The following is a 100,960-nucleotide window of genomic DNA, read 5'->3' on the forward strand; positions in this document are numbered from 1 at the left end:
AGTTTCCTAGTTTCCGTCATATATCAGACTATGTTATAGTTTCCTAGTTTCCGTCATAAATTTTGTCTCCATCCATAAAAAAATACCCTTCATTGAAACTATTTTTTAACTATTTATTTTAAATGAACCTCATTATTTTAAATGGAATTTAATCTTTGCCTATTACGTTAGTAATATCTAAATTATATCACCGAATACCTTTATGAATAGAAACAGATCTGGGTTAGAATAACTGAAATACGTGGGGATTATCTGAAGGCTTCACTCCATTAGTTCGTCCACTAACTTCACTGACGTGCATCAGCATCTCCACCCAAATAAACTACGTCAAATGTTTAGTGAGGTACAAAAACCTGAGAAAGCTCTAATTTAGTTTTATTACGAATTAATTGAAATAAAATACTAAAGTGCTTATGGTTTGAAACGCGTAATTTTCACCACACATTCTTTTCAAAATATTAATAATTCTGGACACACTTCTGTGTTTTCCTGACTCACGATATGTCGGCCAATTCTGCTTATGTCTTTGAAAAGATGTAGTGTTTATGCATCGTGCTGTCAAAATGGAATAGCTTACTTTAGACTCATTCCGTAAGCATTTTAAACGAGGAACTTTTTCAGATTTATAGTTGTTTCTTTTTTTTTTTTACAAAAAGTCAACGTTACAATGCCATTAAATGGCAAGAGATACTAATGAACTAAACTGGATTAAAAGGGAGAAAAGTTCGACATTTTTTAAATTTAATAAGATATTAAGTTGAAGAGAAACAAAAATGAATAGTATGTAGTGTTTTTAAATTTTAAACAGAATATACACCCGGGAATTTCTTGACAATCTCGCTTGAGCAGCGAGTTGACAAGTTGATTAGCAGATGATAAAGTATATGTGGGACAAATTGTAAAATTAGAAACTCGGATTAAGATGCTCTATTGTTCTCAGGTAAACATTTCTATCTTTTAAATATTTTATTTATCTGGATGATCCTAAAATATAAATATTAGATAGGGTTTTCTGGGTTACAAGTTCACGAAGGTCATTAGGTGGGTCGTCATGCTGACATTGAGAAATCACATTTACATATGCATTTAGAATAGAAATGTGGGATATTTTTGTACATTGTATGAGTATTTCTTAAATAAATCAAAGGACAAGTGTTCCTTCTTGATACAAATTGGATTTCCACAAAACATAACACGTGATCCAATGTTGATAAAAATGACGTATCGTTGTATATATGTATGTATATCTCCAGACAATCTGGGGCGACTTCTCCATATACGTTTGGGGCGAGTTCTCCTTGGGGCGATATTCCCAAGGCGAGTTCTCCACTAGACCAACAAGTAGTCTCCGCTTTTTTCTCACATTACTGGTACCAAGTAGGTACCCACTTTTTTATTTTCTGGCAATACTGGTACTGGTAATGCCAGCAAAAAAGCGGAGACCTACTTGTTGATCTAAGTTCTCCACTTACCTAAGAATTCAAAGGAAATAGCAACATTCTACCAGTATCTTTACCTATGTAGATGTCACAGATACCATTTTTATAAACGAAGCAATATTCATTGTTCAAAGATTTTATTAAATACTTTGACTAATGGGTGAGTAAGAATTGCCAAGTCAATATTGAACATTTAATTGCGTATGAGATCAAGGCCCGTCCTGTTCAATTTTTTTTTTTCAGTGTTGAGATTTCTTATGAGCTCTCGTATATAATTAGTGTTCTTGCCTCCTCCTCCTCTTCTCTACACCACCAACCTCCCCAGTCTGAATGATGGTACTGTACTGACTTTTTCTTACCAGAACATCCTCGGTCTTTTCCGTAAGTCGGAAAAGACCGAGAGCTGTTCCCTTCGAAAAATAACGAAAGTCTAAGTTAAACGAACGCTTAGATCACACTTCGACATATCAAATGAAGTGAGTGTTATGCATTTTCCTGATATCGAGCAGGGAAAAATATGGAAAGAGCAAGCTGAGTCAATGCAGTCGGTGTTTTCTTAGAAAAAACTATATACTAGGTATAAATTTACAGAATTAAGCTAGCACACTGAAAGTGTATTAACCTTTTAGAACTCTCTGAAAAGCAATGGACTCTTTAGAAAGATTGACATCGGTTATTTTTGATTAGCAATGATCAAACTGGTTGAATGAGACTTTCAAGTTTCAAATTTAAGCACATCCAGGTGCTCTGTATTTTTGCTTTTATACAGGCAGCAATATAAATACATCCATCCTCTGTCTTTTTTTTTACGTCCAGTTTTAAAAATAAAATATAAACAAAACAAGGCTGCTTCAAAATTTGCAGTCCGCATATGCGTATCAATAAAGAGTAGACGTTCACTTAGTCCTACCTGTAAGACCTGACGCTGATATTTATGTTTTCGGCGTCAGGGTCTTACAGCCTAACTAACGGCTCTGTGTAGTGTGTTTTGATGTCGACTAACATCGTTACGAAAGTCACATTTTCAGGAATATTTCACACAACTGACAACTAAAATAACGACGCTTTTCTACACAGTAAAGTTATAATGTTTTAGTCAGACTTTACTTACTATGATGCCTTTTCTCGAATAAATTCAAATTCTCACAAAAGAAATGGACCCGTTTTCAAGTTTCTTTGGCCTGCATTTTAGTTGGCTTGAAAGCGATGAATGCCGAAATCGGATAAAGTTGAAATATTTTTAACGAAATGAATAAAAATTTATTATGCCTATTGGAACTGTAAGCAACGGTTCATTTCGTTCAAGAAACAGATCCCCAACATGAACCTACTTGAACTTACTTCGGCATACCTCGACTACCGTCGCTTTGCAACAAATTTAAATGTATGTCAACGGAACATGAAAATGCATCCATTTGCTAGTGTCATATTTTCATTCCACCAGGATAAAGACAGCACAGTAAGCATATTAATTACACATAAATTAGTGGGAAAATGTCGATATAGGCTGCCAAGTGAGTGAGATGTTCCTGAAACTTTGATTACTCATTCTGATGTCAATAACATCGGAACACACTATACAAGGCCGTTATTTGGATAGTAAGACATAGCACCTAAACAAAATCAAAATGTGTTATGTCTTACATGTAGGACTAACATTCACCTTATGTCGGATAGGTGGATAGGTAGCAGCGTAGGGGCTTGTATCGTTGCTTACAATTGACCTGTCATACATGTACTATATAATAATTACAAGGGAGGACACTTGTCTCATTGCTTGCGTGACCTATTTAAGAATAAATGCTGATATTTCAACCTATGCCTTGCGTAGCGTAATAAACTTGGTACTGATATTTAGCTCAGGCATTCAACTGTGTATGTCTATTAAAAGTTGGACTTAATACCATACCTTTAAGGAATGCCAAATCATTTTCCCATGCTACTGCTCGACATGGCCCTGATTGCGCCCACTTAATATGTAAGTGAGATCCTGCTAAATGGAATACTGTCCTCATATTGGCTAAAAGAAAATGACGTCCTGCATATATTTAGAACTTATTTTCAGTTTGCCAATGAGAAGGTAGTATTCCATTCAGTGCATTGTTCAATGCCAGTGTTAGGGCCACTTTGGTTACATTCAGGTATTTGAAATTATAAATCACTGAATGAATTGACTAAGTTCTATGCACTTTTCATCACATTGAAGGTTTCCATTATTGGAATAGGTAGAGGGGTACAAACAAATGAGGAGGTATATTCAGACTATAGGATGTTTTGTAGCTTCAGTGTGACTGAGGCTATGATCTAATCCTATGCCTTCCAATGGCTCAAATAAAACTTCTGTCAAAGACAAAAGGATGACTAGTTTAAATTTACTACCAAAGTAGAGTTATGTTTTTCAGTAAGTTTGGCTAACAATAAAGTTGTTAAACCAGGTTCCGAGAAACACATAAATACAATAAAGAAAATAAAATATAACAAAATATGATCTGTATGTGTTTGAATAGTGATAAAATAAGCAAAAGTAGTGGTTTTTATTGTAATTATTTACATTTTCTATTTATTGCTCCATTCGTGTGATGAAGTCATTTGGTCGTACTTGATGAAACAGTGTTTACGTCATTTATATGTGTTTGTTGCATCTTTATTTACTTAAAACACATAAGTGTATGATATTTCCACCGAAAACATGTACCACCATATTGGGCAAGTCTGCATGATGGATAATTCTACACAATGATATGTCATTTCTGTAAACATGGATCACATCATTTTTGGTCAGAAATCTAATTTGTATCAAGAAATAACAATTGTCCTTTAATTAAGGAAAGTCAGAGGTCTCGCTAGGATTTTAAAGCTAGGAGACCAGGACTCCTGTTTTGGTTATGAAAAAAAAAAGAGTCCAACCAGCAAAAGTTGCAGGTCACTCACAGAACACTTTGCAGATTTGAAGAACTATTGGTTGCCATTGAGTTTAGTTTCTACATTCTTTACAAAACTGACATATAGCTCTTGTTTTTCCTTCAGAGTGAGACTGAATTTTGCCAATCCAAGGAATGGTCTTATTCCAAAGCCTAAGCCAGGCATAAAAACACTTTCTTTTACTTGGCTACTCTTCCATCTAAACTGTCAGTCATAGTAACTTCAGCTCTCTTTGAATCTCATCACAATCTTCGTCAGTTTGCTGTTTAACCCCAGAATGCTATCCAAATTTGTGAATGGCATTTTGTCTAAGCCTTGACATGTCTAGATTCCAAGGTCACGTTAGCAACTTATTCAGCTGCACTAGAAAATGAACACAGTAATGAAAGATAAACTAAGTTGTTTACTGTAGTATAATCAGTTTTCGTTGGGGACCAGTTTTCATGGTTTTTTGTTGCCCCGAACCACAAATTTAAATCTCCAACAAAAATGAGCCACATGTGATGATGACCCCCCCACCATTTTCTTAGTGTTTCATTCCTAGAGATTAACACAGAACACAGCTACTACTATTTGATAAATCAAGGTCAGTACTGTAATCTGTAATTAAATATTAGTTTTTACATGCGTTTGTTTATTTTTTATATTAACCTTTTGAAACAAGATTTATAAATGATTTTATATTGTTTCATTGCGCACTTTAGACAGCTCTGGTGGCCTAGTGGTAAGAGCATCTGCCTCGGATGTGGGAGTTCGTGGGTTCAATCCCCGGTTGAGTCATACCAAAGACTTACAAAAATGGTACTAACAGCTGCCTCGCTTGCCGCTCAGCATTAAGAGGTTAGTGTTAGAACTGGTCAGCATGGTGTCAGGATAATGTGACTGGGTGGGACATCATGCTACATGTCTACGGCATGATGCCCCAGTGCTAGACATCACTATAAACTGCCACACTGCAGACATCGTAGCAGTATGACTGAAAATTGTTCAAGCCACGTTAAAAATCCAAATCACACACACACTCAATGCACATGTTTGATAAGCTATCTGATGCTGTAATTTTACACTCGCTGCCTTAAATCGATATGTGAGGTAAGTAATTATAGAGAGAAAATAGAGAAAAAGCATAAGGTATTTAAACAATAGTAATACTGAAAATGAAAGAAAAAAATACAAAATAACAGTATATGAAAGTTAAATTTAGTACTTATTCAAATTGATCCCACTTCTGAGTACAACTGTTGTTGAAACATTTAAATCCTTCTAAAAGCACATTTCATTTTATCCTGCAATTATCCATTCAGCGTGAATTGGCTTGATTAATGAGGTTGCAAGGTTTACAAATACTGTGCACTGATCGTCACCAGTAACATCCATTTTACATATGTCTTTGTTATGACTGTTATACTCTCCTTGCTTTCTGAAGCAAGGGTTATACTGCATCATTAGCTGCCTGACGGGTTAGGAAATCCAGGAACCGAGGGTGGGGGTTTCTAAGTTGAATTTTAACAATCTTAAGCCACTGTGTTAATGCCATGATCGGCAGAAAGTACTGATGATGCAACTTGATGAACAGTGGTTTAAGTAAGAGAACATTCATATGTACTTAAATAACTGATTGGCCTAGTGTTGTTGGCTGCGTCTGCTTCCTTTGATGTTGAGCACTCAAGCAAATATATGGCAGAAGTGATTAATCTTGACAGGTGTTTTATTTGTGCTCACAGAGATGGAAGTGTTGTTTTAGTGTTTTTGGTTGCGTTGGCTTTGACTGATGTTATTCACTTGGTTGAACTTGCCAGGTCTTTGATTTGTGCTCATACAGGTGGTAGTATTGTTTTAAACATTAAAGTGACTGCCATTTGCATCTGCATAGTTTTATTCTTTTATATTCTTTATTTTGGGTATTTGTAGAGGTTAAACCATGAAATTAAATACCTACTAATATGCAAACTTTGACAGGCAAATTTAAGTACCCACGAAAATGCCTTTTTTTAACAAAACCACAAAAATTGAATCCAATAAAAATAAATGATACTACAGTATTTGATGTACTGTTAATAATAAACACATGTACAATGCTTGGTCTGTCTGGTTCTGAATTCAATAACTGTAAATATCAGCACATTTTCCCACCCAGCAGCCAGTCGGAGTCTTTGAACTTGCTGCCCAGCTATTGCATCTTGTTCTTTTGATCTACTCTTATAATGTCAACATGTACATCGTTGTGTCTTTCAGCCACTGAATTCTGTCTTTGTAAATATCAGCACAGCTAACTGATCAACACATTTGTCCACTACGTAAGTGGTTGAAGAAGGACTGACAAGTCTTTGAACCTTGCTGCTCACTTGTTACATGCATACAGAGTACTCCTGCCTAAGTGATTTTCTGCGTCCCAGATATAAAAAAAATAATCCAAGTACGCATTATTGAGAATTTCCGAGACCTCCGAAAGTGATATTCATAAAGTGTGCAAAAATATCCCACATTTAACTCTCTTTAACCAACTTTGGCATTGCTTGGTTGCTGCCATATTTCAACTCACACTTTATGTAAATGGAACTTGAAAATGCACCCACTTGCTTGTGTCAGTTATTGTTGAAACTGAAAACTGCCATGTGCTTTTAGATGCAAACAGGATGATAGTGTTTGTAACCCCATGCAACAGTCAGGTTAGAAATTATAAACTAATGAATGAAATGACCAAGTTTTGTGCATTTTTATATCTGTGATAATTTTTATATTTAAAATCACAAAGGTGGTACAAACTTTGTTGGTGGGGCATCAAATACTATTGTAGAATTTTGTCACTTCTTTGTAACTTTGACAAAAGTAGGGATTAGGCAGGGATTTACAGTTCCACTTGCTGACCCCTAGAACAAACTCAAATTTTGCTCTGGCAAACTCATATTTGCATGGCACGTATTCCAGAGGCAAGTATCAAAAGTTGGGAGAAAGTGAGGTCCAGTATTGGTCTGGGTAAAATACATAAAACACTAGCAATGTGCAAGCTGTTTTTACTGGCAAGGGGTCATATTCAGTTCATAATGCCTTATGTTCTGCAAGTTTTATACCTTATGATCTTGCCATAGTACCAGCACCTTTATTTAGCATTAATATATACTGCATTCTTTTTCATAACTGGTCACAGTTGCTTTCATCTTTGATCTATTGTATCCTGAAATGTTAAAGTTAGCTTCTTGCAGTTTATTAGCATACAGATTCTGAGCAATTGGTTTATCAAAGATAGGTTTGATGCATGTCAGCGATGTTATGAGGTATTATTAATAATATAACTGGTGAAATTTCATGGACAGATGTGTTTGAGAATAAAAGACACTTTTCTTTAGTAATTAAGCATCTGGAGGATTTTGATTGATGTTATGAAAATGTATCACCCACAGGCAATGTTTATGAAATGTTATTTATGTGATAATAACAGGAGTTCAGTACATATTTCCTGGGAGGGGGCTCCGATTGGCCAAGTGGTCTAAAGCGCTCTCCGTTACGGATCACTGCCATCTCACCTCTGTCTGCGAGGGTTTGAGTCTCGGATTCAGCCAATGTGGATATGTGAGAAAGCTTGCCAGTAGCTTCTCGTGGGTCGTTGGTTCTTTTCGGGGTTTTCCCAGGTTCTTCCTCCACCATTAATACTGGCTGCCATGTATAGCCTATCATGTGCTGAAAAATGGCGTTAAACCTTATAACAACAACATATTTACTGCCTGGCAAACAGTTAAATAAAATAAGTGTTTTAAAGTCATTCTCAAATGCCCTTTTTTGTCGAATAGTTTGATGCATGTCACTGATATCAAGATGACCAGATGATAATTGTTAATGTGAAAGCAGAAGCCGATGTGAGTGGACCCCCCCACCCCTGCAAAAAAACCCAGTGAAATCAAAGATATTTATGGAGTAGTTTAGTGATGGACTTGTTTGTACATTGTTTACTGGATGGATACTTAAATCAGCATGATCATTTGAACATTAGCATTCCACATGTCTGCAGCATGATGCCTCAGTGCTAGACATCACTATAAACTGCCACACTGCAGAGATCGTAGCAATATGACTGAAAAATTGTTAAAGCTATGTTAAAAATCCAAATCACACAACACACACACACACACTCATCTGAACATTAGTAGATAAGAAAAATGTTATATATTTAATCATAATTAAAATTAATTTATTATAGTTCTCTTTTAGGTTGTTTAATTTTTAATTTAAAGGTCTTTTACCTAAGTCTCTGTCTGTCTGTCTTTCAAATTTAGCTGTTTCCAGATATTTTTCTATTTATCAATTTATCTGTATGTGTGTGTATATGTATATATATATATATATATATATATATATATATATATATATATATATATATATATGTGTGACTCTTGTTTTGCTCTTCTAACAATCTACATTGTCTTTCCCATCTATATATTCATCTGCATGTATAATTTAAATATGTATATAACTTTTTATAACTTTAATTATCAGCATATGGTTTTAAGGTAAAGATAACAAGAAAACAGATGTTAAAATAAATTTGATAATATTTCCTTAAAATATCACATATTTTTATTTTATCTTCTCCTTTTACTCATCTTGGATAATATGTTTGGGAAAAGCTCACATTTCCCAAGGGCAAGTTCAATTATCCATTCTACATGCCCTGGGCAAGCTGACTTAGATAAAAAAAATAAGTCCATGAGTAATCAAATACTAGGCCTCTAAGTATCAAGAAATTTGGCTTATGATTAAATTATTAAGCCTGTGTAAGATTAAATACTTTGACTGCCATGACAGATTCTCATTTTAATTCATTTTCCAAATAAGGCTTGCTATACAATGTTTGGATATTCTACAATGCATTGTTAATTTTTGAATCAAAGTTCATGAACAGCAAGCATAAGTATGGATCTTACGAGTTTGTATAGAGGAAAAGAAAAAGGCACTGAAATGTAAAATAGGTTGTTATGTGTATTTCTAGGGATTACCATGACTGACTCAAAGCTTGTATTACTATTCTCAGTTTGTGTGTCCAAATAAAATGCCCTTATATGACACACTGAAAAACAAGGCTTAAAATGGAAGTAGTACTAAACTTATGTGGCAGACGATCCAACAGCAAAAGTTTGTGTGAAAATGGTGAGCATTATTTGATGTGGTTCTATCATTAAATAAGAAGACTGTTTGATTTATTTAAGGATATTTTGCAAAATCAAACTCTCTAACAGTATGATGAAAATGTGCCTGAAGTAGTATGATGGCAAAATTTACATTATGGTGCATTAGTTATAAACTTATTCCTCGAGTAAATGCATATCATGTCAATTTTGTAAATCACTTTAAAAAGCGATCAAGCACTGTTGCATTCAGTTTTCTACATGTAATTTTGTAAATCACTTTAAAAAGCGATCAAGCACTGTTGCATTCAGTCTTCTACATGTAATTTGTAAATCACTTTAAAAAGCGATCAAGCACTGTTGCAGTCTTCTACATGTAATTTTGTAAATCCCATTAAAACGTGATCAAGCACTGTTATATTCAATCTTCTACATGTAATTTTGTGCTTGGTTTAAAGCTGTCTTCTTTCACTGACTTAAATCCTGCAGAGTTCATACTGCAGGAATGGGGGTGGGGTGGGGGCAAATTTTAATTATCTTGTATTCAGATATCGTGGATAGCCAGACAGTTATCTTTAAGAAAGTTCTTTTCATATTTTGCACCCCCTTTTGAGCCATTTCCACGATATAAAAAATGACCTGTGATTTGTTTTGATTTGTTTACATAGTGACCAATTTGTCAAAGTTACTGACTATTAATGCCTTCAGGGCTTTTGACGTTGTTTTACTGGCTTTTTATTCACCATCATCAAAATTCCTTTCCAGATCCTAACCAGTGCATTTGGAAAAGTTTTGTACACTTGACCAATTTGACATAATAACAGATTTGAACACAAGAATATTAAATACACGTTTATCAGCATCAGAAAACTGAAGGAGATACTTTTCTAACAAATTCATTCAGTTTTCTATTTCAGAGGAGAACAAAGAGTTTGGTCCAACCCATATTTATTATAGTTGGCCATGGTCTTCTATTCATACAGGAAATTAAGTTAAGAAAATTGTGTCTGAAATAAAAATATTCCCTAATTATGTTAACACTAGACTTTTATTCATGCAGATTCACATACATTAATGATTACAGAAATGGAAGACAATGATATTGGCTTTGAAGAGCAACTCAAACAAGAGGAACTTGCCAAACAGAAAGAAAAAAATAAAGATGATCTTGGACCAAAGGCAAGGGTGGACCCAGATGGGACAGAGTATGAATGGGACCCTGATAAGAAAGCTTGGTTTCCCAAGGTATTAAATGGCAGATCATTTGTTATCAGAATTTTATATTGTTTTTTACATAGATGTTGGCAGTAAGCTATATCACCTCTTGTCACTGGAGGAGTTGAACTAAGCAATTTAGGAAAAGTTATCTTTTATGTGTTTTTTTAAATACATTTATTCATATTTTTGGACACAAATTTGATTGAATAATGGAATACGGTAAGGTTTGGATTTAAATTTCAGAATTTTGTAAGGAGGAAACATAAGTTGACAAGAATCAATTGTAAGGCACATTTACAACAGTACACACTGGGTTGATTTACTGATAATGTAGATGCAGCTTTCTTTAAAAAATATTTTTTACTATTTGAATACATGTTTCTTGAAAGAACCTTTCACTAGCAACATTTTATTTATAGCTTTTTCTAGTTAATAATCCTCTTTATACTTCTTAACTCATTGTAGACCCTATAAAAGCGTCCTGTATGCATGTCCGGGCAGTTACATTATCACTATTTTCATCATATACGTGTATGACATGAATATCGTGACGACCAAAGGGGTATTTTACTGAAGTTATCATATTCAACAAGGACCTGTCTTACAACCTGAATCCTATCATAATAAGTGGTACAAGATGGTACATGAATGAAACAGTTTAAAGTAGAGGGAACTACAGCATGCACATGATAATAGTTATCATGGATAATATGGGGAAAGGCTTGAATTTCCTAGTGTTTTGATTAAACTTCATTATTTCAGGTGTTGTAAACTGTACATGTTTAGAAATTTTGATAATGCTATAAGATGACCTGCTGAAATTTTCAAATCATTAGAATATTTTTTTAAAAATTTATTTTTGAATATTGTTGACTATGACTCATTTTAACTCAAAAGCAGAGTTGATGAAATTGTATCGGCATGTTTGTGTTTGTATGTAGATGACCTGATTAGTTTCCTCAGAAAGAAATTTTCTGACTTTGAAACTTTTAGGACTTTTGGAATTGTTATGACAAAACCTTTTTGACATGATTTACAAATTGTTACTTGGTAGACAAATGAAATTTGGTAGTCTGACTTCTATTTGTATGAAGATGACCCCTGAGTCAGTAGATTTTAAGCCATTAGAAGAATTTTGGAATTTTAGAAAATAACTTTTTATTGCAATGGACATCTGACAATAACCTTTTCAGAATTACATGTATTAAGCAAAATCCACTCCATTTACTTGGCCTATTTTATTTTGACCTGATTTTCCTCTTTTTTATAAAAATTGTACACATTTTTGAGCGTTTTTGGATTCTGACATTTTTTTAAAACAAAACCTTCTTAACTTGATTCAACATAGAGTATTTGAGGTAAGAAGGCAAAATTTTGTTGACAAGTTTGTATTCATATGTAGATAACCTGAATAGAATAGAATTTTATGCTATTATAGCAGTTTTTCAAATATTTTCCACATTTCAGATTTTTTTAATCCACTGTTTGTGTTTTAAAAAACCAATCCAGTTTTTAAAAAAATTCTAAAATGTGTGCATGCATTTGTGGGAAAGGACTTACAACATGTGCAACAGGTTTGGTGTTGTCAAGTATTGGGGGAATATGCAATACATAATGTGGAGATTAGCCATCATACAAGTAGCTCAAGTTCATACTTTCTATGGACAAGGATATACTTTATCAGGAGGATAGGTTGACCCATCTGAGGCTTTTGTGAATATTTTGCATAATCATGCAAGATGATGAAATAATAATCCTCATTAAATATAGTTTTTATCAATCACATTGTTTTCTTCGTATATTTGTATTTTTGCAGTGAAAATTAACTAGGTCCATCTTGGCATATTTTTCAGAGAAAACAGTTTTAACGTAGAGTGATTATAACGTATATTGGATAATGGATATTCAAGGATAGTAAGGTGGGTAGCAAATTTATACAGATGTACCTGATGTTTTTATGCTGATATCATGAAGATTTACTTTTACATCAAGACTTTAAACAGTCTTTCCTTTCTTGGTACATAAGAACTTTTGCCTGTCTCAAGGTGTCCATCTCTTTTCATTTTCCCAATATTAACAGATTGATGCAGATTTTATTGCTAAGTACCAAATGAACTATGGGGTCATCGGGGACCAGTCTGCTGGGGATGCAAAGACATCAGCTGATTCCACTCAGCCAGCTGATTCCAATTATCAAGACTACTATAACTATTACAACACGGGCCAGCAAACTGATGTTCAAGGGTCAAACACAGATCAGAGAGAAAATGAAGATCAACAGAGTCACATAGATGGGCAGAATGAAGACTATTACAACTACTATAATTATTATTATAACTACCAACAATCTGGGAATGATAATTTGAATACTGACACTTCCCAGAAAGAAGGTACAGAGGTAACTAAGGGAGATAATTTGGAATCTGAACCTAAAGAGCCAGCTGGTGAGTCTTCGGAGCAGGAATGGCATGAATATTACACCTATTACTATGGTCCAGACTACAAAAAATACTTTGAAGACTATTATAAACAACAAGGTGAAGGTCAGAATCCTAATCAGGGTGAAGGTCAGGTTCCAGAAAAAGATGACGATGAAAAGCAAGGAGATGAAAATGATCCAAAAAATAGAAAGCGGAAACAAGTACAACCAAAGAGAGATGAGGGTAAGAAAATCCATTTAAAGATTTTGCATTAGATAAAAAGTGCAGTATCTGTTTTATGAAATTAAATGAATGAGCTCTCCTATTTAGTAGAGGTGTTGTATTGTTTTAGCACAGGCGTCCACACAGATAAAAGCATATACTTATGTACACCCAAGTTGAACATTGACCATTCTTTCTTGCTACATCCTAGGCAACAGTTTTGAGTACATTTCAAAGCACCTATTCCCACAGGATGGAACTGAAGGGGCTAAATTGGTATGCACACGTACATTGCACATTCTTGGTTGAGTTTTTGTGTTTCACACTATATAAACACTATTAATCCTGGAATCATGAAACTTGGTGCGGGAAGGCATCTTGATGAGGACTACACTCTCAATACAAAAGTATGTCACTGTGACCTATATATCATGCTTCACAGACTTGGATAAATGTGTTTCAAGTTTATTTCTTAAACACTGTTCATGCTAGAATTACCAAACTAGAATATTTTATGCATCTCTATTAGTTACCACACCCATGCCACAAAAGAATGCTGCTTTGACCCACAGTTCACATTTTACTGACTTGGGTTAGGTATCTGCATAATTTAGATAATGATCAAATAGTTTTTAATGCCCTATAAAAGTACCGTTAATCCTAAGTTCATGAAACTTGGAGAGGGAATGTACACTCTCCTTACAAAAGTAGGTCACTGGGATATGGTTCATGCCTCTCAGACTTTAGTGTGTTTTAGGTTTGTTTCTCAGTCACTGTTAAAGCTAGATAATTATAAGCATATCCATTAGTACCACATGCATACTACAAAAGAGTGTTACTTAAACCTCTGTTTCACCTTTATCCTGGGTTGTTGTAAAGGTATGCATACACTATCCATGGAATTTATCTACAGTGTTTATAATTCTAATAATACAGAGTTGCAATATCCTATTTAAACCATATGGTTAATTTCTAGGTTAGAAGGATCACACATACTGTAATCTATTTAATGTTTTGTTTTCATTTTGCTGTTTAAACCTTAGTAAGGTTTTTAAAAAAGACCATTTTTAAACATTAAAATGCCAGAAGGCTACTCTCCCTCTCTTTCTTTCTCTCTCACTGTGGTCAATCAGGCAGCAGACTAATCAACCAGCAGGGAAACGTAGGAATGAATGATAGAAAATAATCTTATAGAAGGTTTTCCCCCATCCCCACCTCTCTGTCTTTGCCTCACTGTCTCTGTTTGTTAGTCTGTCAGTGTATCAGTTTTACTGGAGTCTCTCTCTTTCTCCTTGTGGACCATTGTCACAAGCTGTGTGAAAATTGTGGGGGGAAAATGGATTTTCACACGTGGCTTATGATGCTGTCTCTGACCCTATGAATGATGGTAAAATTTACAAACTGACCAAGGGAAAGGGAAAAGAGAGATATGGAGGATAAAACCAATCTTTTGTCAGTAGCATTATAATGACTTAGGTCAAGAATTACATCCATTTAATTTCGCAGTTGAGGATGTACTGGGGCCACCTTAATCCACATGTGTCTCCTACTCATTTTCTGATTAGTCACATTCCATACTGCCAGCCGCTCATGGAAAAAAAACCCCTTAATAAAACAGGACTTAAGAAGGTTTAATTTTGGTCAACATGCCAACATGATATGGTGTAACATTATAGATCTGAATGGATGCTTCATTCAAATGACAACACAATGTGAAAAAAGATGGAAATTTATGAAATGGATTGATAAAAATAAATATAATACAAATACAGTGATTCTTTCAAGCTCTGATCATACGTCTCATTAAATTACTTTATTCAAACATTCACAAATAGGAAAACAAACAAAAAATTATTCATATATTCAGATGTATGACGGTAAGATTCATATAATCTCGCGTAATGAAAGTAAGATTCAAATAATCTCATGTATTGAAAGTGAGATTCACATAATCTCACGTGATGAAAGTAAGATTTAAAAAATCTTATGTAATCAGAATTTCTCAATTGTACTCATTTGAAACAAGAATCAGTTGGAACACACACTTGGTCATTTGTACAGCCATATGATTAATAAATATTTGTAAAAACTTGCAAATGTGTCCACTGACAAACCACACAGTTCCCCGAATTCTTGGGTTGGCCCACACTTGTATGGGTCACACACACCCTTTGTGGATCCACCATGCGCATAAGTTTACAAATTAGTGGTTTCTTCTTTGTATGCCCTTGATGGTTACATCATCATCCATGTCCATATAGACACACAGACAGCCAGTAGCGTGGGTACTTGGGAAAGCCTGCCAGTAGCTTCTCGTGGGTCGGTGGTTCTTCCCACGGGTTTTCCAGGGTTCTTCCTCCACCAGTTATACTGGCCGCCATGTATGGCCTATCTTGTGCTGAAAAATGGCATTAAACCCTACAAAAACAAACAAACAAACACAGAAAGCCAGACAGACAGTCTGATATACCTGCACACACGTGTACAGAAAGCACACAGTTCTCCTGACTTGGGTTGGCCCACTTGTATTGGCCACGCCACTCTTCATTGATCCACATAGCTGCCAATCTTTACGATTTTGGCGTGAATTTCATGACTTTTTCAGCTATTTGCTGATTCATGCTGCAAGCAATAAATTCACAAATTCTCCAATTCTCAATATTTCAAATCTTTAATAAAATAACCGATCTCCTGTTAAGCGCTAGTCATGATATTGGCAGTTGCCGAAACGGTCTGGTACTGCTGGTCGCGATATTAGTAGAAATGCAGCCAATTGGTACATTTGGCCCAGTAGCAAGCATTTTGGCCTATTTTAATCTATATGTATAAGAGTAGTTTTATGCTTTTGAGAGAAACTGGGGCCTAACTGGAATTTTGCTCCGCACAGTGTCACCAACACTGATTTGAATTACCGTTTGGCATCACATGTAAGATCTTGAAAATGGTTTCACCACCAAGGAAAAAGAAATGTATTGCTCAAAAAGTGAAGTTTAATTTGGAATATACAAAAAATTGGCCATGCATTTTGCCGTTAAACATTGATATACATCATACTTTTTGCACACAGTGTGTCACAAATTTTAGTATTGGGCGTGGTGGCAGAGACGATGTGAGGAAGCACATCGGTTGCAAATAACACGTAGAAGTTGGGAAAATTAAGAATTCGCAGATTTCAGCTCTGGAATATTTTAAGCCATTGTCGAAAGACCTGCAGGTTACCAACGCTGAAACATTATTTGTGAGTTTTCTTGTTGAACACAATCTACGTTTATCAGCTGGAGACAATGCTAAACATTTGTTCCGCCAAATGTTCCCGAACTCTAAGATCACTTCCAGATTTTCCTGTGGAAGAACCAAAAGTGCTGCAGCTCTTGTGCATTCCTCACAGCAGCAGAGACAGTGAAAGAGTATTTTCTCTAATGAGGAAAAATAAGATAGACTTTAGGGCCTCCTTAGGTGCAGCAAATTTGTCAGCAATTTTAGTCACCAGCAGGCAAGAAGTCTGAACTGTTTAGAAAACAAATTTATGCTCATGCAGTTGAGGAAGTTCAAGTCTGCCACAGTATCATGTCTTGATACATAAACACAAGAACAAGTGAAGTTTATGAATACCATAATAAATAGAAATGCAGATATATTTCTGCATATATGTAGTGTTTAAGTTTATATTGCGATCTTGATACAGTGTAGTATTGACGGTCAGAGTGGATGGAGTTATTGTCATGGTATTTTTCACTAATTCATGTCCAAATTCACTAATTTGTATCCCTATTTTCACTAATTGTGAGCCTAGAATGTTGGCAGCTATGGATTCACCATGCACACAGACATACATATAGACCTACTTACTGACAACCCTATGGCTATAGAACAAAAATGGAGAACATTGGGTAAAATACCTGTGCTTTTAGTGTCTCTAACCGCAAGCGATCTGCGACGAGATACATGCTAGTTCAGTCGCTTACCTAGACAAACAATTATCCACCCTTGGTAATATTGTATGCATGTACAATGAAAATGATCGAATCATTCTAAGGCAAAACCAAGTTATTTCTTGCCTTATTCTGTGTCAATACCTCCCCCCAAGAGAAAAATGTACACATTTTTTTAGCTTTCACAGAATAAAAGAAAATAACTACTGATGCTGCTTTACAGTATTTACACTGGTTATACAGTAATCAGGATTTTCTATTTACATCCTACTCATAGAATTTGCATCTATGTTTTCGACCCCTCTGATTGCCTCAACTCAAAAATGATAGGGTTGAAATGTTAGCGCCCAATGCATCAACCGAGTGTTAGCGACCTTAGCTTTGTTTAAATACATCAATGGTTGATGGTCTGTTTTGAGAACGAAATCTCTCCCAAAAAGATAGGCATGAAACTTAACCAATCCCCTATACAACAGCTAAGCATTCTTTGTCAGTCACTCATTACTTTTGATCCCTAGACAGTAACTATCTACTGGCATAGGCTACATGCATTTTAATCATGTCTTGTTCCTGCAACAAAACTGCTTCCAATCAAGTATTGGAAGCATCAGTTCTTTTGATAAAAGGATTGCTGATATAAGGTAGCTTTAAAATAGGTGCAAAAGTCACTTTTGCCTTCAATATATTAAATGCTTTCTCCTGATATAGTCCCAGTACACTTTCTTTGTTAGATCTGATAATGGGCTAGCAATGACAGCGACATTAGGAATAAATTTCCTATAGAAACCTACCAAGCCGTGAAAAGTTTGAACCTGCTATTAGTTATTTGGTTGAGGTGATTTCATAACTACTTTTACTTGCTTGGGGTGAGGTTTTAGATGCTTGACTGATCAGACCATGTGACCCAGGCACTCTAAATCAGTATAGCCAATACTGCATTTTGTAGGTTGCACCGTGAGGTTGTCTTCATGGAGTCTTCCAAAAAGTTCAGCCAGAACAGATAGATGTTCCTCCCAAGTACATGTATCCATATACTATCAACACACATTTAGCCCTTTAGTAATCTGCGCATCAAGCAACAACATGTGGCGCTGGCTCCTACCAATCCGAATGGTATCACCTTGAATTGGTACAGCGCTTTCTGTGTAGCAAATGCCGTCAATTGGAAGGACACGTTGACAGTTGGTGGGACTCATCGACAATTGGTACCTGCCAGTACCCTTTCGATAAATCAAACTTCGAAATATATCAGTGACCTGATAATTTTGCAAGAAGATTCTCCATGTCCGGCATCAGTTAGGCATAAAAAACCGTCACTTTGTTTAATTGATGAAAATCAATACAGAAGCGATTAGTACTGTCTTTTTTCCTGACGAGGACAACAGGAGATGAATATGGCGAGTTAGACAGTTCAATCAACCCCAATTTTAGCATTTTCGTAATCTCTTCATCCAGTCTCTTGCACATTAAATGGAACTGGGTAACCCTTAATACTAAGGGATTAGATGTACATAGCTTTATTTTTAGCTCTACTAGGTTTGTGCATCCTGGTCTATCAGTGAAAACACCAGAATACTTTCCTAGGAACTCTTTGATCTGTTTAAATTGATCTTTGGGTAACTCTGCACTTGCATTCACCTGATCTGTCCCTTCTCTTTCACTATGCAAGGGATATTCCAGTAGAGCATCTGTTTCAAGTTCTCCCATTACCACATCATCTTCGATAACCACTGAACACAACATTCAGTACCCCTTTTTCTAACGTGTCCTCGTGCCTTTGTACAGGTTGTATGGCCTGAAAATGTCCACAGCCACACTTTTGAAAAGTGTGCCGATAAAGGGCATTCAGCCTAGGGGAACATGCGAAACTATCCCCTTAGACACAGTTTTCTGACACACATCACAAGATTGACAAAACCTATTAATGTCACTATTTACACCAGGCCAGTAGAACTTCGCCAGTACTCTCCTGGTAGTCTTTCTCATACCCAGATGGCCTGCCATACTCAATTCATGGGCTACCCTCAATACACGAGACCAGCATTTTTGAAGTACTACTAATTGCCAATATTTCTTTCCCCCCATGTAGTAAACTCCCTATGAATTAACCCATTTCTCTTGACAAACTTCGAACTACCCCCTTCTTTACAGCGTTTAATGTAGTTAGATGCAATTTTCTCATTAATCGAACTCGCGTATGTGTCACACTCCTGCTTCCAGAGGAATTCATCATGCAAGATTCCTTTGATTGATTCGGGGACAGTTAACATCCATAACATGCACTTCTACCCCCGGGTTTGTGCTCGCGTTTCAACAGCTAGAGCTAGGGGTGTTTTAAAATCTTCCATAGTCGGCAGATGAGACCCTTCAACATTGCCGATTGTCAAATCATAAATTGGATTATCCATACAGAGTGCATCAGCTGTTCCAGTCAAGAAAGGAATTTCAATCCTAACTCTTGCAACAGGTACGCGATCGATCGTCTGATCAAGTAGCATGCAGGGAGTCTCTATCCCTAGCATATAGTTATCCTTCACGAGACTACATTTGATAACCACACCTGTACAACTGGTATCATGTAAAATCGTGACCGCCTGACCATTAACAGTACCATTCACTGTTGGTACGTGCATTTCTGGCAACATACACATACCGAATAGAGGAATATCATCATGAAATCTTTCGAAACTGTTCTTGTTATGTATTGCTTATGTATAGGACCTTTTCTTTGAGGACAATTGATTTTACGTGGCCCCATTTGTTACATGCATAGCATTGTACACCTTGACGTCTTGTTTGTCTATCAGGTTTACCCAGCTCAGTTGGTTTTGCTGGCTCTTAGGGAGTCAAACCCTTAAACTGATTCCCAGACTTATATTTCGAAAACCAGGTTTTGAGTTCCACCATGTGCTTTAGTGAAATGATCTGCCTGCTTAGCCATGTTTTGAACATCTCTGAATGCTTTTTCTTTAAGATATTGGTTCAACTCCTGCCCTACTATACTTAATAACTGATCTCTGAGCAAGAAATCCACTAAACCCTCAAACATTTTGTTCACCTTAACTCATTCAATCCAGGTTGGAAGTAATTATCTGTTCTAGTGATAAATTGCCCAAAGGTTTCCCCTTCTCAGGTTTACTATACCTAAACTTTTTCCGGAAACCTTGCTTTGTCAATTCATACCGTTTTAGTAGTGCTTCCTTCAGAGCATTATAGTTAATCACCTCTCTACAAGGAAATCGCAAGAATATATCGAGAGCCTTACCTTTTAACAAAGCAGTGAGATGAAGAGCCCTATCATCTCACTTTCATTTCTGGTTATCGGCATCCTGCTCGAACCGATGAGGACAACTTTCCGTGTTATCTTTTTCATCGTCAAAGAAAGGTAATTTAGGGCCTCTTAATTTGCTATAGGCAGAATCTTGTTCTCCTTTTTGAGCATGTGCTAATTCTAATTGTCTTTCATACTCTCTTTGTTTATTTCATTCTTCTAACCCTATAACCTCTAACATTGCCTTTCTTTCTAATTCCAATCTTTCCTTTTTCGATTCTCTTTTCTCCTTTTTGAGTTGTTGTTTCCTTTTCTTTCCTTTCATATATATATGACATTGTTGTTGAAAAATGCTGATTACTGCAGTCTTGGGGGAAACTGCAGTAATGTACAAGCCAGAAACATTTGAGTGGCATTTTATTTAGAGCAGGTTGCCTGGGGATGACGATGGATTTTCACAATCTTTCTACCTCTGCAGAATGTGCTGAGTAGGTTTCCTTATGCTTGATTGACTCAAAAAATGTTTGGTTTGGTTTCATATTTAATGGTAAAACACAGTTAGGTTATTTGATGACAAGGAAATTGGAATAAAGTGCACTGCTTAAGGACACACTAATGCAGCTGACCTGAGATGACCCATGGGCAGGATTTGAACCTGAACCCTTTTTAGTTGCAAGTCAGGCACGTAAACCATTGAGCCACCATGGCTCATTATCTGACCTGTAGGAGGGCCCTATTCAGTTGTCATGAGCCTTCAAAGATTGTTTTGTTCAGGTCTTTGAACACATTGATATTTTTGATATATGTGAAATATTTCTCATTCAAAAACAACTAATATATGTTTACCATCTCCAGAGAACATGTAGGTATATACCAAATCATTTTTGAACAGGAATGTGTATTCAAACTCCCTATTAGAGTCTTCAAATAGGAAAATATGGCTTTTGATTGGTGGGTTGGGGAAGCAGTTCATAACTTTTTGTTTTGTATCCTTCAGGTATGAATAAATTAGTTGTTCAATTGTGATATTTCCTGTCAATTTGAGATGCAATTAAGTTAGAATGATTTGACATTTGATATTCAATTTTATGCAGGTTGGTTCACAGTAGAGGATGAACATAACACAAATGTTTATGTGTCTGGCCTGCCTTTTGATATCACAGATGAGGAATACAAGGAGCTTATGAGTAAATATGGCCTGTTGGTGTATGATCCCCACACTAAGAAACCTAAGCTTAAGCTCTACAGGGATGAAAATGGTCAACCCAAAGGGGATGGCAGATGTTGTTATATAAAGGTCAGTACAGTAGAAGAATCTTGCTACATGAAGTTAATATAGTGTTAGAGCTATATATAAGTACATATCTCCTCTGTTATATTATGCCTCATTATAATGTGATTCTGGATATAATGCTGTACCACAATGGACCAAATGACCAAAATCCTACCATTGTATAAGCGATAAGTTTTGAAAGAAAACAAGGTGAAACTTAGTCTTATGTCTTCTATTCCTTTTCAAAACACCTTTATTGAAGAACAAAAATTGACAGTGCCCACTATATCTTGGTTCCATATATTGCACTGTTCTCAATATATTGCAGTACTCAGTATTATGCTGCTTGGTACATAACATGTTTGGTAGTTATGGACCCCAACTACCGTGTTATAACATGGGAGAGCTGTACATTGGTAGAGTCTTTATGTAAAGGTTATTACTTTGGTAGAGTCTCAGTAAGGTTAGTACAGTGGTGGAATCATGCATAATAAAGGTCAATACAGTGGTAGTCTTGCTTAATAAAGGTCAGTACAGTGATGGAGTCTTGCTAAATAAAGGTCAGTACAGTGGTGGAGTCATGCATAATAAAGGTCAGTACAGTGGTAGTCTTGCTAAATAAAGGTCAGTACAGTGATGGAGTCTTGCTAAATAAATGTCAGTACAGTGGTGGAGTCATGCATAATAAAGGTCAATACAGTGGTAGTCTTGCTAAAAAAAGGTCAGTACAGTGATGGAGTCTTGGCTCCTATTAAATTGTTTCAGTTTTGTTTTATTAATGTATCTGCACATTTGTAAGTATATTATTATCCCTCATGTCCAGCCATCTATTGATCTATTCATCCACCTGTCTGTCCATCATAGTCTCCCTTCTAACTCGAACCCTACCTACTCTCTGCAAGGGAGAAACCATATTTGGTGTGGTGATTAGGCAGAGGAGAAACCATATTTGGTGTGGTGATTATGCAAGGGAGTTCTCAGATTCAGGATGCAGTCTATAGTCTGGGTGTAGTTCAGAGGTCACATTTTCTTCCTTGTAACTAGAACTCAGTGTATGCTGATTGAGAGAAGGTGATCATATTTTGCTGTGTTGCTTCAGGAGGACGAGTAGATGACAGTGTAGGTTTTGAATCCTGAAGGCAGCCAGGAGGTGGTGGTGGGGTAGCACTGGTTGCTGTTTAATTTATTTAATTTAATTTCATTCATGACTAATGAGAATCACTTGGAATATTGTCATAATTTGTTATAATTCTCAAGAGGATCTCCATAATAGCTGATGACCTTGTCAGAAAGGAACAAGCTGGTTTCAGAACGAGTGTTGACCAGATTTTCACACTCTGACAGATACTAGAGCAGACATGGATGAAATCTACATCAACTTTATAGACTTTGAAAATGCTTTCAACACCGTTTACCATGACTCTGTCATGAAAATACTCTGGTTCTGTGGTATTCCACCATCAAACATCTGCACCAAGGCTTCCAGTGTAAAGTCATTATGAACAACATCTCACAGACTGTTTCATCATCCACACAGGCATGAAACTAGGCTGCATCCTTACACCTTTCCTTTTCACTCATGCCATCAACTGGCTGATGAAAGAGACAACTGTGAATGGCAAAACTTGAAAAGAGGATTTTAGTTGTTATAGGGTTTAACGCCATTTTTCAGCACAAGATAGGCTATATATGGCAGTCAGTATAAATGGGGAGGAAGAACCTGGGAAAAGCCCCAGAAGGAACCACCGACCTATGAGAAGCTACTGGCAAGTTTTCCCACATATCCACATTAGCCGAGCCTGAGACTTGAACCCACACAGACAAAGGTGAGATAGCAGTGATCCTAAACGGTGAGCTCTTTAGACAAATCTACCTCTCAGGGCCCCCAGCAAAAGAGGAATTAGGTGGCTTCTCATTTCATCCCTGGGACACCTTGATAACACAGATGACGATGGTCTATTTTCAATATTGTTGTTAGAGCATCTTACGATGCATGTCACTTTTACAACCAGAAATTTTAAATTGATGTCCTGTATTATAATGTTGAATTACTTTCTGCTGAAACCTTGATTGGCAAGTAGAGAGACATAGCTGTCACTTTTGCAACAGGCATCAGTACTAAGACAACAAGAAAACAATCAGTGTAAAAACAGAATGGTAATCTCATGAGGTTAGTTACCATTAGGTGTTTCCTACAGACCCAGATGAACAGAGCATATATTCTTACAATACAGAAATTTGAAACCTATGTAACTCTGATTGGTCTCTTTGTATCTACAAATATAATGACAATGTCTTGCTTGCTGTGTGTCTGTTATAAAAAGTAATCTTTTAAGGATTGGCATACAAACATAAATATCTCATGTTTTTGTTTTCAAATTACCTGTGAGCTTTTTAATTGTAAAGCACATTGCTTCTTGTTTTGATGAAATTTAAAATCATACATTTTTCTAAAAGTTGAGATTTATATAGGTCCTTCTGTCTAGAGTTTTGAAAAATCATTGAAAAAATTTGAATTCATTCAGTTTTATGGAATTCTTGTTTTGTTAGAGGGATAAACCATTGTCCCGATGTATAATTGCAGTGTTTAACGATTTTATTCCTGATTCATATATGTATTGACCTTTATTTTCATCCCCACCATGTATATGGCGGGGCATATGGTGTCAAATTTCTGTGTTCATAGTACCTGTCCCAGTGTATGTACCATATATACTTACTTATAAGTCCAACTGCAAACTGCACAAACCCAGATCTGTCATCACATAATGTGCTAGCAGATTTGGGCTTTTGCAGTTTGTTTGGAGTAATCAGTAGAACAAAGAGCATAGACCCCAGTCTGCAGGCATGTTATACTATGGCAGATCAGGATGCAGTTTGACTCAACTTACAAGCAAGTGTACACAGTTATGTGAGGTTTTTTTTCCCCCACATATTTCCATGGATAGTTGAAACTTGGCATGAGTCTGCATGCACGTACAGTTTGTTGTCATGCTTGATATGGATTGATACTTTTTTAACAGGGTTATCCCCCTTTTTGGTGTTAAATGTATGTACTTTAAATGATAGTTTTTGTGTATGCAACCAGTCCCACATCTTTTGGTGACTTGTCCTGAAAATTGTTGACATCAGGCCAACCTCTTTTGTTGCATTGCTCTGCTGATATGTCCCCTCTTCATTTTAAATGTACTTTTGTTTGTTCATATGTAAATGCATCCATCCTGCTAGAGCTATTGCCCTTTCTACTTATATAGTTCATTCATGAGGGTGGGTGGTCTATGTCATATTTCTAGTTCAAGACAGTGTGAAATTACAGTAGAGCTATTGCCCTTTCTACTGATATAGTTCATTCATGAGGATGGGTGGTCTTTGTCATATTTCTAGTTCAAGACAGTGTGAAATCACAGTTTATAGAGAAATGTGAAACTTAGTTTGCATGTAGCTTTTACCATTGTTCAGTTTGTTGAAACTTATTTCAGAGGGAGTCTGTGGAGCTAGCCCTGCAGATCCTGGATGGATATAATTTAAGGGGCCACACAATCAAGGTGGAGAAGGCCCAGTTTAGTCAGAAAGGAGATTTTGATCCCAGCAAGAAGAAAAGAAAACTAACCAACAAAGAGAAGAAAAAAATGAAAGAAAAACAAGAAAAGTAGGATTTCTATTTGGTTTTCCCATATCTTTGAACAGGCAATTAGATCAGTAAGTTTGAGGTTTGTACATGTTTCCCACAGTATAAATATAATTATACTCTCAGTGCTATGTACAGGGTTCCCACGCTATCGGGAAAAAGTCGGGAGAAATGATATTTTATTCCCGACCGTGAAAAGTCCTTGAATTTTGCAAATATTGAAGTAAGTCGGGAAAAGCCCGGGAATTTTCTGCCACCACTTGATGCTTGGAACATTTATGTAATTGAGTTGTAACTGAACTCATCATGAGTTAAATTTAATGAGTTCTGACCTGAATATTTGGAGGTTGCACTATATATCATTTGGGTGCTTGCCATAAACACATTTGTTGAGTCAATCCAAACACTCAGTGGATTAGATTCGTCTAGTACACTTTTGTTCTCCACAGACAGCATGATATCTGTATTATTTCTTACATGGAAGATATGAAAACCTGTCTAGCATCACAAGAGGCCAACAGGGTGTCGGCAAAGCATAGCTGCTTACCAGATGGTCTAGTAAACGTAAACGTTGTTAAATCAAGTCATACCCGCATTAAATCAATATGAAAACTAGGACATTGATGAAATTTGACTTGGTAGTCGTACAAGTACACAAATTTCACAACCCACATGTTCATGACCTCATAGATACCACAGTCACATGATATCTAATATCCCATTTTAAATGTTTTAGAAAAATTGTATTAAATGAAAGTCGCATGCTGGTTGTAATAAAGATACAAAATCGAAAGAACCCAAAATTATACATATTTATTCCAAGAACAACTGGCAGGGTTTGGTTTTCTCACCCATGAGATAGAGAAATCTAGCTGTTTTCCTAACCTTACTTTTCTTATCTCAGTCTAGTCATCTCAGACCAGTCGTCTCAGTCAAGGTGTCCATGCACTCAGAACCTTTAAAAAAGAAAACCTTGTTGTCTTCTGCTGTGCCTGGTGTAGTTGTTCTAAAAAACAAGCAACAAGAAATATATAACAAAAAACATAGTAACTTAAGGTCAATCCATCTTGAGAACATGCCATACAAAACATTTCAAGAGAGACACACAGATGTACATGATGTCGAGTTATTTGGTATTTTGCTAGTTTCACACAACATGGTCAATTTTATCCTATATGCAGGCCTAACTAAGTACATTTTCAGGCCAGCGTCATTAAATGTAGCTAAAGCCACCTGACTAAAATACTTCGTGTGAAATATATTATATACTGTTAACTACTTTTAATGATGCTGACCTGAAAACTGACTGTGCTACCGATAGGATAAACTTCTCAGTGCTACATGATCCTTGTAAAAAAACACTTTAGCAACTTATGTAGCACTGCTTGATTCTTGAAAATAACACTATAGCAACTTATGTAGCACTGTATGATTATTTTAAATAACACTATAGCAACTTATGCAGCACTGCATGATCCTTTTAAATAACACCACAGAAAGCTGGTATCTGATTCTGATTTGACTTTTCATGACCAGGAAGGTGGGGGTGGGTGGGTGACATATTAATTGGGTTTTCTGCATGTCCTTCCATGTATTTTCATTTAGGCTCTGTGGCTTTTGAGATAATGAGATGAAATTTCATATAGTATTCCTTGCACTTCTTTTCTGCTGTATAGTTTTTAAGCCATTTATGTAACTTGGTATACTTGTACATGATCATTAGAAAACTTGTTGCATACCATAGTCAGTCAAGGTGGGGGGTCCTATTGTTTGGATCAACGTCATGGATCAATATGTTAAGTCAGTTATAAGCATGATTGTAGCAGATGATAGCAAATTGGCCATGTTTGTAAATCACTGTGGGTGATTTTCACAAGAATAGTGGGTTTTGAATAAATGGTAAACTAGTTACCCCATATATATAAATTTGTTCAATCCATAATAATTTAATTCAAGATATACTCAAAAAAGGATACATGTTAGCCATTTTAGCATCGATCATGATGTGTTTGAATTCAGCACCAAAGAACCATCCAAATATACTGCCAAATATACTGTTAGGAAAGTCAGAACGTTTACAATCCAGTATGCATGCAAATGTACATGTCTTGATCATTAAGCAGTGTCTGTATGAATTTCAAATGGCTAGAATGTTGTCTTTCATAAGAATCTGAATACTGTACATAGTTCCATTGACTACAGCATTTTAATCATTTTGTACACATACTGAGTATATCTGAATACTGTACATAGTTCCATTGACTACAGCATTTTAATCATTTTGTACACATACTGAGTATATCTGAATACTGTACATAGTTCCATTGACTACAGCATGAATGATTTTGAACACACATACTGAGTATTGTTATTTTTAAAGGGCAATGTCATTCATGGGTTGATTGATTTTATGATGATTGTCTGAAAACACCACAAAGCCTTGTGCACATAATTGCATTTTCTCAGCTCAGACTGCTTTAGTCTTTATATTAGTAAAAGTGGGCAGTAAAGTTTGTTATCCCACCCACAAACTTCACCTCAGCTTTACATTTATAACAAAAACCTTCGTTATTAATTTTCCACCTTGGCGAATGTTTGCTAAAAATGCTGCTAGATGAGTTATTAGGCTTTTTGCTTCTGCATGGGGTTTATACAAGTGTTAAGGCTTGATGTCTGCTTTCTGGGTCATTACCATGCAGCAAGAAGGATGTAGCATGCAGGTCAACTATTTTGCATGCTGACATCTTTTAGGACTCATTTTTAATTTGTTTAGCATGTTTATCGCAACAGACATTGAAAGAGACCAAAAATTTAAACAAGTGAAGGCTGAAATAGAAATTTTATTTGTATCATACTTATAGAAATAGCGCAAAAGCCACTTCTTTGTAAATGTACTGAGGTACACATACAAGAAAAATCTGTACCACAGTATAATGATTTATTATATGCTCATTTTTGTCTCTGTTAACTTTACATTGTCAGAATCATGCAATATTTTACGATATTGCACACCTTCATATTGCACTCACGTGCATGACACGTGTGCCCAATAGTATATTAGGAACTAATTTGTAAACAAATCATGTACACTTGTGTAGTAGACACTTTATGTTTTGGTTGATTCAGGTTTTTTCTGAATGAAATGAAGCAGCTGTTTTGTGGACTGCCACATAACAGCTCTTTATGATATTCTGCGTTAACTTTTTTGATACAATGTTTCAGATTTAAACTAGCGATAGATGCCATAAAGGTCATACTGGGGTCCCTACAAATAGCATGCAAGTGACAAGGCATAAATGTGTCTTCTTTCACTGATAATAAGAATAGCAAAAAATATACTTAAGTTTTACATCCTGAATTTTCTCAAAATGTACTTTCTTAGTTCTGCAAATCTGAACTATATGAGCTATGTCATGGGTTCCAAAGCTTGAATACACATTTCGAAATTGTACTGTAGTTTCAACTACATTCCAGGCATAATAACATCCTTCTTACTGCATTATGATTCCAAACGTTCATGACGGAACAGAAACATACATGCAGATGAGTGAAGACTATGCTCCCTCGCTGCACAAATCAGATATTACTTCATGGAGAATTGACACAGATAAATCCAGTCTACAATCATGAAATTAAGTAGAATCGACAAAAATACCAAAATCTATTCATTCCAGATAAAATGGAAAGTTTTTGCAATGCACATTCATTCACAGTATGACTCTAAATTTCAATTTTAAGTAGACCAAAATGGCAGTTTCTTCCGAAAGTGATGTCGACCATGCAACTAAATTCAAATTTAGATGTACGGAGTTGTGTGCACATTAATGTTGTTGTGTACTGATGAATCTGCGCTTGTGTATTTAGTTTGGAATACAGCATAAATTCAGTTACCTTGTTTCTTGTAGTACATTTTTGTTTATATAATTAAGCCTTTGGAAAATGAGCGTATAATAAAAAGGTTGCTGCATTTGCAAGGGAAAATGTGAACTCGTTTTCTTAGATGGATGTACTGCACTGCCAAGGTCGTCATATTTTCCCATACAAATGCAGTAACCTATAAATACAAATACAGTGACCTATAAATACAAATGAAATAACCTGTAAATACAAATGCAGTAACCTATAAATGCAAATGCAGTAACCTATAAAATACAACTGCAGTAACCTGTAAAATACAACTGCAGTAACCTATAAAATACAAATGCACTAACCTATAAATACAAATGCAGTAACCTATAAATACAAATGCCGTAACCTATAAATACATATAGAATCTATGTTTGGACCGAAACAAGGAAGTCCCAGTCAAGGGGTTACATTATATGTAACCCCGCAATAATGTAACCCCGTGACTGGGACTTTTTTGTCTCGGTCCAAACACCAATGTAGATTCTTTTTCTCGCCCAGTAATTTCCTTTAAAGTAAAAAAGAACTTCTCACTTGTGCAATATAGTTCACACACCAATGTTTACATGCGGTGCATTAATACAAATAACTTAATGAGGACTGTGGAGTGACCGTGTTGTCCTAATTACAGTTTTTATGCATGAGCCAAACAAAATAACAACATAAAACGTTGCATAGTATTGATGTATTATTACATTTAATATATGGATGTTATATGAAATTAACAATAAATAGTTCATATTTATTACAAGAAAATGTTTCATTTTCATGAGTTCCATTTAGAAAATATATTGTAAATAATGAAACGATACTTGGCCCACACCTATGTTGTAGTGTATAGGTTATTGTTATAACCAAACTTTACATGTATCATGAGTGTCTGCGCTTGGATTATTCATGGGTAATTAGTGATCTGTGTCACTATCGTATATAACTCCTTTTCTTTGGAGGAGGTGAAACTGTTTGTGACATACTTGTGTTTCTTGGTATTGATTCAAAAAATTACCCACGTGTATAAGAGACCCTTGCAAATATGGACCCTGGTGGATAACCATGTACTAAACTTTCAAGTTCACAGATTCTTTGAAAATCTATTTTTCTTTGTTGGAAATATGGCAAGTGCTACCATGAAATTTGCTTATGGATTAATGGGTTGACGGATAAATGATTCCTTCTGGCTGGTAAGTGCATTATTTGTCATTAAATATTATAGGTATATTTTTGATTCAGCTATGGTGCAGTGGAGATACTTAACAAAATTAGAATAAAGCAATGTTTGACATAACATTTCTGGCTGTTACTAAGTGTTCCATAGTTGTTAAGAGAGTTAGGAGGCTATGAAGTGTATAGGTCTATAGTCTGTGTGCATGGATCAGTCTTATCTGTTACAGTTCATTTCACACAGCATTGAGAATTTTATCCTATCTGTAGCACAGTCAGTTTTCAGGTCAGCGTCATTAGGTGTAGCTAACAGTATATAATTTGTTTCACATGAAGTATTTAAAACTAGTTTGGTAGCTTTAGCCACATTTAATGACACTGAACTGAAAATGTATTGAGTTAGGCCTGCATATAGGATAAAATTGACCATGATGTGTGGAACGAACTAGCATAATACCAAAAAGCTCGACATCGTATGCATGTGTCTCTCGAAATGTTTTTGTATGGTGTGTTCTCAAAAATGGATTTACCTTAAGTTACAATGTTTTTGTTATATATTTGTTGTTGTTGTTTAATGCTAGAACAACTGCGTAAGGCAAAGCAGAAGACAACAAGGGTTTCTTTTTTTAAAAGTAGTTCTGAGTGCGTGGACACCTTGACTGAGACGACTGGTCTGAGATGACTAGGCTGAGATAAGAAAAGTAAGGTTAGCAAACAGCTATATTTCTGTAGCATGGGTGAGAAAATTGCAGTAACCTATAAATACAAATGCAGTAACCTATAAATTACAAATGCAGTAACCTATAAATAGTGGTAAACATGCACATCAGTACTATCACAAGTGTCATTTTGAAAAAAATAACTACCATATATACTCGCTTATAAGTCAGTTCAGACTGAAAACAAAGATCCTGATCCTGATCTGCCATAGCATAATGCCCCTGCAGATAAGGGTCTGTATTGGTTGTTTTACTGATTACTCCTACAAACTGCACAGGTGCAGTGGCAGATCTGGGTCTGTGTAATTTTATAGTTAGATTCGAGTTATAAGCAAGTATGTATGGTGAATATTGTTTTCATGAATGTTTCTATAAGGCAGTTTGGGGTTCTCAGTTAATCACAAAGAAAAAAAACAATATTCATAGGGATTATCCAGCCTAGATTATAATCTGATTATGATGGGTTTGTATATTCCATGCTGCGTTTCAGTATTATATTTTGGTAGATAACCGATGGTGGTAATAACTCTACAATTATTGTGAAATTCTTTTTTTAGATTATTTGATTGGCGTCCAGAAAAGCCAAGATTTGCAAGAATGAAGTTTGAAAGTGTTGTCATTCTGAAAAACATGTTTGATCCAAAGGAATTTGAGGTATGTTTTGTTGTCATATATAACTTGACCTTATTTGCACATAAAGAAAACCTGTATATGAACAGAGATAGTTTTTTAAAATTCTTTTTGCTCTTTGGAGTGTTATAGTGGTACAGGAATATGAAGATCCATAATTCAGTGTCAGAGAACATTGATTTAAAAAATGGTTTGCAAATCTGCGTCTTTTTATCAGTATATTTATGATCTTTCAAGTCTCATTTTGTCCATTCTTTAACGTTAGTTTTGACAATCATTACCCAGAGTTTGCACCAGATGATTACTCCTTTTTTCTTTTGTTGAGCCAAGCATAAGAGTCCCTTTTCGGACAGAATTGGCAAAGTATATGGTCTTGATTTCAATTTTTCATTTCCATATATTTTCTAAACACCTTGTTAGATTCTTGTCATATGAATCATGAAAGTAAAACAATTCATTCTTCAACATGCTCACAAATTGAAGGTCATGGTCATAACAAATTTGTGGTACCGTTTTTTCTTTTGTTACCAACATTTCTTAAACTGTTGTTTGATTCTAATCATACTTGATATTATTCATTGACAATTCATTTGGTGTTATGCAGGCTTGACCTATTGACTTTGAGGTCTAGGTCACAGTCAAAATTTATATTAATGTTTTAATTGCTTATATTTTCTAAACTTTTCGATGGATTATTTAAAAAATACTTAAAATGAATCATGAATCTATGACAGTTCGTTAGGTGACATGTATTCTTGCCACTTTCACATTGGGTTTAATGTCACAATCATAAAAACAATTTGCTTTCATGTTTTGGTTGAAGTTTTTTCATTTCCCTAATTTTCCTAAGGCTCTTGATGGATTTGATGTGTACATTGGATGAATTACATTGAAACTGAGATAATACATTCTGCAATATGGTTTGATCATGAAGCTATGGTAATACATTCTTTAACATGGTTTGATCATGAAGCTTAGACAATCCATTCTTTGTCATGGTTTGATCATGAAGCTTAGACAATCCGTTCTTTAACATGGTTTGATCATGAAGTTAAGGCAATCCATTCTTTAACATGGTTTGATCATGAAGTTTAGGCAATCCATTCTTTAACATGGTTTGATCATGAAGCTTAGACAATCCATTCTTTAACATGGTTTGATCATGAAGCTTAGACAATCCGTTCTTTAACATGGTTTGATCATGAAGCTTAGACAATCCGTTCTTTAACATGGTTTGATCATGAAGTTAAGGCAATCCATTCTTTAACATGGTTTGATCATGAAGTTAAGGCAATCCATTCTTTAACATGGTTTGATGATGAAGCTATGGTAATACATTCTTTAACATGGTTTGATCATGAAGTTCAGGCAATCCGTTCATTCACATGGTTTGTTCATGAAGCTTAGACAATCCATTCTGTGACATGGTTTAATCATAGACTTGACATGCAGGCCCTGGCCTTGTTTTAATTCTTTTAATTTACCACTCGATCATTCTGCAGTTTCATATGCTCTTTTTTTCAGTTACTTCCCTTGATCTGGTTGTCTAGAAGCTTCAATTATAGAACTCTGTGACAAGGTCACACCTATAAATTCATTGTTTCTCAGGATAGTTTTCTTTTAATTGCAGAAGCTTCACATTTTGTGTACATGTACATTTGAAAAACAGATATGCATATTTTAGAGATATCAGAGGCTTTTGTTCCATTCCAAATTTAGTAAATCTACCATACATATCTAACATCTTTACATTGATATATTTTGTTGATTTTCTTATTTGGAAATTCAGCTCATTTGATTCCCATGGTTTTTAATTCTTCAATGGTTTTATTTCATTTCTGATGTGTTGTCTAATATTTTCACAGGAGAAAAAAAATTCTGCTGAAAGATTGAAACAGTAATCTCCCTTGAGGTTTAATATTTGACGATTGTTATTCCAAGATTATTATTTATGATTGCCTAAAATAGAAAAATCTTTTAAAAACTTAAGAAAAACCACTCAGCATATTTGATAAAATTATGCATTAAGTATCGTAACATCAAGGCCCCAACGATGCAAATAACAGTGATCCACCATCACATGTGGTCAGAAAAAACCTCTTTAAAAGACTCTTTCTCAAAAACTTCAAAGCAGTTTATAAACAAACTTTAATGGAAGCATTCTTACATGAAAAGTTTTCAGATCTATGCAAATAATACCAATCAGCCATCGGATATATCTAAGTACCATTAAGAAGTTTGTACCACGGTATACTGCAGTATCCTGTGATACATACCATGGTATTCCATAATTATATATTAGGAACCAGTAATTCTCTGTTCTGGGGCAGGGGCCGAAGAGTTTTAATTTCTGTCAGTTAATTACTGGAAAAAATATCTTGCTTTGATTTATAGCAAAATAACACCATATTATATCCTTTATATTATTGGGGAAAAAATATTATTTGAGCTAAAAGAAATGAAAATAAATCAGCTCAAAACTAAATCACAGCCCTTTCCACCATTTAAATGGCTGGTACCTTGTAGTAGATGAATTGATGTGTGTGTTAATTGTTGTATAAGTTGCAATCTAAAGACGGTAACTAAAGTGGGATGATTAAGCTTACACTGTAACTGTCATCGTGGATTGGCATCATAGCCTTGTGTCCTGACTTCGTTTGAGAGAGAGAGTGTGTGTGTGTGTGTGTGTCTTTGTGTTCTTTTATTTGAATGACAGTTTCATTGTGTTTTACCAGTATTTGACTTAAAGTTTTAAAATTTTATAATAAATTGATTTTCAAATCATTGATACCAGGGTTCCCACGCTACCGGAAAATCAGGAAAAAGTTGTGAGAAATGATCATTTTTTCCCGACCGTGAAAAGTCCTTGAATTTCGCAAATATTAATCAAAGTCGGGAAAAACCCAGGCATTTTCCACCACCACTTGATGCTCAAAACAATCACATAATTGAGTCGTAACTAAATTGTTTGTGAGTTAAATTTATTGAGTTCTAACCAGAATATTCAGAGGGCGCAGTATGGATCATTTTGGGTGCTTGCAATAAACCTATATGCTGAGTCAATCCAAATGCTCAGTGGATTAGATTTGTCTGGTAGACTTTTATTTTCAAACTCAGCTCAATATCCATATCTTTCATTACATAGAAGGTATGAAAACCAGTCTAGCATCACAAGAGCACAAGAGGCCAGCATGGTCCTGGCAAAGAGTAGCTGCTTACCAGATGGCCAAACAAATTTAAACATTAGATCGAGTGATACATGCATGAAATTGATATGAAAATTACTTATTTTCTCAGAAATTGTGAGTATTAGAATCGTTATGTCTTTAATCTGCTGAAAGACAAGATAAAAAACTACGGCATCGATGAAGTGTTACCTGGTACTTGCTGTTGGCATTGCTAGTCACATCTGTACGCAAATCTAACAACCCACATTTTCAAATGTTGTAGAGAGAACATTTTTTTAAATGAAAGTCGTATGCTGAGTGAAATAAAAAAACAAAAAAAAAAAGACAACAAAATTCTCCTTATTTATATATTCCAAGAACAACTTCTGGAATTTTGTTGTATCACGTGACTACCATCTTGACATATGCTCTCTGCTTGATAAATCAGTCTGGCCAGATTGCTGGATTTTACAAAACATATTTGACTTTCATTTAATATATTTGAATTTCTGTACAACAACATTAAAAAGGAGTTTGTTGTTGATATCACATGACTATTGGACTTCCAATGTCTTCGTTTGAGATTTGTGAAGTCATGTGACTAGTAATGCAAATGGTGAGTATAGGGTCTGGTTTCATCTATGCCGTAGTTTCGTCTAGTCTGTCAGTACATTAATGACATAATGTTTATAATACTTGCCATTTCTGAGAAAATAAATCATTTTCCTATCGATTTCATGCAGGTATGAGTCGATATAACATAAGTTTAAATTTGCTAGGCCCACTGGCAAGCGATTACCCTATGTTGTTAACACAGTGGCAGCAAATTCCAAATTTTTGATATGCATTTGCAATGATCCCGCACCCCAATCTAAATGTCCAGATATGAAAAATGGGGTGAGAATATTCAGAGGAAACCTGGATTAGAAAATGGACTGCTATTCGTTTTAAGTCAAATTTGTAGTCCAAGTTGTTGAATCTCAGAGCTGAAATGAGAAATTGTCATCCCTTGTATTATATTGTAAAAATGATACAAGCCCCTGTATCAGTAGAGGCTTGAGGACTGGTTTAACAAATTACAGTAAGACATTTTGATTTTACAGAAGATTCAGTCCTTGTTTACATAACAGTATATAATTTTGAAGGTCTTTTGTCAAAATTTAAATCAACCCTTTTGAAATTGTTTTATAAATGATGGATTTTTAACCAGATCATCTTAAGGAGATTAGTTTGTTTGAAAAATCTTGTTTGAGATTTTATTGGCTCAGACAAATTTAGGTTTAAACTCTTTTCATTACAAGACAAATTTTAATTATTTGCATTTATTGTGTTTTTTATACTGCAATAGGAAATGTTTACTTTCTTTAATATGCACACACACACACACACACACACACACACACATATATATATATATATATATATATATATATATATATATATATATATATATATTGCTTTAGAATTCTTTAGAATTAAAGGATTGAAAGGAAACAAAACTACTTTGTGTTCATTATGTTGTTCCCACTTGGCAACATATTGCAGGTCAGCAAAATAATGTTAGAATTTTTATTCTGTACATTGAAATGACTTTACATGCCAGTTTATAGGAATATAATTGAACTTGTTTCATGTGATACATTTTTTGGTTTTGTACATGATCATCTTTTCTGACTTAGATATTTTGGAGAGTCTTGAAAGAGAAAGATCTTTAGATTTAGAAAATGCATGTTTTACAATCTAAAATGTTCTTTAATTCCATTCAGTAACAATCACATGTAAACCTTGAAAAAATTAATTTCATCATGGAAATGACCTGGAAATTTATCTGTAGAAAAGCGTGGGAACCATATGATTCATACTTGCACTTCAGAATGCATTAATTGAACAAATAACAAAGCTTCGTGGGTGGAATTAGGTTTTTAATACAATAGATATTTATTTATGTAATGCAGCTTTTGGGAGAAGACTCCTTTGTCAGAAGTTTTGGTGACAGGATTTAGTGAGTATATATGCAGTAAAACAAAGGAATAATGCTTTAAAACGTCAGTTTTTCAAGAAATGTTTGACATGACCCAAAAAGAGCAGATCATTAAAAGTGAATGATACATTTTACCATTTGTTGCATCTGTCATTGCATTCAAATTTGAAAAGAAGAAAAAACAGATGCACTTGGTAATAACAATGTTTATTTTTGAGTTATATTTTGGCAATATATGGGGGAATATTTATACTTTTTACATGATATCTGTGTTTTTGTAGGTAAATTCTCACATCTGCAAAATTGTGGAATTGTTTCATGTGATTTAATTTTGATAACCTTGAACTTGAATATTCAACATCATTATGACAAAATACTCCATTAGGCAGGAGTGATCAGTTTTTGGTACATTATATTTAGCATTACATCCATAAAGACGAGCTTCATTCAAGCCAATGAACTGAGCATTAGACACTTGTTGCATGTCTTTGAAAATTCTTAGTGCTGCATGAGTAGCATTGTCATACATTCTTGCAAGGTCAGCTGTTTTTAAAACATTGACAACCCTAAGATTCCTGCAAATTTGACCAGTTATACTTTTCAAGTTTAAAATAAACAGAAGGATAAAATTGTTAATATTGCTTTATATTGAGTAGTTTCCATGCTGAAGTCAAAATGTCATTAATGCCTAACTAGATTATAAAGGAAAATAAAGTCCCAGTTACATTTTTTTTAAAGTCTCTTAAGATCATTAGTGTTTAACAGCAGACATGTAAACCTTGCATCTGTCTTACTGTGGAGCACATTTTTTCATGTTAACATTGCTGGGTAAAAGCTACATAAATCTAATAAATTCTTTGTTGAAACAAATCATTGATTTAATCTATAGATCTGCTGAAAATAACTGATTTAATGCCATTTCTTTATTGCCAATACATTTTTGTATTACTTATGCCATCTTGAAATTCTACACAGGCATACCTGTCAACTTTTCAAAAGCCAAGTATGGAGACTGAATAAAAAAAATAGGCAGATTGGGACCTAAAACTGAAAGTTTTTTTTGTGGCATTTTTTAAGCCTCGTTTTCACTAAATATTGACTGACCTTCCAGGTCCAATATTGACCGATCTTCTAGGTCCAATATTGACCGATCTTCTGGGTCCAATATTGAGTGATCTTCTGGGTCCAATATTGAGTGATCTTCTGGGTCCAATATTGACCGATCTTCTGGGTCCAATATTGACCGATCTTCTGGGTCCAATATTGACCGATCTTCTGGGTCCAATATTGACCGATCTTCTGGGTCCAATATTGACCAATCTTCTGGGTCCAATATTGACCGATCTTCCGGGTCCAATACGAGTGGAATTCTCAAAGGACAAGCCATTTCTCCCTGTGACATGTCTTATTTTCCCCCAGGATGTGTCCTATTTTCATATTCTGGTCATCCGTGGCCAAACTGCACAATAGCTAAAGGTTAGTCTTAAGTAAACAAGCAAACAAGCCAGTGCGACTAATTGACAGTTAATTCTTATGTATGCAAATATCTCGTGAAAACAACTGGCCATCTGACATAATTCAAAGAAACCATGATCTACAGTGTGTGTTATGTAAGCACCAAGAATTGTTTGGTAAATATAGGATGCCTTATTTTGTTGCCTAAATAAACAGTCTCATGGTATCGTACATGTGGCAAATATTTTTGCCACATTGTATATCCCACCTTATTTCCTTATTGTCAATTCATAAGGCATTTAATATTGTTTACTATAAAACATATTTATTCTGAATTAGTTTTTTGAGAACACATGCTGTGTGGTATGTATTTTCATTCTTTGTTTTAATTTAATGATGGTAATTAACATTCTTGTGTATGGTACAGTAATGTCAGGTATTTACTCATGTAAGTTTCTTTGTTGAGAATGGAGCTTCAGCATTCACAGTGATCATTCTTGGAATTGAAATTAATTGCTGACAATTTTATTGTTGTGTTTTTTTTTTTGTTTTTTTCTAGTTTATTTTCTAATTTTTATATTGTTGTAGAGGGGAAAAAAATCATAAATTTATGTGAATAATGTTTAAACATTCTGTTTAGTGAAGAAGTGAATTCTTTCTAGTGTGATAATTATTTCGTCACAACAGTATTCACAGGTTATAAAATAGAACATGGCTTCTGTGGATTGCATACAATATATCTGTTTATGTAGGACCTTATTTAGGAGAAATGAAAATCAAAAGACATAATGTAATAATCGGGAGTTCTCTGCAAATATTGGGAGATATTATGAAATCAGAAGGTATGCGTGGAACAAACTAAAATAATCTGGAGTTTTTCCTCCTGGTCTAAGAGTTGATAGGTATGCACAGGTATCGGCCATTCATTGGTATTTGATTGGTCTTGTGTGGAGCATCATGAGAGGCCCAAGGTACCAGGCAAGCTGAAATTACAGAGCCTATTGATAAAAATAGGATGTGTTGATATCAAAGCCTAAGATTTTCTAGCTGCACTATAGGTATATTAGGCAGGAAAACTTTTGAGTGGGATGCCAAAACCCAGGCAAGATAGAGTCAGTAAACATAAAACACTTATTCAACAAACAAGGAAATATTTAGTGTACTTGACAAATAATGTAAAGTTCAGACAATTACAGTCTGCTCCTCAAAATTATAAAGTTCAGACAAATACAGTCTGCTCCTGAAAATTATAGGAATAAAAATACTTAGCACATTCACATGTAAATAACTAAAACATGATATGTTTATTTTTGTTTTATTTTGTTGCATTAATCCACGCTGGAATACATGACAAGTATCAAACACATATTACATTTGTAATCACCATTAATTTGTGACAGATACAACTGTTTTGTAAACAAAAAATAATGATAATATTTTCATTATTTTGTCATGAATAACAAAAACACACCGTTGATCTCATTCAAGTCATAAGAAGAATCCCCCAGAATTTCCTTACATTCCTTGCTGACAGAAGCGACAGATGTACCACTACCGTGATATTTACAACCAGAAAAACATACCACTGTATGCCAGTGATAAACACACTGCTGACTGCTACTTAGAATAAACATTCGATGGCCTAGTGGTTAGAGCATCTGCTTCAGATGCAGGAGGTTGTGGGTTTGAATCTCGGCCGAGTGATACCACAGAATTATAAAAATGGTAATAACAGCTGCCTCAGTAGACGCTCAGTGCTAAGAGGTTAGAGTTAGGACTGGTCGGCCTGGTGTCAGGATAATGTGACTGGGTGGGACATTATTCTACATGTCTGCCTCATGATGCCCCAGTGCTAGACATCATTATAAACTGTTACACTGCAGACATCATAGTGATATGACTGAAAAATTGCTAAAGCTACATTAAAAATCCAAATCACACACACACACTTACAATTAACAAATCTTTAAACAAAGCATCTCAAAAACTCTTCAACAGAATATAACCAAATTTGACAGTAATTTGTAACTATCCCTTTACATGTTAATTTTCTCCTCCCACTCACTTCAGTTTCCTCCTCCTCCTCACTTCAGCTGTGTGTATATTGACAATGTTTATCTTTATGACATCAGATTTCTCAGTGATGATCAAAGGACTCCCCCTCTTTTCATTTAGTTTAATTGCTTTCACTATTCATTATAAACTGAGAATATCTGATGATATTTTACAACAGATTATTCTTTTGCAAGCAATATCTAGATCATACGAGATGCTCAGTGTTTACAAAGGAAATGAGCTTATCACATGGTCAGCTTGTCCATCCATCTTTTAGCACAAGTTTGTTATTGCTACTTCTCCTGAACTACTTGGTGGATTGGCATGAAACTTTACACACATTAATTTCATGGTCTAGATGGTCTTAAATGAAAATAGTAATGCTCATTCATCCATTATGGTCGCCACAGTGGCCATCTTGAAATCTTGTTATTGCTACTCCTTCTGAATTGATGTTTGTATCAACATGTGTTTTCACTAAAACACTTCTTAAGTTGTCTAGTTGAGCCTAAATGAAAATGGAGCCAATCTGAGAATCAACATGACCACCACAGAGGCCATCTTGAAAATCTTCTCACTACTCCTCCTGAATGGAAAGTTATATCAACATGTGGTTTTTACTAGAAGACATATATGTGTCTAGTTTGTCCTAAGTGAAATTCTGCCACTTGGACATGAAATATGGCCATCACGTCAGCCATGTTGCCAATTTTGTTATTGCTGTCACTTCTGAATGCTTGATAATACTGACATGATGTTCTCACCAGAAAGCTTCTTATGATGTTTATTTGATTCTAAATGAAAATGGTGTCAATTGGACACACGCAATATGGCCACCACATTGTCCGTCTTGAAAATTGCTACTCTTCCTCAATCGATGGTCATATCATTGGATTTCATTAACTCATTAACCTCTAGCGATTAGTTTATGCATCCTGAGGTTGTACCCTTCTTTTGAGCCATGTAGCATCAAGGTCACTTAACATAAACCAAAGTGGGTGGCATAACAGGAAAGTAGACAGATGTTGCACTGCAGTGATACACCAAACGATGTATACTTTCTACTTGCATTACAAAATACAGAGGAAAAAACATAATTTTTGAGACCCCATTTGTTTTAGACCTAAAATTCGGGGGTTGTTGGAATTGGATTTGTGTCTGGATTTTAGACATTTTGGCCTGCAGTCTTAGGCAGACTTATCTGAAGTGCACACTGACAAGTAAACCTTTGCAAAAAGTAGGATTAAGTTGAGTTTTGGAGTGAAAGGTGAAAATGATGGATCCAGTAAGCAAAAGAAAAAGAACTGCAACTTTTACCCTTCTGCACATGTGTGAGCTAAATAGCCAATAAAAAACAGATGTTTCTAACATAACTAGGCATCTGGCTAACAAAAATCTCATGGAGGCAGATGTACTGGGATGTATGCAGAAGTAACCCCCAAAATTTGTTGCCTACTCCCATTTCAGGTGAAAATGACAAAAAAACATCAGGGGTTAATGAGTTAAAAGACTTCTTATGGTGTCTTGTTGTTATTATATGAAAATGGTGTTGATCTGATGTCCAGTATGGCCACCATAGGAGCCATCTTGAAAATCATTTTATTGCTACTCCTACTCAATGGAAAGATATATTAACATAAGGTTTTCACCAGATCATTTCTTAGCATGTCTGCTTGTCTTAATGAAAATGGTATTATTCTTCATCCAGTATGACCACCACAGCATCTATCTTGATATTGTTGTTATTGCTAGTCTCCTGAATGGAAGGTCATGTCAGTGTGATGATTTCACTAAAACATTTCTAATGTCAATCTGATATTAAATATGGCCACCACATTAACTCTCTTGAAGATCTTTTTATAACTACTCCAATGTAATGGAAGGTCATATCAGCATGGGTTTTTCACCAGAAGACTTCTTATGATTTTTAGTTGGTTCCAAATGAATACAGTACCAGTCTTGCCTCTATCATGGCCACCATAGTGGCCATCTTGAAAACTTTGTTATAGTTAATCCCCCTGATGGATGGTCATATTGACATCGGGTTTTCACTAGAAGTCTTCTTGTGGTGGCTAGTTGGTCCTAAATGACAATGATATGACATCCAATTTGGACACTGTGGTTGCTATCTTAAAAATCCTCTTATCACTACTCCCTGACATGGAGTTTTTTCTAGAACACTAATTTAGACACTTTCATTATAAATTTGGTAGGATTTTGTGTTAGTAAAGGACCCTAGACAGCTTAGACATGTTAGTTGTGAAATCAGAAGTGAATTGTGGTAGCAAGAGACCCTAGACTATTTAGAGACCTTTGTTATGAATTCTGATGGGAATAGTACTTGTAAAGGACTCTAGACATTGTAGACTTCTTAGTTGTGAAATCTGATGGGAATTGTGTGTTAAGCAAAGGACGCTAGACAATTTAGACTCATTAGTTGTGAAATCTGACAGGAATTGTTTTAGCAAAGGACCTTAGACAATTTAGAGACCTTCATTACGAATTCTGATGGGAATAGTGCTTGTAAAGGATTGTAGGCATTGTAGACTCCTTAGTTCTGAGGGGAATTGTGTTAGTATAGGACCCTAGACAATTTAGACGCATTAGTTGCAAGTGGACAGTGTCTCTTATGTAGTTTTTAGACTGGGTGATTGTTTTGGTAAACATCAAGTTCAGTGTAATCCAAAGCATGATGATGCATAATTTTTCAAAGCTTGGTACAGAATAAAAAAAGAATTAGGTCAATGACATGCCATTGTATATCCTCAAAATTCTAACTATGCTGCTTTGAATGTGGCCCAACCCAGGGGTCAACATTGTAAATGTATAATTTGTTTCCGTTCATGGACAAGCCTCCTACAACTGGGTTATAAATCAGGACCAGAGTTTGAAGCAAAAATGCACTTGTCTCCTCCACAGGTGCTCGATGCAAGCTTGATGTTAAGAAAAAAATAATAATCTAAAGGAAAAAATCATATAGAGTGACAAAAATACCCTAGATTACCCCCATGACCCGTTCTGACATAGGACCCTCGCTATCATAATATATAAGAGAGAAGGTACGGAACTTCCAAATACTTCGCTCCACCCATGACCCTCGATTTCCTTCTGCTATTTCCGTCTTTAAAGGCACGCGACCATACTATATAGCTTGTTTAACTTCTGAGATATTTTTCTATCTATCAAGCCATCATTAACTTTTCTGCGTTGTACCAAACTGAAGTTACGGGCTCCGAAATGTGCGATTTTCATGAAGTTTTCCTACTGGTAAAAGAGCCTGGGAGACGAGGGACCTTGCTGTCACAGTACAGGGGGTTTCTCATCCACAAAATTAATAGACCACATATTTACCACATTCACATTTGGCTTATCTCAAGCAATCAATCCACCAGGACCAGGTTTTGAGCAAAGTTGCATCACTCAGGCTTAGAGGCAATTTACTTCCAGTGTTTTCAATGCATCATTCAGGCCTGGAGGCAATTTATTTCCAGTGTTTTCAATGCATCATTCAGGCCTGGAGGCAATTTATTTCTAGGGTTTTCAATACATCATTCAGGCTAGGAGGCAGTTTATTTCCAGGGTTTTCAACGTAAAGTGGAGAATCTTCTGTGACTGGTTCAGTCAAAAACATGTTAATCATAGTTGTCCCATTTTGAGTACAGTTGCAGATTTTCTTTTTCCTTTCTGAGGAATGAGATTGTTCAGTGTCCTCTATTAAGGGCTGTAGGGCAGCTCTTTCTATCAAAGTTCCACTGGTGTTCGGAATTGGTTGAAATTTCATGATCAATCATCAACTACACCTACCGACCAATGAACTATTATTAATTGGTTAAATATAGCTGTCACATGACGGACGTGATCAAATGAGTGCAGCAATTTTAACTATGGTCTAACTGGTATATAATCGAAGTTTTTGCAATAAGACATAATTATTTTGGATTGTTCTTTTATATCGTTTTAAATAAAAATGAAATTATCCAAACTGTTCTTTTGTTTATAACAAGAACAGGTTAATAAAAAACAAATTATCAAAATTGTGTTATTGTTTTATGACAAGAACAGGTGAACAGGTAAAATCATTTGTCTTGTAAGTGATGTAATGATTAGATAGTAGATACATAACTAGAACCACCTAATTATGATTATAATTAATGATGAACGTAATTAATTTTAGTCTTTTTTAACTAGAAATTCTAGAATTTTCAACATTGAACTGTGAGGGGTCAACACGTTGACCATTTAGGCCTATATTATAACACAAGACATTATTTGTTTATCTATGTTGTTTTAATTATAAATAATATGGTGAGACTTGCCAAGAAAAGATTATAGAATCAACACAACAATGGCTTTGTTTGAGACCGTGTGTGCATATGTGCCATTTACAAACCACTGAACCTGTATTTTTTGGGTACAACTTGCAAATCGCTTTTGCCTGGTTTAGGTTGTCTTTATTTGCCAGACCATCTCCCTTTCTCAGGAACACACACTTTTGATAATTTCTTTTAGGAAATTCAAAAAGTTCACTTTCACATTTGCTTGCTGTTTTTAATGCGGATTGCTTATATCACAGCTAAATTATGTTTCAAAAATGGATAAAGAAAAGCAAGAATCAAACAAAATATTCTTCGTATTGAAATTAATTTCACTTCTATAACTGTATTATTAAATTTATGTTGGGGCTATTTCAACTCAGTTGTAATAATAATTTAATAAACTTATCTGTACCATAAGGAAACTCGATAGTGAAAAGTTGCACTGGTATAATCAGCCATACTGGTTGAATCAGTGATGATGCTTAAGTAACTCGGTTAATGGGAACAGCACTAGATTCTGCCATTGGGTCATCTTTCTGATTTCATATCCTAGTTTGAGCTTCAGAGACAGCTATCTCACTCACTAATTCCTAGATGAAATCTTTTTTATGATTTTTGGATGTTGTCAAAACACTATCATGAACCTTTGAGTGAAACATTATGAACCTTTGAGTGAAGCTTCTTCTGACTGTTTTTTCCTGCTCTCCTTTGCATCACATAGGACAAGGAGCAAGTTTCATGCCTTGTCAGTGGATAAGGGTTGTTTATGGTTCAGGGTAGTTATCTTTCACTTTTTCTAAGCTAGGTTTCTGGCTAAGAATCAGTTACCTTCAGTCCCCACTTTGGGGCCCCGAGTGGCCGAGTGGTCTAAAGTGCTGTCTGTTACAGATCACTGCCATCACACCTCTGTTTGCGTCTGTTCAAGTCTTGGATTTGGCTAATATGGGTATGTGAGAAAGCTTGCCAGTAGCTTCTCGTGGGTCGGTGGTTCCTTCCTGGGTTTTCCCAGGTTCTTCCTCCACCAGTAATACTGGCTGCCATGTATAGCCTATCGTGTGCTGAAAAACAACAACAACAACAACAACCAGTCCCCACTTCCTACTGAGATCCCCACTTCCTACTGAGATCCCCAGTCATATGAGTGCTGGGTATAATCAAGATAGGCTGATTTGCCCAGTTAGAACCATATGGATCTACTTGGCTTTTGAAAAAATGGGAGAAGAAAAGATCAGAATCATCCCTTTATACCTATTAAGGACTTCTTGGATATTTTGGTGGCCATTATTTCCAGGTGGATTGTCCTCACTATCAAGAGAGCTTATAGAGAGGGACCCTTCTTTCATGAGAATTTAAAGCCCATAAAGTCGGGCTATTGAGAAAACTTTGATGTATTCAAATCACTCCTCTTGATATGATGTTGTGAGAACTTCCTTCTGATGGTCTTACACTACCTCCTCCGTATTTTACTTTTGATCTTTGGCTCATCAGTGAAGTCATTGTTTTGTGGGGTCCAATAGTGATGGCACAACACTTGGTCCAACCATCTACCAGCTTACAGTAGTGAACACTTCTACCATAAGGGTAAGTACAGTAGTTTTCTATACCTGATATTTTGAAGTACTCAGCCATATTCTTACTGGTTAATTCAGTCATGGGTTTAGTACAGCGATCTTTACTCTTTTGTGCATTCCTTTTTTGGCACTTGCCATGGACCCCCCCCCCCCAACATCTGAGTGACGTGTTCCATTACTTCTTTATTGCATTCTGTCACTCATTTATTTAGCACCACACCACTGAATGCATTAGTAGCAAGTAATGCATTAGTGCTATTAAAATGTAATGGTGGAATAAATTAACTTTAAGTATGTAATACCCACCTTGCTCTGATGTCCTGTGATCATGTCAAAATAGGATGCTATTCTGGGCCAGACTGCTATCATGTTCTTTTCAATTCTGGCTCACCAATTGGAGAATGGAATAATTAGCTTGGACTGTGGACTAAGAGTCTCAGAAAAGGAAAGCAGTACCATAGTTGTAGGTATATATAATATCATTACAATTAATTTTACCCCACAAAAATATACATGTTCTCAAACATCACTTTCCATGAAACACCTTGTTCACGGCACAAAAAACACAGAATTCACATTTACATATATTGTTACTTAATGATGTAACTTACATCTATACATGTTCTCAAAGATCACATTCCATGAAACACCTTGTTCATGGCACAAAAGACACAGAATTCAGATTTACATATATTATTACTTAGATCTATACTGACGAGACCATTATTTTGATTTTCTTTACTAATTATATTTCTGCCACAACTATAAACTCCAGAAATTCTCAGTAAAGCAGTATTGTACAACTGCCCTAATATTTCAGCTTTCTCAAATTCTTCATAAAATATAATTAATGTTTACACTTAAATTGTAGAAGGAATGATTGTGAATTACATGTATATGCATATAGTGACTGGCCCACAAATTAGCTAATAACCAATGCATGTTGCAGGTGAATATTATTATAATTATCATGACAATTATTATTATTATTATTATTATTATTATTATTATTATCTAAAGTTTTAAAATTAGAAAAATAGAGCTTTTAAGTTATTAATTTTTTGTCAAGCTGTCAGCCTGAGATTTCATGGTATTTGTCATAGCTGAGTTTCTAGTATTGGGTTCAAAGTCTTTGAAGTTGGGAAGAAGAAAAGTTATCTTCTTTTATTCAGATGTTAATTTTAAAAGATGTTTACATCATCTTGTGATACTTAACAGCAACTTTTAATGCAAATATTCATGCAATACGACATTTTCCTCTTTCCAAGAACACAAAATTAAAGGTATATTTTAGAGAAACTTAACATGTTCAGTGGATGCACTGTTGGTTAACTACAAATCAGATAAAGGTAAAACAAATAAATAGAATCCTTCATAATCACAGTTATACTTCAGTCAATATAATCCAAATTCTCAATGAGTTTAATGAGACATATGGTTTGGGATCCTAATGTTTGAAAGTCACATCTAGGTTTGAATACGATGTTGGCTTGAGCGATTCTGTTAAAGGGATCCTTTCATCATCGCAAGCCACTAGCAAACATCCGCTATGCTCCACTAGCAAACATCCACTATGCTTCTTTATCACCAGTGGCTGCTTGTGACAAGATTTCCTCAATTTCATGAATATGCATAAAGAAAAAACATCATCAGCACAATGCAACAAGCTCCTTACACATCAAAGAAAAAAACATCAGCAGCACTATGCAACAAGCTCCTTACACATCAAAGAAAAAACATCAGCAGCACTATGCAACAAGCTCCTTACACATCAAAGAAAAAACATCAGCAGCACTATGCAACAAGCTCCTTACACATCAAAGAAAAAACATATCAGCACTATGCAACAAGCTCCTTACACATAAAGAAAAAAACATCAGCAGCACTATGCAACAAGCTTCTTAAACATCAAAGAAAGTGCCTTTTTTTACCTATTGGTAATTAATGGTGTCTGGAAGAGAAACATTGACTGGCTCATTCAGATAGCAGAAAAGGTTATGTTGGATGAATTTTCAAAGAAATAATTACTTAGGCTCATAGAGGTTGGTTACGCATCTTCATGAGAAACATGGAAAATCTTACTGCAGGCATCCTGGGTGAGAAAAGGGACCATAGCAGATTTTCTAATAATCATAATGATTATTCTTATCCTAAACTACTTTCTTTTCTAAGTTACTGAGATTGTTGACACAAACTATCTATACTTTCAGATTATTGACATTCTAAATGAATATATATCAGATGTTTGAAAAAATGATTTAGTACAGTGCAAGATTGAATACTGTACATCTCTCTCTCTCTCTCTCTCTCTCACACACACACACACACACATGCACACACATTATTGTTGCAAAATAAAACAGTTGTGCCAATAATAAAGTATTTGACATAGACATACTTGGATTAATTTTTTTATAATGGTGACAAAGAGCTTATTTATTGCATTCAGAATTAAACAACATTTTAAAGCAGTTTCTGGTTATGTAGATAACTTGCAGTAATGGACATAATAATTGTTTCCATTTAAAACAGTTTGGAAGGAGTGCTTACCATATTCATCCCCCTTGCCCCTCTCCCACCACATTATGTAATTTTTTGGCATCATCTATTTATTTTTGTGATGATTTTAGTCGAAAATGTTTTATTTCTGGATTTCTTTCTTCAGCTATTCAAGTTTTTCCTTTTTATAAGAATACATATCCTTAATTAAATGCATTGAAAATGAAAGTGTTTGGTATTTTATGGTGCAGCAGCACAGATAGGTTGTTTAGTGCCAAGGCAGTTGGAGTAAAGTGCCTTGCCCAAAATCATTTCCTGGTAATTGACCTGGACTGATCAGACATAGGATTTGATCCTGCACCCACTCAGTCTGGAGTCTAGTATTCTAATTACTGAGTCAGTGTGGCTTCTGCCTCCATTTGTCCCCTCAATGCATGCAGGAGGGTGTCTTGGGACTATTCTACATTCCTAAAACCACATGGGTAATATGGTACTATTTGTGTATGGCAGCTGGTGCAGTTTCCTCAGGAACTGCAGACCTAGGCCAAATGTTTAAAAGTGTCAATCCAATGATTGACAGGTTGCCCCTATTCTAAGACTTGTTGCACCCTTTTAGTAGCATGTACTGTAAACACCATTCCCATCATGTACACAGTATCTTATGTGCAAAAGTTTTTCATCCAAACTTTTAATTTCACCCCAAAAGTGAGCTTATTATTACTTATAAATATTTTAAATAATTGAGTATTTTAAATGGAATAGTGTTTGTCCATAAATCAGTAATTGGATTATTATAATTAGCTTAAGGACTCATCACCTGTGGACACCTGTAAGCCCTTTCATTCAGAAAAAGATTGGATATTTAATGAAGGTCTCCTATGTATCACTTATGACTGCCAATCCATTTTACCTGTGACCACAGTTCACAATGAATTCATGAACATGGATTTGTGTAGACTGTTTGATATATTGTACTGTAATTTATAATGCCTGTATCCAATAGATACAGGTAGTGTTTGAAAGCCATGTTGATTTTTAGCCATTAAAAAAGGTAAGTGGAAAAGCAGTCATCACAATCTTGATCCCAAACTACTGTCAATCCAATACATATAAAAAAAAATTAAATATGAGACAAAGTTGCCACATGAAAAAGTTAAAGCTCTCAGAGAAACTTTTAAGATAAATGCAAACATTTGGTCATTTGAGGAGCTGAAGTTGGGTGGTGAGGTGGTGGTGCTTATAACACCAAAATATTACCTGAAACATTTACTCTAAACATTTTTCAACATGTATTTCCCATTAACCTTGTTCAGGTTATTTTTAGAAATTAGTGTCAGTGAGTGAAGAACAATGGCCTGTTTTTAAAAAAATAATGATTACATTTATGTGGTAACTTAGTTTTATCACATTGTTTTATTATTAGCTTAGTTTTGTCACATTCTATTATTAATCGCTTAGTTTTATCACATTGTGTCATTATTAACTTAGTTTTATCACATTATGTCATTATTAGCCTAGTTTTATCACACTGTCAGATTTAGCTTAGTTTTATCTCACTGTGTCAGTATTAGCTTAGTTTTATCACATGGTGTCTTTATTAGCTAAGTTTTATCACATTGTATAATTATTAGTTTAATTTTATCACATTGTGTCAGTATTAGCTTAGTTTTATACATTGTGACATTATTCGCTTAGTTTTATCTCATTGTGTCATTATTATCTGAGGTTTATTTCATTGTGTCATTATTATCTTAGTTTTGTTTCATTGTGTCATTATTAGCTTACTTTTATTACATCATGACATTATTATCTTAGTTTTGTTTCATTGTGTCAGTATTATCTTAGTTTTGTTTCATTGTGTCAGTATTAGCTTTAACTGCCATCTGAGGTTTTGTCAGAATATTTATAGGACCACCATAAGACAGGGCATATTGTTGTGATGTTTTTCAATTGTCTGATTTTATTTCCACCATCTGCAGTTACCAGACTTCATGAGTAGCATGCACTTTGTTTAAGGGAGAATTCTAATAATTTTTGGATCAAAAGGTTAAAGATCAAGGTCACTGAAATGAGAAAAATATTTACTGCACAGTAGGATTAGTTTTACACCACATATCTGGACCAAACATTTTGGATGGCTTGAGCTGGGTTAAGAGCCTATCAATTTTGCAGTGATAATGTCATGGGTCAGGGTTACTGTCATGGCCGGCTTTGGGCCAGTTGGACTGATTTGGCCCATGGAGGTCCCATGCATTAGTAATTTTAAAAAAATATATCTATAGTCAGAAAGTAATTTTAAAGTGATGGAAGAAAATTTTAAGTTCAGTATCATATAAAACTTGTTTAAATCAGGGGGCCCCACCAAAATTATCCAAATTGGGCCCTGCATTTGCTAAGGTCATTATTCGTTACTGTGACTAAAAACAGAAATATGTCTACATAAACACTTAGTTATCTACCATAAACTTTCCAAACTTTGTTGATGACTTAAACATTGGTTAGGCTATTGCAGAGATGCCAGCCTGTCATATTTTGGTAGAATCATTCCTGTGATTTTACTCCACATCAGCCTTTCCTATTTTGGTAGAATCATTCCTGTGTTTTTACCCCACATCAGCCTATCCTATTGTGGTAGAATCATTCCTGTGTTTGTACCCCACATCAACCTATCCTATTGTGGTAGAATCATTCCTGTGGGGGCCCCGAGTGGCCGAGTGGTCTAAAGCGCTCTTCGTTACGGATCACTGCCATCTCACCTCTGTCTGCGGCGGTTCGAGTCTAAGATTCAGCCAATGTGGGCATGTGAGAAAGCCTGCCAGTAGCTTCTCGTGGGTCGGTGGTTCTCTCCGGGGTTTTCCGGGTTCTTCCTCCACCATTAATACTGGCCGCCATGTATAGCCTATCGTGCTGAAAAATGGCGTTAAACCCCACAACAACATCATTCCTGTGTTTTTACCCCACATCAGCCTATCCTATTTTGGTAGAATCATTCCTGTGTTTTTACCCCTCATCAGCCTATCCTATTTTGGTACAATCATTCCTGTGTTTTACCCCTCATCAGCCTATCCTATTTTGGTAGAATCATTCCTGTGTTTTTACCCCACATCAGCCTATCCTATTTTGGTAGAATCATTCCTGTGTTTTTACCCCACATCAGCCTATCCTATTTTGGTAGAATCATTCCTGTGTTTTTACCCCACATCATGCCATTACAATCACTTCTAGCAGATTCTGATTTGCTGGTCAGATAACAATTTTATTAGGCGAGCTACAATTACTGGTATTTAGAACCTTTGTAATGTCTGCGAAGGAAGGACACTTTTTGCATAGTAAATTTAGAACTAGATCATTTATCTTGGTCAAAGTTTGTAGATGGCTTGCACTTAAGGTATGGAAGATGTCTTTTGATTTTAGTGTCAGAAGGTCAAAAGTCAGAGTAATTGCGATTTTAAACAAATTGGTTTGCATACAAACTTTAGAGTTGTAGACCAGATACATTGACTAAAGTTTGTGCAGACTTTGCACTGAAGGTGTGAAAGAGGTGTGTTGATTTTGGGGTCAAAATGTCAGTGGTCAGGGTCATTGCGGTCCAACAAAACATTGGTTTTGCATGAAAACTTTTCTTCTAAAGTAAGTTCTTTGACCAAACTTTGTGGATGGCTTGAACTTAGAATAATAAAGGAGTCTTTTGATTCCAGGATCTAAAGATCAAAGGTTATGTCCTTACCAAGTTCAATAAGGCAATAATGGTTTCTGCACATTATGTTTAGTTCAAGACTGCATACATTGACCATAGGTTGAGCTAATTGAGATGGTTAGGCAGTAATCTCCAGAGTCAACCATACACTGCTACTTGAAGACTTTTAAAGACACGTGGGTGTATAATATGCCATTAAAACTCGTGTTCATTGTGCTTTTCCTTTGTAGGCAGATCCAGTGCTCATCAACTCTCTGCGTGATGATGTTAGAAATCGCTGCTCAGAGTATGGAGAAGTCAAGAAAGTTGTTGTTTATGATGTAAGTTTATAACTGTTCGTAGCATTGCTTCTCCGTATGATTTATTTTTCCCAGACTGTCACTCAGCTACAATTTTAATTGACACTGAGTGGAGTTATGGCTTCTCATGGTTCTGCGTTCTCTCTCTCTCTTTCTCTCTTTCTCTCTCTCTCTCTCTCTCTCACTTTGTTTGCTGAAGAAGAAAAAAGCAGTACAAAAATGTTAAAGCTCAAGTTTCTAGATACCTTTCAAAACGATGTTCCAAATTACTTGCATTAGACATTATCATATAATATTTGTAATACCATATATTGTATTCCGTAAAACTTTTGATAATGTTCTTATCATATATAAAAGTAAATTAATGTAGTTAGTATGGGTGTTTTAATGGTATGATTCATTTATGAACATTCTTTGATTTATTCTTAAGATATTGTTTTTAATCTTTCTGTATTACAGTTAATTAGTCATTCTTTTTAATCTTTTTCTGTTAGATTGAAGAAGTCATTTTTATTGTCTGTGTGTGTGTGTGATTTGGATTTTTAACGTAGCTTTAAAAAAATTTCAGTCATATCACTACGATGTCTGCAGTGTGGCAGTTTATAGTGATGTCTAGCAATGACGCATCATGCCGTAGACATGTAGCATTATGTCCCACCCAATCATATTATCCTGACACCAGGCTGACCAGTCCTAACACTAACCTCTTAATGCTGAGTGCCAAGTTTGGAAGCTGTTAATACCATTTTTGTAAGTCTTTGGTATGATTCGGCCGGGGATCGAACCCATGACCTCCCGCATCTGAGGTGGACGCTGTAACCACCAGGCCACCGGAGTGGTCTCTCATTTTTAATCTTTCTATTTCAAGGAGTCATTGTTTTTAATAGTTCTCTTTCATATTGAAGAAAGTCATTCTTTTAATCTTTCTGGATCAGATTGAAGGAGTCATTCTTTTTAATCTTTCTCTGTTCGACTGAAGGAGAGAGAATGGTTTTGTTTCCTCTTTGAAAACATTTTCAACACATACTGTCTGTACTAACTTGTAAGTTTGGTCAAAGTGCAAACCACACAGACCCTTGTCTACCATGGCATAATGTGCCAGTTGATAAGAGTGTGTGTGGTTTTGTTCTACTGTTAACAACTGCATTGACCCAGATCTGTGGGCACATGCCATGTCAGATCTGGGTCTCTTCTGTTGGATCTGACTATAATTGCTTTACAATTTTCATGAACAATTTTTCCCTTGATTTAATTATCAAGCAACAAAGCTTGTTTCAGAAGTGCAAGAGCCAGATTCTTAACTAAAGTTCGAAGTTGAAAAGATTTTCATTAAGTTTCACTAGTTTATGTTGTTATTTGATTGTTATTGTTACAGTGCTTATTTTTGCCTCGGATGTGGGAGGTCGTGAATTCAATCCCCGGCCGAGTCATACCAAAGACTTACAAAAATGGTACTAACAGCTGCCTTGCTTGGCACTCAGCATTAAGAGGTTAGTGTTTGGATTGGTCAGCCTGGTGTCAGTATAATGTGGCTGGGTGGGACATCATGCTACATGTCTGCGGCATGATGCCCCAGTGATAAACATCACTATAAACTGCCACACTGCAGACATCATATTGATAGGATTGAAAAATTGTTAAAGCTACATTAAAAATCCAGATCACACACACACACACACACAGTGCTTATTTTGATTTGGAATTCATCAAGTCGCAGATATTCAATACTTGTGTCAATCAGTCATAAATTCTGACCCAAAAAATGTATAGATTTTCATTCAGGTAATGATTAAACTGTCTGGAAAGCACTACCCTTACACTGCCATTTTTCATGCTGTAACATTTATTGCTTGGATGTCTTTCTGTGGTTGATAGGGAAGTATGATGGCATGATTAAATCATCTTATTTATCAGAATTATTCTTATTATGCCTGTGCTTTAAGAAAAAGGTGAGGATTATGTCATATGGCTTTTCTCTGCTTGGTCCAGTAGTAATATCTGACAAGGCTAAAGACACTGGCTTCAAACTTTGGGAAGCTCTGTTGATGTGCACAGCAATTCCAAAATTTGATTTTCCCCTGGAGGTCGACAAGATGGTGTGGTAGGATGGTTAAAAAAATATCAATTTTTCCTTAGAATAGATTTCGTGATCACATTGACTTTAAGAAAATAAGCTTGCTACTGCATGAATCTAGCCTTCCTGAAAAATATACCAAATTTTTTCTTTTCTGTCTTCGTGCCGACATAAACAAAGGGAAGAAACTCTTACCCATTACCTCCCTTTGATGACTGCTAGGTGGTGCCAGTTTCAAGATTTTGCTTAGTCATTCCTGAAAATCCTTAAATCCTTCAAACATCCAGCCAGATCTAAATCTGTATTTTTGAGTGTAGTAAGATTGGTACTCAGACACAGTATCATTGGCATGTATTGTTAATTGTTATTTGTGCACATTGTGTGTGTGTGTGTGTGTGTGTGTGTGTGTGTGTGTGTGTATATATTTCAAATTATTTTTATGTCAAGCGTTCTTGTTGTGAATTTTGGTAAACTTTGGATTGTTAATTACCTAATTTCCTCTGCTCGTTCATCATTCTTGTCATTTCTGTTGAACATGATAATGAAATGCAACAAATAAAACAAGCATGTTCTAAATGTTCTTTGCTATATACTTGCAACATGTGCAGTCTTTGGTGAGGGAATACCTGGTCCATGTTTGTAACAAGATAACCGGGTTGGATTTCAGATTTACAAAGAACACTTTTGATGGTGATACAAATACAATATTTGTTGATGAGAAAAGCATTATGATTAATAAGTGTGTTTGTAAGATCCAATTATTGGACAAATTAACATTATCCACACAAAGCTAATATGCAACAAATGAAATACAAATGAACAACCTTACACAGTACAAGGACAAAGGTGAGTGATTCACAGTGATTTCACACGACGAAAAAAATGATGTATTTTACTCAAATAGTAAAAATGAATTCATTCAAATAGTGAAAAATTAGATATTTTACTCAAATAGTAAAATGATGAATACAAAGGACAGATATCATACAAAATATCTTTACAGTTCCAAAGCACTGGGTATTACAAACCCCAAAACTAGCCCACTGCTAAAAGATTACAGATATGGAGTTACACACTCCTTCACCAGCACACATGGCTACCAGTCACACTGGCCAATCAAGCAGTCAGTTCTCCAGGTAGTCACCGACCACCATTCAATTCCTTGGTCAATCATGCAATCAGCGCCAACTAATCAGTCAGCAATGCCCGATCAACTGCTGCTCAACCAGTAACACTGTTCACTCAGCTCTGCAGCTGCTATGGTTCAGCTTTACAGCTACTATGGCTCGTTCTAGAGCTGGTACCATGTTGACTCCAATCAGCTCTACAGCTGTTACTGCATCAACTCCGATCTTCTCTTCATTTGGTACCATGTCGACTCTGATCAGCTCTACAGCTGATATCACATCGACTCCGATCAGCTGAAAATACATCTAACACTATGTGCTGTGCATGACAAGGGCATATACGATAAAACGTAATGACGTTATATATGGCAAGCTATACAGATTACATTATCGGCACAATAATTACAAAACAATATACAGGTTCAGAAGTGAGCCTACCGTGCCCGATAAGAATCCTACAATACTAAATGTTTCTTAAAAATGCAACTTTATATTGCTAATATAAATCCCTTGCTAAGTCACAAACAAGAATAGAAAATATTTGCATTATACTACGTAAGCTGAAGCTGTATAGAAAATATACAAAAGTAAATGTGGTAGTTCAATAGTTATAACTTATATACAAGAAATTAACAATAATACACAGCTGAAGATGTGCAGGTCCTATAAATAGACTGCTCACTGTCAAGACAGTTCCATAATGTGAAGATTCAGTCTTATGGTGAGGTATTTATGCACAGACAATGCAGCTCTACATTATCTGTGCGCTAGATGAATCGGTTTTTCCCATCGAAAGCACTTCGCACCTGCGGCATAGGGTGAACCGAACTCACTGCTTCAGAATATTTTTACAGTATACATAAATCACCCTCGGGGCCCCGAGTGGCTGAGTGGTCTAAAGCGCTCTCCGTTACGAATCACTGCCATCTCACCTCTGTCTATATGGGTTCGAGTCTCAGATTCAGCCAATGTGGGTATGTGAGAAAGCTTGCCAGTAGCTTCTCGAGGGTCGGTGGTTCTTTCCGGGGATTTCCTGGGTTCATCCTCCACCATTAATACTGGCCGCCATGTATAGCCTATTGTGTGCTGAAAAATGGCGTTAAACCCTACAACAACAACAACAACAACAACAACTACCCTTGGGTATCACTGTACATAAAAAATGAAATACAGGTACATAATATTTAATACATAAAGGGATTTATACAATTCCATGACAATGTTGTTGCAATGCCTGGTCTATGGTGGTCTGTGGTTTTGCAAAAGAGCATTGAAAACAAAAACATATGAAGTCTTGCCCAGAAGAATGTGACATCTTGAGCCTTCACCCTAAGATGGCGTTGATTGCACACGTAGTGGGGGACATCTTAATGATTCCATCTTAATCCAAAATTAATAGTACACTGCTGGTTGTGACAATTATGTCAGCAGATTTTTAGGAACAACAAGCACCACAGTCATGAACAGGTCTGCACACCTCATTCTGCAGTTAACGGATGGCTTCTGCCATCTTGATTTGGTAATACAAGATGCCTGTCTGTGCTCACAATTACCCAGGTTGCCCTATTCTTTAGCACTCTGTGCAGCACTCTTTGGGTCACTGTTATTATTTGGTGATGGGATAGAAGAAGTGAGAGGTAGGCAGCACAGGAACTGCACACAGACACACACACACACACACACACACCCGAACTGGCCATGCCAACTGCTCAGAAATTCAGGCCAAATCGGTCTCATCCTCGAAGGAGAGATGATCATCAGGAAAGAGACAAGAAGCTAAATACTGCCCAGGAACAGTGACAGTATCAACAAAATCAGATTTCAGGAGACAAAGGCTCCTTAGTATATGAGGCAGTTCCAAAAAGGGGACAAGGTTTCTCTTTTCCCATGCCTCCTAACAACTGTTGTTGACTTGCCACCCTGGCTGCCTGTAGACAACCTACCAGTTGGTGCCAGCATCCTTTCTTTCTATCAGTGTTGGATGCATCTATTTTCTGAAGTTGTTTTGGAGGGGCTTTAGATTTCATTTATACAGCTTCTCTTCGTTTGTCTTCTTTTATGATAGATGTTTTGACAGATTTGAAGAAAACTGAAATTATGCAGATGGAAATCAGGTCATTACTCAACAAATGGAGGAGATTGTTCAGAAACCAAACTAAAGAGTTTTATTCAAGGTTCATTCTAGTGTCAAAGGCCAATGTAACCCTCAGGCCAGCTCATTAAATGCGATGCAGCACTGAAGTTCAAGATGGAAATGGCTCAATCAGTCCGAATGTTCATCAAAAGGAATGAATTTTGAAATCAGTCCAGACTTGACCAAAACATATTTCTATATCCCTATTCACCAGGCCACACACTTGCTTCAGTTTGCCTACCATGGAAATATATGTCAGTTTTGTATCCTACTATTTGATCTAATCATAATTCCTCAAGCTTTAACTAAAATTATCAACTGCATCAACATCCTCAACAGTGACTGCAGTGTATTTGGTTGACATACTGCTAAAACACATGGTAAGTTCTGTTCTTGTGAAGAGTAGAATGGTCTTCTGTCCCTTTTAGGTTACCTAATCATTTTGGAAAAGGTGAGACTCATCTCATTCCATCCATTGATGTATGGAGTTCATTACGAATCTGTTGATGTTGCAGGGCAGCACACATTTGTTATGGAGTATCAAACTGACAGAGTTCATATTCAGCAATGTTTGGATTACAGTTCTGCAGCTCCTTGGCTTTCTTAGTGTGGCAGCAGATCTGATTACGCACAGTTACCTTTTCACGTGTCTGTTTCAGATGACCTGCTATGGCCTCTTTTCCAATCAGTGCAGTCACAAAGTCTGGATTATGACCCAAGTTGTATTATTCCAGCATCAGTGGCATACGTAGATTGGCTTAAGGCAAGGATCCCTCTGGGAAAACCCCAACCAGAAATTATAGTTTGTAAGGACTATAGTTGGGGAGCCCACCTGTTGCCGTGCTTCAACAGTCGTGGCATTTGGTGTCTAGATGAATTGCTTCTTCACATCAACCTTCTAGAAATTAAGACTATAATCAAGGCTTTTTATGTCTGGAAGGACCTATTATTTGGGAAAGTAGTCCTTGTCATGTCAAACAATTCCTTGGAAATGGTGGCCTACTTTTTCAAAGAGGTGTTAGGTGGTTGGTGGACAAAGTCACCAAACATATGCATGCTGATTTGGGAATTAACCCCAACTAGAAATCAAAGGCCGCCACTCCATGATTTCCAACACTTTTAGGCATCATGGCAGAGGGGATGATTTTGATCTTGTTAAAACCTATCAGACCTATTAGCTGGTTTTGACTTGGATAGACCAAAATCCCTCAGTCAGTTTCCAAAGTGAAATTTCTCATGGGTTTTGAAATGTTCAGTTCTGATCAATTTGCGCCTTTAGCTAAAACCTCACTGCAGCTAGTGTCATGTTAGATATTCTTAGTTTCATTATACAAGGTGAGTTACATCCGTTTAGAGGATCCAAACTATCTCCAGCTCAGGTTCCACAGTCCAAAAGACACAAACAAGCTTTGTAACCAATAATAGGCTGCTGTCAGCAGGCCATCAGAAAATTGTCATGCACTCCAGTAGATGTACACCTGTCCCTTGATATAGAAAATTGTCATGCACTCACTTCAGTAGATGTATACCTGTCCCTTGATACAGAAAATTGTCATGCACTCACTTCAGTAGATGTATATCTGTCCGTTGATACAGAAAATTGTCATGCACTCACTTCAGTAGATGCATACCTGTCCCTTGATACAGAAAATTGTCATGCACTCACTTCAGTAGATGTATACCTGTCCCTTGATACAGAAAATTGTCATGCACTCACTTCAGTAGATTCATACCTGTCCCTTGATACAGAAAATTGTCATGCACTCACTTCAGTAGATGTATACCTGTCCCTTGATACAGAAAATTGTCATGCACTCACTTCAGTAGATGCATACCTGTCCCTTGATACAGAAAATTGTCATGCACTCACTTCAGTAGATGTATACCTGTCCCTTGATACAGAAAATTGTCATGCACTCACTTCAGTAGACGTATACCTGTCCCTTGATACAGAAAATTGTCATGCACTCACTTCAGTAGACGTATACCTGTCCCTTGATACAGAAAATTGTCATGCACTCACTTCTGTAGACGTATACCTGTCCCTTGATACAGAAAATTGTCATGCACTCACTTCAGTAGATGTATATCTGTACCTTGATACAGAAAATTGTTATGCACTCACTTCAGTAGATGTATACTTGTCCCTTGATACAGAAAATAATCGTGCACTCACTTCAGTAGATGTATACCTGTCCCTTGATAGCTTAAGCAGGGTAAAACAAACATAGACCGCACTATAAGCAAGGGCATGAGTAACCGAGGGATCTCAGAAAAATGAAGAAGGGGTTGTCATTCTGGCTAGACATCGTGAAGACCATGGATGGGGAGGTACTGTTGCTGTTTTATGGCTGAATACTCGTTTTAAAATTGTGGTAGGAATAATTGTCAAAATTTTTTTCTAATGAAATTATTTGCTTTTCAGTATACTGGGGTAAATTACCTTCATTTCAAGATAACTAATCTCTGACAAAATAATTGCAAGAGGGTTCCACATCATACATGTGTGCATCATTGTGTACTGGCAAAACATGGTGTATTATTTAACTGCATTGTGCACAACAAAACAAGATTTCTTTTGTTCAAAAAGTAGAAACATTTGTGTTATGAAAAGACTTTGACTTTGAAATATTTATGCTGTGATCTCCTTGCAAGTAGTAGTGAAATTTCTCATCATCCTTGACGATGCTCTGAATGCCAATTTAGGAATTCTAAGTTCACTACAAACTTTTGAATTTACTTCTCCATAATTAACCATATCAAAGTTTTGAATTCACTGGCTGTTCCTTTTGCTTGGTTGTCTTGCTATCTTTGATCACATTTATGAATGACATGGATAATCTAAGGTAGTTTCATTGTATCTTACACAATAATATGTATAATAGTTTATGGGTGGCAAATTTAAATGAGTTGACCTGACACACAACCGTGACCATATGTTTTTATGCAGGCAGATTTGCCTACCCTTTAACATTTTTTAAATTCCATTCCCAGTATTTGATTTGATACAGAAGATATCATTAATGTGCTAATATAAAGCAGGTTTGGTTTTAATTGAGAGTAACGTTGCAGTAAACATGTCCACAAGTCTGAAAGCAAAACACAGCAGTTAATCAAATTCTCATAGAAATGACTGCAGAAATAGCTATGATGATATACATTTTTCATACTTGAATACAAGAGGGCATATCACATTTGTGTTTATATGGCTTAAACACAAATTTCACTTGACATAACTCATTTATTATTTAAATATTGCCACCAGAAGGCATTGGTGACATTTTCACTGATAAAAATTTTGTTAGTGAATGTTATTTATAGGGTACTATCATTTTTTTTAAAAAGAACATTTAACAGAATATAGGATTTCTTATTATAAGCTGAGAATTTCATGATGTTGATTCCAATTTCCAGACAATAGCTGCCATTTTATGATGTTGATTCAAATTTCCAGACACTAACTGCCACTTGGAAGATAAACAAACATTATATCAGGGTTTCCAGTACCAAATTTTGATTATGAATTTCTTCACCATTAGCAAATTATTTTGGCATTTTCTGGGGGAAAAAATGGGATGCAAGCCTGTCCCCATGTTAGAAGCTGCTTTGCGAGTTATTAAAGGAGCAGTGTAATGAGTGAAGAAACCATGCAAGACCCAGTCCAGTCCAGTCCAGACCCAGTCCATGCCCTCAAGCATAGAGAAAAGCGGTGAAGTCTGGTAAAGAGATTAACACCCCTCAGCCCTATGTCATGGCTGAAATGAGATCTATGCTTGGCAGAGATAAGAGTTGCCTCAGCCTGTGAAATTAGAGTGACTTTTTCTGCCTCACTTTTAAATCTTGCATGTCAGTTCAAGACATAACAGAAACTGTTGGCCTGCATGCACAATCAACCTTCAGATGTTTTTATCTATGGAATTTAGCTTCGCAGATTCGAGAATTGAATCTTTTTGGTCCAGTCACTACTGGCCTGATGACCAATGGCCCTAGTTAATATCAGCATAATCTCCTCACAGGTACTAGCTTAGCCTTTAACTGAATTCGCCTATAAAATGTATCAGTAAGAAACGTATTTATTTCTCTCCCTAGTTTGGTACAGTTGTCATTGATCGTGTATATGTGAGTTGTGCTGCTATCAAGTTACCCAGTAGGGAAGTGTGCTGCCATATAGGGAACCTTAAACGGTAGAGGTGGAATGCTCAGCACTCCCACCTAATCACTATTCTCCTAATGTTATTTTGATTGGGGAATGTATACAAAGGAGAAAGCAAATATTTAGTAAATTATGTTTCATCAAGCACACTTATCTGATCACATGATAAGCCACCCAGCCTCCATACAGATGCAAGCATCTTATTCAATATACAACTCAGGCTACTAACACCATGTATTAGTCAAGGTGATGTAACGAGTTTCTTTCCTTTGTCTTTATGGTATAAGGGTGGAAAAGATTAATTTTTCACCTTTTTGGGAAGGCTGAATTTGGGATGTAGTGAGTTTAATTTTCTAACGTTAAATGACATGGTATGTATTCTTGGATAAACATAATTTACTGAAAGATTTGCTTTCACAAATATTGTAGATGGAAATCTGAAAGTTGGCTTATATAGTTAAGGCTAGATCTTTAATATGGGGTGTTTAGGTTACACACTCCAGTCTTATCCCTGGGGTGAGTGATTGCTACCTTGAGGACACCACTTGGAGTAGATTCACACTCAGTAGCAACAAAGAGGTTTTAAGGATATAAGATAAACTTAGACATATATATAGTACATATCTTGGATCATGACAGTGGGGTAGGAGACTTGCCCCATGATTATAATTTGGAAACTGTTGAGATTCCCATCCTATAACTATGTTAACATTTATTGGGCTTGAAAAGATCAATTCACATAATTGCACATTCGATACAGGTTATGAGCCATCCCCTCAGCGTAGGGGACTCACCCCTGGATCATAATTTGGAAACTATTCAGGGCCCCAACTTATAACCATATTAGTACTTAATGGGCATGAGGAGATATGACTCTGCATTCAACACAGGCAATAAGCCATTCCTTTTGGGAAGGGGACCTGGATCATACCCTAGAAACTGTCAAGATCTCCAACCTGTTACCATATATAGACAAAGTAGACATGAGACAAATACACTTGTACAGTGTTGCAGCATTAGCTCCTGGGTCATTTTATAGCTTTAGTGATATCTTGGAAGCAATGTAATATACAATGGCATGCCATTAACCTAATTCTACTTCTTTTTGTCTCAGTGCCATGAAGAGGGTGTGGTAACAGTTTCATTCCAAAATGCAGAGGATGCAGACCTGTGTATAGAGCAGATGAACCACAGATACTATGGCAAAAGGAGAATACTGGCAGCTACCTGGGATGGCAAAACTAAGTACACTGTGGAGGAAACAGAGGAAGACAGAAATAAACGTTTGCAAGAATGGGGGAAATTCCTAGAAGTAGACAAGAATGATGAAACTGATAAGAAAGCAGAAAGTAGTGCTAATACACAGTCACCCAGTAAGGAGACTGATACCTCAGAAATTAATGTTATGGATCAAGATTCTATTGTAGAAACAGTGACACAGTCTGAAAATGGAAAAAGTGATAATGATATGTCTGTCAAAGAGGCAGAGACCGAGTCTAACAGTGAAGAAGGTAGTGCAGCTCAGGCTACTGCTGATCTCCTCGAAACAACTGAAGCAGGGGCAAGTTCTGAGGAAACTTAGAAAAAGATATAGAATCACAACACCTCTAAAAGCGCAGCAGAATTAAAAGGTTTCTCAAAGAGAAAATATGAGCTCTGATTTAAAGCATTATTTTCCTTTATCATTCACTCTTAGTAATATATAATCTTCTTTCAGTAGTATAACTCAGCCTGTAAGTGAGATAAGTCTCATGGAATGTGTGGGTTTTTGTAATCGTTCTATGAGGGTAGAATAGGTGTCTGAAAGCATTTTTGGCTGTTAATCCATGGCCATGACACAGGGGACTAGTCCAAGCATCCTGCATACTTATTTTCATTTCTCATAACACATCTCCTTCTATGCTTAAAGCTTCATTTTATTGTATGGGAAATAAACTATTGTTATGAATCTGATTGATCCAATGATATATACAATGGAAATTGCTTGATCAGGCATGAAGTATACCAATGGTATATACAGTGGAAATTGCTTGATCAAGCATGAAGTATACCAGTGTTATATACAATGGAAAGTGCTTGATCAAGCATGAAGTATACCAGTGTTATATACAATGGAAATTGCTTGATCAGGCATGAAGTATACCAGTGGTATATACAGTGGAAATTGCTTGATCAGGCATGAAGTATACCAGTGGTATATACAGTGGAAATTGCTTGATCAAGCATGAAGTATACCAGTGTTATATACAATGGAAATTTCTTGAACAGGCATGAAGTATACCAATGGTATATACCGTGGAAATTGCTTGATCAGGCATGAAGTATACCAGTGTTATATACAATGGAAAGTGCTTGATCAGGCATGAAGTTTACCAATAGTATATACAGTGGAAATTGCTTGATCAGGCATGAAGTATACCAGTGGTATATACAATGGAAATTGCTTGATCTGGCCATGAGGTATACCAATGGTATATATGGTGGAAATTGCTTGATTAGGCATGAAGTATACCAATGGTATATACAATGGAAATTTCTTGAATAGGCATGAAGTATACAAATGGTATATACAATGGAAATTGCTTGATCTGGCCATGAATTATACCAAAAATGCTGTGAGCCAAGTTGCCAAGGGTCAGATCTAACATACAAAAAATGAGACCTGATACATTTTGATGCTGTAGTAAGAAATTTAAAACAAAATACCCTGTCTAGGTGAGGCAGGCTCCAGGTTCCAGGATGTGTGTGTGTGTGTGCATCCTTATATCAAAAGATGGAATTTTTTGCCCTGGAGGTATGTCAAGAGCTAGCTAGCACAAAACATACAAATGGATTATGGAGGTTGGGGGCAGCACTTTGCATTAGTAGATCCAGCACCTTGTTCCATTGTTCCCACATGCTTGGAATGGGCATATTTATGAGGGGTCAGCACCATAATAATTAAAAGTAGGATGTCAGACTTTCCTTGTGTCTGCAATAAATGATATAAATATTTAGTGCAAATCTGATCATATTCTCTGTAGTATATGTGTATGATTGATAAATAGATAGGTAAGTCAGTTGGTGGTTAGTCAGTTTGCTTGGTAGGTAGGTATATCATAGTAGACACTTTATAACCTTTTCTTTGAAACATTGTGAATCTTTGGTAAAAGAAATCTTAAAATGTTGAAATACAGAAGTGGTTGAAATACAAAAGTGGTAGTTCTCACTGTTGTAATTTTGTCAAACAATCATTCTTTATCTGTAGAAATTATTTTAAAGTTGTAAGATGAAATATAAATTTTTGTCAGTGAAATTTTGCATCAGGTGTACATGATCATCTGATAACTTTCAGTTATAATTATTTATATAAAAATGATTACATATACTACTAAAGTGTCAACTGTCCATCCTAGAGTGCATACTTTTGCTTGAATGGACAATATATTATCATTTGGATTGCCATCATTTTTGGATTCCCATCATTTGGATTGCCATCATTTTTGGATTGCCATCATTGAGATGTATATGTACAGTAAAGATAAATCTGTGGTACTTAATTGAATGGACAATATATTATCATTTGGATTGCCATCATTGAGATGTATATGTACAGTAAAGATAAATCTGTGGTACTTGATGAACTTTGTGCTTATTTGAATAAAGTAGTTTTACTCTATTGGAATACTAAAACCCATGTTCTGATATTGATCTGTTTTATACTTTAGCATTTTGATTTTGTCCTGTCTGTCTCTGTCTGTCTGTCCATAACAGGATGATAGCATGAGTACTCAATAACCTCTTGATGAAGACAAGTAATTTCGTTAGATCGTTTTGTTCCATATGTGAATGATCAGGTTAAATTTTCACATAATTTAAATTATTTTTTAAATTTTCACCTTGCCTGGACGTAAGTTCAAGCATGTTTATAGTATGTCCCAGCATCCATGATGCATTATTGTTATCTGTCATACATATTCTGTCTGTCAAAAATTACTTATTATCACTCTTTAGTCCACGTTTCTGGTCGATTTTAATGAAACTATAAATATGAGTTCATATCATCAAAATTTTGGACAAGTTCAATAATGAGCAAGATCTGTTCTTATTAATGAGATGATCTTGTATCAGAATAATTAATCTTGATATTCCTATGGAAGCCATATTTCTGATTTGATTTTCATCCACATGTACTAATGAAGAGATTTTACATATGACTGGATGAGGTTGTCAACATTTTATAGGCCATATTTCTGATCCAGTTTTGATAAGATTTGAAATATGCACTTAAATGATCAAGATCATGATTGGTTTGATAATAAACAAGATCCAGGCATATTAATGAGGTAATAGCACATCAGATTAAACAACCGTATTACCATTATGGAGGAACAACTTCTGATCTCATTTTGATCCGACTTGGAATATATGCTGACATCATCAAGATCTCGGATGAGTTCGATAATGGCCAATGTCTACAAATGCTAATGAGGTGATTATGTATCTGGTTGATTGAGCTTGTTACCATTCTGGAAGGGGTATTTCTTATCGAGTTTTTTGGTTCAAATTTGGAATATGTGCTTCTGACATGAACATCTTGTACATGTTCGATGTTGAGCAAGATTCATGCATATTAGTGAGTGGATTGATTGAGCCACATTCTGAGCTGAATTTATTAACTTCAAAAATATACTCATATCATCAAGAGTTTTGACTATTTTGGTAATGAGTTAGGTCCATACATACCAAATGTACTTGCTTACAAGTCCAGTCAAACTGCAAACAACAAAGATCCTGATCCGCTGTAGCATAAAGCGAATGCAGATCTGGGTCTGTGTTGTTTGTTGTTCTGATTACTCCTAATAAACTGCACAGACCCAGGTCTCTGATACATTATGCAATGGCAGATCTGGGTCTGTGCAGCTTGCAGTTGTTTTCATCTTAAAAGTGGGTAACTACAGTATTTATTTGGTGATATTGCATGTTTTTGACTGAGTTTATTACCACCCTGGGATCCATAGTTCTGATCCTGTTTTTATCAGAATTGGAATATGGGTTTGTATCATCAAGATCATCAATTTTGACAGGAAGTGGGATCAGTGAATATTATTGAGGTGATCCTGCATCTAATTAGCAGAGCTTGTTACTGTTGTTGAAGTCATATTTTTGGTGTTGGGTTTACTATCATCAACAATTTGGATGACTTTGATTAGAAGCAAGATTGCATATTAATTCCTGGCTTCTTCCTCGTCCATTTATACCGGCTGCCATGTATAGCCTGTCTTGTGCTGAAAAATGCTGTTAAACCCTATAACAACAACGTTAACAACAGCATATTAATTGAGTCTTTAACTTTAGAAAGAATTTTTATCAGAATATAGTAAGCTAGGTAAAATCAACATTTTATAAAGTTTTGGAGATAGTTTACATGGGATGTTTTTTTTCAATGCTATATAAGCCACCTTATTGACAAGGTCATCTGTTGAGTTATTTATGCCAGGTGAGTGATATTAGGCCCACTTGGATATCTTGTTACATGTGTACTGTCTTTTGGATTTAGGCATTTTTGTTGAACACTTATTCGGAACATTATGTAAAAACAACACTTGACCTAAGTACTGGTAAATTAAATTGAGTTAGCATGTTTCTAACTACAGTATATGTAAATGACCTGATTAAATTTTCACTTTATTTGAAGGACATATTTAATTATTAATAATATTTTCAGACTTTTAGAGCTGGACATCAATTTTGAGACAAACTGATTGGTATGATTACACAAAAACCGCTGGCTCTAGGCAGATGTAGTTTGGTATGCTTATTTATTTGCAAAATTAATGTAGATGACCTCATGACCTTTGATGCTGTTACAGTTGTTATTGCAAGGTTTTTCAGGTTTTAGATTTTCTTAGCTTGGACTTTTATGTCTGAATTTGGGGCATACATGTTTTACAAATACAATTTGTAGTCTTTGAAGATCATGTGGATCAATACTTTCCAGTTACAACTCTGTGTCAGTCAAGTCGGAAACTAAAAGGAATAAAATGATAAATATAGACAGATGAAATTTGGTTTTCATATTTGTAGTTATATGCAGATGAAATTTGGTTTTCATACTTGTGGGTGTATGCAGATGAAAGTTGGTTTTCGTATTTGTAGATATATGCATATGAAATTATAAATTAGATTTTCATTTCAATAAAGTAGTTTTTTTTACTTTTGATATGCCAGCCAAAGGCAGAGCATATTGTTATGATGCCGTTCATCTGTCCGTTCATTAATAAAAATTGGGTTTCTGCACAGTAACTTGAGTTTCACATCATCTACAGTTACTAAACATTATGAATGGTTCGCACTTTATAACTCAAAAGTCAAGGTCACTTTGACTGAAAGAATAAAACTGGTTTCCATATAATGGCATTTGTTCTGCAGCACAGACCAGGACCAGAAATTTTGGATGGCTTGCAATTGGGTTAAGAAAGAATCTTGTTGATTCTTGGTCAGAAAGTCAAGGTCATTGAATGAAAGGTTAAAAAAAAGGTTAAAATTTTAGTTATCTGCAAAGAGGACAATATAATGTACACTTCACTGATCTCTTGTTTAACCTTTAAAATCTATTTTAAAAAATTTTTTGACAGAAGCCTTTCGAGCATAATTAAGTTAAAACCACTTAGGATAGATAAATATATTATTCTAGGCCTATGTTGTTGTTTTGGGGTTTAAAGCCATTTTTCAGTGCAAGATAGGCTATACATGGTAGACAGTATAATTGGTAGAGGAAGAAACTGGGAAAACCCAAGTAAGAACCACCAACCCACTGGAAGCTGCTGGCAGCTTTCTCACATATACACATTGGCCAAGCTTGACACTAAAACACATGCAGACAAGATTGCATTGATCAGAAAAGGCAAGTGCTTTAGATCACTCTGCAACCTAGGGCCCTTGCAGGCATATGTATTGGTTGTTAACTGAGTATTGAAAAATATTGGACTCAAAGTCAAATGGGGCAGAATGCCCAAGATTGCGAGGGCATTCTGTGTCACATGAATAAGGGGCCAATATTTTTTTATACTCATTCATTAACCTTTTTATTACATACTTAAATACAAGCTATGTTAGGAATAACACATTTGGAGCAAAACAAATTTTAATGTTTTATTGAACATTTCGCATGTTATTCAGTTGTTGAATGAAGCCTGAAAAAACTGCTCAGTAATAAACGCTACTTTACTGCGACGGAGACATGTGCATACATGGGGTAGTTGTAGTTGTTGTAGGGTTTAATGCCATTTATCAGCATACGATAGACTATACATAGCAGCCAGTATTAAAGGTGGAGGAAAACCCTGGAAAGAACCACTGACCCACGAGAAGCTACTGGCAAGCTTTCTCACATACCCACATTAGCCAAATCTGAGACTCAAACCCACGCAGACATTTGAGATGGCAGTTATCCGTAACAGAGCGCTTTAGATCACTCGGCCTCTTGGGGCACCCATACATGGGGTAATTCTCATTCAACACTATGTTTGGTAAAGAGAATGCAATGCTATGTAACCTAGAAACACATTAGGAAAAACTGATGTAATACATCTTCGAAAATTGAAGATACCAGCATGAAAAAAGAGCCTGAAAAGTTCAGTGTAAGGTTACAATACTGCCATGATTTCTCTGCTGCATGGTGGTGTGTAAATTTCAAAGTGTGCATCATGATTTCTCCTAGGCTACTTTGGTCCATCGACCTTGGATAATACCTTTAAAAAAACAAATAATATTGATTAATTATGGAGTTACTTGTATTTCATTAAATGCGGAGTAAATTAAAAAACTGTGTCATTCAGAGTGGACGAAAGTGCACTGTTTATGGGAAAGGAAGTTGTTGACAGGTACATTGTATCAAAGGTCAGTTTGCCATTACACACTTCCTGTCTTGTACTAACAGCAACAACCTGTGATCTCTAGCTGTCCATTTTCAATATTTATGATAAATGATATTTATTTTCTAATTTTTCCATGCAATTTAAATCTTTTGTTTTCTTTATTTATTTTGTAGGTTAGGCAGTTTTATTTGGATAAGAACTAGGTATACTGATTTGCAGCTTTGGTGTCATGTAGAAAGGATTATAGTCTTTATTGGCATCTAGTTGCCATTGGTGTCAAGTAGAAAGGATTATAGTCTTTATTGGCATCTAGTTGCCATTGGTGTCAAGTAGAAATGATTATAGTCTTTATTTGGCATCTAGTTGCCATTGGTGTCAAGTAGAAAGGATTATAGTCTTTATTGGCATCTAGTTGCCATTGGTGTCAAGTAGAAATGATTATAGTCTTTATTTGGCATCTAGTTGCCATTGGTGTCAAGTAGAAAGGATTGTAGTCTTTATTGGCATCTAGTTGCCATTGGTGTCAAGTAGAAAGGAATAGAGTCTATATTGGCATCTAGTTGCCATTGGTGTCAAGTAGAAAAAATTATAGTCTTTATTGGCATCTAGTTACCATTGTTGTCAGGTAGAAAAGATTTTTGTTTTTATTGGCATCTAGTTGCCATCAGATTTTATGATGTGGTCAACTTTTCTAGTGGTAAACTGGGAGTTTGAGATTTTTATTACTGATCTGGGTTCAAACCATTACACCTCCCCAGTTAAAAACCTCCACCTCCCCCCTGCAGTAGTGCCCCAATTAAAAACCTCCACCTCCCCCTTGCAATAGTGCCCCAGTTCTGTATCAGCATATAGAGTCAGAAATTGTCCATTTCCAACAACAGTCTCAAACTCGACCATGGTAATCATCTTATCGTTAATGGCCATTGAGTATATTTTACTAATGCTTTGGGAAGCCATGAGAATTTCTAAATAGACATGAACTAATTGAAGCTACATTAATGAAATTATTTTGCCTTCCATGGCATTTTTTACTTCTGATACAGCCATGGCAGCAAATCCAATTGGTGTGTCTATGATAGTCACCATGCTTTTAATTCCAGCCATGTAAAGGCCCATTGTTGCTACCCCATTGAGTCCACAAACGGTATCCGTGACAACACACAGGCATTTGTATGGTATCAACAACAACACACAGGCAATTGTATTTGATGAGTAAAACTGTTTTCTTGGCAATTTCATCTCACAGCTGTTGTTCTTCAGTTATTCTTTTGCATTGGTAGCTTTGAGGGTCCATCACAGTTCTTCTGTTAATACATAGTTGCTCGATGGGAAGACCTTGCATCATTGCTGGGTGAAATACACACATACCATTCGAATGAGGCTTTTTTCTTCACTAGTACAACTGTCATACAATCATAGAAAATATATTCAAGATAATACTTGCTTTCACTGTTATGCATTTCAAGGGCTTGCTACCACAGTCACCTAAAGCTACATTCATTTTCACTCAGTAACGGTTAAATGGATAAGTACGTCTTTGGTAAATATCAGTCGAGGTCTTATCTTTTCCTGGTCAAGTTATTATTGTTGGTTCAATATATTTGAGGGAGACTTTTATTACAGGGATTTGTCAGTAAATTTGACTTATTGTAAAAACAATCCCTTGGTGATTTTGTGCTGATGGTGTTTTCAGCAACCAGGTTTTATAAAAGGCAAATGCAATGATTCCAAGTGCAATGATTCCACTTTGGCATCAAACTAGTATTGGCACACCAGGGTGATTCCAACTATCAGTCATGTAGTTTATTTAAGAGGGCTTATTAAGCTTGTTCTCACACACATATTTTTCAGCAAGTGGAACAAAATCACCATCAGTGTTGGCACACTCTCCAAAACCCTCTGTAAATTCTGCAATATCATTGTCATGTAACTGTTTAAGATCCATCATGTATGTGTATTGATAGTTCTTAGAGATGAAAAATGGTCAGGTATCTGCATGGATAGATTTGGAACTCTTCAAACTGAATTTCATCTCTGTTGACCAATAAAACCGATATTGCATATGTGAAAGATTCTGGAACATTGGTGTAAGATTCTGGAACATTGGTGTAAGATTCTGGAACATTGGTGTAAGATTCTGGAACATTGGTGTAAGATTCTTTATGTATTATTCCTAGTGTAGCAGGCTGACTGTTCATCAATGTTGTCATTGATTTCACCCACTGTAATTACTGGATATGATAAATAAATACGATCTGGACTAGTGCACCATTAAAATGCATGGTTTAGTTGTATCAAAACCATCAAAATTCAGCCATTTGTTATTTGTTGTTATGTTCTCAATATTTTCCTCTCCTTTGATGGTCAGCAGTCCTATGTATTCTGTAAATGAAAATACTAAGCATGGTAATGAGGTCATCTCTGCAGCCACTCATCTGCAGCATCAGCATCATTGATGGGCTCTTGTATACATCGGATTCAATTTCCTGTCTTGGAGTGTTGGTAAACCCAGCATCATTGATGGGCTCTTGTACACATCGGATTCAATTTCCTGTCTTGAAGTGTTGGTAGACCCAAATCAGTTAGCATTTTGGTGATGCATCCTGCTTCACTGGTTTTATGATAAAAAATCTTGCTGCCTGGTGTTGAATCTTCTCGATCCTTAGTGTAGTATGGATCACATAGGACACAACCATACCCTAACACAGATCTGACTAGTGCTAGATAGGCAGTTTGTCTACATAACAGTGGTTTCTTTTTACAAATGCCAATGTAGTGTTTGCTTTATTGGTCGATTTGATAATATGCAGTTGAAGTCCTCAGTAATGTTATTCCAAGATATGGATTTTCACTGACTTGTTGTAGCATGTGGTTATTTAAGGTGTAGAAGAGAGATGATTTTGTTGACTTACTCTTGCAGTAGCATTTAGTGGCATTGAAGGGAGGGTACCTTCCCTGCTGCTAAAGTCATACCCCAATCTGTCGCCCATTTTTCCATTTTTTGAGGGCTCTGAGATCATTCTGGAGGGTATGATGGTCAGTCTGGTTTTGAATTGTTCTGTACAGGAGACAGTCGTCTGCAACCAGCATAGCTGCCAACCCTCATAATTTTGGCATGAATTTCACAACTTTTTCAGTGATTCACTTATTCATGCCGCATGCAAAAAAAAAATCACGAATTTTCCAATTCTCAATTATTTTTAATCTTTAATAAAATAACCGATTTCCCGTTAAGCGCTAGTCGTATCAGCAGTTGCCGAAACAGTCCAGTACTGCTGGTTGTTATATTAGTGCAACTATAGCTGATTGATACAGTTGGCCCGGTAGGAAGCATTTTAGCGTGCTTTAATATATATATATATATATATATATATATATATATATATATATATATATATATATATATATATATATATATATATATATATATATATATATGAGTAGTTTTACAAATGCTTTTGAGAGAAACTGGGTCATAACTGGATTTTTGCTCTGCACGTGTGCCGCAAACACTGATTTGAATTACCATTCGGCACTGCATCTTAAAAATGTCTTCACCAGCAAGGAAAAAGAAATGTATTGCACAAAAAGTGAAGTTTAGTTTGGAATATACGTAAAATTGGCAATGCATTCAGCCATCAAACACCAATATATATCATGCACATTGGTAGCAAAAAGCACATAGAAGTTGGGAAAATTAAGAACTCACAGCAGATGTTACCTGTAAGCTACCATTTGCTGAAGCATTATATGTGAGTTTTCTTGTTTGACACAATCTACCTTTATCAGCTGGAGACCATGCTAAACATTTGCTCCAACAAATATTCCCAGACTCGAATATCGCTTTACGAATTCATGTCAAAATTCACTAATTTATATCCTTTTTTCACTAATTGTGAGCCTGGAGGGTTGGCAGCTATGAAACAGCCTTACTTGAGATTTCACACAGTTCGGAAGGTCATTAACATGGCAAAGAAAAAGGAGTGGTCGCAGTACTGTCCCTGACTGACACCAGAATCGACAGTGACTGCTGCAGATGATCTCCTGCCAGCAGTGTAGTGGCCCAGTGATTCCGTAGTTTTCCAACTTGAACAGTAATTTATAATGTGGCACAGTATCAAATGCTTTTGAAAGTCTAGTATCACCATGGTGGTTTGTATTCCTGTTATTTTTGTAAAGTAGGGCATGCGTTGTTGTAAGAAGTTGCTTTTCGCAGGAGGATATAATCTAATGCCATGGCACAGCTTAGTTAGAATTTGTTTTTCTTCAGGTGGTGAAAAAGATGCTTACAGATAATATGTTCTAGAAGTTTACATGTGACTGACATAAGGGAAACTAATCAGTAATGTTCTGCATGGAGACAGACATCTTGAATTTTCTGCCCTGATTTCAGTGGCCATTGGATAGTCTCCTATTTTAACAGTTTTTGTTTACCAATGCACGTTACGATTTTCAGAATGAGTAATGATTTGAGGAATTTTACAGCCTCTTTGTGACATCCTCTTTTAAAACGCCATTTCCAACGCAGAATTTAGCATATAGAAAAAACATGTCCGATGTTATGATCATGCATTCTCTCTCCCAATAATATTGATTCCATTGTTTTCCAACTTGAAGGATAAAACAATAGGTCAAAGCTACCACATACATAATGAAAGCCTACGCTTGGTAGTGTAAGCTTATACGGGGCAAAATGGAGAGAGATTGTCGCGAAGTCATCAGTGGCACCCATTAGGCCAGCCAGGTTACGGGAGAAATGAAGAATGAAAGAAAAAAGAAAGAATGCCGTGTTTGGTCCCGAAAATAATCTTACAAACGTCTCTGCATAACACGAATATGTGTGGAGCGGAATCGTGCACGCAAAATATAACAGCGTAAATCTGGGTTCATCATGATCCAAAGCCAAAGCTGAAATTTTCCTTTCAGACTCGTATAGCAGCACCGCCAACACCAAGGCTTTCAGGCATATCAGCAGTTTGTGGATCTACGAACGCAGCATGCATAATTTGATGAGAGATATATGAGATATGATCTGCATATTCATTTGAATCCTTGGAAATATCATAGACAAGCCAGCGGATCTCGTAATCGTCGCTCTAATGGGCGAGTCCGATAATTGTTGTAATGACGTAAATGTCTAAATGGGCTTCAATTTCCTTTCTGTCTGTAATATAATCTGCGCTGTTGAAAAATGTCATGATGGCCGTTATTGAGAGATCTGGCTTTATCGTTGGCGCGGTATGTGCTGTTGGCAGCGCGTGAAAGTCTTCCGTGGACTTCGAAAATGCCTCCCACGGAAGAAAATTACTGATATGTGTCCTGAACCTGATGTTATGTTTGGCCGTTGTGCATCTGGCGCCATAGTATGTGTAATACTTGTAATTTTGAATGATTTTATCTCTCAACACAGGCTTCACCATGTCCCACGCGAGATCGGATGAATCTTTCAATCATAGATGTTAAAAACGTTAAAATAAAAATAAAAAAAACGTAAAGAAACGTATTTTTTCTCAATCAATAAAAAACGAAAAAAAAAACAAAACACGTTCCAGTAGTTTTTAGGCAACACAAAAATCAATATTTTACTTACTTACACGCTACATACCAGTTTTAAAGTTTCAGTGATACAAATATGAAAAAATGTCAAAAGTTTTAAACCGTAGTCCAGATAACATCGAATTTTTTTTTCACTCAATGTCGTTATCACCATCTGACTGATCTGACTACTCTATGGTTTCCTCCATATAATAACCTGTATGGCCGATGATAAAAAAAATGGAAGTACCAAATATAAAAAACGCAAAAAAATAAAAAACGTAAAAATCGCGTTTTTCGAGGTAAAATAAAAAACGAAAAGAACGTTCTTATCATCTATGCTTTCAATTGAGGCATCCTTTATACGATATTAGTTTTGTCTAGTGCCATTTACCAGCCAATCGTAATCAATCACCACTGCCAGATTTGCTGTGATTGGGTCGGTATTGGCTTGTGCTAACTCATTCAGACATTATCGAGCATCTTCATTAATAGCCCATTTCATACTTAATTTGACCGAGTTGCTCAGTAATTATCCGAATAACCTCCCGAGTTACTTTATACTCCAGCCAATCAAACGCTGGTGGGCACATGTACATAATAAAATGGCGTCCATTGTTATTTAGAAATATTTCAGAAATAAAATTAATTAAATGATTGAAATTTATATGTAAATTATCCACATACTTTCAAAAACAAATCTGATAAACTCATATGAAACGCATTTTATTATAGTGACGTTTCGGATGCAGAGAAATATTTTGAACAACTTGTTCTTTGATTGTCAGGATTAAATTTGTTTACTTCGACACCGTTTCCTTACATGTACATGTCCAGATGTAAACAGCTCAAAGCTACTCTCTCGTATGGGTTTGAAATCCGCCCTGGTTTCCAGAAAATAAGACAGGATGGTTCCAATACTAAATTTCGTCAATATCTGCGGCAGCATCGCTGTTGAATATGCATTTTTCAACTCGATAAACGATGTTGAAGTAGTTACAGAACTTGATGCTGAACCGTCTGCCATATTTTGCCCACCACCTATTACGGTCAGCTGACCACCCGCTACGTGATCAAAATTCCGAGCAAATTACGAAGTTCACCGAAGTCTGCATGAAATGGGCTATGACTGAACCGCTCCGGTGGCCTAGTAGTTAGAGCTTCTGCCTCGGATGCGGGAGGTAGTTAGAACCCCCGGCCGAGTCATACCAAATACATAAATACGGTACTAAATACTGCCTTGCTCGGCGTTCAGCATTACAAGGTTAGAATTATCGGCCTGGTGTTAAGGATAATATTACTGGATGGAACATCCTGCTAAATGTCTGCGTCATGACGCCCCAGTGCTAGACATCACTATAAACTGCCACACTGCAGACATCGTAGCTACATGACTTCAAAAGAGTTAAAGCTAGGTTAAAAATCCAAATCACAGACATACACACACATTGATGACTTTACCAACCTTCACGGACGTTGTATCCGCATACGGAAGTGCAAGTGGAATCTGTGACTGCTGAGCCACTTCGTAAACGATGTCGAATAGACTAAATGCGTACGCTTCAAGATTTTTCAAGTGATATGCAGCAGCATTTTTTATGCTGTCAACGACTCGCGTTGCAACTTGCTTAGCGAGTGGTGGCGCGTGAGGTCAGGCCACTGAGATCCTTTGGTACTCCCGTGAACAATGCTGAAACGACATCGCCAATAACATTTTTGTAATATGTCGCGTATACTAGTCTTCTCGCGTTGACAACACGCATGGGTACCACGTATGCATCCGACCGTCATTGTATACGTCAAACGTCGGGTCGATTTCTAATGTACAGTAGTATGATCAGACTTTCCTTTCGCAAATCTTACACGTGCCCGTTCTTGTCCACGAGGGGAAACTGTACCCGCGTGATTCGGGGATTGTTACACTGAAGACACACTGGCGCAGTGGGAGTAATCGAAAGCAGATTACCTGAGTGAGTAATCGGTGAGAACCCGAGGTTTGGCAACTGCCGTGGTTGGCGTCACAGCTTAGATTTACCTGAATCGTTGTGGTGATCCTGACAATATCTGACAGGATGTAGTACCCCGACCCTCCTGGTCTTACATGAAAGACTAATTTGTCTGCGTAAAATATTAGTAGTAGGTTTGGACAAATCAAGAGCCGTTTTTCAGCGACGACCGTGAAATGTCATCCGCTTACTATGGACATCCGATCAGGTTGGCAGAGCTGTGTGAGGGCTCGTTTATGCATATGGAAATGTTTGAGTCTTTGTCGGTCACCATTAAGTTATATGTTAGCGCTTGAACGGCCGAGATTAAATATGAGGTCAGTTGTTATAGACGCCCAGCGATGATAGTGAAATCTCTAGTGTGCGACCTTAACCCACTGCGATCGATTTGCGTCGACAACACCACGTGAAATTCTGGCATCGTTGACGAGATAGTGATGATCTGGGTGGCTCTCGAGCTTGTATTTTCATGGACACTCTACACTGCAGCATTGGTTTCAGATAACAAGCGGCGCGTTTCTAATGGAAAGCGCCTCAGAACTCCGTATTGGTTTTGTACCAATTAAGTTCGTAATAACATCATCGATTTTTTCAGTGAGTTGATATCGCAGCTCGAGGGATGTCACCGGATTCATGATATTGTCGGTGATCAACCGCTGTCAAATTGAAGTGAAGTCATTATTGATTTCTTGCGGGTGAACCAACTCATAAGAGTGCTTCCAGTCGATCCACAAGTTCATTGACCTGATGCTTATATACAGACACAGATTTGGACCTTTTTTAAGTTCGTTCCAATGCCTTCACTATGTTTAGGTGAAATAGCGGAGCATATTGATCAACAAAATGTTTCCACACTTCAACACCACTATCCGTCTTTCCTACGTTAAAAGTCATTGACGTGACTTTGAAGAACTTTCCACTTCTTGACGGCGCTTTTTTCTTTCCATTAAACTCCTTAAATTCTCTCTTGGGCCATTTAGTGACACTTATATTCATTTGTGTTTGCGTTGTTTTTCTAAAAAAATTTCTGAAGTTGATGATGGGTTTTAGAACAGAGGTACATATGTGATTATTTTAAATTTCCTCGGGAGCTTCGTCGGTAAAGAATTGAGGTGGCAGTCTCATACTCGGGATAGAACTTTTCTTGTAATGTTTCATGACTTTTTCTTCAGTTGGTTTTTACGCGGCTATGCTCCTCGATGAAGATGCGCTGTTGTATCATCAGGGGTGTGTTTTTTTATATCGGATTGTTTTCTCCCTTTGGATCTGTGTTTGACTGCAGACTGTTAGTCTATTCTGATACTTGTGGGTAGGTCATTTGGCATTTCCAAAACGTAGTCTGCGTCGAACATGGCAGACATTTGCGAATTTCTTTTGTACGATCAACAGGGCAAACGATTTTTCACAGGCCGCTATGACGTTTGCCCGTGCGGATTGTCGCAATGAAAACATATATTTGACGCGTTCGCGGACATCATTGTAATTGTGAAGTTCCAGTCGGTCCTAGGAAGTTTGCAGCGTCGATTAGCATAGTATATTATGACATCGCGAGCGGTTTGACTTTGTAAACATTTATTGCGATCGTTCCCCGTGCATTAACATTTAACCATACCGGTCAGGCCAGTCAACAAAAAGTTATATGGGAGACATCCGAACCATATGATGAACACATATCACGAGTAATCGACACCATACTGGGTCGAATAAATGCAAAGTCATACCCGTCAACCACACAGTCTATGGGCTAGTGTGCATATTGTTGTTACATTGATCACGTCTGCGTTCTAGTGTTGGCACCGGGAAAATATTCTAGTGGGGGTTGCCTTCCCGGTCAAGTGTCACAAGTTCATTCGCATTCATCGTAGATGTTTTCAGCAGATAGAGGCCGAGCCGATTATGTCCAAAGATTTAGAGAGTGTCTCAGACGCTTTTAAGTGCATTTACGCAAATTGTTAACATGACCGCATCTTCTGCAGGAGCCAGGTAAGAATTTCGCAGAATCTTTTTCTGCCTTGTTTGCTAAACACCATGGAGAATTCGCCGTGGACATGTCAACGTACATGTCAACGATGGAGCCATTTTGAAACGATTTAACCGTAAACATTGCGGAGCGATTATTCTGGCATCAGATTTAACAATGAGTCGCCTCAGAAAACCAGCGAATATCATCATTATTCATAATCATGTCGAATGGCTATTAAAGCTGTTGTCTGAACCATTTTGGTGTAAGATCAAGAAATGTGATAAACTCTTCAATCTAGCCTCAGCCACAGTATAATATTGGCGGCTCAGTTACTCCATTGCATCTGACAGCAATATAGCAAAAACCGCGTGGGACCTGTTCGGCAACTTATATCGTATTTGGTTGAATCTCTCAAGTTTCAGGAAGTGAAGCTCCTTCGGTAATTTTAAAGCATTGAAAGTCCGCGTATATCACATACGGGACCTTCATCTTCCGTTGCACCGTAGTGAATTTCAGAACATTCTTTCTTGGTTCTGGCATGATCATACAGACTTTCCCATTGTAAACGACATTGTGGTCGAAAAATTGTTGCGTGATAAATACATGTTTTCAGCGTCGACACGGAAACAGTATACCATGACGATTGCTGCATCTCTGAGCCATGTCACAACGACATATCAACACCGAACCGTATTGAACCGTGTGATTCTTTGTGGGTTTGGTGAGTGAGTAAGTGATAGTCTAATCGGCAGAAGGCCGCTGTTCCAAGCAACGCAGATGTCAGTTCTGGCAGGGTGATCTGTATTATCGCACAGAGATGCAACGCGGACAAGGTCGCCATTCAAAACCCCGGTTGTCGTTTTTCACATTTATTATTGCTCGTCGTGGAATACCTGCTGACACAGGAATGTAACTCAACCGGCGGAAAGGATTGTACAGAGAATTCCTAACATGTGGAAGGAATCCATTCGGAACCTTTTCGGGTGTAGTCGTCGAACTTTCTAAGCATCGATGCAAAATATTTGTGAATTCATCCTTGATGACCTCAATGTATCCACTGTTCAATATAACAAGGGCACCACTGCAAAACCACCAGGGTAAGATTTTAACCCTGTCATTAGAACTTTTGGTTGAGTAAGTGTGGTATAGTGAAGTTCGCAATACAAACAGTATTCACCTTGATCCTGGACTTGGACGTGAGTGGCGTTGATCGACGGACGCTTGTTTGAAAGAAACTCAGCGACCATGAGTGTGATTTTAGTTTACCACGTCCGTGAAGTAATTTTTGATAAGTGAGTTCGTTGCCGTTGTAGGACGAATATGTTTTACTGTCGGATATGGTTCGTCCAGGGAAACGTCAAAATATTGGAAGTATATCTGATATTTGCTGCTTCCCTTGGTAATCTGATTCCATGGTGTCGCGCAATTTTTTTAGTGCGTACTCTTATAATAAAAGCATTATGTAATAGTTTATTTGGTCAATTTTTATGACATTATTTTATTTTGCCAATATTGCAAACAGCAATCACCAGAATCCTGGATATTATTCATCGCATCTTTGCCAGGTGTGGGATTATTGCCAAGTAATCTTTGAAGTCACCGACTCTAGTGAAATATAAACTCGGGTACTTGGACTCGTTGATGCACAACGTGATAGTCTAGGCGGCAGTGGTAACTGTAATACGGCGGCGTTTCTCTTTTCATCAGCGGCCTTGATTAGAATTTCATCTGGCCAGGTCCGTGAAGGAATATGATACATAACTGCGTTGCCGTTGTAGGAAGCTGTTTTACGATCCGGTATTGGATCGTCCGGAGGAAAGTCGTAATATTGCAAGTATATCTGAGTTTGATGCTTCACTCGATAATTGGATTCCATGGTATCGCGCACATTTTTAGTGTATAGTCCTATGATAAAATCATTATGTAACCGTTTATTAGGTCAATGTTACGATATTATTTTTACTTTGCCAGGATTGGGAACTGCAATCGTTTTTATTTTGGAAATTATTTAATCGACTTTTGTGTTAACCTTGACAATATCATTGACCTTACTCTCGACGGTGTCGAGATCTTCCTCACTCGCGTTGACAAGTCTTGTACTGCGTACACGATATTACACGCTTCCAGAGCGCATGGTTAGCATAGCTGATTATACAACGTATCGCTGACGAGTGTGGTTTATTATATTTGTAAAGACATGATCTGCCGAAAACATAATATGTTCTAAGACAGACATTTGTGACATTGAACCTTCTATATACATGGGGATTTTTGTTATATCACTGTTTGAATTATTGGTTGCTTTATTATTTATGTCTGTATTTCTTTTCTGTTATTTTCTGCTTTACATGCTTTGGTATCTAAGAGATCAAAGCATCATCCAGAGAATGATACATATACTACGTTTTACTGATTCTGATGTATAATGGCACACCAGACTCTGCCACAAAAAATAAAATAACAAATAAGCAAACAAACAAAAAAACCAGACCAATCTTCTTGTTACCAGCTGAATGTGCTAGGTCTGAGCGATATTACAAAGTTTCACACCAACTCGTTCACGACCATCCCTTGTATGTACGTATCCAAATACGCTGAAAGCGCGAGACTTGTCACAGTCATATATATCCGTTTTGATATCTGGTTCTTCATTGTAAAGCACAACTTGCTAATCGTCGTATAAGGCCATTTGCAAGTCTTCTGCATGATTATAACTTTTTTTATCGTATTCTCAAGGTCAGTGAGTGTAGATGTCGTCTTATGTTATATTCTGAAGTAATTTCTTTAATTGCGGTGATAATCTGTGTCTTTGAGGTCGTCGCTGCCTTTTTGCTCATTTTGATATCATTACTGGTAATTTCAATGTTGTGACTGTCTTCCCAGGAAATTTCGATGTCGTTGCTTTCACATTCAAACACGTTCCCAAATCACATTACGTTAGAGCGAAATAGTAGCTTGTTGCCTCGCGAATCCTGAGCTACTAAAAGATGAAAAACAATTTTTATATCTATCTCATATCGACAACGGGCAAAACATTTTGTCCATTACCTAGCTTGCCGCTGTCATGTGTCGCTAGTTTTTTAGCTTCGCTGCTGTACTGATCACACCATACAGTTTACCTCCGACAATCCATGCCATTTTTGTATTCAGATTGGACCATGCAACGTTACGTTTGGATTTATTGTGCGAATAATCATTCTGCTGCAGGTTATGTAACTTATTTTCACAATTTCTGCCAAATTTGAGTACTTTTGTCACCCTTACGGACTTCGTCTATTTAAGACTACGTTATTCAGAGCTGCAAGCATAAGCAGACTGGGATTCGGCACACGGAGAGTGTGACGAGGTTCCTTCAATTGAGTCATACTCAAATACGAGCAGAATTGAACTTTAAAGCCGCCGTGGAGGAAATGTACAGGATGTTGGCTATTTCAGAAGGCCTTCCACTCCTTTCCGCTGCTCAAGGCAATAAAGGTAATGCATCGATAGATCTCGACAAGGAAGAAGAGACGTCCTGCATCCGGCTCCATCCCCAAGCGAAAAAATAAGGAGATAAATGAACGGCTTTAGAATAGAATTGGTGACCCGGGAAACTCAGACAGTTACGTTTCAACGACATGCTCATCTCGCTTGTATAAAAGTCACTCAGACGCCTTCAGTACTGATATTCTGACCCTTGACAGCAATAAAGAAATCGTTAATATGTCCGCTCCACTGTTCTATAATGTGGGCAAAAATGTGTTCCATGCTAAATTAAAGCTAGTTCGGAATGTAGTTTCTACATCTCAGTGTTAGATTTTGCATCATTGGCAATTTTCCGACTTGAGAAGAAATCCGGCAATAACCACGCGTAGGAGGCGACGTCCAGAATTGCTAGGGTACTAACAGGGCAGCTCGTCATGTCATGGCTAATGCTTTAACTGCTTCAGCCAACTGTGATCTGATACGACGTGACACATGTCGGATGTCCAGGTCGCTCAAGCCTCATCAAAACTGGCTTTACGGACGATCCCGTTTGTGTCACCGTTGCTTTTTGGAGGAAGAAAAGAAGATCTGAAGCAGGAGCTCAGGAACTGCCCTCCTACAAATCGCCTCTCAACCCACACAGCCATTTGGAAGCATTCAGCCCACACCAGTGCGAAAGGATGTTAAGTGGCTTCGGGACAAATGATTTTTTAATCAATCTAGAATCCAACCCAATGCCAGAACACACAAGTCTAACCAAACTAGGAAGCAACCGTAGAGAGAAGGCAAAAAAAAAAATAAATAAAAAAATTTCGCCTTCAAGCAACCTAATCACAACATTGATCTACCTTCCCAACTGCCTGCTGCGGGTCCCCGAGTGGCCGAGTGGTCGAAAGCGCTCTCCGTTACGGATCATGGCCATCTCACCTCTGTCTGCGTGGATTCCAGTCTCGGATTCAGCCAATGTGGATATGTGAGAAAGCTTGTCAGTAGCTTCTCGTGGGTCGGTGGTTCTTTCCTGGATTTTCCCGGGTTCTTCCTCCACCATTAATACTGGCCGCCATGTATAATCTTTCGTGTGCTGAAAAATGGCGTTAAACTCCACAACAACAATAACAACCCAACTGCCTGCAGATATCCTACCCGTGAGCGGCCGACTCCTGCAATTGAAGGTTCACTTGATCTTCCTATTCCCTGAGAACGATCCAAGGGTGATCCAAGTCATTTCGGAGATGGTTTTGATTTCATGTGTCCAACCTCCAACCCTTTCATCCTCTCCCCTCTTCACGGACGTACCACCAAATCGGGAGAAAGATGCCTTTCTACAACAGGAGATACGGTCACTCATTACGAAAGCAGACGGTCGAAATAGAGCAACGGCCAAATCGCAAGTTTTATTCAAGACTGTATCTTATTCAGAGAGCGATCGGCAAGTCGAGACCGATGATCGACTTGAGTCGCCTCAACCAATTCATTGCACCACAGAACTTCAAGGCGAAGCGGCGAGATCAATCGGTATTGCACCAACGAATTTCACGGTGAAGACGGCGAGACCAATCCGTCTCTCCGTCAGAAGGGACGAGTATGCCATCAGTCTCGATCTGACAGAGGAAAATTTTCATGTATCTATCCACCCCGCGTCAGGGAAATTTCTCAGTGTTGCGTACCACTACATGATTTATCCGTTCAAAGTCCTACCCTTTGTCCTCAACATCAGCCCGTGAATTTCTTTTACCAAGGTTATGGATTGAGTCCTCACCCTGTTCTGGTCGACTTCACTTACTACGACGACAGCGAAACCGCTCGACTTCCTCCAAAAACATACGGTAGGTTCCATTCTAGTCAGAGGCAGAAACGATCTCTCATTTTTAGATTATCTAGGCTTTCTAGTGAACTGGGAAAAGTATGCAGTTTATCACCAACCTGAACCTGATATGACTTTCTCGATTCCGCGCAATCAGGATCATATAGTTCGTTGAGTCCGTTTCCAAAAGGACTTCAATTTTAGCGAGAGAGTTCTTTCAGTTCATCTGATTATTCAATGCGTTAGCGGATCTTTTATCCTGCTCGGACGTCTTTTGAATTGCCTCTTATAAATGACGATGCTAGAACAATTGCATCGCTTTTCAAATCTCCTCGATCAAACAATTACGCCCGAGATCCGATCACTTACGATCACTCCTACATCAATTGCGCAGCACAGGTTATCTGAGCATGGGGTTCCGCTAGAGAAGCCCTAAGCGGAAATTACTGTGTATCGACGCCAGTACGTAAAGTTGGGGTGCCTACCTTTGTCCGCACTTCAGTACCGCGAGCGGTACGCGAGAACCAGGAAATCCGCTGATACACATCAACCTTTTAAAAATGAAGCATGTCATCAACGCCTTTCACGTCTGAAAAAAATCCACTCTCATACAAAATGGTCCTCAGTATTTTCAAAAATTCTGTGTTTGTGACCTATCTCCTCAATCAGGGGTGTACCCAATCATCCGACCTGTGTAATCTGATTTGACAGTTTCTACGTTTGTACGACAATCTCCATATCAACAAACATATCCGGCACATTCTCGGCAGACTGAGTGTCTATGCCGACACTTTATCTAGGAAAGGTCAAATTCTTCACATGGAATTGTTCTTCTTCAGTCGGTCTTTACTCGGATCTAGGCATTTTGTTTGCGTTTAATGATCAACCTTTCTAAGACAAGGTGGAATCACAAGTTACCCACCTTCGTATCTTCGGTCCCGAACTCAAAAGCGTGCACCGTGGATGCACTGTCAATCAGTTGGGATGGATTGTGACATTTGCCCATACTCCCACGGTCGTGATACCAAACGTAATTTAAAAATTACGGAGTCAGAATTGCAAAATGGTTCTGATAGCCACTCTCAGATGAGACAAGTTATGGGTCACCGTTCTACTCGATCTAGCCCAGGAGGATTCCAGCCAACCCGAATCTTCCCAACAACCACGGTCACGGTTATTCCATCACTGCCCGGTCCGTCTTTTTCTGCACGCTGGGCTCTTATCAGGGCGGCCTTGAGGGACAATCAGTTTTAAACCTTCCATTGTGTGAGAGAATCGAGAGCAAGAAGGCTCTCCAGTCTGAAGGCTTACGAGGGAAAGTAGCGTGTTCTCAGGGACTGGTGCCACATCCTCCATCTGAATTGCTTTAATCCTTCTACTGGCCGAATTTTTACTCTGGCTCTTCAAAGTGAAGCAGCTGGCCCCAATTTATATCAATGCCTACTGCTCCAAGATGTCAGACACATTTCGGCATCATGGTAGACGTGATATTGGAGACGATAAAGACCTTATGGATCTTTTAGCCAATTTTGATCTAAATCTACCAAAATCCCTCTCTCTGTTTCCAATAGGGAATCTGTCCTGGGTTTTAAAATGGATCAATTTATAAAACTTCGAATCTCAAACCCACACTTCCCTAAAGTTAAATGATACACAACACGTTCTTGATACCTTTAGCGTCCTCATGCAGAGTAATCGATTCGCATGCCCTTTCCCTTAACCAGAACTGTCTTTAGTCCAGATCGGATGATTGGATGGTCCTCTTGATACAACCAGGCTTTGTAGTCAAAAATCGGTTAACGTCTGCGATAAACAAAGAGTCGTCATTCGCTTGCGCTCTTTCAATGAGAGGTCGAAAATAAGCGGCCATGCAAAATCCTATTCACCATCTCAAGCACTGCTTGAAACGCACAGAGACAGGTCGTGGTTATGTTCAGACGCCTTTTTCTTCCGATGAAGACCGGGAACAGGATATGACCTGTCAAGACCTAGCTTTGTGTCTCAAATGGTTTTATACGTTCGGTGCACTCTGAAGTCTCACAAAGTCAGACTAGCCTCATGAAGATTACGGCTCATGAGATTAGAGCAATCTCCGCGAGCCTCGCCTTCAAACATAATCCGAAATATAATAGAGGATGTTGGCTGTCATGCAGACTGAACTTTCTCGATTTTTTATCAGATATTAGCTTCACGGAGGTAAACCTTGAATGTGGTAGGTCCAGACGACCTCCAGAAACAATCTCTGGATTAGCCAGTGAAATGTTTTAGGTAAGAAGATTTCATTAATTATCTTCTTAACCATATGTTGGGGTCTCAAATCAAGTGACTCTAGGCTGTGTTTAATTAGAAGAACGAGTTAACGTTCGAATGGGGAGTCCAGCTATCATTCCTTCGAGGTCGGATGCTCAGTATTCCTTCATATTACCTATTCTCCTAACATAATGTGACTGGGAAATGTATTTGTGTGTGTGTGTGTGTGTGTGTGTGTGATTTGGATTTTAAACGTAGCTCTAACAATTTTTCAGTCATATCGCTACGATGTCTGCAGTGTGACAGTTTATAGTGATGTCTAGCACTGCGGCATCATATCGCAGATATGTAGGGTGATGTCCCACACAGTCACATTATCCTGACACCAGGGCGATTTATTTATTTGAAGGAGAAGCGAAATTTTTAAGTAAATTATGTTTCTTCGAGTATATCCAATCACATTACTTAAAATCCCTCCCAAACACCCCGCCATGCGAGCATCTTTGTTAGCATATAACTCGGCCAAAAAGTATCGACACTTAGCGGTAACAAAGGGAGGTAATCGGAAAGAGGTATTGCTCTTGTCTATATGAGAAAGACAGAAAAAGACGTGTTTCGTCGTTCAGAAGGGCTGGATTCGCGAGTGAAACATAATTTACTTAAAATTTGCTTTCAACGGTGTCGCTGAGTGACTCAGTCAACGTCAACGACACCAAGTTTCTTGCACAATATCATGCAATGAGTTATGATGCTTATTGTTATATTCTTCATCTGGATTTCGTCGTGAGCGTTCTAATGCGATCCCTAACCCTAACATTTTTTCAGTGCGCTCCTAACACTTATTTGAAAAATCATACAACTTTTGAGCTGAACAAAGATTTCTTTGTTTTTTTTTTTTTCTTCTTAATTGTACAAAAGCACCATTGTTTTGGGAAATTTAATTATCGCATCAGTTTCTGACGCTTATTCTTTCATAATGCTGTTATGTGTCGAACGGTGATGCTTTCGAAAACATTACTTAATACTCGCTGAAAATTAGTTCATATACTGTTATCACAGAAAAGAAAACAGTCTTCGCTAGAATTGCTCTTGTTTTATAGTATTTTTTTAATTATATATAGACACGTTGCTTATATTAGGCTGCTGCACATACATTTCTTACAGTCAAAATAGTTGTTCTAAACAGTGTTGATTACGTCTGTTTGAGCAGCGATAGTGCATCAAGGTGTCAGTCTTGTGATGCTGTGCAGGGAATTCCACAGCTAATCAATACTGCAATGGGACTGTCGCGGAACAGTCTTATGGCGCTCTAGGGAAGGACAGTCACGTGGAACGGACACGAGTTTGAGCGCGTTGACAAATCCTTCGCGCTGCACTCGCGTATGCCGCGGGTGTAAAATCCTGGGTGGTAGAAGACTCGTAACTGGATCGGAAATAGAAATTTCAACATTCCAGTTTGCCTCTTCTCCAGTTTTATAGCCGTAGTCAGAAGAAGTTAATTGAATGCGGACACAGGGTTACCATATAAGGAAGCAGATAATATGTTAAATACGGTAATTGCTGCTGGTTATTGACCGTTAAACTAATGGGACTATTTACGAGGTATATAATTATTTGCATTTATATGTATATCAGGTTTTTAGGTTTGTTCACCAAATTTTAATATTGCAACACATCTGTTTTAACCTTATTTTACTTTGGTATGCTTGTTTTTACTTAGCTGAATATATCCTAATTGGATATTCATACGTTATAGTAATATTCAAATCTTTTCAATTTTTTAAATACAAATGTTAATTTTTTCAATGTTTAAATTGAGGTGGTAAAAATAAATTTTGGAACCCCTAAATTTGTCATTAAAGTTACTTGTGCATCACGAAAATTTTCGTGGATAAATTACAGGAGTCGTGGTATGTTTGAAAATAAGCCATGGCTGCAGTTTTTACTCTTTATATAGCATTTTACGATAGAGGATATATTTTCAATACGACTACTAAGATTTACAAATTGAATGATTCATTTTTCGTAAATATATCAGACACTTTTGTTTGTTAGAAGGTGCAAAATTTATAAAAATCCTAATACCATAAGTCGAAATTTAGAAAAATTATCTTTTAAATATTTTTATTGTTATTAATTTGTTATACATTTTCTATGATTTATTGTACTTAAAATATCCCCAGTTCTAGATCATTAAAATCAGTCTGATTTCAATATATAGCAACATTTAGGGAAATCGATATTACAGAAGATGATACAATGTTGGAGTAAACTATATATATATATATATATATATATATATATATATATATATATATATATATATATATATATATATATATATATATATATATATATATATATATATATATATATATATCCGAGATTATCAAGACCATTTGCTCTGGCAGCATTGCTTATGTGTGTGTGTGTGTGTGTTTGTGTGTGTGTGTGATTTGGATTTTTAACGTAGCTTTAACTTTTTTTCAGTCCTATCGCTACGATGTCTGCAGTGTGGCAGCACTGATGTCTAGCACTGGGGCATCATGCCGCAGACATGTAGCATGATGTCCCACCCAGTCACATTATCCTGATACCAGGCCGACCAGTCCTAACACTAACCTCTCAATGATGAGCATCTGTAAGTACCATCTTTTTTATACGTCTTTGGTAGGACTCGGCCGGGGATCGAACCCACGACCTCCCGCATCCGAGGCGGACGCTCTAACCGCTAGGCCACCGGAGCGGTCCATTGCTTATGAAGTGGTAGATTGGTGCATTGGGCAGGTATAATGACACATTGTCTTCTTCTTCCACATTTCTTCACTGTTTTTTTATATAAAGTCTCAGCAATGTGTGGAAGCTAACCTTGTATTGTTCTCATTCTATTTATAGAGAGAGACATACAGACATACTTGTATCGTGTAGCTTTATACTTGACTGGGTAAGCAGTTCTTAAAAGTCCCATTTGATGGCTGCAAACAAAGTCCATATACGGTGGTAACCTTTACAAAGAAATTAACCGTTAATCTTCAGATTTCACCAGTCTTAGAATTTTAATGAATTCAGCAAGATATTATAATCCTGGAAAATATAATTAGATTTTAAATGTACAAAATAAGTATGTCCCAACCCTATTTATTTTGTGGCGTTTATGCCACGTGTAAGCATGAAAGCTCCACATACACAATTGGCAAAATGTCGGTGATGCTAAAATACTGTGATTAACATTATTTTAGGGTGTTTTCTTGTATCTTGCTATTATCTATGTAAATTATTTTTCTTCTTTCCTTTCTTATCATGATGAGGCGTGATGACTCAATGGTTGGCGTGCTGGAATCGCGACAATGGTGGCAGGAGCTCACACACACACACACACACACACACACACACATATATATATATATATATATATATATATATATATATATATATATATATATATATATATATATATATATATATATATATATATATATATATATATATATATATGTGTGTGTGTGTGTGTGTGTGTGTGTAATGAGGAGGTGCGGAGACTCAATGGTTGGTGTGCCAGAATCGCGACGGAGAGGGTGAGGTCGTATCCTGCCCAGACTATGTCGGGGGGTGGGGGGTGGGATTGGCCGTCTTTGCGTCATACTTTACATTGATCGACTCTGTATGATATAACTGACCATGCGGTTAAACACCAGCCAGTGCATTTCTTCCCTCTTTCCTTCGCCCCATTCACTTTCTTTATTCTTTAAACATTGTCGTAAAAGGTGTGCCATATTCATGTAAGCCGTCACCCAACGGTGTCAAGTTTTATTTATGGTGTTGTTTAGTAGTTTTGTCATTCCGGCTGTCATCAGAATCTGCATGCTGTTTCGCGCTGAGATGTATTGTAAATAACAACCAATGATTTTTAATTTAAAATGTACAAGGTCGAGGTAATTGGCGTGTCACATGAAAATTGCTTCTATGACAAGCTCATAAATTTCTTCTTCTTAATTTTCTTATTCTCAACGAAACAAGAACCAGTTTCATTAATACATAAAGACACGTCAATATTGAACATGATACTAACGTGTTATGTACTGTCTCAGGGAATATGTATCGCGTAACGTGCATTTATCGTATAGGAGGTTGAACTTGAGACTGAATAGAGAGGTGTATATAACGCCTTTGAAGTTAATTTTCTCATATATCAGTCCAGTCATGGCATACATAAAGTAAACACAATGTTTCAGAAAATCTGAAATGTCAACAGTCCGAGTAATTGTAAGATTTGGGCTCGGGGACATGTATATTCCGATTTCAAAAGTTATCTCCAGTTTCCACCTGTTTTCACAGTTCATCAAAATACTTACAGATGACGCATTAATATGACACAAGTTCAAATTCTAAACGAGCCCCTGACGTATGAAAGAGCACACACACACACTGTTTTCAAAGCAAGTTCTACAAGTGGAAAAAATGGGGGAGCTATATTTTCTTTAAATTTGTAACACAGTGCAAATATGCGAAACTATGGAGCGCGTACCTCAACAGCGATTCATCTCTTGGAAGTGTATCTCGTTACCGCAAAAAATGTACAGGTTACCCGCTGTTAAAAACGTTTATCCACATTTGATAGCGTACACTATATATATATTCTGAGACTAAAAGATATAAAGAAAACAAAAACATATAATTTATATAAAAAAACAGTGGTCATAGATACGTAAAAGCGATGAACCGGTATCTTCCAATCAGTCCGAAAAGAGTCTTTATTATGAATACGATAAAGTAACAGGCATATCACTTCAAAGTATATATTGTGTATTTTTTCTTTTAAAAAAAACCCATTACATGTACATACTTATCTGCTCATTTGCAAAATAATAATCAAATAAAGGGATGAAAAGTAACAAGCAGTTAACAAGGTGGAAGCCTTTTCAAAATCTCCTATCAGTGTATCATTTTACACATCAAATGGGCTGGATCAGGAAGGTAAAGTTATGGGGATTCTGCCCCCCCCCCCCTTAACAAAAACAGTACACACACACACAAAACACCTCTAAACAAATTTTGGCCTAATTCTGTAAAGCTTAATAGTTGACCACTACATGTTTGCCTCCTCCCCTGTTTTCAAGGTATGTCATGGCCTTTTTGAAATTTTGGAAACCATCTCATCCCGCAACATTTGACCTGATCCAGCCCTACATCATAACACAAAATAGCTGGGTTGGGGCCTAGGAGAAAATATTAAATCACAGATAGGACGGCATGGCATGTTTATCCTAGGAAGATTGTGTTTACCTGGTATTACTAACAAAGCAACTAGATGTGTGTGTGTGTGTGTGTCAGAGAGAGAGAGAGAGAGAGAGAAATGACACTTTAATTTCTGCATCTCTCTCTCTCTCTCTCTCTCTCTCTCCACAATATAGATTGGGGCTGGAGTTACTAATCGGCAAATTTATCGAAGCATGTGTTACAATCAGTTATCAATATAAATGTTAAGTAAAAGGTGTTTTAAGACTCTTAATTTAAATTAGTACAAAAAATTGCTTAAAGTATGTTAACGCTAGATTGTAATTTCAGTACCTCTTTTAACAATATATATATATATATATATATATATATATATATATATATATATATATATATATATATATATATATATATATATATATATACACACACACACACGATAGTAGCATGCGATACATTATTTGACGTGAACAGATGATAGTAACAGAGAACTGTGTACATTTTAGATTAATGACCCATTGTTGGAAGTTGCTCGACAGCAACAACAAAACAAAACAACCAAAACACCGACAAAAACAACAAATTATATAAGCAAACGTGGCAGCGCGGAAAAACGAAAAATATAAATAAAATTGGTACTTTAAGAGAACGCGATTGAAATTTTGCATGAAACAGTTTATTACTGAAAGTTTAGTTTACAATATCATTTCAGATGAAAAAAAGTATCCCTTCTTTCACCTTAATGAATGGATATAAAATTGAAGGTCTATATATAACTACTACTCTATGGTCCACAACTAAGTATTAGTAAAGATTGAAAACCAGCAAGTTTGGAACAACTTTAAAAATAGTTTATTTCTTTAGAATACAAAGTGAACATTTAAAAAAAGAACTTTCAGTATTGTGAATTCACTTTCAAGTAGTCAAAAATGTTTTATCATGATCCACCCGCCCTCCCTCTCAACACACAGGAAGCGGAAAGGGGACATGACATCATCAATCAAATATATTCTTGTCGTGTATGCTGTTGTGACACCATTCTCCTATTATAACGTAATTTTGTATTGAACAACGTGGGAATGGGTTGGTTTTGTGGTGTTTAAGGCGATTTGTCAGCATATAGATTTGCTACATGGTGTTAAATTGTAGGAAAGACGGTCTAATAATGTCGAGTACGCCACTTGCCAGGTACACTAGTATGGTGAATATTTCCTTGTACATAATAAAAGAGGGAGATATTATTTTATTTAAAGAAACAAAAGCAGCCACAAAACATCCATATGGAAAAGGAAAAAAAAATAATCAATAAAGAAGACGCTCTGGCGTCTTCTAAAAAAGAACATAGGTGCAAAACCGGCCCAGATTTCTCAGAATCAGTTCACAGTCCCTAGTGCAATTTTTGCAAGTACATATGCCGTATTTAAAATTTGTCTACAGAAAGAAAGTAATTTTAAAGCGATGGACGAAAATTGTATGCATAATATCATATAAAACTTGTTTAAAGGTTTATTTCCAAATGCCGTGCTCACAGGGGGTCCCGCCAAAATGATCCATAACGGGCCCCACGTTTGCTAAGACCGTTACTGTTAACAGTACCATCGTGCAGTATCCAACTAATGGCATTACGCACATAAATGCAACATTTAAGTGAAATAAACTAGTTCGATCTAATTCAGTATTTCATTCTAAAAACAAAGTTGGTGAAGATGTTTTGAAATATCACCAACAAAGAGTGTACAAGAACGAGACTAAATATGTCTGCACGGCTTGACATTGTGATGTTATTAGTACGAAGACTGCTCAAGTACGTACGTCACCTGATTTGTCTACCACGATGAAAACAAAGAATCCTATGAAATTTTTGTGCTTTTTCTCCTGTATTTTATACAAATCTTCAGATTCCGTACCTAGAGACATGCGAGAAAAATAAACGTAAATACAATCAAAATTAAATGTCAATGTGATAACTAAAGATTAAGATTCACTCCAGCTGGCATTTTACCACCAAATCATAGAATTTTGGCTGGCATTTTACCACCAAATCATAGCATTTTGGCTGGCATTTTACCACCAAATCATAGAATTTTGGCTGGCATTTTACCACCAAATCATAGAATTTTGGCTGGCATTTTGCCACCAAATCATAGCATTTTGGCTGTGACGTTTTCTTAAGAGGTCAGAGAACAATGTTGCTTCAGGTTGGAATTTCCAGCCCTCTATTCATTAAGGGATACTCTTAATTTTCTTTTTAACGAGCCCTTGTGCCCAATACAGACACTGTTTAGCATAAAAGCAAGAATACTGTATAATAAATAAAGATGTAATGCATATTATGCTCGGTTTTCTGGAGAAAAGTGTTCCAGTGTGTTTAATCATTGCTCTTGCTTGTGGTGGTTAAACTCAAGATCGTGCCAGAAAAATATTGATGGTCACTGTCGGTCTTTGTTTTTGCGTTACGATTTCATAACATGATTTTTGAATGACAAATGATGTGAATTATTTATTGGAAAACATTTTACTATCTGAAATCAAACATTTTTGTGGTATCATTTAAAAAGGGTCAGGTTGTGGGCACACAAATGCTTTTGTTACAGGTCAGCAGCAGATAGGGAAGCTCCTCATGCTCCTGTATGTATTGTGATGCTAAGTTATCGGCGAGAAGACTCCGAAAAGTATTAACGGTCTACAAATATATCGGATACTGGTTACATTTCTGTTAGAAGATTGTCGGGTCGTCCTTGTGGAAGATAGCCGACGCTTGCTATACCAGATACAAGGTTTCCATGGTTTATGTTTTTGTAGCAACAGTGCGTATCGGTTCACTCTCCAGTAGATCGGATACCTATAACGTGGGCAGTCGCGTATGTGTTCGTCGAAATGTGTGTTGTCGTTTCGCTCGAGTATTTAAGGTAGTACGGGCATGTTTTTGGTTTCTATATATAGATAGGCTATGTATTTTCTCCAATCGGGAAACATTTCGATTTCTCCTACGTTTAATTTTTTTTTTTTTTTGGGTGGAGGGGGCGGAATAATAGCCATATTTGTTTGAAATAATAGGATTTTGTTGCTGATGTTGTTGCAGGCGTCGATTTTGCGTGTAAGGTAGTTGAAAAGGTTTACAGAAAATAAAGGTCAAGTGAAACAATCTTTACTTTCGTGGACTAATAATCCAGGGGTTGCACATAGGATGTGGCTTGCTGGCCATGTTAAGCACAAGTCATGAGGAACAGAGACTTTGATGTATATCAGGAACCAAAAGAGCATAAAAGTGCAAAATCGGCATAATGACACTACTCAAATCATGGCTACATTCTTTCTGTTTTAAAGGAGTTATTATTTCCCATCTGAAATACACGAAGTATTAGAAATAAATATTCAATCAAAGTTTCAAAATAGTTGGTTGTATAAGCATACTTTGTGTGATTTGTGACGGAAACTCGTCTCGATTTCAGTGAAACTACAGCGAGTATCCAAATGGACCGATATATAGTTAATTGCATGGAGTCATTTCTATCCCGCCGTGGGACCGACCTTAAATCGCAAAGTGATCAACTTATTTGGGTTGAAATCTTAACGAAAACGATGAAAATACTAGTTTGTAATATATATCACCCCGATCATTTGGACAGATTCCTTTAGTTAAGTCTTGCACGAATTCTTAGTGTAACATTAGATGAAACAACACCTGTTATTCTTCTTGGTGACTTGGATGTAGATTTCTTAAAATTGCTACCATCTATTGTGTATGATATATTGCATAACATAATTAAGGCACCAACTCGAATATCACAGAGTACAAGCTTTCTACTGGATTCAGTGATTTTCGGGGTTCGCACACAGGTGAATGGGCCGAGTGTGGTTCATGTTGAGACTTCAGTTAGTGAACATGAAGCCAGCCTTTGTCGTAATGGAAACACCTGCTTAAGGCCAACTGAACTTTTAAGAGATCTAGTTGGATTTACAAAGCAGCCAATTCTGATAGATAACATGATGTTGTTAAAAAAACGAATTGGACTCAACTCACTACTGACAGTATTACTGTTAATAAGGCATGACAAACGATTACATCCGCGCTTATATATATATATATATATATATATATATATATATATATATATATATATATATATATATATATATATATATATATATATATATATATATATATAAGCGCGGATGTAATCGTTTGTCATGCCTTATTAACAGTAATATATATATATATATACATATATCCGCGCTTATACATCCGTATACATCAGTATATGATCTTTCACACGTGAGAAGATAAAGACTAGAGGCTTAGTATATGAGGATTAAAGGTCTGCCGAACCAAAAGCCCAAATCACCATTATAAAATATACCTGATTTAGAGAAATATAGTCACTAAGTTGAAGATGCAGCTGAGGAGACGTTTCTTCTAGAACTTATTGAAATTTTGGCTTCCTTAAAGTTGTCAAATCCACGACTTTATTGGAAGATAATCTGACACAAAGACATTTAACCTATTACCTCCGCGTGGACTTACTGATCGATCCTGGCGATTTTGCAGCAAGTGCTTAGGAAAACTGAACTGCAGAACTCATGTATTTTCTCAGTTAGTTGTTTGAAAAATAATGAAAACCAATTACAGCATTTTAACGTTAGGAATCAAATTATTATTTCTGAGATCATTATACATAAAGAAGAAATTACAGATGTAATATCTAGTCATTGCCTAAAGAAAACCGCTGGACTCGATCAAATTAGTCCTAAATTGGGACAAAATATAACTTGACAACTATCTATGCCCTTGCAAATGTTATTTATTAAATCAAATGAAGCCAGTGTGTTCATTACACAGTGGAAGCTGGCGCATGTCATGTCAATTTATAAGAAAGGAGACAAAATCCTATCGTCTAATTATAGAGAAATTTCTATATGGAGTTGTGTCCAAGACTTCTGAAATAATTCATTTATCGATATTATATTTATATTATATATTATATTTGGCACAACAATGACTTGATTTCAAAATATTAATCTGAATTTTTTCCAAACCGTTAAACAGCTCATCAACGTATTGAACTTTATCGTAAATATGTTTTTTCTTCTTCTCTTGATTCTGTGAAACCACGTATTTAACGTTTCCAGATGTCAGTAACAGAATGCGTTTGGATATAGATCTATAAATGTATGCGGTGATGATAATGAAGATGTTGAGTACTACTTTTTTATGTTGCCACTTTTTTAATACTCAAAGATCCCACCTCTTTTGCCCCTTATTTTATACTCGAAGAACAAGCTTTTTGCCCCTTATTTAATGCTTCAATATATCATGTCTTTTGCCCCTTATTTAATGCTTCAATATATCATGTCTTTTGCCCCTTATTTAATGCTTCAATATATCATGTCTTTTGCCCCTTATTTAATGCTTCAATATATCATGTCTTTTGCCCCTTATTTAATGCTTCAATATATCATGTCTTTTGCCCCTTATTTTATACTCAATGATCCCATTTCTTTTACCCCTTGTTTAATACTCAAAGATCCAAGCTAGTTTGCTCCTTGTTTAATACTCAAAGATCGCAGCTCTTTTGTCCCTTGTTTAATACTCAAAGATCCAAGCTAGTTTGCTCCTTGTTTAATACTCAAAGATCGCAGCTCTTTTGTCCCTTGTTTAATACTCAAAGATCCAAGCTAGTTTGCTCCTTGTTTAATACTCAAAGATCGCAGCTCTTTTGTCCCTTGTTTAATACTCAAAGATCCAAGCCAGTTTGCTCCTTGTTTAATACTCAAAGATCAAAGCTCTTTTGCCCCTCATTTAATACTCAATGATCCCAGCTCTTTTGTCCCTTATTTAATGCTCAAAGAAGCCATCTCTTTTGCCTTCTATTTAATACACAAAGGTCCAAGTTCGTTTGCCCCTTATTTAATACTCAAAGATCCCAGCTCTTTTGTCCCTTATTTAATATTCAAAAGAACACAGCTCTTTTGCCTCTTATTTAATGCTCAAAGATCCATATTTGTTAACCCCTTATTTAATACTCAAAGATCCCAGCACTAATCCCCATTATTTAATACTCAGTGATCCCAGCTCTTTTGTCCCTTATTTAATGCTCAAAGAACCCAGCTCTTTTGCCCTATATTTAATACTCAAAGGTACAAGTTCGTTTGACCCTTATTTAATATTCAAAGATCCCAGCTCTTTTATCCCGTATTTAATACTCAAAGAACCCAGTTTCTTTGTCAAATAATGTAATATTCAAAGAACCCAGCTCTCTTGCCCCTGATTTAATATTCAAAGATCCAAGTTCATGTCCCCATTGTTTAATACTTAGTGACCCGAGGTGTTTTTCCTTTACTTTGATACTCAATGATCCCAGTTTGTTTGACCTCTTATCTAATACTCAAGGATCCCAGCTCTTTTGCCATATATTTAATACTCAAAGATGCAAATTCGTTTGCCCCTTATTTAATACTCAAAGATCCCAGCTCTTTTGTCCATTATTTGATACTTAAAGATATCAGCTCTGTTGCCATTTATTTAATACTCAAAGATCCAAGTTCCTTTGCCCCTTATTTAATACTCAAAACCCCCAGATATGTTCTCCCTTATTTAATAATCAATGAACCCAGCTCTTTTGCCTCTTATTTAATGCTCAAAGATCCATATTTGTTAACCCCTTATTTAATACTCAAAGATCCCAGCACTAATCCCCATTATTTAATACTCAATGATCCCAGATCTTTTTCCCCTTATTTAATGTTCAAGCAACCCAGCTCTTTTGCCCTATATTTAATACTCAATGATCTTAGATCTCTTCCCATTTAATACTTAATGATCCCAATTTGTTTTGACCTCTTATTTAATACTCAAAGATAACAGCTCTGTTGCCTATTATTTAATACTCAAAGATCCAAATTCGTTTGCCCCTTATTTAATACTCAGAGAACCCACATTTTTTGTCCTTATTTAATACTCAAAGATTCAAGTCGTTTGCTTCTTATTTAATATTCAATGATCCCAGTTCTTTTCCCATTCATTTCATAACTCAAAGAGGCCATCTCTTTTGTCTTTTATTTAATACTCGAAGAACCCAGCTCTTTTTTCCTTATTTAATATTCAAAGAACCCAGCCCGTTCGTAACCTTATTTAATATTTAAAGAACCCAGCTCTCCCCCCCCCCCTTTTAATGCTAAAAGATCCAAGTTCGTGTGTCCATTATTTAACACTTAGTGATCTCAGGTATTTTCCCTTTTATTTAATACTCAATGATCCCAGTTTGTTTGACCCCTTATTTAATACTCAAAGATCCAAGCTATTTGGCTCAATATTTAATACTCAAAGATCCAAGTTCGGTTGCCCCTTATTTAACACTCAAAGAACCCAGCTCTTTTCCCTTTATCTAATACTCAAAGATCCCAGTTTTTGGCAACTTGTTTATACTTAGTGACCCTAGCTCTTTCGCTTGTCTTCCAATGTAAGTCTCCATTTATTTCGGCAAAGTGTCGTCGAACTAAGCAAAAAGAATATTCCTAAACTTTCAGAAATATAAACACGAAACAACGTGTTTTCTGTATGAACAGTTATTTTCTAAGTGAAAAATCTTTAAAATAAACGAAATGAACAACAGTGACTTACCCCGTGCTCTCTCTCTCTCTTTGTGTATATATATATATATATATATATATATATATATATATATATATATATATATATATATATATATATATATATATATATATATATATATATATATATATTAAAGTACCATTTTTAAACGACTTTTTTTCTTACTTCCCAAGATGCAAGAGTGAGCGAGTAAACTGAACAAAAACAGTTTTAAACAAGAAAAAGAAGGATATATATATATATATATATATATATATATATATATATATATATATATATATATATATATATATATATATATATATATATATAAAACAATAATTGTTTTAAAAACCCACAAAAAGTATACAATGGCTTCTTTTCAACCATGATTATAAGAATTCAAAAAGGAAAGTCACAGGAAATAAGTCAAAACAAAAATGTCAAGGAAATAGTTATAGGAAAAGTCAGTTTTTAGGTATGCACTTACGCTAAATTTTATTTTATTAAACTTAAGATAAATGTTAATTTGTTCTCAAATTTTGTAGCATTTACGAAAGTTATTTTGTAAAATAATTTTTTTTGAAAATAAAAACAAAGGCGCTTTAACGTTAAGCTGTATGTTTATATGCATACGATAAATTATAATAATAACAAATTAAACAAAATATGTTCAAAGCTGGACAAATCCACAACACTATATTTTCTGCAAGTTTTATATTCTGCTGTCTTGCCACAGCAACTATATCGGTACCTTTATTTAGCTTACGCACCGTCATCTTCGCTAGCCTAGGTTCCAATATGTTAACCATATCTTCACCTTGGCGGATCGATCCGATATTCATTGTCTAGTCCTAACGACA

The 100,960-nt window shown here is 36.4% G+C and overlaps 1 protein-coding gene across 1 annotated transcript; it reads left to right on the top strand.

Annotated features, from left to right (window-relative positions):
• The first annotated feature begins 1,934 nt into the window (after nucleotides 1–1,934).
• On the top strand, nucleotides 1,935–66,061 carry LOC149801154 (uncharacterized). The gene is made up of 8 exons (XM_089955173.1): nucleotides 1,935–2,016; nucleotides 10,566–10,726; nucleotides 12,780–13,362; nucleotides 21,639–21,841; nucleotides 25,297–25,466; nucleotides 31,789–31,885; nucleotides 52,833–52,922; nucleotides 63,504–66,061. The coding sequence occupies exons 2-8, from the start codon at nucleotides 10,568–10,570 to the stop codon at nucleotides 63,969–63,971; spliced, it is 1,770 nt and encodes a 589-aa protein (XP_089811299.1). The 5' UTR covers nucleotides 1,935–2,016; nucleotides 10,566–10,567; the 3' UTR covers nucleotides 63,972–66,061.
• The last annotated feature ends 34,899 nt before the right edge of the window (nucleotides 66,062–100,960 follow it).

Source organism: Sinohyriopsis cumingii, chromosome 4 (assembly GCF_028554795.1).
Source record: "Sinohyriopsis cumingii isolate HCF-2022 chromosome 4, ASM2855479v2, whole genome shotgun sequence".
NCBI lineage: Eukaryota > Metazoa > Mollusca > Bivalvia > Unionida > Unionidae > Sinohyriopsis > Sinohyriopsis cumingii.

Coding starts and splice junctions, on each gene's coding strand:
- LOC149801154 (XM_089955173.1), top strand. CDS start 10,568: ATGGAAGACAATGATATTGGCTTTGAAGAGCAACTCAAACAAGAGGAA. Junction 10,727..12,779: donor AGAAAGCTTGGTTTCCCAAG/GTATTAAATGGC, acceptor CAATATTAACAG/ATTGATGCAGATTTTATTGC. Junction 52,923..63,503: donor AGAAAGTTGTTGTTTATGAT/GTAAGTTTATAA, acceptor TTTTTGTCTCAG/TGCCATGAAGAGGGTGTGGT.